This window comes from Phyllobates terribilis, unplaced genomic scaffold (assembly GCF_046119375.1).
Source record: "Phyllobates terribilis strain yellow unplaced genomic scaffold, ASM4611937v1 Scaffold_2__4_contigs__length_985480577, whole genome shotgun sequence".
In the NCBI taxonomy this organism is placed as follows: Eukaryota; Metazoa; Chordata; class Amphibia; order Anura; family Dendrobatidae; genus Phyllobates; species Phyllobates terribilis.
Genome location: NW_027362762.1, coordinates 833,282,052 through 833,426,230, shown reverse-complemented (window position 1 = coordinate 833,426,230; position 144,179 = coordinate 833,282,052). Strand labels below are relative to the sequence as shown.

Here is a 144,179-nt window from a genome sequence, read left to right as displayed (position 1 = left end):
TATTTCCAATTGCGGGCATTTAAGCCCTTTGATGCTACAGTCAATAGTGACAGCGACATCGATCGGCATCACATCTGCTCCGTTCGGCATGGTCTCCATGGTGACCCCTGGCCGAAAGATGGCCTTGGGGTAACCCAAGGATGGTGGCCTGTAAGATCCTGCTCAGAGCAGGAGCTGACACGCCTCCTCCCTGCATGCAATGCACTGTGCTAATGCCCTGCAATGCAAAAGCGTTGCAGAGTATTAAATTAGCGATCAGGGCAGGGAAAGTTGATGTCCCATCCTGCGACAAGGTAAAAAAAGTAAAGAAAAAGTTTTTAAAAATTGTAAAAATATATAAAAAAAAAAAAATCACAAAATAAATTAAAAAATTAACAAAAATATTAAGCCAGTAAATATATATATTTATGTAAAAACAAAAATAAAGAAAGTACTGTACACATATTTGGTATCGCTGCATCCAGAACGACCTGACCTATAAAACTTTTAATACTAGTTAACCCCTTCAGTGAACACCGTAAAAAAATTAAAAAAGTGGCAAAAAATGATGCTTTTTCATGATACTGCTGAACAAAAAGTGGAATAAAACATGATCAAAAAGTCAAATGTAAATAAAAATGGTATTGCTGAATACATCATCTTGTCCTATAAAAAACATGCCGCCATACAGCTCCATCAATGCAAAAATAAAAAAACTATAGCTCTCAGAATAAAGCAATGTAAAAACAATTATTTTTTCTACAAAATAGTTTTTATTGTGTAAAAGCGCCAAAACATAAAAAATTATTTAAAATGTGGTCACTTTAATCATACTGACCCAAAGAATAAAGCTGCCCCGTCACTTTAACCACAGTGAACAGCATAAAAAAATAACTCCAAAAAACAATTTCTGAATTGCTTTTTTGTTCATTCTGCCTCCCAAAAATCGGAATATCGGAATAGAAAGTTAACAAAAAATGTGACCGAAAATGGTACCAATAAAAAATTCAACTCATGCCGCAGAAAACAAGCTCTCACATGACTCTGTCGACTGAAATATGGAAAAATTATAGCTATTAAAATATGGTGATGCAAAAACTAGTTTTGCAATAAAAAGCGTCTTACAGTGTGTAACAGCCAAACATAAAAACCCGATATAAATCTAGTATCGCTGTAATCGCACCAACCAGAAGAATAAAGTCGTCTAATCACTTATATCACACAAGGAATGGCGTAAAAATAAATAAAATCAATTCTTCACCTGCTGCTGATTTGTTCATTCTGCCTCCCAAAGATTACAGTAAGTCTCGACGCACATTTATCCTGTGCTCTGTGCTGAGCGCTTACACTGGGGTTTCCATGTAAATCTCTGAAATACGTGATTCAGACAGAATCCCCGGCGGAAGATTCCCTATAATGAGGCAGATGGGGACACTGTGGACGTTGTCTGGCCTGTGACCCAGCAGTGTTTGTCTTTTTAAGCTTGAATATAAGCACGGTCGGCCACAGTTTTGTGCACCTCTGAAAAGAAGGAGACCGCTGAACAGAGGCCAGACGAAGTCTAGATTAAGGCTATGTGCCCACGATGCAGAAATGCTCAGGATTTTTTCCTGAGCATTTCTGCATCTCCCTGGCAGAAAAAAACGCATGCGGATTGCACATGCGTTTTCCTGTCAGGGACATGCGGAAGTGAAGCGTTCTTCACTTGCATTTCCGCATGCGGGTTGACAAGCGCTTTCCAAGCGATTTTAGCATCACTTGGAAAGTGCTTGACAACTTGGTCACACTATATAAATCCATGCAACAGATTTATATAGTGTGACCCGAGAGAATGTCAAAAAATAAAAAAATAAATATATACTTACCCTCCGATGGCCCGCGCTGTATTGCTTCGCTCGGTCCCGGCTGCCGGCAGCGGTAGAGTGAAGGACCTGCCGACGTCAGCGTCACGTGACCCGTCACATGACTCTGACGTCAGCGCAGGTCCTTCATTCCATCGCAAAGTGCCAGGAAGCAAGGAGGAGCGCAGCGCGGGCCGCCAGAAGGTAAGTATACATTTATTTATTATTTTATTCTTTTTTTACAGCTTTTTTAATGGTACCTGGGTGTGGATGAGACTCTCCTCTCCTCTACACCCGGGTACCATCCGCACATTAGAACGCGCCAATTACGCAAGTACAGATGCAGTCTTGTGGAATTGGCGCGTTCTAATGCAAGTCAATGGCGGCGAAAAACGCAGCACTTCCGCAAAATAATTGGTAGTGCTGCGTTTTTTTCCGCAATCATAATCCGCAGCGGAAATTTCCGCAGCATGTGCACAGCACATGCGGATTATCATTGGGGGACATGGCAGGCCTTCTACCATGCATTTTTTAAGCATTTCTGCAGCATTTTTGCCACTGCGGAAACGCTTAAAAAACGCATCGTGGGCACACAGCCTAACTCTGCTGCCTCATTATAGTGAATGGATCCCTCAGTGGTTCCATTTGAATCACATGATTTGGAGATTTAGATGGAAACCCCGATGTAAGTGCTCAGGGTAGAGTGCAGGACAAATGTGATCCAAAATGTTATGTAAAATGTTCCCAATAAAAGCTTCAACTCAATCCACAAAAAAGCAAGTACCTACTCAGGTCCGTCATTTGTCAATGTAAATATAGGGGGCTTCCATGTTACTGTTAACACAAAGGCTCTGAAAAAATGCTATGGCTCATCAGCCCCCAAAAGAAATTCAGAGAATTCTGCACTCCCAAATCCAAATGGTCCCCTCCCTTCTGAGCCCCACAGTGTACCTAAACCACATTTTTAAATTTCTGTAGCAGTAGCAATAAGAGCCCATTTAATATACAGGTGCATGTCTCCAGAAGCACGAGCTGGGCACAATGTATGGGTAGTACACTGGCAGATTTGCAATTTTTACTGAGCAACATTCACTGCTGCTTGTTTCTGGAAACCACCATAGAGTCAAAATCATCACTACACCTGTAGACAAATTATTAACGGGGGGTTCTGCTCTTATGGCACTTAGGGGCTCTGTAATGGATTCTGCAAACAATTCTACGATAATTTGTTCTCCAAGAGTCAAATAGTGCTCCTTCCCTCCCAAGTCTCAACGTGTGGCTAAGCTGTACTGTACAGCCACATATGAGGTATTGCCAAGTTCAGCATAAATTGACAAATTTTGGTGCCATTTTTACCTATTTCCCCATGTGACAATGTAAAATATGGGGCTAAAACAACATTTTTGTGGTAAAAATGTAATTATTTTTTCTTCACCACCCAATGAATATAAGGTTCTCTGACCCACTTGTGGTGTCAATGTGATCACTGCACCCCTAGATGAATTCATTGAGCGGTGCAGTGTGTAAAATGAGGTCACTTATAGGGGGGTTCTGCTGCTCAAGAACCTCAGGGGTTCTGCCAATGTGACATGGCATTTTCAAACCAGTCCAGCAAAATGTGTACTACAATATATAGCTTCGCACTGTGCTTCAAAAGTAGTTTTCGACCATATGTGAGTTATTGCCGTACGCAGGGGAAATTTTGTTACATATTTTGTGGTCCATTTTCTCCTATTATCCATTTTAATATTTGAAAACTTGGGGCCAAAGTAACATTTTAGTGGGAAAAATGGTAATTTTCCATTGACTCAGGCCAATGTTGCACAATTCTGTGAATCACTTGAAGGTTAAAAATACTCACTACACCGCTAGATTAATTCCTCAAGAGGTGTAGTTTCAAAAATAGGGTCACTTGTGTTTTTTTTGCTGTTTTGGCATTATCAGTAGCTCATCAAATGTCACATGATATTCACAATCTGTTCCAGCTAAAAATGCGCTCCAAAATTCAATTGGCGCTCCTTCCCTTCCGAGTCCTGCACCCAAACACTAGTTTTACACCACCTATGGCATATCAGAGTACTCAGGGCAAACTGCACAACAAATTCTATGGTCCATTTTCTCCTGTGACCTTTGTGAAAATGAAACAATTGGGGTTGAAGCAACATTTTTGTGGTAAAATTTAAATTTTTAATTTTCACTGCTGAACGTTATAAAATTCTGTGAAGCACCTTTGGGTTAAAGGCGCTCATCACACCTCTAAATAAGTTCCCTGAGGGGTTTAATTTCCAAAATGGGTTCACTTGTGGGGGGTTTCCATGGTTTAGGCACATCAGGGGCTCTGAAAACACGACATGGCACCCGCTATCTATTTCAGCCAATTTTGCGCTCCAAGCCTCAAATGGCGCTCCTTTTGTTCTGAGCCCTGCCATGCGCCCAAACAGTACTTTTCTACCTCATATAGGGTATCAGCTCGGGAGAAATTTCACAACAAATTGTATGGTCCATTTTCTCCTGTTACCCTTGTGAAAATGAATAATTTGGGGCTAAAGCAACATTTTTGTGGGAATAACGTGATTTTTTATTTTCACGGCTAAACATGATAAAATTCTGTGAAGCACCTCCAGTTTCAAGGTGCTCACCACACCTCTAAGTAAGTTCCTTGAGGGGTGTAGGTTCCAAAATGGGGTCACTTGTGGAGGGGTTTCCACTATTAATATAGGCCCTCAAAGTCACTTCAAATGTGATGTGTACCCTAAAAAAGAAGGTTTTGTAAATTTTGTTGGAAAAATTTGAAATTGCTGATCAACTTTTAACCTTTCAAACTTCCTAAAAAAGGTAGGTTTAAAAAATGATGCAGATGTAAAGAATACATATGGGAAATATTATTTATAAATTATTTTGTACAGCATGACTAATTGGATTAAGGAAATAAAAATTGAAAGTTTGAAAATTGCGACATTTTCAAAAAATGTTGCCAAAATTCAGATATTTTCACAAATAAACGCAAAAATTGTCTAACTAAATTCACCACTAACATAAAGTGCAATGTGTCACGAAAATACATTCTCAGAATAACTGGTATTCATTGAAGCGTTCCAGAATTATTCCAACATAAAGTGACACTGTTCAGAATTGAAAAAATTGGCCTGGTCAGGAAGGAGAAAACAGGTTTCGGGATGAAGGGGTTAAATGATATACTCACAAAGGAAATAAAAATTAAAAAATATTTATTAGTGATACCATTTATTTAAACATATGTTTTGAAAGCGTAAAACAAGGAGGCATGGCGAAGAATTAATAGTGAAGCATAATACCGCTTCCTAAATTCAGTCGTAGGGGCACTCTGGTGTTTAGTTTAAAAATCCAACATGTCTCTGTTTCTCAATATGCCTTCCATGTCTCCTCCTCTGGCAGGTTTATTCATTTGTTCTATGGCAGAAACTTTAAGGGTTTCTAAACTATTGTTACGGTGATTAATGAAATGTCTTGATACTTCAGATATATTTCTGATGTAATTTGCATTTTTTACATCATATAAATGTTCTCTTATTCTAGTTTTTAATTGTCGCTTAGTGCTCCCCACATATTTGAAATTACATGTTATACATTCCATTATGTACACTACATAGGATGAATTGCAATTTAAAAATGATTTTATTTGAAAAGTGTTTTTTCTTTGGAATCGGTGTATTATTGTCATTTTTTTTGCACGTTTATAGATTTTACAAAGATGAGAGCCCTATGTATATTAACCTTTGAATGACAGCTAATTTGTTGACTTATTTTTTATACTCTATTAATGTAACTGGGAGATAAAGTTTGTCTTAAAGAATGGGCTTGTCTGGATACCAGACATTTGATACATCTTTGTCTTCTTCCAATATAGGAAGATTTTTATTGAAAATATTTTTGATTTGATGAAATTGGTTACTGAATTGCAGCACTAAGATGACTGGAGCGATGTCTGTATTACAGAGACATTTTATGGTTTAAAACGAGCTTTACGTTGGACTATTTGTTCTGCTCTATTGAGCATCCAGTTTTCATAGCCCCTATGTCTTAATCTTTCTTCCATATTTTTGACCTCCTCTAAGTAACTTTTTCCTGTGCTGCAATTACGTTTAACTCTCATCATTTCTCCCACTGGTATGGCTCGTATGGTGTTCTTAGGATGATGGCTTTTGGCATACAGGATGATGTTTCCACCTGTGATTTTTCTATGTGTGGTAATCGGTTTTTGAGTTACTCCCATTCATTTTAAATCCAAGAACTCTATAGTCCGCATATGATGAAAATAAAACTTATATTGAATGCATTGCACTTAAATAAGTGCGCTAAATCTTGTATGGCAAATACATTGGACTTCCAAATGAAGATCATATTGTCGATGTATCTGCCATACCACCATATGTGTCCATATGTGTTCAGTGAATGGATTCTCAACATTATAGATGAACGATTCCTAAACAAAATCAATTGGTTATTAGACTTGGAAAGGGGTATTTATTTAAAATGAAATGCCATCACTAAATTCGAAAAGCTTTGGGCCTCATGGATGGACAGATCAGATTTGGCATCACGGGAATTACACAGATACCGTTTAGGTCTCTTCTAAATTTTAGAATTGTGTATTACAATAGTGTTTAGGTTTTCAAATCTTATAGCGGCCTCCTTCTCAATATATTGGTAATTGTCTGAATTCATTGTGAACTTTTACAAGCTGAATATAACTAATCAAATAAGATATTTGTTTCCTTACTGAACCGTGGCTTAAATTTTTGTATTTTGACATGACTTGTTGTATTGCGTTGGAATGAAGGAAAAGATTGTCCAATGATTTAACATTTTAACTTACAATACTTTGACAATAATGTTCATCCAGGCCAAATGTATTCACTGGCTTCTTGGGAGCGCATTTGGCCTGGATGAACATTATTGTCAAAATCTCTTTCCTATGATAACCTGAGCAGGGTTATCAAATAGCCACCAGGTGTATGCCGCAAACCAACTGAAAGGACAAAATCCCTTTCTTTGTGATCCTTAGAGATCAGTAAGCTGAATTGAAAGACCAAATAAAGGTGAGTGCAAGAGACCATTATAAATATTCATATTACCGCTATATACTACACTTAGATTGGTGCGCTCTCTGTCTACCTTTCTCTCTTTTTTGTGGAGATAACTTACAATACTGTAAGGCAGAATGACAACAGACACAGACCGACCACAAACAACCAGTTCTTCGTAAAACGAACATCTGAAATATGTGGTTATCCCATACTGCCTGCTCCCATCACTGGCTTCACTTTCAGCTAACTGTTAATTAATTAAAGTGTTTATTTTGCTTTGTTGAAATGTGACTGATTGGCTGCAGGGCTCGTATAATACCACTACCGAGTGTTGATCCCAGCAAATTAATGGGGAATGCATCTGCCATTTCTTTGCCGAGCCTGATGGTAGATTTCCATTTATACAATGACTTATCTAACTTTAAGATCAATTTCTCCAAGTCGGAAATCCTGAATGTTAACATCCCTTCATCTACGGTAGTGCCCTTGAAAAGTGCTTTTAGCTTTAAGTGGCCTAAGGCTAAGTGCCAACGATGCAGAAATGCTGCAGATTTTTTCCGCATCTCCCTGGCAGGAAAAACGCATGCAGATTTTACATGCGTTTTTCCTGCCAGGTAGAAGCAATTGTCAAGCGTTTTTGCATGCATTTCTGCATGTGCGTTATCAAGCGCTTTTCCAAGCGATTTTAGCATCACTTGGAAAAGTGCTTGACAACTTGGTCACACTATATAAATCCATGCAACCGGCATGGATTTATATAGTGTGACCAAGTAATAAAAAAATAAAGATTATACTTACCTTCTGATGGCCCCCGGTCTTTTCTCCGGTGCGTCCGGTCTCTTGTACGGCTCGCGATGGTCTAAAACAGTGATGACGAACCTTTTAGAGACAGAGTGCCCAAACTGCAATCCAAAACCCACTTATTTATCGCAAAGTGCCAACACGGCAATTTAACCTGAATACTGAGGTTTTAGTTTAGAAAAAATAACTGATACAAAGAGCAGGTGAGGGCAGCATAGAGCAGCCACAGAAAGGAGCAGGGGTATGAGACTGCAGAAATAAGGAATGTCCTCATCCCCAACTTGGTATATGCCCCCATCCTTGTATATATGCTGCCCCCCATCCTTTTATATATGCTGCTCTCCCCCATCCTTGTATATATGCTGCCCTCCCTCATCCTTGTATATATGCTGCCCTCCCCCATCCTTGTATATATGCTGCCATCCCCCATTCTTATATATGTGTTGCCCCCATCCTTGTATATATGCTGCCCTCCCCCATCCTTGTATATATGCTGCCCTCCCCCATCCTTGTATATATGCTGCCCTCCCCCCATCCTTGTATATATGCTGCCCCCATCCTTGTATATATGCTGCCCCCATCCTTGTATTTATGCTGCCCCCATCCTTGTATATATGCTGCCCCCATCCTTGTATATATGCTCCCCTCCCCAATACTTGTATATATGCTGCCCTCCCCATCCTTGTATATATGCTGCCCTCCCTCCATCCTTCTATATATGCTGCCCTCCCCCATCCTTGTATATATGCTCCCCTCCTCAATACTTGTATATATGCTGCCCTCCCCATCCTTGTATATATGCTGCCCTCCCCATCCTTGTATATATGCTGCCCTCCCCCCATCCTTGTATATATGCTGCCCTCCCCCCATCCTTATATAGATGCTGCCCTCCCCATCCTTGTATATATGCTCCCCTCCCCAATACTTGTATATATGCTGCCCTCCCCCATCCTTGTATATATGCTGCCCTCCACCATTCTTGTATATATGCTTCCCTCCCCCCATGCTTGTATATATGCTGCCCTCCCCCCATCCTTGTATATATGCTGCCTTCCCCCCATCCTTGTATATATGCTGCTGCCCCCCCATCCTTGTATATATTCTCCCCCAATCCTTGTATATATGCTGCCCCAATCCTTGTATATATGCTGCCCTCCCCTCATCCTTGTATATATGCTGCCACCATCCTTGTATATATGCTCCCCCCCCCAGCCTGCTGGCGCCACTGTTCATCGCATATTAAAAAAAAAAAAAATCATAATAAACACTCCTACTCATCTTCCGTCTTCTCCCACGCTGCGTCCTCTCCTGTAACTGGCAGCTGACTCCAGCGTCCTAGCGACAGGGGCGCATGACGTCACTACCATGCGCCCAGTCGCTCGCGTGTACGCTGACGTCAGCTGCTGCTGCTGGCCTCTGATTGGCCAGCAGCGTGTATTGTGGCGCACGGGCCTGGCAAGTTTGTGCGCTCTAATACACTTCAGCTAGATGTGCGTCCGAGAACGCACATTTAGTTGAAGTAGAGGGGCTCGCGTCGGCACTCGGCGGGCTCAGAGTTCTCACCCGCCAGGCCCAATCCAGTAGCGCTAGTGCTGCGGCGATGGCGCGCGTGCCCACCGGGAGGGCTCTGCGTGCCTCCTCTGGCACGCGTGCCATAGGTTCGCCAGCACTGGTCTAAAAGGACCTGCGGTGACGTCATTTAGTCATGTGACAGGTCACGCGACCACCGACATCAGCGTTCGCGTGACTTGTCACATGACTAAATGACGTCACCGCAGGTCCTTTTAGGCCATTGCGAGCCGTACAAGAGACCGAACGCATCATACAGGAGAGCTGTATAATGTTTATTTTTTATTTTAAATTCTTTTTTTTTTTTACAGGTGCTATGGTACCCGGGTCTGGTGGAGAGTCTCCTCTTCTCCAGACCCGGGTACCATCCGCACATTGAATCGCTTAATATCCGCATGTGCACATCTAGTCATGCGGATATTAAGCGATTCAATGCAAGTCAATGGCGGCAATTACGCTGCGTGTCCGCAAAATTAATGGACTTGCTGTGTATTTTTCCGCAATGATAATCCGCAGCAGAAATTTCAGCAGCATCTGCACAGCACATGCGGATTATCATTGGGGACCATGGGGCACGTATTACCAAACGTTTTTTTAAGCGTTTTCGCTGCGGAAATTCCTCGGCAAAAACGCTTGAAAAACGCATAGTGGGCACGCAGCCTAATTCAGCTTTAAAATATCAGGGGATCTTCCTGCCAAGAGACATAGACTTGAAGTATTCACTTAACTTCCCTAAACTACTACAATCGGTGAGGGAGAGTTGCGCAAGATGGACGTGGTTCGGGAGAAGTGCGATGTTCAAAATGAACATTCTACCCCAAATTCTGTATGTCATACAGGCTCTCCCTATTAGGGTTCCCTCCTCTTCCTTCAGGAACTTGGCATTGGTTCAAACCAAGTTTATTTGGTCCAACAAACTTCCTTATATTAGAAGAGATATATTAAATTCCTTCCAATCTTCAGGGAATATAGCTTTCCCTGACTTCAGATCTTATTACATTGCCTCGGATATTGGACTGGTGTATGCAATACTCTTACATGTTTCCTATTTTGGGTAATCCACTTTTTCCCCCAGGTCTCGATGATAGTGTGTTCTGACTTTGGATAAATAGGGACCATTTTAAAATTTGTCATTTCGAGGCAGGACACTTTTGGCCTTCAAAGGATCATCTCCTTTGTATTTCTTCACCATCCACCCTGAATGCCAGGAGAGTAGGTCAGCTGCTGCATTTTTTTCAGTCACTCCCTCCTTGGGCCTTCTATAATAGTCAGAAAATGACTTTCGAGACAGCTTGTTCAAGTGCAGGACCTCTGAGGCACACCTTGTCATTTTCATACGCTCTGCTGATGTCACGGGTGTGTCAGAAGTGATAGACAGTCGCCCTGCAGTTGGTTGCAGGAGATCTCTATGTTTGGCATTATAGACACCTTCTTAGAGGCTGTCTCTCTAGGACCCAGTGGCTACCTTCCTCTGGCTAATTAACACCCTGGCCTGGGTGTATAAATACCTGCTGTCTGCTAGAGGGCGGTGCCAGTGATACTCACATTACCCTTTATGAAGGCTCGGAGCAAGTGCATTACTTCATCCTCTCTGGAGCTATGAGGACAGGTGTTCATCTCTCTGAAGTCGACTAAAAGTTAAACTATCTTCCCTTGTTTGTTCCCCCTTGTTGTCTTTAGTTGTCAGTGGGGATCGACTAGCGCTTATCCCCCTCCCTTCTCTAGCCAGGGCCAAATGCCAGGGAAAGACAGGGCCAGGTTCACGTGCAGCGAGTGGTGAAGAGCCAATATAGGGACGTTAGTGGAGACAGGGTGATAGTAGATCAGCCTCGGAGGTCTCCACTCCCCTTTTCCCTAGAGTCTGGGCTCCCTTTCCCTCTTCCCTTTGTGTTGCAATAAGTCTTTCCCACACCTTGCGTGACAGCTGATTAATCCACCAGACCTTTCGGTTGCCAGGTTTCAGACAGTGGGAAGGGGATTTGGGCATCTCTCTATCGAAAGATCATTGGAGGCAAATTTTCTCTCCAACACATAAAGCGTCGATTTGTTCTAGTTTTCATGAGGCCAGCTAAACATTTTTCTCGATGGCATAGAGTCCTGACTAGACTACACTCTATCTTCCCTGAGGCTTGTCCCATGTGTTGTAGATGTGGCAATGAGGAAGGGGGTCATTCTGCACATTTTTGGTCATGCAAGCTTATCACTCCTTTCTGGGACAAAGTACAATCAGTGATACGAAAGTTCACTGATCTCGTGTCTGACCTGACTCCTGCTCTTGTCCTTTTCCATCACTGTGACATCCCGCTAAAAACATACAGGTATTCTATACTGAGACATCTAACTGTGACAGCTCGGGCATGCATACCCCTGCTCTGAAAAAGAGATACAGCTCCAATAATCAACCTTTGGTTCTCTAAAATAAATGAGGTGATGTTGATGGAGGAACTGACCGCTACTGCTAATAACTCCAATGACCGCTTTTATAAAACTTGGTTTCACTGGCTCGATTTTAGATCCTTGGCTGAGTACCAGGTATATATGGATCACTGAACATAGGACCCTTAGTCTGATCAACACTCTACCCCCCCTTCCTCCCCACCTGTCTTTCTTCCCCTGTGCTATCTTTGCTGCATTCTCTTTTTCTTCTCTATCTGCTTCTTTCTTGGTATACATCCTATTTTTGGTTGATGTTATGAAGAAACTTTACATTGGGTCGTTCTATTGTATAATTGTTGATAAGAATTCAGTACAACTAATGACCTCAATGTCAATTCACATTTTTTATGACTACATAAACGGATATTATACTATGTTACTTGCTGTTATTTATGAATAGGACACACTCAGTGCCTTAAGTTCTTGTTGTTCCTATGCAATTTAATAAATAAAGACATTTATAAAAAAAAAATAGGGAATGCATCTGTGTACAAAAGAACGTGCAGATCTGGAAGGGGAGCATTCATTTTTTTCACCTCCCCAAGCCTATTAATAAGTTAATAAGTAAATTTTTCCAAAGCTTTGAGACTCCAGAGAGGTAACATCAATGCATTTCAAATTGTGTGGCAGTTCTTAAAGTAATTTCTTTGTTTTCCTAGACCAGTGATGGCGAACCTCTTAGAGACAGAGTGCCAAAACAGCAACCCAAAACCCACTTATTTATTGCCAAGTGTCAACACGGCAATTTAACCTGAATACTGAGGTTTTAGTTTAGAAAAAACAACTCATACAGAGAGCAGGCGGGGTATGGGGGGGGGGAGCAGGTAGGAGGGGGACGAGAGCAGCTACAGACAGGAGCAGGGGTATGGGACAGCAGATATAAAGAATATGCTCCCCCTTCCATCCTGGTATATTCTTTTCTTTCCATCCTGGTATATACCCCTCCCCCATCCTGGTATATGCTCCTCCATCCTTGTATATATGTTGCCCCCCAATCCTTGTATATGTCCCCCCCCCCATCCTGGTATATGCACCTTCTTCCATCCTGGTATATGCTCCCCATTCTTGTATATGCTCCCCCATCCTTGTTTATGCTGCTCCCATCCTTGTATATGCTCCCTACATCCTTGTATATATGTTGCCCTCAATCCTTGTATATATGTTGCCCTCAATCCTTGTATATGCTCCCTCCATCCTTGTATATATGTTGCCCCCAATCGTTGTATATGCTACCCAATACTGGTATATGCCCCCCATTCTTGTATATGCCCTCCATCCTTGTATGTGCTGCCCCATTCTTGTATATCTTGCTCCCTACATCCTTGTATATATGTTGCCCCCAATCCTTGTATATATGTTTCCCCCAATCCTTGTATATGCTCCCCCATCCTTGTATATATGTTGTCCCCAATCCTCGTATATGCTCCCTCATCCTTGTATATGCTCCCTCCATCCTTGTATATATGTTGCTCCCAATGCTTGTATATGCTCCCCATCCTTGTATATGCCCCCCATCCTTCTATATGCCCCCTATCCTAGAATATGACCCCATACTTGTATATGCGCTCTCCATCCTTGTATATGCTGCCCCATCCTTGTATATGCTGCTCCATCCTTGTATATATCTAGCCCCAATCCTTGTATATGCGCCTTCCATCCTTGTATATGTGCCCTCCATCCTTGTCTATGCTGCCCCCATCCTTGCATATGCTCCCTACATCCTTGTATATATGTTGCCCTCAATCCTTGTATATGCTCCCTCCATCCTTGTATATATGTGCCCCCAATCCTTGTATATGCTACCCAATACTGGTATATACCCCCCATTCTTGTATATGCCCCCCATCCTTGTATATGCTCCCTCCATCCTTGTATGTGCTGCCCCATTCTTGTATATATCTTGCCCCCCATCCTTGTATATGCTCCCTACATCCCTGTATATATATTGCCCCCAATCCTTGTATATGTTTCCCCAATCCTTTTATATGCTCCCCCATCCTTGTATATGCTCTCCCATCCTTGTATATATATTGTCCCAATCCTCGTATATGCTCCCTCATCCTTGTATATGCTCCCTCCATCCTTGTATATGGTGCCCTCATCCTTGTATATATGTTGCCCCCAATGCTTGTATATGCTCCCCAATACTGGTATATGCCCCCCATCCTTGTATATGCCCCCCATCCTTGTATATGCTCCCTCCATCCTTGTATATGCTGCCCCATCATTGTATATATCTAGCTCCAATCCTTGTATATGCTCCCTCCATCCTTGTATATGCACCCTCCATCCTTGTCTATGCTGCCCCCATCTTTGTATATGTTCCCTCCATCCTTGTATATGCTGCCCTCATCCTTGTATATATGTTGCCCCCAATGCTTGTATATGCTCCCCAATGCTGGTATATGCCCCCCATCCTTGTATATGCCCCCCATCATTATAAATGCCCCCAATCATTGTATATGCTTCCTCCATCCTTGTATATATCTTGCCTCCAATCCTTGTATATGCTCCCCCCATCGTTGTATATGCTACCTCCATCCTTGCATATGCTTCCTCCATCCTTGTATATGCTCCCTCTGTGAGAGGGGGATGTTTGGACATTGCTACAGTATCGGACTCCGGCCACAAGGGGTCTCTGTGGCCTCTGAAAGGGACTCTATGGTGGACTTATAATAATAATAATTTTTATTTATATAGCGCCAACATATTCCACAGCACTTTAAAATTTTACTTGATGGTGTTTTAGTCAGTGAAAGCAGGGAGTAGAGAGATGAGGGAAATGGTGGTGCTGCATCCAAAAGTTCTGTGTGTGCAGTGTGCTAGGAGCTGAGCAGAACTTTGAGGAAAGGTGTAACTTTGCCTGTCACTCCTGCCAGAGAGGAAGAATTGCTTTGGGGGAACGACTATGGTTGGATGCAGAGTTGGATTCCCCCAAGGCATCTGCTGTGACGTGAAAAGGCCTTCTGCTAGCCTGTCAGACAAACTACGCTCTTGTGACAAGCTCTGGACTGTCACGGGTGTGTCGCCACGAAGATCGTCACGAGTACACAGCCTGACTTCTCGCAGCTGACTTGTTTGTGCTTTGTGTTTTTCGGCAGTGAGGGAGTTAATTCTCTCTCTCTCTGTGCTAGACGAGGTCCAGCCTCGCCCAGCTGCAATCAATACTTCTGTAGTGAGACTCCTTCAAATGCCTGCTGGTCTGTTTGGGAAGTGTCGGTGAAAGCTTTTCATTCAGACTTACAGAGCGGATCGTGGTGTTTGGAGTTTCTGAGATAAGTGTACTTGGAGTGTATTTTCCCTTCCTCGCTTTATCATTTATCTCCTTTCCCGTTGGTGTTCCCTCTGTTGTAGTTGTGTAGTTGTTGTATGCAAGGTGGTTTTGGTTTTTCCCTTGTACTGTCTCGTTCGTCTAAGTACTGTGTGTGGGCATATTATTTCTTGTCCCCTTTTGTTGTGATCGGGGTCCTTCTCAGGACTAGATTACTTAGGTGCAGGGATCCTCAGGAGGTAGGGGTTACGCTGGCGGCCTGGACCTCTGTACCTTTAACAGTACCTCCAGGTTGAGGGATTAGTCAGGTCCCCAGCTTAGGGTCAGCTTAGGCCCCCTACCTCCAGTATACTGAGACAGCGTGACATTTTCACCGACCCACTTAGTTTTTCTCCAGCTACCATGGATCCAGTAGCCGGTCTAGCTCGGCAGTTGCAGAGTTTGTCCATGGAGCTGGCGGACGTTAGGTCCAAGGTTTTGCATCCTCAGGAGCAAGCCGGACCAGAACCTAAAGTAGCTCTCCCTGACAGGTTCACTGGGGGGCGGGACAAGTTTTTTGTTTTCCGAGAGGCATGCAAGTTGTACTTTCGGCTGCGGCCTCGGTCATCGGGGAGTGAAGAACAAAGGGTGGGAATTGTCATCTCGCTCCTACTAGGGGACCCACAATCTTGGGCGTTCTCTCTTCCCCCGGGCTCCCCGGCTCTCCAGTCAGTGGATAGGTTTTTCGCTGCTCTGGGACTCGTATATGATGACCCAGATCGGATCTCCCTTGCTGAGTCTAAGTTACGTAGGATCCAGCAGGGAGATCGTCCGGCGGAGGAATTCTGTTCGGAGTTCCGTAGGTGGGCCACGGACACCCAGTGGAATGACCCGGCTCTTAGGAGCCAGTTTTGTCATGGTTTATCCGACAAATTACAGGATGTGTTGGCACAGTATGACTCTCCCGTGTCACTGGAAGCCGCTATGTCCCTTGCAGAGTGAAGAGTCGTCGGAAAACTGTTGATCCCAGGTTGTGTGGTGGACGGCAATCTAGGAGTAGGTATTTCGTCCCTAGGTTCGTCTCAGTTTCTCGTACCGGCGGAGGTGGTGGTGGGTACGAGAACTGAGAGGATATCTGTTCTTCTGGATAGTGGGGCCGGGGCTAATCTGGTTGATGCTCGGTTTGCCCGGGTTCAAGGTATGCGATTGAGTGAGTTGGCTAAACCCATCCTTATATTCTCGATCGATGCCAGGCCTCTCGGTCAGGGAAGTTTTTTGCAAGCTGTGCATGACGTAAAACTTCAAGTGGGGGCGATACATAAAGAACTGTTGTCTTGCTACGTGTTGGAGGGTCTTCCCACTCCTATAGTGTTGGGCCTTCCCTGGTTAGCTAAGCATAACCCGGTTATTAATTGGCAAACCAGAGAGATAAGCCAATGGAGTAAATTCTGTAATAAAAACTGCATGAACACGGTCATCGGTGCGGTTACTCCTTGGGTCTTACCTCCATTTCTGGCGGACTTTGAGGATGTATTCTCGGAGAAAGGGTGTCAGGAACTACCTCCTCATCGCGAGTATGACTGTTCTGTAAAACTGCTCCCTGAGGCCAAGTTACCTAAAGCTAGGTTGTATAACCTTTCTGGTCCTGAGAGGCAGGCCATGAAGGATTATATTTCAGAAAGTCTGGCTAAGGGGCATATTAGACCTTCATCTTCACCGGTGGCTGCGGGGTTCTTCTTTGTTAAGAAGAAAGATGGAGGCCTACGCCCTTGCCTGGATTTCCGTGAACTTAATCGGATTACGGTCCGAGATCCGTATCCGCTCCCACTTATTCCCGATCTCTTTAATCAGATCGTGGGCGCCAAATGGTTCTCTAAGTTGGATCTCAGGGGGGCGTACAATCTGATTAGGATGAAGGAGGGGGATGAGTGGAAGACGGCGTTTAACACTCCGGAGGGGCATTATGAGAACCTTGTCATGCCATTCGGTCTGACTAATGCCCCGGCGGTGTTCCAACACTTTGTTAATGAAATTTTTCGCCGCCTGGTGGGACAGTTTGTTGTCATATATCTGGATGATATCTTAATTTACTCGCCGGATCTGGTGTCTCATCAGGAGCACGTTAGGCAGGTGTTACAGATCTTGCGGGATAATAAACTGTATGCCAAATGGGAAAAGTGTGTGTTCGCCGTACAGGAACTCCAGTTTTTAGGCTTCCTGGTTTCAGCGTCCGGTTTTCGTATGGACCCTGGGAAAGTGCGGGCAGTTCTTGAGTGGGATCGGCCAGAGAATCTTAAGGCACTACAACGTTTCCTGGGGTTTGCTAATTATTACCGGAAGTTCATTCGTAATTTCTCGTCCATGGTTAAGCCTCTCACAGACATGACTAAAAAGGGGACGGATTTTTCTAGGTGGTCTGACAAGGCTTGTCAAGCATTCTCCTCCTTGAAAAAATGTTTTGCCTCGGCACCCATACTCATTCAACCTGATGCGTCACAGCCATTCATTGTAGAGGTAGATGCTTCCGAGGTAGGGGTGGGAGCAGTATTGTCACAGGGTTCGTCCCCTGGTAAGTGGCATCCGTGCGCCTTTTTCTCTAAAAAATTGTCGTCCGCTGAGAGGAATTACGATGTCGGCAATAGGGAACTCTTGGCCATTAAGTTAGCTTTTGAGGAGTGGCGCCATTTTTTGGAGGGGGCAGTCCATCCGGTCACCGTCATCACCGATCACAAGAACCTGCTATATCTGGAGTCCGCGAAACGTCTGAATCCCAGACAAGCTAGGTGGTCATTGTTTTTTACCAGGTTTAATTTTGTCGTTACATATCGTCCTGGGTCAAAAAATGTAAAGGCGGATGCCTTATCTCGTAGTTTCCCTGGGGCCGGGAATACGGACGACCCGGTTCCTATCCTTCAGGAGGGGGTGGTGGTTTCGGCAGTATGCTCTGAGCTGGAGGAGGAGGTATTGGAGGCTCAGGGGGACGCCCCTGTTGGACCTCCGGGGAGACTGTTTGTTCCAGATCAGTTGCGACAAAAGGTGATCGAGGCACACCATAACTCAGTTTTTGCAGGACACCCGGGGAGTAGAGCAACTGTGGATCTCCTCTCGCGTCGGTTTTGGTGGCCTAACTTACATAAGGAGGTGGTAACTTTTGTCGCGTCCTGTGGGGTTTGTGCGCGCTCTAAGACCTCACATACCCGTCCGTCTGGGGCCCTCTTACCTTTGAAGATCCCGGAGCGTCCTTGGACTCATCTGTCTATGGACTTTATTACGGACCTCCCTCCGTCTTCGGGTAAAACGGTCATACTCGTTGTAGTGGACAGGTTCAGCAAGATGGCACATTTTATCGCTCTTCCGGCTCTCCCTAATGCTAAAACTCTTGCGCAGGTGTTCATTGGGGAGATTGTGAGGCTTCACGGGGTACCCTCCGAGGTGGTGTCTGATCGGGGGTCTCAGTTTGTGTCCAAGTTCTGGAAGGCGTTTTGTGCACGGCGGGGGATGCATTTGTCGTTCTCATCGGCTTTTCATCCTCAGACCAATGGTCAGACGGAACGTATGAACCAGAGCTTGGAGACATATCTCGGTGTTTTGTGTCAGAGAACCAGGAGGACTGGGCTTCTTTCTTACCTCTGGCAGAGTTTGCTCTTAATAATAGGCGGAGCGAGTCCACTGGTAAGTCCCCGTTTTTTGGGGCATATGGTTTTCACCCCCAGTTTTGTACTTTCAGTAGGGGGGGCTCTTCGGGGGTTCCTGAGGAGGAACGATTTTCCTCATCACTCGCTTCAGTATGGAGAGGGGTGCTGAAGAATCTGAATACTATGGGGAACCGATACAAATGTATGGCTGATAGGAGGAGAGTGTCTGGTCCGGACCTAAGTGTGAACGATCGGGTATGGTTGTCTACCAGGAATATTAAACTTAAGGTTCCCTCCTGGAAACTGGGTCCCAGGTTCATCGGGCCGTACAGAATCAGTTCTATAATTAATCCGGTGGCATTCCGTCTTGACCTCCCCCCTACGTTTAAAATTCACAACGTGTTCCACAGATCATTGCTTAAGAGGTATGTGGCGCCGGTGGTACCGTCACCTTTACCTCCCCCTCCAGTGGTGGTCAATGGTAACTTGGAGTTCCAGGTATCGAGGGTCATCGATTCACGCTTTAATCGCCGGTCCCTTCAGTACCTGGTTCATTGGAAAGGGTATGGTCCTGAGGAGAGGATGTGGGTTCCTGCATCGGATATTAACGCAGACCGATTAGTTCGAGCCTTCCACACGACTCACCCGGATAAACCTGGCCCTGAGGGTCCGGAGGCCCCTCGTAGAAGGGGGGGTACTGTCACGGGTGTGTCGCCACGAAGATCGTCACGAGTACACAGCCTGACTTCTCGCAGCTGACTTGTTTGTGCTTTGTGTTTTTCGGCAGTGAGGGAGTTAATTCTCTCTCTCTCTGTGCTAGACGAGGTCCAGCCTCGCCCAGCTGCAATCAATACTTCTGTAGTGAGACTCCTTCAAATGCCTGCTGGTCTGTTTGGGAAGTGTCGGTGAAAGCTTTTCATTCAGACTTACAGAGTGGATCGTGGTGTTTGGAGTTTCTGAGATAAGTGTACTTGGAGTGTATTTTCCCTTCCTCGCTTTATCATTTATCTCCTTTCCCGTTGGTGTTCCCTCTGTTGTAGTTGTGTAGTTGTTGTATGCAAGGTGGTTTTGGTTTTTCCCTTGTACTGTCTCGTTCGTCTAAGTACTGTGTGTGGGCATATTATTTCTTGTCCCCTTTTGTTGTGATCGGGGTCCTTCTCAGGACTAGATTACTTAGGTGCAGGGATCCTCAGGAGGTAGGGGTTACGCTGGCGGCCTGGACCTCTGTACCTTTAACAGTACCTCCAGGTTGAGGGATTAGTCAGGTCCCCAGCTTAGGGTCAGCTTAGGCCCCCTACCTCCAGTATACTGAGACAGCGTGACATGGACCCTCTCCTTGGTCTCCCAGCCAAGTGGCCGATCGGACGATCAGACATCCTCTCCAGAGATTAGTTAACGGTCGGTAAGTCCTGAGCTCAGGCCCCACCACAGGGATCCCGGTGGGCGTGTGCACACAGACTATAGAGAGAGTTTGGCACTAAACATAGATTCTCAGTTAGAGACATTGTTTGCTAATAGGGCTGTGTGAACCTTAGCTAGATTCTCCCCTCAGTGGGTGAGCTTGTGTATAGATAGCATAACAGTATTGTAATCTTAGAGAATTGTTAAGTTTGTGAATCTTCGCGCTGCACCACTGCACGACCACCTCTTGCACCCATCTGATTACATCATTGCTCTGGGTAACACTCTGTTACCGCATTAGGCGGAACCACTGGTTAGGCAAATTATAGTTTATCTTTTAGTACATCCTGGTCCTGTCGTTTGTGCAGCGCAGAGGTCCTAGCTGTCCTGAGCTAGGTGTGTGTGAAGTTTATCCATGTTAATTTCTTGCATTGCCAGGGCAACCCAATTTCTGTTCCTAGTAAAAAAAGCTGGTTCCATAACAAATTGTCTGTTAGTGTACTTTGTCCTCAGCCCGCTGTATTCTGAGAGAGACCTCCTCGCTACATGGTGTACATCTCCATCCTTGAATATGCTCCCCCCATCCTTGTATATGCTCCCCCATCCTTGTATATGCTGCCCCCATCCTTGTATATGCTCCCTCCATCCTTGGATATGCTGCCCCCATACTTGTATATATGTTGCCCCCAATCCTTGTATATGCTCGCACATCCTTGTATATGCTCCTCCATCCTTGTATATGCTGCCGTCATCCTTGTATATGCTCCCTCCATCCTTGTATAAGCAGCCCTCATCCTTGTATAAGCTCCCTCCATCCTTTTATATGCTGTCCCCATCCTTGTATATATGTTGCCTCCAACCCTTGTATATGCCCCCCATCCTTGTATATGCTCCCTCCATCCTTGTATATGCTCTCTCCATCCTTGTATATATGTTTTCCCAATCCTTGTATATGTTGCCCCCAATCCTTGTATATATATATTGCCTCCCATCCTTGTATATGCTCCCTCCATCCTTGCATATGCTCCTCTATCCTTGTATATGCTCTTCCCAATCCTTGTATGATAATTATAGAGGACAAAGAAAAGGCTGAGATATTAAACAGGCACTTTTCATCCATGTTCACCAACAAACCGTCTATTCCAGTGATTTTTCAACAGGACGAAAATCTAAGTTTACCACCTGATACAACTAGTTTAATGCAAAAAGAAGTATGCCCGCGTCTGAGCAAATTAAACATTGACAAATCCCCCGGCCCAGATGGTATTCATCCGCGGATACTGAGGGAGTTGAGCTCAGAAGTTGACATACCACTGAGTCTCATTTTCTTAGACTCTCTTGTAACATGGATAGTGCCACAGGATTGGAGGATAGCTGATGTGGTACCGATATTTAAGTAAGGTAAGAAGGTGGATCTAGGTAACTGCTGTCAGGTAAGTCTGACATCAGTAGTGTGCAAAGTTTTTGAGGGCATCATAAGAGAGAGATGACTTGCAGAGTTATATTGCAGATATAGTAGGTTTAATAAATGATAATCAGCACGGATTCATGAAAAGTAGGTCGTGTCTAACCAACATGTTGGGTTTCTATGAGGAGGTAAGTGCAAATCTGGATGTTGGTAATGCAGCTGATGTGACTTATCTGGATTTTGCAAAGGCATTTGATACTGTACATATCATATAACAGCCTTATACTGACGCAAGGACTTGAGGGAACTACAAGTGCTTCACACGAAATCATCAAAAAGTTAATATATTTCAGTTATTCAATACAAAAAGTGAAACTCATATTATATAGAATCATTACAAACAGAGTGATCTATTTCAAGTGTTTATTTCTGTTAATGTTGATGACTATGGCTTACAGCCAATGAAAACACAAAAGTCATAATCTCAGTAAATTAGAATACTTTACAACAACAGCTTGAAAAATTATTTTAAAATCCGAAATGTTGGCCTACTGAAATGTATGTTCAGTAAATGCACTCAATACTTGGTCGGGGCTCCTTTTGCATCAATTACTGCATCAATGTGGCATGGCATGGAGGCGATCAGCCTGTCGCACTGCTGAGGTGTTATGGAAGCCCAGGTTGCTTTGATAGCAGCCTTCAGCTCGTCTGCATTGTTGGGTCTGGTGTCTCTCATCTTCCTCTTGACAATACATGGGGTTAAGATCAGACGAGTTTGCTGACCAATCAAGCACAGTGATACTGTTGTTTTTAAACCAGGTATTGGTACTTTTGGCAGTGTGGACAGGGGCCAAGTTCTGCTGGAGAATGAAATTTCCATCTCCAAAAAGCTGGTCGGCAGAAGGAAGCATGAAGTGCTCTAAAATTTCCTGCTAGACAGCTGCGCTGACTTTGGTCTTGATAAAACACAGTGGACCTACACCAGCAGATGACATGGCTCCCCAAACCATCACTGATTGTGGAAACTTCACACAAGACCTCAAGCAGCTTGGATTGTGCGTCTCTCCACTCTTCCTCCAGACTCTGGGACCTTGATTTCCAAATGAAATGAAAAATTTACTTTCATCTGAAAACAACACCTTGGACCACTGAGTAACAGTCCAGGTCTTTTTCTCCTTGGCCGACGTAAGACGCTTCTGGCGTTGTCTATTGGTCATGAGTGGCTTGACACAAGGAGTAGCCCACTTGTAGCCCATGTCCTGGATACGTCTGTGTGTGGTGGCTCTTGAATAAATAACTCCAGCAGCAGTCCACTCCTTGTGAATCTCCCCAAAATTTTTGAATGGCCTTTTCTTAACAATCCTTTCAAGGCTGCGGTTATCCCGGTTGCTTGTGCACCTTTTTCTACCACATTTTTTCCTTCCACTCAACTTTCCATTAACCCCTTTACAGCCCATGACGTACTATTACGCGCCTGTGCCCTGGGCTTTAAGAGCCTGACCCGTATTAGTACGTCATCGCGATCGCGCGCACACAGGCTGTGAGGGCGCGATCACCGCCGGGTGTCAGCTGATTGTCACAGCTGACACCCGGTACTATGTGCAGGGAGCGGTCCCACACCGCTACCGGCACATTAACCTCTGCAATGCTGCGATCGAAGTCGATCGCAGCATTGCGATGGCAAGGGGAGGTGATCGGTATACTCACCTCCTCTTCCGGCCTCCAGCGCTGTCTGCCGCGGCTTCCTGGGTGTTGCCATGACGACCCGATGTCGTCATGATAACATCCGGGTCACCAGGCAGCAGGAACATTGTTTGGTCATGTGCAGTGCACGACCAAACAATGTTCTCACTGTGCAGCGCTCACTGCCTGCATGGCACAGGGATGGTGCTCCATCCCTATGCTATGCAGGCGATCAGAATAAAAAAGTGAAAGTCCCAGAGTGGGACAAAGTAAAAAAGTGTAAAAACTCCCAGAAAGTGAAAAAAAAAAAAAAAAAAATTTTAAAAATATTTAAAAAGAAATAAAAAAAATAATCCACCAAAAATAAAATATAATGTACCCATCAATAAATATTATTATGAAAAAAAAGCAAACAAACAATAAAAGTACACATATTTGGTATCGCCGTGTCCGGAACGACCTGACCTATAAAACTGTCCCACTAGTTAACCCCTTCAGTGAACACGGTAAAAAAAAAAAAAAAAAAACGACGCAAAAAACAATGCTTTATCACCATACCGCCAAACAAAAAATGGAATAACACGCGATCAAAAAGACGAATATAAATAAAAATGGTACCGCTGAAAACGTCATCTTGTCCCGCAAAAAAACAAGCCGCCAAACAGCACCATCATCCAAAAAATCAAAAAGTTATAGCTCTCAGAATAAAGCGATGTAAAAAAAATATTTTTTTCTATAAAATAGCTTATTGTGTAAAAGCGCCAAAACATAGAAAAACGATATAAATGTGGTACCGCTGTAAACGTACTGACCCGAAGAATAAAGCTCCCTTATCAATTTTACCACACGCGGAACAGAATAAAAAAAAGCAAAAAAACACAATTCCTGAATTGGTGGTTTTTGTTTATTCTGCCTCCCAAAAATCGGAATAGAAAGCGATCAAAAAATGTCACGTGCCTGAAAATGGCACCAATAAAAACGTCAACTCAAACGCAAAAAAACAAGCCGTCACATGACTCTGTCTGCCAAAATATGGAAAAATTATAGCTCTCAAAATATGGCGATGCAAAAACTAGATTTTACAAAAAATGCGTCTTTTAGTGTGTGACAGCTGTCAATCATAAAAACCCCATATGATTCTGGTATCGCTGTAATCGCACCGACCCAAAGAATAAAGTCGTCTAATCACTTATACCGCACGAGGAACGGCATAAAAAATAAACTCTCGGGTTAGGGTTGTGCTAGGGTTAGGGTTGTGCTAGGGTTAGGGTTGGGCTAGGGTTAGGGCTGGGGTCGGGGTTAGGGCTGTGATGGGGTTGAGATTTTTTTCAAAAGTAAGAAAAAAAGATGACGAAATGGCGACTAGTGTTGAGGGCAAGTACTCGCTACTTGAGTTAGCATCAGGTGCTCTGGTATGCATTGAGTATCGTGGGTATTTGAGCGACATGTTCGAGTCTCCGCCCCATATGCTTCGCGGCCAAAAAAAACTTTGCGGGGATTGCCTGCCATGCACGAGCGATCCCCGCATGGTTTTTTTTGGGTGTCTAATAACCGTGAAACATGTGGGGCAGGGACTCGAGCATGTCACTCGAGCACACGCAGTACATGGTGCATACCTGAGTACCCGATGCAAACTCAAGTAGCGAGCACTTGCGCTCCAGACTAATGACAACTTATTCAATATGATGGCCTCTGGGCTCTAAATGTTCACTATACCCCTTGATAAAATCCTTGAGGGGTCTAGTTTCCAAAATGGGGTCACTTGTGGGTGTTTCCACTGTTTAGGCACACAGGGGCCCTCCAAACGTGACATGGTGTCCGCTAACAAATTGAATGGAAAATCGGCTCAAATTGTTAGTGGACACCATGTTGCATTTGGAGAGCCCCTGTGTGCCTAAACATTGGAGCTCCCCCACAAGTGACCCCATTTTGGAAAGTAGACCCCCCAAGGCACCTATCTAGATGCATAGTGAGCACTTGGAACCCCCAGGTGCTTCACAAATTGATTCGAAAAAATGAAAAAGTGGAAAAAAAAATACTTTTTCATTTTTAAGAATCAATTTGTGAAGCACCTGGGGGTTCCAAGTGCTCACTATGCATCTAGATAGGTGCCTTGGGGGGTCTAGTTTCCAAAATGGGGTCACTTGTGGGGGAGCTCCAATGTTTATACACACAGGGGCTCTCCAAACGCGACATGGTTCCAATTTGTTAGCGGACACCATGTCGCGTTTGGAGAGCCCCTGTGTGCCTAAACATTGGAGCTCCCCCACAAGTGACCCCATTTTGGAAACTAGACCCCCAAAGGCACCTATCTAGATGCATAGTGAGCACTTGGAACCCCCAGGTGCTTCACAAATTAATCCGTAAAAATAAGTGTTCTTTTTTCCACTTTTTCATTTTTAAGAATCAATTTGTGAAGCACCTGGGGGTTCCAAGTGCTCACTATGCATCTAGATAGGTGCCTTGGGGGGTCTAGTTTCCAAAATGGGGTCACTTGTGGGGGAGCTCCAATGTTTATACACACAGGGGCTCTCCAAACGCGACATGGTTCCAATTTGTTAGCGGACACCATGTCGCGTTTGGAGAGCCCCTGTGTGCCTAAACATTGGAGCTCCCCCACAAGTGACCCCATTTTGGAAACTAGACCCCCAAAGGCACCTATCTAGATGCATAGTGAGCACTTGGAACCCCCAGGTGCTTCACAAATTAATCCGTAAAAATAAGTGTTCTTTTTTCCACTTTTTCATTTTTAAGAATCAATTTGTGAAGCACCTGGGGGTTCCAAGTGCTCACTATGCATCTAGATAGGTGCCTTGGGGGGTCTAGTTTCCAAAATGGGGTCACTTGTGGGGGAGCTCCAATGTTTATACACACAGGGGCTCTCCAAACGCGACATGGTTCCAATTTGTTAGCGGACACCATGTCGCGTTTGGAGAGCCCCTGTGTGCCTAAACATTGGAGCTCCCCCACAAGTGACCCCATTTTGGAAACTAGACCCCCAAAGGCACCTATCTAGATGCATAGTGAGCACTTGGAACCCCCAGGTGCTTCACAAATTAATCCGTAAAAATAAGTGTTCTTTTTTCCACTTTTTCATTTTTACGAATCAATTTATGAAGCACCTGGGGGTTCCAAGTGCTCACTATGCATCTAGATAGGTGCCTTTGGGGGTCTAGTTTCTAAAATGGGGTCACTTGTGGGGGAGCTCCAATGTTTAGGCACACAGGGGCTCTCCAAAAGCAAAATGGTGCCCGCTAACAATTTGAGCCGATTTTCCATTCAATTTGTTAGCGGACACCATGTCGTGTTTGGAGAGCCCCTGTGTGCCTAAACATTGGAGCTCCCCCACAAGTGACCCCATTTTGGAAACTAGACCCCAAAGACATCTATCTAGATGCATAGTGAGCACTTGGAACCCCCAGGTGCTTTACAAATTGATTCGTAAAAATGAAAAAGTGGAAAAAAAAATACTTTTTCATTTTTACGGATTAATTTGTGAAGCACCTGGGGGTTCAAAATGCTCACCACCCATCTAGATAAATTCCCAGGTGGGTCTAGTTTCCAAAATGGGGTCACTTGGGGGGGTTTCCACTGTTTAGGCACATCAGGGGCTCTCCAAACGCAACATGGCGTCCGCTAATTATTCATGCAAATTTTACATTCGAAAATTCAAATGGCGCTCCTTCCCTTCCGAGCCCTGCCGTGCGCCCAAACAGTGGTTTTTCCCCACATATGGGGTATGTGCGTGCCCAGGGGAAATTGCACAACAAATTTTGGGGTCCATTTTTTCCTGTTACCCCTGCGAAAATAAAAAAAAATTGGGTCTAAAGTAACATTTTTGTGAAAAAAGTTAAATGTTCATTATTTTCTTCCACATTCCAAAAATTCCTGTGAAGCACCTGAAGGGTTAATAAAGTTCTTGAATGTGATTTTGAGCACCTTGAGGGGTGCAGTTTTTAGAATGGTGTCACTTTTTGGTTCCAAAATTGTGCTGATGTAAAGTAAACATGTGGGAAATGTTATTTATTAACTCTTTTGTGTGACATATCTCTCTGATTTAAGGGCATAAAAATTCAAATTTTGAAAATTGCAAAATTTTCAACATTTTCGCCAAATTTCCATTTTTTTCACAAATAAACGCAAGTGATATCGAAGAAATTTTACCACAATCATGAAGTACAGTATGTCACGAAAAAACAATCTCAGAATCAGTGGGATCCGTTGAAGCGTTCCAGAGTAATTACCTCATAAAGTGACAGTGGTCAGAATTGTAAAAATTGGCCTGGTCATTAACGTGCAAACCACCTTGGGTTGTAAAGGGGTTAATATACTTGGATACAGCACTCTGTGAACAGCCAGATTCTTTAGCAATGATCTTTTGTGGCTTACCCTCCCCGTGGAGTGTGTCAATGACTGCCTTCTGAACATCTTTCAAGTCAGCAGTCTTCCCAATGATTGTGGAGCCTAAGACTAAGGGACCTTTTTAAACGCTTAGGGAGCCTTTTCAGGTGTTTTTGTTAATTATTCTAATTTACTGAGATAATGACTTTTGTGTTTTCATTGGCTGTAAGCCATAATCAGCAACATAAACAGAAATATACACTTGAAATAGATCACTCTGTTTGTAATGAACTATATAATGAGTTTCACTTTTTGTATTGAAGAACTGAAATAAATTAACTTTTTGATGATATTCTAATTTAGTGAGAAGCACTTGAATATGTAGATGGGTAAGGAATTGGCTAAATGATAGGAAACAAAAAGTCGTCATAAATGGTACGTTCTCTAAATGGGATATAGTCAGCAGTGGGGTACCGCAGGGATCTGTGCTAGGACCGATTCTTTTTAACCTCTTTATTAATGAATTTGTGGATGTTATTGAGAGTAAAGTGTCAGTTTTTGCAGACGACTCCAAACTATGTAGGATATTAAAATCTGATTTTGACATTACGATATTGCAGAACAATCTGGATAAGATGACTGAATGGGCAAACACTTGGCAAATGAGGCTTAATGTAGAGTAATGCACCTAGGACGGAGTAATCCTATTGCTGCATACACATAAAATGAGAGTATACTCGGGACTACAGAACAGAAGGACTTGGGTATTCTGGCTACAAGGAAGTTGAGCAGCAGTACTCAATGTCAAGCAGCAGCCACAAAAGCAAACAAGATTTTAGGGGGTATAAAAAGAGAAATAAAATCCTGCTGTCCAGCGTATTGTTACCACTTTATAAATCACTGGTGAGACCACATCTGGAATATGGGATCCAGTTTTGGGCTCCACATTTTAAAAAGGATATTCAGAAGTTAGAGTCAGTTCAAAGGCTGCAACTAGATTAATACACAGGATGGAAGGACTCTCATATGATGAGAGGTTGAAAAAGTTGAGCTTGTTTAGCTTAGAAAACGACGCCTCAGAGGGGATCTTATTTACATGTATAAATATATGTGGGGTCAGTACAAAGGACTAGCACATGACTTATTCCTTCCAAAGATCATACGAAGGACCAGAGAGCACTCATTACGGGTGGATGAAAGGCGATTCCGGCAACTAAACAGGAAAGGGTTCTTTACAGTCAGAGCAGTTGGACTGTGGAATGCCCTAACACAAGAGGTAGTAATGACAGACACTATAACAGCTTTCAAAAAAGGGCTGGACGATTTCCTCGAAACACACAACATTGTGGGTTACAGTTAAATTAGACAAAATGTTACAGCACATTTAGTACGGTAATAGAAATTACATAACTAGTAACATAATTAGCTTTGATCCAGGGACTGATTGCCTTTTCCCAAGGTCAAGAAGGAATTTTTCCCCTGTGACGCAAATTGGCTGAATGTTTCCTGGGGTTTTTCCCTTCTTCTAGATCAGGCATAGGGTAGCTTTAGTAGTGATAGGAAAGTTAGAAAATACCGTAATAAGATAATAGGGCTGTTAATAGTAATGATATCAAATAGTTACATTTATAAAAATAAAAACCAAATTAAAATAATAATAGCAGTAGTACAATAAGTAGTGTAATATTAAATATATAACTAGTAATAATATAATTAGGTTTGATCCAGGGTTCTAGGACTGATCGCCTTTTCTTGGGGTTAAGAAGGAATTTTTCCCCTGTGACACAAATTGGCTGAATGTGTCCGGGGGTTTTTGTCTTCTTCTGGATCAACAGATTTAGGCATAGAGATTTTAGTAATAACATTATTAGAATCATAAAAGTAATAAAAATATAAAACTAATTAAAACAATTAAATTATAAATAGTGTAAGGCGGCGGTGTTTACACCGTGCAGTAACTGAGGCAGTGACCCAAGCAAGTCCAACATAAACAGCTTTATTCAGCAACTCACGGGTAAACAGAAAAGTCCTCGTGTTCGCAGCTGGGTTAACATAAGTCCTTAAACAACGGTTGCCGTGGGCAACGGCCGCGCCGGGCCGCTCAGAGCCTGACAGGTGCAGAGCCTTCCCAGGCGTGAGTTCAACTACTCACAGGCCCGCAGAGCATTCCTGCTATGTTCCTAGCAGGTCCCAACACTGAACAACACTAATCCTTAATGCAGGGTTTTTAAAGGACCTGTGGCAAAAGCCACTGGAAAAGCCGGGTTGGAGGGAGGAGGCCGCCCCACTGCCTTCCTGTAGCCTCCCCCAAGAAATGAAGGCTCTGCCAGGTTTTACTAAACTGCCTTAGCCAGATAGCCTGACCAGGTCAATGCTCATCTTCATTCCTGCATTGCAGCCGCAGGTGTGTCTGTGACTGTAATGCACTCCAATGGATTTAATAGGTAGGTCTCTGTACACATTCTGGGGGATATATAATGTCCCTCGTATACGATCCCGGTCACTGCCTCACAATAGGTACATTTTGAATTGTAATAGTGCAGAAATAATGAAAATGGTAATAATAATAATACATTTGTGAGACCTAGTCCCAGTTAGTTAGTAAGTTAGTTTAGTGTTAGTGTAGGGGGTACAATTTGGAGTAGGAAGGTTGAACTTGATGGACCTAGATCTTTATTCAGCCTACGTGACTGTTACTATATATGCCCCCATCCCTGTATATGCCACATCAGCGTATACGTGCTCCTGTTAATCGCATAGAAAAAAAAACATAATAAACACTCCTACTCACCTTCTTTCCTCTCCTGCGCCAAGTCGTCATCTGAAGCCAGCAGCTGACATCAGCGTCCAAGCGACGGGGGCGCATGACGTCACTGCCATGCGCCCATTCGTGTGTACGCTGACGTCAGCTGCTAGCCTCTGATTGGCCAGAAGCGTGTATTGTGGCGCATGGACCTGGCAAGTTCGTGCGCTGCAATACACTTCAGCTAGATGTGTGTCCGAGAACGCACATCTAGCTGAAGTAGGGGCTGGCATCGGCGGGCTCCGAGTCCTCACCTGCCGGGCACAGTCCAGGAGCGCTAGTGCTGAGGCTATGGCGTGCGTGCCCTTAGGGAGGGCTCTGCGTGCCCCCTCTGGCACGCGTGCCATAGGTTCGACAGCAAATTTTGGTCTTCTTTAAATTGGTGTCCAGTAGTGCACAAACCCTTTAACTTTAAATATATTCACTTTATCATTTCCAGAGCCTAAAGCTTAGAAGGAACAGTGGTCATTACCTATGTTTGGAGATGGACCGGGAAGTGGAGACTGGCAGGGAATGGTGGAAGTGTTCGAAAGAAAGCCGAATTTGGTGAGGTTAGAGTGACTTTTATCATTTTTTTAATTTTCTTTGCTTGATTTGAAAATAAAAAATAGAACTACTCTTTTAATCTCTTTAAAACTCTTCGAAGTTTCCAAGAGCAGTCACTTACTCAACGTGGACACTGTAATATTAAAGGGAATCTGTCACCAGTTTTTTGCTACCCCATCTGAGAGCAGCATAATGTAGGGGCAGAGACCCTGATTACAGTGATGTGACACTTACTGGGCTGCTTGCTGTTTTTTTGATAAAATCATTGATTTCTCTGGTGTAGATCTACCAGTTCTCTGAATTCTGAGCTCGGTATGACCCCTCCCACACCACTGAGTGGCAGCTGTCTGTGTATACTTTGCATAGGCAGAAAGCTGCCAATCAGTGTTGGGGATGGGGTTATACAGAACTCATGAATATGGAGGACTACATGGCAGCAGGTTTACTAGTCCTCTAATGATAATCTCCTGTACAGTAAGCAGCCCAGTAAGTGACACATTGCAGGAATCAGGGTCTCTGTCCCTAAATTAACCCTAGAACGCATGACCATAAAAATCTACACTTTCACATACCTGGGGCCTTTTAGGCCCGTGTGCAAATAACATGGAATAACTCAAACAAAAATGACAAACAACTATATACCTGAGGAATACCTAGAGTTTCAAAATTCTAACTAAAGTAATCTTGCAGAAAATAGAACACAATTAACAGGGCGGGCCTGCGAGGCCCCAGGTATGCGTTCTAGGGTTTTAAGCTGCTCGCAGATTAGGTGGCAAAAACTTAATGACAGATTCTCTTTAGTTACAGGAGGTGATAATGCGTATCCAAGCTGCAATTTGTATTTCCATACTTTGCTTACATAACAAAATTGATCCAGCTCTCAGGATAAAAGCGTTCAGGCTTTATTGGTTAATTTTTCCAAAGTTTTGAAACTCCAGAGAGGTAACATCAATGCATCTCAAATTCTGGGGCAGTTCTTAAAGTAATTTCTTTGTTTTCCTAAACCAACTTTCTCTTGCTTCTGTGAATCCAGGTTGTATGACTATTCCGATGCCAAAAAAGTGTTGATTTATAGAATCACAATTTTGGTGTTGTTTAATGGAATATCTGGTATTCCAACATATTTCTCAAACATATATAGAATTAAATAATAATTATTAATATTCTGAATATACTTGTGAGTGGTAAAGTATCAGTGCTACACAAGCAGCAGTCAATATTTGGAGGAGCAGCTTAGTGTTAGATTTGCCCATAATTTTAGAGGGCGCATTCAAGAGGTATGTTAACAGATTGAGGGGTATGTCATGGTCAAATATGCTTCCAGATGATTGTTGATTTTTCTTCCAAAATACCATATTTAAGGGGCAGTTCCAAAGTAAATGTATAAAAATTAAAAATGGAAAGCAACTAGATAGTTAGAGCACCAAAATAATCTTAGATAGTTGGGTTAAAAGGAGTCTGTCATAAAAAAAACATGAAATTGAACTATTTAGACCTGTATTTAGGGGACTTAGCCCATATAAAGATCATACTGGTACTCTAAAAGTATTTAAAAAAACAAACAAAAAAAAAAAACAGTTTTATCACATACGTAAATGAGGGAGTTTCAGTCCACCCTTGGCATGGCCAGGGGCACGATACTCCTTTCTGTCCCCTGGCACTGCCAATTACCTTGAGAAGCGGAGTATTGTAATTGAAGGGGCAGAAAGGTGCACCAAGTCCTTGACTATGCCAAGGGTGCACCAAAGCCCCCTCATTTGCATATGCGATAAAACAGTTTTTTTTTCTCCTACAACGGGTTTACTGGGCTGAGTTTCATAACTGAAACTCCTAATAGTTCAATTTCAGTTTGAGGATGACAGACTTCCTTTATGCTGTTGAGAGAAGCTGTGTGGGGTGCGTCACCAGGTGATAAGCAATTTGATTTGCCTTGGGCCAGATTACTTACCGTTCTACACGAACATACTAGTAGTGCATCCTGTGCACCCACAACGGGGCCCAAAAGGTAAGGGAACCACTACTACCTCCAAAGCAAAGGTGGAATAGTGCATTGTAATAAGTTATTAGACTATAAAGGGTCCATATATTGTTCTTGTATAGGGGCCTTCTTTAGTCTTTGTCTATCCCTGCCCTCCCACCAATGCATGTAGTAGTGTTTATATGGGGGGAGTAATTAAAACTATTGAAAAAGGGCATATTTCTTAGAAATCTGTGTTCAAATGCATTAAGCTGAGGAATCGTTTCTGACACCGTAACAGATGAGCAATAATGTACTTTTTGATAATAACCAAAAACTGCTGAGAATCACACAAGTACTAAGTTCTTTGAAAGGTTCTATTCTTTTCACACAAAGGTCAGCAAAGTCTCTACAGTAAAAGCTGACTGCTGTGTATCACGACCAAGACATTGTGCAGGTCATACAGTCAGGGAGGCTTGGCATGTGGAGTAGTAGTCCAAAGATTTTCCCTACCATGTATAGTTAAAGGCTGTGTGCCCACGATGCGCTTTTTAAGCGTTTCCGCAGCGGCAAAAACGCTGCAGAAACGCTTAAAAAACGCATGGTAGAAGGCCTGCCATGTTCCCCAATGATAATCCGCATGTACTGTGCACATGCTGCGGAAATTTCCGCTGCGGATTATCATTGCGGAAAAAAACGCAGCACTACCAATTATTTTGCGGAAGTGCTGCGTTTTCGCCGCCATTGACTTGCATTAGAACGCATGGATTACGCATCACTGCATAAGTAGATGCGCATTCCATGCGTTCTAATGTGCGGATGGTACCCAGGTCTAGAGGAGAGGAGACTCTCCTCCGGACCTGGGTACCATAGAAAACTGTAAAAAAAAGAATAAAATAAAAAATAAATATATACTTACCTTCTGGCGGCCCGCGGTGCGCTCCTCCTTGCTTGGCAGCAGTTCGCGATGGAATGAAGGACCTGCGCTGACGTCAGAGTCATGTGACGGGTCACGCGACGCTGACCTCGGCAGGTCCTTCACTCTACCGCTGCCGGCAGCCGGGACGGAGGGAATCAAGACTGCGGGGGCCATCGGAGTGTAAGTATACATTTATTTTTTTATTTTTTGACATTCTCTCGGGTCACACTATATAAATCCATGCCGTTTGCATGGATTTATATAGTGTGACCAAGTTGACAAGCACTTTCCAAGTGATGCTAAAATCGCTTGGAAAGCGATTGTCAACCCGCATGCGGAAATGCATGTGAAGAACGCTTCACTTCCGCAAGTCCCTGGCAGGAAAACACTTGTACAATCCGCATGCGTTTTTTTCTGCCAGGGAGATGCAGAAACGCTCAGGAAAAAATCCTGAGCATTTCTGCATTGTGGGCACATAGCCAAAAGCCAGTTTTAAAGTATTTAACATAGGAAGAGAATGAGTAATAAAGACTTTGTCTTGGTAGCAGTTATCTTATACTAAGATAGGCACCTATACTGATCTAAAGCTGAATAAATCGGCCTAACATTCGTTCAGCAGACAGACATCTCCAAACTCCTCCATACACACAGGTGCTCGGCACGGCCCAGCGTTCAAGTTTTGTACAAAGGGGAGAAAGAAGAGGAAAACAAAACGATCGGCCATTGAAATTCCAAAGGTCTGGTCCTTTTCTCCCCCAACATCATCTGTGAGGGGAGAATCAGGAGGCCCCCGTACACATGAAGAGGTCCGGTGACCAAAAAAACTGTATGGGTTAAAGGGGTTGTCCACTAATTGGACAACCCTTTCTCAAACTATATGTTTACCCTCAGTAAAATAATAACACTTAGTGTATACTCGCCTCTTCTGCCAGTGTCGTTCCAGCGGTGTCAGCACTGGCTTTCCCAGCGATTGCATGACATTGTTACGTCACGTGATCCCTGCGGCCAAACAGCTGCACTCTCACTTCCTCCAGGTGTATGTGATACATGCGACGGTGGGGAGAGTGAAGCTGCCGCTGATAAGTCACGCGATCCCTGCGGCCTAACAATGTCACTCAATCGCTGGGAGAGCCAGTGCTGACACAGCTGGAACGACGCTGGCAGCAGAGATGAGTATAAGCATTATTATTGTACTGGGGGCAAACATACGGATTAAGAATGGGTTGTCCAAGTAGTTGTCCATCAGATGAATATTTTTTTTTTCATTATTATTATTATTTCATTTTGTGAATTAGGGAAGTAGGCAATCAAACTTTTTTTTTTTAAATACTTTTAGAAATATTTAATTTTTTTCTTAAGTTCAAGTTCCCTTAGGGACTAAAAACCGAGATTGCTTGATCACTTTTATTACGTATTGCAGCATATAGTAGTAATTACGATCTGGGTTTCCTGAGAACATTTAAGTGGCTCATCAGCAATGATCAGAATTAGCTACATACATCTATGTCACATATAGAGAAGGGGAACTATAAATTAAAATAATTATAAGAGTTGTACATGTTCACACAATGGAAACATTTTTGATTTTTTTTTTTGTTAATAAACATTTAATGGAAACTTTATTCCTTTATCTGCATATAGGTCCAAAGCCAAATTACCTGATGGGAACAACTACATCTGCTTGTTATTTAGTTCTGAGAAATCTGGATGGTACATTGTGAAAGAAGTAAAGAAGGCAGCAATAGGACACATTGGCTTCAGGCAAACATTATTTTAACACATTTTAAGCAGCATGCGGTTTCAAATGACTTGATTTTGGATCTCTTACTACTGATTGCCAAACAGCAGTCTGCTGGGATGCGGTGTGCAGAGCCAGTTGCTGGCCAACATCCGGCTCCCACCTGTTCTGTTCAGATGTTCAATATCTCGCCTCATGCAGAAGGATGGATGGTTTTAGCTTGACAAATCAGTTGTGTGTGCCATAAGCATTACTCATTATTCTGCATTGTTTCATTCCAAATAAAAAATTCTAGAATGTAAAGTGAGAGTAATGTCAACGACACATCAAAAGATTCAAGTCTTTCACATATTCTTATGTATTACAGAATTGAAAATCAAGATTAAATAGATAGTATTTCCCAAGATGGCTTGTCATATACATGTAGTATTTGCAGAACTGCCTGATCATAAAGTCATATTTCCCACTCAGGATGCTTTGCATACTCTTTCTTACAAAACAGACTCCATGGAGAAAAGCAACGTGACACTCATTTTATTCGTTTAATTCAGGTTTTGCATTCACTCCTATTGCCATGTATGTAAAATCCAGCCCATCGCTATTCTGTCTGCCTGTAGCAACATTTGTGAAAGAATGGGTCGTTCTAAAGAGCTCACTGATACAAGTATGGTCCTGTTATAGGATGTCACCGATGTAACAGATCAATTTATTGAGTTTCTTCCCTCCTAAATATCCCATGATCAACTGTGAGACATTATTGAAAAGTCTAAGCATCTATTAAACAGAGAAACGAAGTGTGGAGACCGCGTAAAGTTACAGATCGGGGTCACAAGGAGCTGAGACATATAGAATATAAAAGTCACCAACGCTCTGCGGACTCCATAACTGCAGAGTCCAATCCTTCCCTGGCACTAACATCAGCACAAAAACTGCACCAGAAGCTTCATGGCTTTGGATTCAATTATCGAACAGCTGCATGTAAGACTTACATCACCAAGCACAATTTTAAGCGCCTGCTGAAGCACACTGCCCATGGAAACTGGAGCAGAGACAAAGATGCTTGATTCATCACTTCACAAAATACTTTATCAGGCACTCTGATGGATGAGTCTGCCAGGGGAACATTTGGTTGTTTGGATGGTTTCTTCAGGGTCAAATCTAGGCCACTTACTTCTAGTGAAGAGAAATCTTAATGCTTCAGAATACCAAGACATTTTGGGCAATTGTGTGCTTCTCACTTTGTGGAAACAGCTTGGGGACGGCCCTTCTTAGTCCAAGCAGGACTGTGCCCCAAGACACAAAACAAGATCCATAAAGGCATTGTTAGGTGAGCTTGGGGTGGAAGAACTTGACTGTGCCACACAGAGCGCTGATTTAAACCACATAGAAAAACCTTTGGGATGAACTAGAACTCTCTGTCCTCACTAATTCCCTTCTGGGTTTGTGAGGGAACAGAATACCGGAGATAAAACGCCGCAAGATGGTGCGGTTTCCAAACAGGGAGGATGGAGTTAGCCAGTGCTCCGGGTCAGGTGATGTCAGAGAGGCCAACCCTGGATATAAAAAGCCGGCGCACCAGAGGGGAAGCGTTCTTGGTGCCAAGAGAAAAGACAGTGAGGGCCGCGGCAGTTCCTGGAACAGTCATCGCGGTCGACAGCTGCATGTATCAGTGGAACCCAAACATCGACGGTCAAGCCCCGAAGACCCGAACGATGCCGGTCAAGGTTCTCAGCCCAGACGTTGGCGGTCAACCCCCAAGACCCAAACGACGCCAGTTAAGGTTCCTTACCCAAACTAAGCCGGACAACAGTTCAGAAGCAGATCCCAGCGATAAAGGCCCCGGAGACACAAGTCAGCACCTAGTAGTTGCAGAAGTTCCGAAGATAACGGGTCAGGGAACCATACTCAGGCCAGCGAGTGGAGGAGACAAGTGAGACTGGCCGTCACTTCCGACAGGGACACATGCTACCGGGCACGGGCTGAAGGAGGGCCACGTGCCAGATCAGAACCAGCCGACGCCAGAGCGGCGCAGAAAGAGTTGATAAACTTTCTCAGGGAGACAGAGCAGTGGTTTATGATGGGACCAGTGAGCTGCCAAGGCTTCCAGAGACTCTCCTCCGCCAAGTATAGTAATTTACATACATACAGTCCCAAGATGGTTGCGGGGTCCTTCAGGAAGGTGGTCTGTCAGCGCCTGCTCAGAGAGCAGGAGCTGAGACGCCTCCGCCTGTCAGACGCTGAAACACTTGTGAAGCACCTGGTGGGTTCAGTATGCTCACCACACATCTATACAAGTTCCCTGAGGGGTCTAGTTTCCTAAATTGTGTCACTTTCCACTATTTAGGCACATCAAGGGCTCTCCAGACGCGACATGGCATCTGCTAATTGCGCCAGCAAATTTTACATTGAAAAAGTCAAATGGCACTGGTTCCCTTCCGAGCCTGCCATGCCCACAAACAGTGGTTTTTCTGCACATATGGGGTATCTGTGTGCTCAGGAGAAATTGCACAATAAATTTTGGGGTCCATTTTCTCCGGTTACACTTGTGAAAGTAAAAAAAATTGGGTCTAAAGGAAAATTTGTGTGAAAAAAGTTACGTTTATTTTTTCCTTCCACATTCAATTAATTCCCTTGAAGCATCTGAAGGGTTAATAAACTTCTTGAGTGTGGTTTTGAGCACCTTGTGGGGTGCAGTTTTTAGAATGGTGTCACCTTTGAGTAGTTTCTGTCATATAGAGTCACTTCAAATATGATGTAGTCCCTAAAAAAATGGTTTTGTAAATTTTGTTGTAAAAATGAGAAATCACTGGTCAACTTTTAACCCTTCTAACTTCCTAACAAAATAAAATTATGTTTCAAAAATTGTGCTGATGTAAATTAAACATGTGGGAAATGTTATTTATTAACTATTTTGTGTGACATCATTCTCTTATTTAAGGGCATAAAAATTAAGTTTGAAAATTGCAAAATTTTCAAAATTTTTGCCAAATTTCCGTTTTTTTCACAGTCATATTGAAGAAATTTTACCACTATCATGAAGTACAATATGTCACGAAAAGACAGTCTCAGAATCACTGGGCTCTGTTGAAGTGTTCCAGAGTAATTACCTCATAAAGTGACACTGGTCAGAATTTAAAACATTGGCCTGGTCATGAAGGCGAAAACAGGCTTCGGGGTGGAGGGGTTCATTTATGTTAATCTGTTAAATAAAAGAACTTGATTATTGTTCCGCCTGTGCCTCCGCTGTTGCATTTAGATCACCTGCTTACAACTGAATGGACAAATATTCCCACAGACACATCAAAAATCTTGTAGAACACCTTCCCAGAAGGTTGAATCTATTTTAGCTGCAAAGGGGGACCAACTCATATTACTGCCTATGGATTTAGAATGGGATGTCATAAACGCACCAGAAGGTGTAATGCGTATGAGTCCCAATATGTATATCAACCTCCTACTATATGTTTCCTTAATACCATTCACCAGAGTATGTCTAGCCATCATTATGTAAGGGTGTGACAGAGGCTGTCATATGCCTCTCCCTCTTTAAACTGTGTTTGTGCCAAGTGTATGGTTTTATTGTGTTTTCATGACTGTATTAATATTTGAGTCTGTGTATAGTGTATAAAGAAAGCATAGGATATAGTTCAGGGTTTAGATAGTGATAGAAACATTAGAGCTCATAGGCAGTGGTGGGGCTATTAGTGTATCAGATTTAAGGTATAGTTTAGGACATAGGAGGTTTAGTGACTGCTGCAGGGTAGTAACGGGGAAGTTTGCCTAGCGACGGGGTAGAGTTGGTGATTGGTCCAGTTAAAAGTGGGAGGGGTTTGGACCTGAGTAGAGCAACTTTTTTTTAGTTAGTCAGAGATGGAGAGTTGGTAGGAACCTTGAAATATGTGCAGGAGGGGCAATTAAGAAGAGTGAATAAGTTCAGGGCCAATGGGCTGAAGGTCAATAGTGATGCAGAAAGAGGAAAAGAGAGAAGCAGCATTATGGAAATGGAAGCGGCCAACTTCAGGGAATTTTCCCTAAACGTCGGAGGCCTATGGCCTAGAAAAGGTATGGAGAATCAAGCCTTACTTACGTTTCAGAGGGGAATAACGGATGGGGATACTCAGATAGGAAGTGGCACCGTGTTCTTGGAGGTTGCAGAGCCGGGTGGAATATCCCTGGGAAAGAAGGAAGATTCAGAAAAAAAAGTGATAATGCAGGTGGCTGAAGCAGTGACTGCTGTATCACATTGTGCAGTAACGGTGACCAAAACTGAACTGAACGTTTTAAGTAAAATGGTTTAGTCAAAAACGGATGAAGAGTCTGAGCTTGACTGTGTGCCTGCTTCTGAGAAAAGGACCGAGTATCAGATGAGGCCCTCAACAGAAAACGTGAGTGTTACCTACTATACACAAATCACACAAAGAACAGGACTTTATCGTTAATTTATGGGGAGGCATGGTGTGGGAGGAGAACAGCAGCCCCACGCCACGACTACCACCCTGTGCCCCTCACAATTTAATGCCTTATATGATAACTATTAAAAACTAGAATTAAAAAAAATGTCTACAATAAGATTTGTCACTTAGCGCACCACTGTGTGACAGCTGTAAAAACAAGAGCAGTAGTGGCCGCACATTAGTATCCCAGAACTTGCTACAAAACTGGGCCTCCTTCACACACAGTTTTTGATGTTTCTGTTTGGCTTGGTTGTTGTTTTAGTTTATTTTGTTTTTTTCTAATTGTCTTGCTATGTGTGAAACCACCTTAGGACCTTAGGAAATGACTTGGTCTAACTCATCCCAGTGATGGACTGTGCACCCGACCTCAGGAAATTCCAGAGTTGATAGGTACTCTTTAGGCCTCATTCAGGCGTTCGTTTTTCACGTACTTGTTCTATTTGTGATTTTCATGAATAGAATATGTACCCATTATAGTCAATGTAGATGTTCACAAGTCCATGTTTCTTTGAAGACCATTTGTAAATGTAAAAAATCATGAAGACATGTCCGTTTTTTAACTGCATCATGGCTCAAAAGTCTATGTGTCCATGAAAATCACGGGCAGTACACAGGTGGCATCCCTGTGCAATCTGTATACTGTATGTGATTAAACAGGTGGTCCGAAGGGAAGGTCATTTCCTCCTAAATCTCTATTTAGTGACAACATCTAAACTGTTTTCTAATATACTTGCATTAAAAATTCCCTACCGTTCCCTAACTAGACTAACTTTTTTTCCCTATGACACTTCGTTTGAGAATCCCGGTGCATGCTGGGATACTCAAACAAAGCATCATCTGAGGGCAGAGACTGCGGTCACTGTCGCAGCTCATGCCCCCTCCCTGAAATGAAGCATCGCTTTAGGGGCTGGGCTAGTCCCTGAGTGCTGTGTTGTCAGCTCAGATCAGTAGTAATGAGCCAGCAAGTATTCTGACACCTCTCTGTTGCCGGCTCATTACTGCTGATTTGATCTGGCAACAGGAAGTGCGCTGTCCTTATGCACATTGCACAGTGCACAGGGACTAGCCCAGCCCCTGAAACGAGCATCACTGATGACGCTTCGTTTCAGGGAAGGGACAGAGGCTGCGGTCACTGCTGGAGCCTCTCCTCTCCGCTGACGCTTCATTTGAGTATCCCAGCATGCACTGGGATTCTTAAACAAGGTGTCAATAAAAAGGATTTGGGGAAAAAAAATAGAATAGCAGTTAGATGGTGTAGAGAGGGATGGATAGGGAATTTTTAATGCGAAAAAATGAGAAAAAAGTTAATGGCACTAAATAGATTTAGAATGAAAATTACTTTGTCTTCAGACTACATTAACATTGCAAAGAATATGAGGAGAAATTTGGTAATTTCTTTATTTATCTATACGTGAAAATCACTGATGGTAAAAACTGACTCACTGATTAAATACTAATGAAACACTAATCCAAAACACTGATGACACTTGTATCATTTTTTTGCGTATGCGAACAAACAAGGATGTCCACATAAGGTCTTAAGTTGAGTATTCTAACAGTCCAAAAACAGATCGATTTCCTAAAAAAAAACTTGATCCCAGACATGACTCTTCATGGTAAATAGCTGCTTACCTTCAACCTATCCATATGTATGACATATTGCTATTTCCTGGGAGAATGTGAAAACCTTGTCATTTCATTTTAATTTTTTTTGTACAGGTTGCATACAATGCGAATATTGAGTAAGAAACCTTGATACCATTTCATCTCTTTGATACATTTTCATCATAATAAACTTTCATGCGCCTCTTTATTAAAGTCATTTTTTATAGATGCCTGATGGTTACAAAATCTCATTAATTTAATTTGATTTATTTTGATAAAAGGATTACTGTCAAAACCTTGCCTTTACTTGCAGGAAACTCACAATGTGCAATTATAAGAATCATGGCCGTTTATAAGAACTGTCATTACTGTTTATACAGACATGGCCATTTCTGCCCATACATGTTCAATACATTAAATTTTGTGCCCACATTATTATAAATATGCCCAAAAGGCTTGGAAAGAATCCAGATAAGATTTTAAACATTGTGTGTTCTGTCAAATTTTTATTCCTTGGACATAACATCAATTTGCATTGAATATAATCCCAGTATTTGATTCTTGGAGTCACCAAATCCCCGACCCCTAGGATTATATAGCTTGACTATCTTCATTTTAAGCTTTGCAAACAAATGGCAGAAAAACTGCATAAATTCACCAGAGTTTGTTACATGGTCTGGAGCAAAATTAAATCCCTCAGAATACAGCCAAATTAAGGTTATAGAACTTTGCTATTCTTACATGAAAAACAAACTCCTAGTTTGCATTGAAATACAAGATATTTGTAAATGACATCTTTGGGTGCAGTACTTGCTTGCTTATGATAATCACATAGAAATATTTTTTATGTATTTTTTTAATCACATAAAATTCACGTGACATGCATAAGTAGTGCTGTTGCTTCAAAAGCATCCAGCAACTGTTACAAATAACACAAGCACAGGAGACAGGAAGTGTTGTGCTTCAGAAGCATCCAGCAACTAGAGGGGTTAACACAGTCACAGGAGAGGACAGGGAGTGTTTTAGCAGAGCCCCAGGGGAATTGTGGAGAACTTGTTATTGTAGTCTGGCTGAAGCCGAACAGAAAGGTAGTGTGTTATCTGTATCTGACAGAAGGCAACTGAACAGGATTCAGATCAGGAGAGAAACTAAACACAGGTCAGATAAACTCCCTGAACTAACAGTGCAGAGTATTATCGGGCAGAAAGATAAGGACTGGAAGGAATTGTGTCACCTGGATCATCTCCCTCATCAAACTCTCCCCCCCTCCATCTCCATGCAGGATAAAGAATGCTGTGTACTATTGTGTCCTTGTGAAGGAAAAGCCTGTGGTTGTGTATGCATAGAAGTGTGCTGCTAAGAGATCTAATCTATGCTGAATTATGCCACTGAAGAGACTGTAATACTGTGCCTTGTAAAGAAACTACTGTATTGTTAATGGAGCCGATTGCTCAAGAAACTCAGACTGTACTGTAATGAAGATTGTTGCTGTAATATCCCTGAATTGCACTGGCCGTGCTTCAGATTAAATTCTACTGTAAAAGTGTTGAGAAAGACTCTTGTCAGATGTGTCTTGTCAGCAATTAAATTTATCGTGTGCCTGAGAGAAGCTGCAGCCTATGGTCGTCCTGAGTAAAGCTTCCCCCAGGATTCCAAACAATTCATGAAACCCGTCTCGCCCTATCTGAACCTATCAGCGTGCGTGTAACATTCATTAAAAAACAACTTATTCATATTACATATTACATTTTAGTGATGCACAACATAATTGAATAATGAAGCTGTGTTAATGATTTGCTGATTGCTGTAAGTCAATGAACAGCTGTCATCACCTGCAGAAACATCAGTGGTCCATACAGTGGTAACATAGTACTACGCAGGGTCCATGCAATATATGTAAGTGCAAGTTTGAGAAGCCAAATAGATTGTGACTACATGATGCTACAGATTATAGTGGAAAGTTTGATGATAAATGATCCAAGCACTGTAAGAAGAAGGCTAGCCATACGCGATAGATGGCTGTTGGCACAACAATGCTTCGGCCGATCATTCAGCTGACAGCCATCTCAGCCGGCCCTCCCATATACTGGAGAGCTCAGTCGGCCGAACGCTCCTGTGTTGCCTATGAGAAAGTTGCCGGATGACTTGACGGCCAGCGGCTTATATCAGGGAGAATAATGTGACTGGCAGTCCATCATTTACGATAGACATCCTTCCAGACCATGAGTCGGCTGATGCCGACACATTATACCATTGGCCGACCTCATCGATGTCGGTGGATCTAACCGAGTTTAGTCTAATCTGTATGGAGGCTTTAAGCTCACACATGCGGATTTGCTGCAGACACTTTCAGCAAGAAATCTGCACATATCTTCAGGGAAGTTAGCAGCATCAGATCCAGACATAAATGTGCTGATCTTGCTGCAGATTGTTCCACGAATTAGCAGCGTATTTCAAAAACCTCTGCAGGTGACTCTCCGGCCATTATTATAATTATTAGCATTATTTAGGCAGGTGAAATTGACATACTGTGAATTGAAAAGTCTGCAATTGCGTGCTTTAGAAATATTTCAACCGCTTTGCTAGAACTGCATTCCATTGCGGATTTTTTGGCTGAGAAGTCACATAATTAAGGTTATGGCTGAGCATATTCTAATTGTGTAATTACTGTTTATATATTTTTAAAGCAGCACTGATTCCATGGTGCTGCACGAGCAAAGATATATATATACGGGTACGGTACGGAAAATATTCAGACCCCTTTAAATTTTTCACTCTTTGTTTCATTGCAGCCATTTGGTAAATTCTAAAAAGTTCATTTTTTTTTCATTAAAGTACACTCTGCACCCCATCTTGACTGAAAAAAAAAATGAAATGTAGAAATTTTTGCAAATTTATTAAAAAAGAAAAACTGAAATATCACATGGTCATAAGTATCCAGACCCTTTGCTCAGTATTGAGTAGAAGCACCCTTTTGAGCTAGTACAGCCATGAGTCTTCTTGGGAATGATGCAACAAGTTTTTCACACCTGGATTTGGGGATCCTCTGCCATTCTTCCTGGCAGATCCTCTCCAGTTCCGTCAGGTTGGATGGTGAACGTTGGTGGACAGCCATTTTCAGGTCTCTCCAGAGATGCTCAATTGGGTTTAGGTCAGAGCTCTGGCTGAGCCAGTCAAGAATGGTCACAGAGTTGTTCTGAAGCCACTCCTTTGTTATTTTAGCTGTGTGCTTAGGGTCATTGTCTTGTTGGAAGGTGAACCTTCGGCCAAGTCTGAGGTCCAGAGCACTCTGGAAGAGGTTTTCATCCAGGATATCTCTGTACTTGGCCACATTCATGTTTCCTTCAATTGCAACCAGTCGTCCTGTCCCTGCAAATGAAAAAAAAAAACCATAGCATGATGCTGCCACCCCCATGTTTCACTGCTGGGATTGTATTGGAAAGGTGATGAGCAGTGCCTAGTTTTCTCCACACATACCGCTTAGAATTATCACCAAAAAGTTCTATCTTCATCTAATCAGACCAGAGAATCTTATTTCTCATAGTCTGTGAGTCCTTCATGTGTTTTTGAGCAAACTCTATGCGGGCTTTCATATGTCTTGCACTGAGGAGAGGCATCCATCGGGCCACTCTGCCATAAAAGCCCGACTGGTGGAGGGCTGCAGTGATAGTTGACTTTGTGGAACTTTCTCCTATCTCCCTACTGCATCTCTGAAGCTCAGCCACAGTGATCTTGGGGTTATCCTTTACCTCTCTCACCAAGGCTCTTCTCCCACGATTGCTCAGTTTGGCTGGGCGGCCAGGTCTAGGAAGACTTCTGCTGGTCCCACACTTCTTCCATTTAAGGATTATGGAGGCCACTATGCTCTTAGGAACCTTGAGTAATGCAGAAATTCTTTTGTAACCATGGCCACATCTGTGCCTTGCCACAATTCTGTCTCTGAGGTCCTTGGGCAGTTCCTTTAAGCTCATGATTCTCATTTGGTCTGACATGTACTGTGAGCTGTGAGGTCTTATATAGACAGGTGTGTGCCTTTCCAAATCAAGTACTATCAGTTTAATTAAACACAGCTAGACTCCAATGAAGGAGTAGAACCATCTCAAGGAGGATCACAAGGAAATGGACAGCATATGACTTAAATATGAGTGTCTGAGGAAAGGGTCTGAATACTTATGACCATGTGATATTTCAGTTTTTCTCTTTTAATAAATTTGCAAAAAATTCTACATCTCTGTTTTTTTCAGTCAAGATGGGGTGCAGAGTGTACTTTAATGAGAAAAAAAATAAACTTTTTAGAATTTACCAAATGGCTGCAATGAAACAAAGAGTGAAAAATTTAAAGGGGTCTGAATACATTCCGTACCCACTGTATATATACATATATATATATATATATATATATATATATATACAGTACAGACCAAAAGTTTGGACACACCTCATTTAAAGATTTTTCTGTATTTTCATGACTATGAAAATTGTACATTCACACTGAAGGCATCAAAACTATGAATTAACACATGTGGAATTATATACTTAACAAAAAAGTGTGAAATAACTGAAAATATGTCTTATATTCTAGGTTCTTCAAAGTAGCCACCTTTTGCTTTGATGACTGCTTTGCACACTCTTGGCATTCTCTTGATGAGCTTTAAGAGGTAGTCACCGGAAATGGTTTTCACTTCACAGGTGTGCCCTGTCAGGTTTAATAAGTGGGATTTATTGCCTTATAAATGGGGTTGGGACCATCAGTTGTGTATTGCAGAAGTCTGCTGATAGTCCTACTGAATAGACTGTTAGAATTTGTATTATGCCAAGAAAAAAGAAGCTAAGTAAATAAAAACAAGTGGCCATCATTACTTTAAGAAATGAAGGTCAGTCTGTGCGAAAAATTGGGAAAACTTTGAAAGTGTCCCCAAGTGCAGTTGCAAAAACCATCAAGCGCTACAAAGAAACTGGCTCACATGAGGACCGCCCCAGGAAAGGAAGACCAAGAGTCACCTCTGCTTCTGAGGATAAGTTTATCCGAGTCACCAGCCTCAGAAAACGCAGGTTAACAGCAGCTACAATTAGAGACCAGGTCAATGCCACACAGAGTTCTAGCAGCAGACACATCTCTTCAACAACTGTTAAGAGGAGACTTTGTGCAGCAGGCCTTCATGGGAAAATAGCTGCTAGGAAACCACTGCTAAGGACAGGCAACAAGCAGAAGAGACTTGTTTGGGCTAAAGAACACAAGGAATGGACATTAGACTAGTGGAAATCTGTGCTTTGGTCTGATGAGTCCAAATTTGAGATCTTTGGTTCCAACCACCGTGTCTTTGTGCGAAGCAAAAAAGGTGAACGGATGGACTCTACATGCCTGGTTCCCACCGTGAAGCATGGAGGACGAGGTGTGAGGGTGTGGGGGTGCTTTGCTGGTGACACTGTTGGGGATTTATTCAAAATTGAAGGAATACTGAACCAGCATGGCTACCACAGCATCTTGCAGCGGCATGCTATTCCATCCGGTTTGCGTTTAGTTGGACCATCATTTATTTTTCAACAGGACAATGACCCCAAACACACCTCCAGGTTGTGTAAGGGCTATTTGACTAAGAAGGAGAGTGATGGGGTGCTACGCCAGATGACCTGGCCTCCACAGTCACCAGACCTGAACCCAATCGAGATGGTTTGGGGTGAGCTGGACTGCAGAGTGAAGGCAAAAGGGCCAACAAGTGCTAAGCATCTCTGGGAACTCCTTCAAGATTGTTGGAAGACCATTTCCGGTGACTACCTCTTGAAGCTCATCAAGAGAATGCCAAGAGTGTGCAAAGCAGTCATCAAAGCAAAAGGTGGCTACTTTGAAGAACCTAGAATATTAGACATATTTTCAGTTGTTTCACACTTTTTTGTTAAGTATATAATTCCACATGTGTTAATTCATAGTTTTGATGCCTTCAGAGTGAATGTACAATTTTCATAGTCATGAAAATACAGAAAAATCTTTAAATGAGAAGGTGTGTCCAAACTTTTGGTCTGTACTGTATATATATATATATATATATATATATATTATATACATACACAGTTGTGCTCAAAAGTTTACATACCCCAGCAGAATTGTTCCTTTCTTGGCCTTGTTTCAGAGAATATGAATGATAACAATAAAACTTTTTCTCCACTCATGGTTATTGGTTGGGTGAAGCCATTTATTGTCCAACTACTGTGTTTCTCTTTTTAAATCTTAATGACAACCAAAAACATCCAAATGACCCTCATCAAAAATCACATACCCTGGTGTTTTTGGCCTGATAACATGCACAGAATTTGACACAAATGGGTTTGAATGGCTACTAAAGGTAACATCCTCACCTGTGACCTGTTTGTTTGTAATCGGTGTGTGTGCATAAAAGCTGAGTGAGTTTCTGGGATCCAGACAGCCTCTTGCAACTTTCATCCAGCCACTGACGTTTCTGGATTGTGAGTGATGGAGAAAGCAAAAGAATTGTTAACGAATCTATGGGAAAAGGTAGTTGAACTGTGTAACACAGGAAAAGGATACAAAAAAATATCCAAGGAATTCATAATGCCAGTCAGCAGCGCTCAAACTGTGATTAACAAATGGAAAATCAGTGGCTCTGTAAAAACCAAACCACGGTCAGGTACCAACAAAAATTTTGGCCACAACTGCCAGGAAACTTGTTCGGGATGCAAATAAAAACCCACAAATAATATCAACTGAAATTCAGGACTCTCTGAAAACTAGCGGTGTGGCTGTTTCAAGATGCACAATAAGGAGGCACTTGAACAAAATGGGCTGCATGGTCGAGTCACCAGAGGAAAGTCATTACTGTGCAAATGCCACAAAGTATCTTGCCTACAATACGCCAAACAGCACAGAGACAAGCCTCACAACTTCTGGAACAAGGTAATTTAGAGTGATGAGGCCAAAAGTGAACTTTTTGGCCACAACCATAAACGTCACATTTTGAGAGAGGTCAACAAGGCCTATGATGAAAGGAACACCATTCCTACATTAAAGCACGGAGGTGGATCGCTGATGTTTTGGGGATGTGTGAGCTACAAAGGCACAAGAAACGTGGTAAAAGTTGAAGGAAAGATGAATGCAGCACGTTATCAGCAAATACTGGAGGCAAATTTGCACTCATCAGCCCGGAAGCTGCGCATGGGATGTATTTGGACGTTCCAGCATGACAACGATCCAAAACATAAGGCCAAGTCGACCTGTCATTGGCTACAGAAGAACAAAGTGAAGGTTCTGGAGTAGCCATCTCAGTCTCCTGACCACAATGTCATTGAGCCACTCTGGGGAGATCTCAAGGGCGCAGTTCATGCTAGACAGCCCTGGAATTTACAGGAACTGGAGGCTTTTTGCCAAGAAGAATGGGCAGCTTTACCATCTGATAAAATAAAGAACCTCATCCACAACTACCACAAAAGACTTCAAGCTGTCATTGATGTTAGCGGGGGCAATACACGGTATTAAGAACTGGGGTATGTGAACTTTTGATCAGGGTCATTTGGATGTTTTACGTTGTCATTAAGTTTTAAAAAGAGAAAACACAGTAGTTTGACAATAAATGGCTTCACCCCACAAATAACCATGAGTGGAGAAAAAGTTTTTTGGTTATCATTCATATTCTCTGAAACAAGGCCAAGAAAGCAAAAATTCTGCCGGGGTATGTAAACTTTTGAGCACAACTGTATAATTACAATGGACAAACCGTAACAGACTGGTACAGAGGGGGAGAGGACCCAGCCCGCATGGGACTACAATCTAGTGGCTACCCATATCTACTAGGATTTTTTCACAGTAGACTCATGGTTTTTGTTTCAGGGCAACTATTTGCATTTTGATGATTATACAGTGAATTTGTAATTACAGTAATAGCAGAGAAAATGCAAACAGAAAAAAATGATGCACAAAAACTTAGTAATATATCATTGAATAGAAACCTTTTCATCTATATTGTGATAATACTTCATATATTCAGCTCCCTTAAAAAACATTTTCTGTATTATGTAATCTAATATATATAATAATAATCATCAGAAAAGTAAATTTTGTAAGGGGGAAAGGTCTGAGTAACTTATAGCTCACCCCCTTACATATATGCCTCATTTACAGTAGACACTGGCAGTAGGGCAGACGTATGCATTTGATCAATACTGAATAGGATTGCTAGGTTTAATTGGGGATAGCAGTCAGCAGGGCGACAGCCAATGGTCAAGCTGAGAGCGGCAGACGCTGGAACAGAAGCTCGACACCAGGGGCTTTATTAACAGACCGTTAAGCAGCTTTATGTGACGAGCAGTTGGGCAGTCTGTGCGAGGTTCTGATGTGGTGGATACCCTTTGTGTAAGGAAAATGCTGCTCTATTCTAAAAAAAAAAAAAAAAAAATTGCTAAATAATTTTCTTTTTTTCTGGATATTTTATAACATTTGAAGTGAACCTAGGGCTATAGTAAAGCAACGCTTAAAATATTATTTTGCCAGACACAAAACCGATACCAAAGCCAGGTTGGTTTACATGCAAAAATGCAGCGACTGAGGATTTTTGACATTGCATATTTAGATGTACAAAAAATATGATAAAAATCCACTGAATACAAAAGCTGCTAATACTAGTTCAGCTTCAGAAGCTTGCACAGCAAATACAAGACCCGTGACAATGATTGACAAGACAACCCCTGAATAGGATTTCTCTGAACTTGGGCAAGTGGCGCCTACTTGAGCTGTTAGCATATATCATGGATCAGCAAGCTCAATTTCACACCTGCCCTTCACACCATTATAACCTTGTCCATAGTGCAGCAATGAATAAGAAATACTTAGAAGATACAGTAAGAATTATTCTTATGCCGACGTCTGTATTACAGAGACCAATACAGTGCACACATACAAGCTGTATCCAGGTCCATGTTGTGCCATATTGTGTGCTGTGTATACGTTACACTCCTCTATACAACCATTAAACTGGTATTTCTAATAAAGAATGAAGCCCTATAAATGTCCCCCGATAAGACTGTATGCTGCGGTTATGTAAATGAACTCCACAAGTCATACCCCGCATTTATAGGACTATATTATTATGGTTATTGGTATTATGACGTGTGACATATTCCAAATGTGTCCAGGAGACAACTCCTCTCAAAATAAGTCCTCATTCACATGTCCGTATATAAACACGTATGTGAATAAAATGTTGTCGGTGTCATCAGTGTTTGGTCTGTGTGCCCATTTTTACCATCACTGTTCCCGTTTTTACCATCTATGTGTCCATTTTTACTATCAGTGTGTTATCAGTGTTTTTCCAGTATGGATAAAGAAATAAATGACAAAGCTTCTCCTATACTTTGCAATGTTAAACACGGATGACACATGGATGCCATCTGTGTGCTGTACATGTTTTTTTACGAATCCCTAGACTTGTATTAGCACTTGTCATCCATGCTGCTGGAAAAAACTTAAGTGCCTCTGTGAGTTTTGCCCAGACACACGGTCCGTGAAAATACTCGAATATGTGGATAGCACCATAGATTATAATGGGTACGTATTGTAACCTTGAAAAAAAACGGATCGAAAACATACTAGCAACATGGACGTCTGAATGAGGCCTAAAGCAGATCAACTGATAGCCACAGATCTAGCTTCTCTTAAAATAAAATTATGTATTCTTTAAATTAGGTTTTTGTATTAAATGTTTTTTGTTTTTTTTTAATATATATATTTTAATTACCGTTGTTTTTCCCTCATATCACAATCTTTATTAAAAATTAGAAATCTTGCAATTTTCACACTGACCAATGGAGCTTCTTTAGACTTCCTGATTCAGAAAAAAACGGGTGTACATTAGTCACAATGGTAGGGTCGGGGGTCTTATCTTTTGCTTTGAAGTATCCAATTAGCGTGTGCAAATGTCTTTGTGATGGGAGGGGAGCAGGGTCAGCTGTGACATCGGCTATTGTGATTGGTGGATCCTATGTGATCAGCTGTATATAGAGGTCTTTTCTGTCATTGTAATCCTACCTCTGATGATAATGAGCCCGCTCAAAACTCTTACTGAAGTGACAGGAAGTATAGGGGCAATTCATTAAGACTAGCCCTGTACGCTGAATTTATTAAGAGGCGCATGACACTTGATGAATTTGGCGTATGTTTTCAGTGGAGTGTACCTCTGGGCACCTTGTGAGAAGTGCTGCTCCAGTCAAAGAGTAACTTTTGATGAATTTAGTGGCCAAGAAAGATTAATGCTGAGTTCAGACAGTCGTAATGAAAATCGGGCCAGTCACAACTGCAAATTGCGGATGTGTCTGGCTCCGTGTTCAGCTTCGTGTGTTTGTCCGCATTGCAGAATGGTCCCCAAGCTGCCTTTCATTTCATGCATTATTCTGGTCCATAAAAATTACTAAAGTAATGCATTGTGCGATTTACCAATGGCACACTGACTTTAAGGGGCCAGTGTATGGCTTGTGGCGTACACGGACAGCACACAATCGATTAAACACTAGTCTGAATGAGCCCTAAATGCTCATTTCATTTCACCATGTCTGCCATGAAGTTTTCTGGCAATAATCTGCTCTGGCTGTTAGAGGTCACTTTAATCTTTCTTTCTCATAAGAAACAAATTAAATTGCACTTCAGCCACCCACGAGCTTATAGAAGACCTGTCAGTAGATTTTTTCATTCCAATTTTGTCCAATTTTGATCCGAATCATAATTATCCATATAAGTCTATGGATCCGTGAAAAAAAAATTTACTGAGAGCACACATTTCCATCTGTATGCAATCCGTGTGCAGTCTGTTTTTAACATTATAGTGGCTGTATAAATCGGACGAGGTTTTCAAAGCAATGCTTGGACTGGCTGACGGCTCTCTTTGCATTGAAATAAATGCAGTCACGCTTGGGTCGAGAGAGCCGCCAGCCAGTCCGTGCAGTGTGCTTCGATCCTCATCCGAGTTACATACCTGTCCGACTCTTCCCTAACATGCACTTTTTAGCAAGATAAAATCTTGTGAAAAAGTGTAAGTCGTCTATTCCGGAGGTAGCTTCCTATGATTTGATCACAGAGAAAACTATGCAGAGGCGCAGTTCTCTCTCCTCCGGCCCGACACTGATCAGTCTGATCAGTGCAGGGCAGGAGAGGAAGCTGAGGACTTGCACATGACTAAAGCAGCATGGATGCTGCAGGTCCTGACTAGCTGAAGCACCTTTCAGGTCATGTGTATTTACAGCAGAGCTGGGAGTCCAGTTGCTGTGTATGCAACAGTGTTGTGTGTATGCATTGCACTGAGTGTACATAATGTGTGTGCTAAAACCTACAAAAAAAAAAAATATCTCTCATACCCTACCATCATTATATATAAATGTAAAGCAAAGTTGCATATGACATATAGGGTACTTAGTGAACTATTTTTGATCAAAAAAAGTATACAAGCCGTCCCACAAGCGACAAGGTGACCCTAAATTGGGACGGTACCTACACTGTCTAAATTAAAAACCTTACTGTATATCAAAGTTGAAGTAATGCATATAAAAGGGTAGACAAATAGAACCGGGTCCCAATATCAGACCACCTAGGCCCGTGGTAAGCTACATATATACTAACCAGCTCAACAAAGGGGATGTCACCCTTAATTTGCACAGAATGCAAACAAGACAAAAAAACAAGCAATGTGAACTGAGGTCATAATGTGTGTGCTGTAAAGCTACATGTGTATAGTACACATGCCGCATATAGATCTATTACCTCCTCATTCCAATCAAGTCTATTAAAATTAGAGGTATTTACCCTTTCACTTCTTTACATCTACAGGGAAGTTTTGATTAGTAGGAAATACGTTTTTCGCATATTCTGCTGTCTAATCTGCTGTGCCTTAAAATAATGTCCTATGAGGAACGGTTGCAGGATTTGGGAATGTTTAGCTTGCAAAAAAGAAGACTGAGAGGAGACTTAATAGCTGTCTACAAATATGTCAAGGGCTGTCACATTGTAGAAGGATCATCTTTATTCTCATTTGCACAAGGAAAGACTAGAAGCAATGGGATGAAACTAAATGGGAGGAGACACAGATTAGATATTAGAAAAAACTTTTTGACAGGGTGATTAATGAGTGGAACAGGCTGCCACGAGAGGTGGTGAGTTCCCCTTCAATGGACGTCTTCAAACAGAGGCTGGACAGACATCTGTCTGAGATGATTTAGTGAATCCTGCTTTGAGCAGGGGGTTGGACCAGATGACCCAGGAGGTCCCTTCCAACTCTACCATTCTATGATTCTATGATTCTATGAAGGTGTGTCCTACAGTCCAGGCCAGGCCAGTAAGGTTAAAGCAGTTCACAGGCCGGCTCAGACACAGTTTTTCGTGGGAACCGCTGCTTGTGACCTGCAGTAATTATTTAATTACGTCACCGCTAGTCACATGCAGCTGCGTTCTCATGCTAAGCTTTGTGTGTTCCAGCCGGCGTAGTGAGCGGTCACATTACTGATGTCACCGCACACCACAGCATCTGGATGTAGCAGAGTTGAGCATCGTCGTGGGACCTCATCATTATGGATTCACGGCAGGTGAGTTTTACTTTGATTTTATATTTTTAGGTTAATAAATGGGTAAAAGAGGGTAATTGTCAGGGAGTGATTTGTACAACTAAAGTATTTTTCTCTGTGTCTTTATTAATTTTGACTACGGGGTTAGTAATGGGGTTGTCTGATAGACGACTCTCCATTACTATCCCCTGGGCTTGATGTCAGAGGACATAAAACAGCTGACATCAACCCCAAAACTATTACCCCACTTGCCAAAGCACCAGGGAAAGTGGGAACAGCCGAGGCTAAGAGACAGAATTGGCGCATCTAATAGGTGCGCCATTTCTGGGGCGGCTGAGGGCTGGTGTTTTTAGTCTGGGCGGGGGCCAATATCCATTGCCCCTTCCCAGCCTACTAACATCAGCCTTCAGCTGTCTGTTTAGCCTTTGCTGGTTATTAAAAATAGGGGGGACCCTACATAATTTTTTTTGGGTCCCCTTTTAATAACTAGTAAAGGCTAAGCAAACAGCTGTAAGGTGTTATTAATAGGCTGGAAACCTTTATGGCTATTGGTCCCTTCCCAGAATATTAACATCAGCTCCCAGCTGACAGCTTTCCCACAGCTGGTTAGAAAAAATAAGGGGGACCCCACATCATTTTTCATTTATTTATTTAATACGCGTGTTTCTCAGACAGCGGGTGTTGACTCAAACTCTCATTAGCGTCGCCTGGTCGTGCTCGTCGCAGGGAGACCAGGCGACAATGATGAGAGTTGTAGTTAGCACTATTCCCAGGCGGTGTGTGCTGACAACTGTCATCAGCGTCGCACGGTCTTGCTGATCGCAAGGAGACCAGGCAACAATGATGAGAGTTGGATTCAGAACCCGGCGCCTGGGAACAGCGCGAACTGTAAAGCTTTTCCCAGACGCCGTGTCAAACATACGTAGAAACAGTAGAAATTTTTTTTGTGTCATACATATGTGTCACACGGATGTCATCCATGTGTACGTGTGCAGGACGTATTGCGGACCGTGCTGCCGGCAAAAGATGGACACGTCTACGTGTTTTGCACACGGTCTGTGGAAACACACTGACATTTGCAGAGAACCATAGATTTGAATGGGTCTACACATGTAATTGTCTCCAGTACGTGTGAAAACTGTCACCACACGTACTGGAGACACTGACATGTGAAGGGGGCCTAAGGCCTTCATCACATGTCCGTGTCTCCAGCACGTGCCCATTATAATTTATGCTGCTATGCACAGGACCATGTGACCATGCAAAACACACTGAGACATTTCTGTTTTTTTCAGGCAGCACGGAAGACAAGAGCCAATACAAGTCTATTGGTCAGTGAAAAACACATACAGCACACGGATGGCATTCATGTATGTTGTACGTTTAACACTGCAAACTATAGGAAAAGCTTTGCAACTTATTTCCTTCTTTATCCATACTGGAAAAACATTGATGACCACAGTGATGGTAAATACAGACACACGGATGACACACTGATCCAAATCACTGATGACACATTTACCGTTTTTTCACGTACGTGTTTAAACATGGACATGTGAAGGAGGCCTTAGGGTATGTGCACACAGCATTTTTTTTGTGTGCACAGCGTTTTTTCTCAGACAGATTCTGCCCAGAACCCACCTGAAAAACCACCCCATAAAATGAACACAATGTACAGCAATGTCAAAACGACCATGTACATGTTGTGATTTGTGTCACTTCTTTTAACCGCTTCAGGGTTCAGAAACCCCAGAATCAATTAAAAGAAGTGACTTGTTCTGCTAGCGGAAGCTGCCGCTCTCTACACCTAAAAGTATAGAGTAAGAGACGCTGCAAGAACAATGGCAAAAACGACCGCTGGTGTTATCCTGGATCTGGCCAGCTTTAGTGCCCCCGTGCTTCTCCCATGCTGCGGGGGCTACTCTGACTGACAGCAGCAATGGAGAGCGCACAGACTGGATCACAGACGCCATCTCTCAGCTGTCAGTCTTCAGGAGCGCGCAGCCCCATGGCTAGCAGGAAGCCAGGATGCAGAAGAGGAACACGTTCCTGAAGAATGAAGATGAGCACACCCTTTAATTTACTTTTAGCTGACCACTGGTCCACATAATAAGGATGGAGGCCTGTCCAAAATTTGGTTCTATTTGCAGAGCGAATGCACCCAAGCCGCATCTGCGTGCGGTGTTACACCGACTGGTTGCACAGAGAAGCTCGGCAAACCTCCAGTTATTTTTTCCAGTAGAAACAGAAACCCAAAAGGAAAATCAGCCCTTATCTTGCAGGCATGGGAACAATCGCTGAGTGTGAATTCGGTCAGATTGTAGTTGACTTTTCTTTCCTTGCTAAAATTGTTTTATGTGAACGAGATCGTTGAAGTCACCATTCTACATGCACGGGATTTCACATGGGTTTAGGTGGCTAGTCCACAGAAATGTAGTTGGCAATAAATGGCTACTGAATCTTACAACTGGAAAATTAAGACTAAAAATCTTTGTCACACAGAGAATAGTATTTCACTTCTGATCTTTCTGAAAAGCTGAAGCCAAATCTCCCCCGGCCACGTGTCATTGCTCCTGCACGGAAACAGGCACATTCGTCTTCAGTAAACAATTGCTTGTGCAACATCTACAAACGCGATGTGAGAAAGTTTGTCCCAACCTTCGCGCCGTACTGGTCCTTCCCGTCACGTGACAGAACCAGCTGGGGTGAGTTAAGTTTCGAACCTCATGTGAGTCTGGTAGCGGAGTGTGTGGAGGCGGGAGAGGGTTAAACGAGCCGTGTGAGTGTGTAACGTCACTGCCGGACACGGTGTGCGCGGCTTACTGCTCGCATCTGTGTCATAAACACACTGTAAAAGCGGCGCACTTCTGAATGCATGTTATCTGCCAATCAGAATCCAGCTTTCACTTCAGTGCTGGTTATAATATGACTGCAGCGATGTGATTGGTTGCTGCGGCCACTGTGCTAGTTCTTATACATGAGGCAAGTTATGGTCACTTCTAGGAGCCAAAGGGGCAAATACTGCATGAAGTGCCACTGCCAGTGTTTACAGTCACAGCCGGAGGGGTACATATATGGATAGATATCCACCCCCCAGCTGTGCCACTTCATGCAGTATTTGCCCCTTTGGCTCCTAGAAGTGACCACAACTTGCCTCATGTATAAGAACTAGCACAGTGGCCGCAGCAACCAATCACATCGCTGCAGTCATTCTATAACCAGCACTGAAGTGAAAGCTTATATATATGTCTCCACTTATGTGCATTGGGGCAAATACTGCATGAAGTGCCACTGCCAGTGTTTACAGTCACAGCCGGGGGGGGGGGGTCTGTCTCTCTCTGTCTGTCTGTCTGTCTGTCTGTGTCTCTCTCTCGTGCATTGGGGCACACTATTTAATACTTTTGGGTGTTCTCCTTTTAAGTGGGCAGTGAAGAGACATACTCTTCTAAGCACAGCTCTATTGAAACCATATAAAAGTGTCAGAGGACGTTCTCACCCTGTGTAGTGTGAAATATTCAGCAGTAATGGGACATATAGGGGGCGCTGTAATCGTATTTTCTTTTCTTTCGCTTCAGATAAGGAATGGCCTTTTTTAAATCAATGCACCCAAGGAACCGCTACAAGGATAAACCTCCGGACTTTGCGTTCTTGGCTTCTAAGTATCCGGAATTTAAACAGCATGTCAATGTCAATCTGTCAGGAAAAGTTGGGTGAGTGCATTCCTTGCCATGTCTGTCTGTTGTCATACACTGGAATGTTACCCCTGTCAGTGATTGTCCCTGTAGAGGGTATGAAAGACTCAATGATCCCACTGTAATTGTGAAATGCACACACTGCACCCGCCGTATCCCCTGAAAGTAAGTGGTTGATACGTTTTAAGAAAACCTGTTAGATTTCAACACACCCCAGCACAACCACGACCTGATGGTGCTTCTCACAGATTCCCTACATGTCCTTAGTTGCCCCAGGCCATGAGTCATGTTGCCCATTTATGATCAGGAACATCAATCAAGTCAAACAGCTTGGCTGTGCAGCATCCCACCCCCTTTATTGGATAGACCTAAGAGTCTGTCACCCCCAAACGTCAAATTATGCTATTTAAACATTTTAGAAAGGGAACTTGCCCCCTATAACAATCATACCAGTAAGATATATTTTAGTGGTGCACCATATCTAGCGTTGCCCCTGTGTTTGATTGACAGCGCTGGCTGTCAACGTGAGCACTCTCTAAGGCCTCATTCACACATCTGTGTGGCACATGCATGGTCTATCTTTTTTTTTTTTTATTTCACGGGTACAACAGGTACCCATTATAATCTATGGTGCTTTTCCCATGTTTTTTCACGGACTGTGCGTCTGCGCAAAACTCACGGACATATGTTTTTTTTTTCCAGCAGTACGGGTGACAAGGGCCAATACAAGTCCATGGGTCCGTGAGAAACAAGTGCAGCACACGGATGCCACTTATGTGCTTTCCGTATTTAACATTGAGAAGGATAGAAGCTTTGTAATATATTTATCCAGCAGTGAAAAACACTGATTGTAAAAACGGACAAACGGACCTTATACTGGTGACACACTGATCCAAAACACTGATACCATTTTATCACGAACGTGTGAATGAGACCTGTGCTTTCACACTGACACTGGAGCAGCCCGGCGGTGCATTCACAGTTTCTGTGTGTGTGTGTGACCACGCTCTGATCTTCGACTCCTCTCTGAAGCCGCTCACTTGCTACATTTCCAGGTACAGTGAGCGGCGGCCACAGACTGTCTGGAGCCGGAGATCCGAGCTTGCCCCTCTCACACAGAGTGCGCGCACCACTGGGCTCCTTTTCTTCCTTTTTAGTACAATGATACACAATCTAGTCTTCTAACGACACCGTTAGAGACTGCTGGAAGAGAACTATCAGGTAGCGGGGGTTAAAATGTACATTGTCATGGATCCTGTACCTCTGTACTCAAAGGATGTGCTGTTTGGGGTCTGTTACCCGAATTTTACAGTACAAACTGCATCACATTATTGTGTTGTGGGGGGGCTATGATAGCCAGGGCACGCGGGCATCGGCAGTCTCTTAGCCTTTGTGTACTTGTTTTGAAAATACAAATCAGAAGGGTTGTCCTCCTCTGGCCAGCAGTTACCCCCTCCATACACTGTGTGGTGACCGTTTCCGGGTACTGTAGCTCCGCACTGATTCATTTTAATAGTAGCTAAGCTGCAGTACCCGGACTGTTCTGGTCCTGTACACTGTTTACATTCTTTCAGCGCTGAAAGCACCTGATCGGCGTGGCTGCTGGGTGTCTTACCCACGCTGATCTGATATTTATGACTTATCATAAGGATAGTTCATCAGCATCACAGTGTAAAGGGACTCTGTCAGCACAGAATGGCTGTACCTGTGTATTTGACAATCGCTTTTATAATCCCAGTTGTGTTTTAACCCCCTTTTTTGAAACCTCCAAGTACAGCTCACAGCACTTTTTTTTTTTTTTTTTTTTTTTTTTTTTAACTTATGCTATTAATTTATTTTTTATCTAGCTTGAACTTCAAAGACCCTGAAGCTGTCCGTGCATTGACCTGTACGCTACTGAAGGAAGATTTTGGCTTGACTATAGACATACCCCTAGAGAGGCTCATCCCCACTGTGCCACTAAGGCTAAACTATATTCACTGGGTGGAAGATCTGATCAACTTCCATGGTTCTGACAAAACAACAGCCCGACACGGGATTGACATAGGTAACATGGTTCTTAAATGGAAACTGGAATAATCTTATGTTTAAAGGACTGGTCACTTCCAAAAATAACACTATTTATCTGCAGATATAGTGGTAATGTGCTGGTTTATAGTGTGTAATATATGCCTTGTTGGCTTACTGGAGCAGTGGCTACAGGGAGAAAATGAAGTTTTATTCTCCCTGCAGCTGCTCCCTTCCAGTCATCAGGGAGGGGTTACAGACACTGCACAGTTAGCAAACTGTAATCATCCCCCTCCCCCCTTTAATTGACTGCCTGCAGTGCACACCCTCTCCACAGCAGAGCACTCAATGTCTAGTGAGCAGTGCCTATAATAGCTCCCTGCACTGCCCCGATGACTGAAAGCGAGCAGCTGCAGGGAGAATAAAACTTCATTTTCTCCCTGTAACCGCTGCTCCAGAAAGCCTGGCAGACATGATTTAAATGCTATTTACTTGCAGGTTAACACTATATTTGCAGGTAAATAGCATTTTTTGGAGGTGATAAGCTCCGTTCAATAATTGTTAACCAATAGGTCATTATTTATCAGATCAGCATTGCTGGGGATTCAAGTGTTGTTGTAAGTTTTAGGGTTTTCGCACCAATTCCCAGTATTTCAGAAAACGTATGTCGTTGTTGTGCTCATTTGCTCTATGTAGTGCATCTCTCATTCATGTCCCTTCCTGCTGTGCTGTCTACACTTGCTGATGCTTCTTCTTGCTCACCATCTGCTGCCTGAGAGGAAACTGCAGATCTCTGTTGCTTTTGTGGAGTCGACAGTTGTTGCTGGAACTCTTCTAATTGCTGTTTAGCTGCACCAATGTGCTTGCTTGATCAGAATATGCCCGCATGCAAATATTTGGATTGTTTTTCTACATTAAGCTTTAATGTGCTTTGATAGTTGTCAGATTTTCTTGTCATGTACCAGACTTGCTGTTTTGTGACATTGCTTTAAAAAAACAAAAACCCAAAAAAAGAATTTTGGAAATTTAGATTTTTTTTCAGTTTATAAATGCACCTCCAGTGTGTAAATTCCAATTTGTAATCTAGAATTGATTGTCTGCCCCAATGATATTATAGCACTAGGATAGGTCATCAGTATCAGATAATAGGGTGTCTGACACTGATTTTAGCTTCTGGAGCAGCTGCATGTAACCATTGAACGGATCTGAACAGCACAGCGCCATCCAATATGTAATGGCCATTGTCAAGAACTGCAGCTCAACTCCAATTGGATAGGAGCCAAACTGCTGTTTCAGCCCCCTACACTGTTAATTAAAGGTGATGGGTGAGGATGCGGATGTTAGGACCCCCCCCGGCACGTCACAGGGCCCTCTGACGTGCCCTGCTGTCTCCCCTGCCGCTCATGCGCAAAGCGCCGCTTCCATGGAGCGCACTTTGTTTCTCCTTGGCCCGCACTGTTCCGCAGCCCTTGTATTGGGAGCGGCGCTATGCTCATGCACATCAAGGGAGACGTGCCAGGGAGGGGGGGGGGATGATAATTTAGCACAGAGGCGGGGATTTAGCTGCATAATAAGCAGATAGGAGGTGTTTCTGGAGAAGAAACTTTGTAAAAGAAGATTTCTCTGGAATCAGACCTCTGCTATGGGCCATACAGGTAAGTATAAATTTACTTTTCTATCACCTGTATGGCCATAGTGGTGGTCTGATATCTCACAGGGGGGGTGACAGATTCCCTTTAAATAGCAATAACTTGACAAATTCCCTCTAATTTGTAGTGTCCTATTCCAATCTCAGACATTTATGTCATATCCATAGAAATTGCTTTGATTGTCTCATTGATGCACATATATTCTTCCTTTAACCCATCCTACCTGACAAGGTGGCTGCAGCATATAGGTAGCAAAAGAGTGGAGAGGTAGTCGTGAATGTACACACCTTTTTCGTCTTTGTTTTGTGGGATTTATGTATAAAAAAAATAAAAAAATCTGGGAGTCTGAACTAAAACTTAAATTGATGTGCATGCAAAATGAAAATGCATATTCACACAAGGCCACTAGACAGAGATAAAACAAAAAACAAGCAAAATACCCAAATAACTGGAAGTAAATGGATAAATCGCACAGTGAAAAAATAATGATAAATAATAAAGGGTATTTAGTTAACATAATTTTGATCAAAATAATGTAAAAGCCATCCCACCACGTCACGGTAACCCTTATGGGACAGTCCTAACTCTAATATTAAAACCTTACCATTTGTCAAGTGACATACATATGGATAAGGGCAGGGAGACTGAACCCGTAGTAGATTCATAGACCTGAGAGGCAGAATGAACCTTTATGTATATACAGTGGTGTGAAAAAGTGTTCGCCCCCTTCCTGATTTCTTATTCTTTTGCATGTTTGTCACACTTAAATGTTTCAGAACACAAAAAAAAATCAAATATTAGACAAAGATAACGCAAGTAAACACAAAATGCAGTTTTTAAATGAAGGTCTTTATTATTAAGGGAAAAAGAAATCCAATTCTACTGGGCCCTGTGTGAAAAAGTGATTGCCTCCTAAACCTAATAACTGGTTGGGCCACCCTTAGCAGCAACAACTGCAATCAAGGGTTTGCGATAACTGGCAATAAGTCTTTTACAACGCTCTGGAGGAATTTTGGCCAACTCGTCTTTGCAAAATTGTTGTAATTCAGCCACATTAGAGGGTTTCCGAGCATGAGCCGCCTTTTTAAGGTCATACCGCAGCATCTCAATCAGATTAAGATCAGGACTTTGACTAGGCCACTCCAAAGTCTTAATTTTGTTTTTCTTAAGCCATTCAGAGGTGGACTTGCTGGTGTCTTTTGGATCATTGTCCTGCTGCCTAACCCAAGTGCGCTTCATGAACAGATGGCCGGACATTCTCCTTCATGATTTTTTGGTAGGCTGCAGAATACATGGTTCCATTTACCACAGTAAGTCTTCCAGGTCCTGAAGCAGCAAAACAGCCCCAGACTATCACTCTACCACCACCATATTTTTCTGTTGGTATGATGTTCCATTTCTGAAATCCTATGTGACTTTTACTCCAAATGTAATGGGACATACACCTTCCAAAAAGTTTAACTTTGGTCTCGTCAGTCCACAGAGTATTCCCTCAAAAGTCTTGGCGATCATCAAGATGTTTTCTGGCAAAACTGAGACGAGCCTTTATGTTCGTTTTGCTCAGCAGTGGTTTTCGTCTTGGAACTCTGCCATGCATGCCATTTTTGCCCAGTCTCTTTCTTATGATGGAGTCATGAATGCTGACCTTAACTGAGGAAAGTGAGGCCTGCAGTTCTTTAGATGTTGTTGTGGGATCTTTTGTGACCTCTTGACTGAGTCGACTCTGCGCTGTTGGGGTAATTTTGGTCGGCCGGCCATTCCTGGGAAGGTTCACCACTGTTCCATGTTTTTGTCATTTGTGGATAATGGCTCTCACTGTGGTTTGCTGGAGTCCCAAAGCTTTAAAAATGGCTTTATAACCTTTTCCAGAGTGATAGATCTCAATTACTTAGTTTCTCATTTGTTCCTGAACTTCTTTGGATCGCAGCATGATGTCTAACTTTTGAGGATCTTTTTGTCTACTTCACTTTGTCAGGCAGGTCCTATTTAAGTGAATAGGTGTGGCATTAATCAGGCTTGAGTGTGGCTAAGGAAACTGAACTCAGCTTCCCAAAAAATGTGATAAACCAGAGTTAATTTATGTTTTAAGGCGGGGTGGGATGCAATCACTTTTTCACACAGGGCCCTGTAGGTTTGGATTTCTTGTTCCCTTAATAATAAAGACCTTCATTTAAAAACTGCATTTTGTGTTTACTTGTGTTATCTTTGTCAAATATTTAAATTTGTTTTGTGATCTGAAACATTTAAGTGTGACAAACATGCAAAAGAATAAGAAACCAGGAAGGAGGCAAACACTTTTTCACACGTGTGTGTGTGTGTGTGTATGTGATTACAGGATCTTTGCCTAGGATTCAGGCAGCATGTGATAGTTTAATAAAATAAGGGGGTGGGTTGGAGCAGCAATTGCAATGTAACGAGCGGACTTGGGAATTGTGAATGGCTGCAGCGTCACTATATCTGGAAAATAAAAGCAGAAATAGTTCAGCTGCTTCGAGAGACTCCACATAAATACCCTTTGTGACAATGACAACTTTCTTTTTTTTATCAGGAGGTGCAACTTCAGTATTCTCACTGTTTAACCCAAATCTAGAAATATTGAAAACTATATTTTTTAGTATTTGATGCTTAATTTTTACCTTCTGTGTTTTTTACAACTTTATTTTTTATTTCAGCCTAGCTAGGGGAACAAAAAACAAGAATTGTAAAATTGTGGTCTCAACTGCAAATAATAATGATCCCTTAACTGCTTCTTAGTTGTACAATGCTGTTCATGCAGGCTACAAAATGAATTGTGCAATTAACGGGAATCCAGGATTTCAGAAGGCCGCCTGCCTGGGACCTCATTATTTTTAAATGCACTTAAAATGGGACCTGACTTAATGTTCACTGGTCCTTCTGTAATCATTCTAACGGGTCTGCTCAATTTAAATGCATTTTCCAAGATAAAAAAAAAAGTGGCAACAGGTAGGCCTTGTCATATCTGCTTCTCCTGTGCTCTTGCTGGTCTTTGTTTACTTGACTGCAGCAATGACATGTCACCTACCCTTGACTGCTGCAGCCAATCACAGGCCTCAGCAGTGTACAGCGTCAGACCACTGAGGCAAACGATTGGCTGCAGCAAACATATACCTAGAAATCTCATTAGCACTGCAGCCATGTAAACAATGATGGCCAGTGAGCACTGGATCGGTGAGCAATTTAATGGTTTAGTATAGGTTCTTTTGCTGTTTTATCAAAATAGCCTTTGCTAATGTTTTTTAATCTTGGAAAACCCTTTTAATGGAAATCGCTCAGTTGAGACCAAACTTATGACACCGGGAGAAACGCTTTTAAATTGCTCTATCTATCATCTATTTTATGTATCATCCATCTATCTTATTTATCTATATATTATTTATCTATTATTTATCATCTATTATATCTATACAGTGAGCCTCATTGAGATAACCACCTACCATTGCAATGAATAGTCTTCTGGGGGGGTGAAACAGAAAATCTGATCAGGATGGTGTTTGTAAGCATACACCCTGTAGGCAATGTGCTGCGCCTCCTTGTATAGTATGTGCTGCTTCCATTGATCCCGGCACTATTCTGGAGCATACGGACAGAGAGGCGCACGTAGAGCTGTGCGCTCATTACCATAATCCTGCAGTCTCTCCTGCTGTACAGAGTCACATGTAGCATTTGGCTTCCAAACCTCCTAAATCACAGTTTGCTGCGTTTGCCGAGGCAATGAAATCAGCCATGGAGGGGGCAGCTTTCCCCTTTAGCACAAGCAGCCATATGTGCGGATCATCCAGGTTGTGCGCCTGGTTTATGTGACTCCCATGTCTCATCCCATTTGTGGTGTCAGGAGTGCGGTGTCACCACATCCACTGTGTTTGCGAATAAATTAATGAATCTCTGTCAACAAAAAATAACTGACTGCACAATTAACAATTCTGATCCCATTGATCTTTTCTTTGAGACCTGAAACTTCTCCACACAAGGTCATTGTAATGTTCACACTTTATTTTTTGCACAGTAACAAAAAAAATAACTTTTCCAATCTTTCTTTAGCAATGTTTTTCACAATTTTTGTAATGAATAGGTACACCATATATATTTTTTTCTAATTGGTTGTTTTTGCATTTTAGTCACTTTTTTGTAATCTATATTCTCAGTAATGGGGAAAACTAGATTTCTCAAAATAATTTTTCCTTTTGGGGTATGTGCCCAAAGTTTTTCTGTTGAGTTTTTGGAGCAGAAACCTCAATGTTTCTGAGGAGTGTTGAGACTTGGATGAGGATTTTGAGAGTTTGCTCCTAAAACTCAATGTGCACATAGCCCTAGGGCTCTGCTGGATCCAGTAAGACCCAGCATCCTGACATTCATGTAACCACCAAGATCTATTCACTGCCTCTATGCTTGTTCACAGTGTGGGCTCTCTAATCTACCCTTTAATTCTGCCAGTGATAGAGATAGTAGCAAGGAGGTGAAGAAAAACATACACAATATATCAGGGTATGGATCAGGGCTGTGGAGTCCTTAAGCCAAACCTCCGAATCCTTAATTTCCTTGACTCCGTCTCCCTCATACATGGGTCATGTTTAAGTGATAAATTTCCAGTAGCACAGATTCATCTCCGCTAAAAGTCTAGACCCTTAGATCAGGAATAGGACAGACATTTATAGGACAGTTCATAACTTTCCCAAATTCTTAAGAAAAAATATTCGCCGCAAACTGCATTGAACTACTGTACCCAATTTATTTATATATTTTAGGAGTTGGGAGTCGGTCCATTTTATACCTGCTCCACCAAAATGGACACTGACTCTTACTTCGACTCCACGACTCCGACTCCACAGCCCTGGTGTGGAGATAAGGAAAAGCATCCAAGTCATCAGGGAGGGCAGATCTCACAGGCTGTACTGTACTTAATATAAATAGGGAGAGAAGTATATACAGAATAGTCTGAAGGCGGGTTGTTGAGTTTTGTATCCTATGTGAAGAAGGGTAGAGGAGGGAGAATCAGTCTTCAACATCTGTATCTGTCAGCACAAGGCAAAAGAGATCCCTCCTGAACTGGAGAAGTGGAAATCACTGGTGGAGACTGTGGCATGTTGGACGCACAGAGCTCACATCAGTATGTCTATCACTGGGAGGAACAAGACCACATAAATAAGAAACTAGGAGTAATTTGAATATTGCATGTCAGGTTCTGAAGGTGAATGGTGATTTCAGCCTAGAACTTTGCAACTCAGCTACTAACCTATATAAGGGTATGTTCGACACAGATATATATTTTTTTTAACCTGGATTAGTTGAAAAATTCATGGCCAAAAAACAACTTTTATTGAGCATTCTGTGGTGTGTTTTGTTTTTTTTGTGCATGGGACATTGTTTATGCTTCAGTTGATTCAGTGGGAAAATTTGGAGCATTGTTTTAAATACGAAATGTCCCAAAAATGTTAAATGTTGCTTCTTTTTCCACTCTAAATAAAAACACACAGAGCATACAAAAGCTCTTTGTGAACATAGCCTTAAAAAATGTTTGTCAAAGACTTCCAGTAGTCGATGAAGCGCCTTCATCATCATTTGGGTTCACATAGCAGTACTTTTATTGTGGGAGACTGCAAGGGTGCAGTTTTTCGGATAGCTGACCATCAAACATAATCCAACCAGAAGTAAAAACACATTTGTCAGCAGAATTCCATCGGCAGCGGTTCTGCTTAAAGATAAGATGCACAAAAATCCAAAAGTGCACAGTGGAAGGGCAATGTTTACAATTGTAAAGGGAACCTGACACTAGATTTATTGTAGCCAGTTATGTCTGTTTCTGTAGGGCTACAAAGTTTATGAGAAAACCTGCTTTAACCCCTTAACGACCGCCGATGCACATTAAAACGGCGGCCGGTAAGGGGCCTTTTATCCTTATTGCCTTTTTAAAATGGGAATAAGGCTGTAGTTCCCCTCAGAGACCAAAAACCTCCGGGCTCTCAACTACCAGGGGTAGCTGAGACCTTGGAGAACATGATCCTTGCCGGATTTACTGCTCCGTGATCACCGCTATTTACTGAATAACTGCGATCGCAAAATAAAAAAAACTGTGGCAGCTGTTTAAAAACATTTCTCTCTTTTCTGACATGATATAAATGCCAGAGGAGAAGAAAATGATGTCCCCTGAGCCCACCTGGTACCTCCACCATTCCCCGGTCCCTCCTGATCCGGCCCTCCGTGTCATCTTCCCGGAAAAAAAATGGCGAACGCCGTGCGCCCACCAAGAACTGCGGCCGGCACCCGGCAACAACGGAGATATTTTTCCTATTGGTTCATTTTGATCATTGTGATAGACCCTATCACAGTGATCAAAAGCCAATAATTAGTCACCCCCTTAGTCAAATTATTATTTTTTTTTATTATATGATTTTTATTTCTTTAATTTTTTTACAGTTAGGGTTGGGCTAAGGTTTTTTCAACAGTAAAAAATGTAGAAAAAAAAAAACGAGAGTATGAAGACTAGTGTTGAGTGCAAGTGCTCGCTACTCGAGTTTGCATCGGGTGTTTGGGTATGAGCTGGGTATCGCGGGTGCTCGTGTGAGATGCTCAAGTCTCTGCCTCGAATGTTTTGCAGCTGTTGGACAACCAAAAAACATGCGGTAATTGCCTGCCACACACGGGCAATCCCCAAATGTTTTTTTTGGGTGTCAAACAATCACAAAACATGTGGGGCAGAGACTCGAGCATCTCACTCGAGCACTCACGATACTTGCCGCATACCCTAAGCCCAACCCTAACCCGCTGCAAACTCAAGTAGCGAGCACTAGCGCTCAACACTAATGACGGCATATTCAATATGACGACCTAATGTTATCAAATTCTGTGTCGTACCTTTGGTTTAAAAATCCTCACTATACCCTTGAATAAAATCCTTGAGGGGTGTAGTTTCCAAAATGGAGTAATTTTGGGGGGATTTCTGCTGTTTGGGCGCCTTAGGGGCTCTGCAAATGTGTCATGTCGTCCACAAGCTATTTCAGCCAATTTGTCTTCCAAAATTCAAATATTGTTCCTTCCGCTCCGAGCCCTGCCATTTGTCCAACATAACTTTTTGATTACATGTGGGATATCACCACGCTCCTAAGAAAGTGGCTAACAAACTGTGGGGTCCACTTTTTGGTGTTACCTCTTGCAAAAGTGAGAAATTTGGGGCTAAAGCAAGATTTTTGTGAATAAAATATATTTTTCAATATGATCGCATCATGTTATCAAATTCTGTGTCGTATCTTGGGTTCAAAATGGCCACTATGCCCCCAGATAAAATCCTTAAGGGCTATAGTTTCCAAAATGGGGTCACTTGTGGGGGTTTTCCACTGTTTAGGCACATCGGGGGCGTTCCAAACTCGACATGGCATCCGCTCTAGATTCCAGCCAATTTTGCGTTCAAAAGGTCAAACTGTGCTCTTTCCCTTCCGAGCTCTGCCATGCGCCCAACCCCCCACATATAGGGTATCTGTGTACTCAGGAGAAGTTGCACAACAAATTTTGTGGTCCATTTTCTCTTGTTACCCTTGTGAAAATAAAAAAAATAAGGGTTTGAAGTAAAATTTTTGTGAAAAAAAGTTAAATGTTCATTTTTTCATTCCGCGTTGCTTCTCAGTTCCTGTGAAGGGTTAATAAACTTCTTGAATGTGGTTTTGAGCACCTCGAGGGGTGCAATTTTTAGAATGGTGTAACTTGTGGGTATTTTCTGTCATATAGACCCCTCAAAGTCACTTCAAATGTGATGTGGTCCCTAGAAAAAATGGTTTTGTAAATTTTGTTGGAAAAATGCGGAATCGCGTGTTTTCCCAATGAATGCAGGAACGGGAAAGCGCGCAGTGGATGCTGGGCTATGATGCGCGGTGAAACCTCGCCCACAGCCCATCAGTCAAGGGGGAGCGCGTCACTGGGTCACGCCCGGAACTTGACATCACATCAGCGGATGCCAGAGTCGGCTGCAGCCGGGGGTCACATGATGCCTGTGAGTGGTCAGTGATAGGGCCGCTCACAGGCAATAAAGAACAAGCAAGGTATTTGCAAAAATACTTCTCTCCACAGTTTTAATTCACTGGGGCATTTTATATAGTAGTGGACAGCCTCTTTAAGGTCAAAATTGGCTCCGTCACAAAGGGGTTACAAAGCCAGTCAAGGACTATAGGGAAAGACCTGATTAGTTTGGCACTGCCCACGGACAGCTTCTTAACTATCCAGTTGATTGACATTTCTCTTCCTATGTACACACATGAGAGTCCTGTCAATCAACTGGAGCTGGGTGACGAGCTGCTGGACTAGTCAGGTCCCTGGATGGCTTTTTAAACTATGTTTTCTCTGAATATTTTCAGCATTTAAGAGAAGTACATACTTGATTGAGATCGTGCAGCCAAGCTCTTATTCTTGTTGCCCGTAATTCAGCATCAATCTAATGACAGGTTCCCTATAAGTAGTGTATACTAAGTGCCTCTTCAGAGATGAAGAGGACTTGAACTCTACAGCGCCACCTATTATAAGCAGCAATCCTACAAGTTACAATCAACCCTTTTACGAGTCTTGCAAAATGACTTCGGATAAAAGCCAAATCAGAATCTCAATTTGCAGACATGGTGTACTATATATAAATAGTGATGATTTCAGTATTTTACCATTCCTTAGGCATGTTGACATCCGAGTAGTAATCCAATGGTCCGGGGTGGTGTGTCCTGTAGTGGAATGGTATGCTGGTGTTCTTTGTCCTATGTGGCGTTAAAAGCCTATTCTTGATTAAAGGGTCCAACCTGTATGTCTGAACAGACCCCTATTGTGAAGATCTCCTTTTTAATTATCAACTACTTCTCTTAATCACATGCAAATATGTAGTATTTCCTTATATACTGGTACTTACATTTACGGGCAATTTTCTGAATTGGTGTTCTTATATTTTGTCTATATGTAACTATTACTATCACTAGTTAAGAGCCCCTTTACCCCACAGTAGTAGTTCACTGAGATTTATTAGACGGACGCTAGCGCACTAGATGAGCTCTATGTTGCCGCTTCTATAAGAATCTTTGAAACCACAGAACGTCTTAATAATTAGTCTACGGCAGAGCACTCCTGTATTATGAATCAGAGGTAGCTACGTTTCCTTTTGTGTGTATCCTACTTTTACATCTAGTATGTTTGTTCCTGCTTATTGATCTAGGTCAATTTACTCCTCTTTCCTAGGAATTTGATGTGTTAGAGTCCCCCGTGATACTTCTTATTTTTCTTTCATGGCTGAGGTCTCCACATAATCCATCTGGCATCGGATTCCTTCCTTCTCCTGCTTGTCTACTCCATTTGGCTCCCTGCCCGCTGCGTCCCACAGCTATTCCTTGCAGGGTAGAAATTAAACTGAATGTCAATGTGTGATGAGACTTGATGGGGGCACCACAGCTTACAGACGGCTGCTCCCCCACCCCTCCGCCCTCTCCTGACCACATCACACATGTAGCTGGGGCGGCACACATTTCCCCGTATTCACCGTCTTGCACTAGGAAAGAATTTGGTTAATATTTTATAACAGTATTTTACTTGTGAGGGATGTGTAATAGTATCGCTATGTGTACATTTGTCACATTATCGTTCTGTGCGCCGTGTTACATAATATTACATGCAACATCATCATGCAAACTATACCAGGTGCGATGTTACTAGACTATAAAGTTACTCATGAATCTACTACACCGAGACATACATCCTAGTGCAATCAAAAAGTGCAGCAGTTACCATCGTATCCCATTGACGTTCTAGATGCTTTTTTTTTTTACTGCAGACCCTATACCAAAAGAGGACAGGAAAATAATTAATTGTTTTACACAATTTCCATAAAATTCTCCCACTGTGACGTGGTCGGGTTTGTAGAGATACTGAACCTCTTTCACAGCACAGGAACCATAACTAATTTGCTAGTTCAGCTAAATGAGCTACATCTATGGGAAACCTCATTGCAGTCTTTCTTGTTTAAATCTGATTTTATGTATAATTTTTATTATCTTGGAATCAATAGGGAATATAAAACATGGCAGTTCAAGGGATTTTTCTAGGCTAAAAAGATTTAATATGTTATACTTGTACACTTTATTTTGATTCCTCATACATTTTTAAGCTGTCTACTTTTGTTCATGTGTCCTAGGCGTGAAATCAAACAAGTTTGCATAAAAATCTTTAGGTATTTTTATGCCAGCTCCACCAATAATACTTAGCAAGAAGGGACGTGACCGATCGCAACCTGACAAATTCATCATATTTTACACCACAATAATGGTGTAAATAACAAAAGAAGTGTTATCCACTAAATAACAAAAGAAGTGTTATCCAGTCATGGACCAGAGTCCAGGACTGGATGGAGTAAATTTCTGACGCTGGCACAAGGAAGCTGAAAGATGCACCAAATTCACATATATTTGGTTACAGTCCCACGCACCACAAGGAGAACCCCTTACAAACTTGACTTGACCTTCCACCCAGCCGAAGAAACAAGAAGAGAGGAAAAAAAAAAAAAGAGTTGGAGTTGGGCATCACTATTACAATAGACCAGGAATGCTGCAGTATGTATACAAAAGAAGAAAATTCACATAAAAAGAAACCTGTGATACCCACAAATATAATAAAAAAAATCACAACAAATGTATTTAAAAAAAAAAAATAGGACACACAGAAACAAACCTCCCTATGTGGATAAAACGGGTAACTCATTTCAGTTGCCTGTAAAATGCGGGGTGAGGTCCTCAACTATAACACCTCAAAGGCCAAGTTAATAAAGGTACAAAAAATAGCACAATAGTGAAGCAGTAAAAAAAATAAAATAAATTAATAATACATAAATATTACATTTAGCACAGTGCAGATCAAAAACCAACAATGCATGTATCCAAACACCAAAAATAATAGTCATAAACTGATATTGCCAAGAGGGAGGAAAGAGAACCTGCCATTTCCTACTTTATTAACTCTGCATTTAAGGTGTTTTAGTTGAGATTCTCACCCTGTATTATATAGGTTTTATAGGTTCCTTTTAAAGTGAACCTGTCAGTTGATACTTGCAGCCCAATCCCCGGGCAGCATGTATCAGGCAATGCTGTATGATCTCAGCCAGGTATGCTTGCTAGCCCTGTGGCTGGCGGAAGAGGTTCTTCAGGGGATATTGGATCCAAAAGGATAAAAGATGTTAAAAGGCGGCACTGCTGAATAAATGAAATCTTCAACAGTAGAAGTATGAAGTTTTTTATTCACAATGCATTTCCATGCCGAACTGGCGTCTGTTTGAAGTGTAAAAAAACAAACATGTAGAACACAATAAGGCGTTTAAGTAGCAATGGACGCCAAGTTCAAGTAGGAACGCCCAGAAGGAGGATTGAAGGGATTGGGTAGGGGAGGGAATTGGGTATGTAGAATACACTTTTGGGGGAAAAAAAAGGGACCATAGTACGAAGACCAAGTAGATTCGTAGAAAGATGTGTAAGATTAAATAACATTATGGTAGAGGGCTGACAAAAAGGTGTATTACAAAAAGGGTGTGAAAAAGGAAATTGATAATAACTGATAAAACTTAAATTGAGGTAAAAGAGGGTGTTACCCTATTGTGTGTTCTGTTTCCCATTCGTTCGGTTTCCTCTACATGCACGTATAGGCAGAGACCTGTCAATCCGGGGCAGCGCGGCTGGCCAAGACATATTACGGAAGTGTGGCGCCCCTGAGGGTTCGACCGCCACAGGGATGCTGCACTTCTTTAATGGAGTGTAGTGTTCCTCCTCTGAGGTAAGGCCAGTGTGATGGTTGTGACCTACCCTTTTGCATCCAACACCACACTTCTCCACCAGAGGGAGCTAGTATGCACTAGGTGCTGCTCCCCTGGTTACAGGGAGACTGGGGAACACAAAGTGGTAGGAACCAGTTAGTGGGTGAGGGTGGAGAACTTACAAGTTAGTTGCACTTTAGATTTCATATTTAATAAAAAGCCATCTTTGATCTTGGTCCTTTTTAGTCCTTTGTCTAGCCTCTGATAGTCTGCCGGCTGTCGCCGTGCTGTCATATACTGTGTGTAATGTGATCTCCCTCTGGGAGCGCAGATCCTGTGTGGGCCTGCGCCGGTAAGGGACACAGCCCTCGTACCCTGGCCTTGGGACGAGAGGTAGGTTGCAGACAAGGAATGTCTCAACCCGGCCGAGGACCAGGATCAAGAAGGCCCGGGAGCTTTAGAGTGTAGCTCCCCAGCAAATGGGTCCCGGGGAGGATGCAGACGGAGCGGAGTACGCCACCTGTCCTCGCCTACCTGATCTATTCAGAGGGATTCCGGCTGCAAGAGGGGTACCGGCCCCCGACACCCGACCTTGCACTCCATGTCCTGGACGGGAAAGCCCGGTTAGGCCCTGAGGATCCCACCGGGCATCGGATGGAGAGGAATTGCCACCCGTGCCCTAGTCCTGAGAGGAGCTCAGAGGGGGACCTGGCCTATCTACACACGCACAGACTGGAAAGGGTGACGTTTGTAGTGCAGGAACACTCTGGTGTAGGGACGCTACCGAACGCTGGACTTCCTTGGAGGTAGTCGGACCCCCGTCCCTGGTGGCCGCAGGACTCCGCGAGGAGCAGGGAGTCGCCTTCCCGCTAATATCTCTGAGTGAGTAAAGCCTTGGAAGTTCACCCCTATGGCCTCCGGACTGTTCATTACGCGCCATACCATGCGACGCGGTGCCCGTACTCCCCGCACTACTACCCCCCCCTCTCTTTCCTGTTTGCCTGCCCTGAGGCCTTGCTCCACCTGTGGGGAGCAGTGAGAACTTTGGCCGCCACAACACCAGGCCTCGGCGGACTGTAGCGGCGCTGGTGACCCATCACCAGGCACCACAGGTGGCGTAGTCATTAAAATAAGCCACTCAACCCGGACGAGCCCACAACATCTGCCTTTTCATGTGACGGCCCTGAGCACGGGTCGGGTCCGGGCCATGGCTACATCCCATCTCTTCGTCACAGGGCCCGACACAGAGTCCCCCAACACCCAGGGTAAATTCAAGACTAAAAGGGCTCTTTCGAGAATTCAGGCGTCACACAAGCACGGCATACTGGGGACATCAGTGCAAACCAGGCACCAGAATTCAAATGGCGTGGGCGGCGCAAACCATGACTAAATGCAATGAACCACACCCCTATGACTGAATGAGCAGGTATGATATAAGTGTATAAAGTGCTTTATACACATTATTATAGCGCCAATTTTAATGAAAAATGCATGTTAGAGATGCACACTGCATCACTAACAACACAATGGGGGCAGTGTTAGATAGTAGAAAGGAAGTGACATGTTCCCTTTAAACCTGTCTCCGAGTTGCTCAAAAATTTTGCGACTTTTCAGAGCAATTTACTCCAGACTTCTGGGGAAATTGCTTTGATCGGGGCTGTATTTTTGAAGAAAGAAGGATGCGGCTATAAGTTGTAAAATGTGTCATATTTATTACAAACATCTGCCTTTATGGCAAATCCTATTGGTGTACGTATACTCAAGACATAAGGTGGTGTGAGGGAAGAAAATTTAACAAGCCCTACTGAGTTGCAACAATTTTTTTGTGCCTGTGCACCGTTTTGATATATTTAGCATAGTTCCCACCATTCTTACTGATTTATATATCCATGCTGCATTTAGCACGATTGTTAAAGTCCTCTTTTTTTTTTTTTTTAGTTCATATCACTAAACACAGAATAGTTGTATTAATTAAGAGCATGCTTTCTGCCTCTTGTAATCATCTGCCTATTGTTATAGGTGCTGCAAATGCGGTAAGTGCTCGAGCGATGGAGATTAATTTTTAATTCAGTTGCTGTGATTAGTGATGCAGCAGGTGACTAGCCAAGCAGGGATATCCTAAGCAGACACCATGTACAGTGCTCAGATTCAGGCATAACAGGATTAATCTATAGAAACACTCAGGTCTGTGGAACGTATGGGCTGCTGGGTTTATCAGTCTGTCAGTCACATGTGTAATTACACCTCAAATTGTTCAATTAGAAACCTCTTGAATACAAGTGGGCTGATAATTGATTTTATTTTATATGCATGCCTTGAGCAGGCTAATAATTGATTGTACCCGGCAACAGTACACAAGCATTTACTCTTTGCACAAGAATTACTTTGAATATTTTATCATATATAAATTCATTTTATGGGATTTTTAGAGATGGTTAGACATCTCATATACTCTAATATTCCGCTGTTTCTACCTTCTAACTCAACAGCGTCATATCATGAATATAAGAGGCTGTCGAGTTTGTGTTGGGAGATCTGCGGCTGGTCTAGACATTGTTTTGTACGAAGACTATAAGTGTCAGAAACCGACCCAATATAAAAAAGAAACTAAATGCAGCCAATGCCGAAATGGTGTATAAAAAAAACCCCAAAAACTTGTTTTTCGCCAATTTAATCCCTCTTTATCCTAGTGGTTTCTTCGGGCGTGGAGCTGATGACTTTCCATTTTTCAGTCATCTGTCAGATTCCACTTTAGTACCCCAGTCTAAAAGTCCTTTCACATTAGACGATATGCGGCATTAAACGACCGCTGACCAGCTGCTTGTTTGCTGATCAGCCTTTGTTTAATAACCTGTTTACACAGACAGAGCATGCTCCAAATGAGCACTGAACGATGTGTAACAGGTCGTGCAGGACACATAGGCTACCAATGTTCTCGGCAGCACATGTTCTGGTTACACAGGACGGTGCACTCCCAAGAACATTTTTTTTTTTTTTTTTTACGCAGCACAAAACATTTTTTCACCCAACGAGCAATCGTTTTGCCTATTTGTCAGATGACAGTCTGCCTGTTATATCATTACAGCATTTGTGAGGTCAGACATGGATTCTGGATCAGAGCGCTTGGCCCACAATCTTCTTTTTAGTTCATTCCTAAGTTGTTTCATGGGGTTGAGTTCAGTGCTCTATGTGGGCCAGTCAAGTTCTTCTTCTTTTTTTTTAAACCCTTTCATGACCTTTGTAGTACCCTACGTCATGGTCCCATAGGGGTTCCCGAACTTTGATGTATGGCTACGTCATGGCGATCACATGCGGTACAGGAGCTTTGCTGCACAATTGCCACCGGTAGCTCAGCTTATATGGCAGCCGTAACTTGGCTATCATTGCCAGGAGCGGTGCCCGCTTCACCCTGGCTGCTTAACTCTCTGAATGCCGCGATCTATATTGATCGCAGCATTTTCGAGGCCGGGAGAGGGAGCGGCCTTCCTCTCCCATCCGATCGGCGCCAGGAGTATGGTCTAACAGGCGTTCTGTCAGTGCTTCACTGACTGGTATAATGTGTTGCAGTACATGAGCATTGCAATGCATTATACCAGCAATCAGAGTATAAGTCCCATAGAGGGACTAAGGGACTAAGTAAAAAAAAGTGTGTAAAAATATCACAAAATAAATAAAAAATGAAAGTAATATTATACCAATAAATAGGTATATTTATGTAAAAACAAGAATAGACAAAGTACACATATTTGCTATCGTCTCTTCCAGAACGACCCAACCTATAAAACTGTCACACTAGTTAACCCTTTCAGGGTTCACTGTAAAAAATAAACAAATAAAAAAACGGTGACAATAAAATATATGCTTTTTCATCATCATGTAGTATGATCAGAACATGTTCCTGCACTGTCAGACACAGCCATTAAACAGGACATAGCAGGGGCGCATTTATAAGATTATCTCAGCACAGGAACATTTTATTTACACATCCAATTGTGGAAGTTATTATTATTCCAAGATCTTTTAATTAAAATTGTCTTTGTTCATGCTAAAACCCCTATAGGTGAATACAGACTTTCTTATTGCTGAGATAGGAGATGGCAGTTGATGCTAATAAAGTTTAATAGAGATCTGTAACTGTAGAACTGGCACCAGAATGTCTGTGTCTGCCTCTAGCTCCTCACTTCTCCTATATCTGCATAGAACTTTAAAAGCACCAATTGTCATCTATCTCCTTGATGGGAAAATCTGTCTTTACCTGAATACAGATTTTAACCATTAATTAAGAGTGAAGGATCAATCTAGGAGGAGAAAGAAGCAGATTTCTCTGCTAATATGTATTACAAAGTTGCTTTTTTTCATGTGTACTATAGATTTATGAAATAAAATAATAAATCATCGGTTACTCTTTAACGTAAAAACTCGATTTGAACAATACATCATTTTCTTGTGACACATTCCCTTTAAATAGATTGTGCAGCTCGGTATAAATAATGATAAATCATTGTAACTGATTGAACAGGGAAATCCTACTTTTTGTGCTATGTATTCCTGAAGTCATGGAGCGGCACCATAGGTGATGTTAAGCTTTGTGTTGTTGTGTGTTTCCTGTAAATTAGGAATTGAAATATTGGACATTGCTTCATCTTTCTGAAGGAGCCACCCCAATCATCCAGAGCGGTATTCGCTAATGAGAGCTCTTCCCGGGCCTTTCAAGGACAAATCTGCGGCTGCTTTTTGCTTCCCATACACTAGGTTATTAGGATTTTCAGCCCACACTCCCTGCTGTCTATTGATTTTGCTCATTAAGTGTGGGAACATAATTTCATTTTCTAAGATTTAATACAAAACTTGAACGTAATATTGTTTTTTATCCTTTTTGGTAAAGATCTAATGAAATTACTAATAATCAAATATTAAATGACGAAATCTGTTGATTAAGAGAAAGTTAAAGGAGCCCGTCATGTCTGTAGCTCTGTCAGCGTGAAGTCAGTTAATGTAGCGTATTGAGCAGGTTTTCTCCATGCTGTTCCCTTCTTGGAAGAGCGGCCGTTTCAGGGAGATCAAGGAGCACGTTCTCCTTTGTCTGTATATCTTCTAAAAAAACAGGCATCTATGGGTCCGTAGACTAAAGAAAACTTAAAGTTTAGATGGTATTTTGGGTTATCCCTGCAGGAGACTGTTATAAAGGTGTACTTGTTACTAACACATATGCTCAATATATTTTTTTCATGATCCTGTAGGTTATATTCAAATTAAATATTACATTAATCATCATTTTGTTTTTTTTTTGTAATAGTTATACTGTTAGGGTAATGTGAAATATATTGCTTTTTTCTGCATATTGTTTTGGTAGTATTTTGATTGTGCATCATTATAAGATTATGTTCACGTTTTTGCATTTAACACATCTGTTGAAGGTGTCACTGAGATTTCTGGTATTTGTAATGGAAAGAAAAGTCATCAGTGCTGCTCTTGTCCTAAAAAACAAACAAAACAGAAACCCAGCAGACCCCTCCGTGTCAGGTCAGGGGTTCACTGATGTTCGAGTGAGTATACAGTCATGGCCAAAAGTATTGAGAATGAGACAAATAGTAATTTTTCCAAAGTTTACTGCTTCATTTTTTGTAATGGCAATTTTCATATACTCCTGAATGTCAAAGAGTGATCAGCTTAACAGCAATTACTGTACTTGCAAAGTCAATATTTGCTCAGAAAATGAACTTTAACCCCCAAAACACATTTCAACATCATTGCAGTCCTGCCTTAAAAGGAGCAGCTAACATCGTTTTAGTGATTGATCCATTAACACAGGTGTGGGTGTTGATGAGGACAGGGCTGGCGATCAATCAGTCATGATTAAGTAAGAATGACATCACTGGACACTTTAAAAGGAGGCTGGTTCTTGGTATCATTGTTTCTCTTTAGTTAACCATGGTTATCTCTAAAGAAACACGTGCAGCCATCATTGCACTGCACAAAAATGGCCTAACAGGGAAGAGTATCGCAGCTACAAAGATTGCACCTTAGTCAACAATCTATCGCATCATCAAGAACTTCAAGGAGAGAGCTTCCATTGTTGTCAAAAAGGCTCCAGGGCGCCCAAGAAAGACCAGCAAGCGCCAGGACCGTATCTTAAAACTGTTTCAGCTGCGGGATCGAACTACCAGCAGTGTCGAGCTTGCTCAGGAATGGCAGCAGGCTGGTGTGAGTGCTTCTGCACGCACTGTGAGGCGAAGACTCTTTGAGCAAGGGCTGGTTTCAAGGAGGGCAGCAAAGAAGCCACTTCTCTCCAGAAAAAACATCAAGGACCGACTGATATTCTGCAAAAGGTACAGGGAGTGGACTGCTGAGGACTGGGGCAAAGTCATTTTCTCTGATGAATCCCCTTTTCGATTGTTTGGGACATCTGGAAAACAGCTTATTCGGAGAAGAAGAGGTGAGCGCTCCCACCAGTCTTGTCTCATGCCAACTGTAAAGCATCCTGAAACCATTCATGTGTGGGGTTGCTTCTCAGCCAAGGGAATCGGCTCATTCAGTCTTGCCTAAAAACACAGCCATGAATAAAGAATGGTACCAGAATGTCCTCCAAGAGCAACTTCTCCCAACCGTCCAAGAGCAGTTTGGCGCCCAAAAATGCCTTTTCCAGCATGATGGAGCACCTTGCCATAAAGCAAAGGTGATAACTAAATGGCTCATGGAACAAAACATAGAGATTTTGGGTCCATGGCCTGGAAACTCCCCAGATCTTAATCCCATTGAGAACTTGTGGTCAATCATCAAGAGACGGGTGGACAAACAAAAACCAACAAATTCTGGCTAAATGCAAGCATTGATTATGCAAGAATGGACTGCTATCAGTCAGGATTTGGTCCAAAAGTTGATTGAGAGCATGCCAGGGAGAATTACAGAGGTCTTGAAGAAGAAGGGGCAACACTGCAAATATTGACTTGCTGCATTAACTCATTCTAACTGTCAATATAACCTATTGGTACTCATAATATGATTGCAATTATATTTCTGTATGTGATATAAACATCAGACAAACACTAATAAAAACCAGAGGCCAGCAGATCATGTGAAAATATAATTTTGGTGTCATTCTCAAAACTTTTGGCCATGACTGTATAGCACGCGTGTCAGGGCTCCGTTATATACGGACGTCATGACACTGTTGTGAAAGAAGGTTAAAAATCCATTTCAACAGACCTCTTGATTTTTGTGATGATAGATATTTGGTTAATTGTTTCATTTTTTGTTATAGCATTTTATGCGTTTTTATATACTAAAATCATTGTAGCTCAGACATTAATACACCTACAAAGAAAGGTAAAATTGAGATCCCCCCAATTACATTTCGTGCAGTGGCATACATGACTCAGAGGACCATAATAAACAAAAAAGATAGAGGCAGCACTCCAAAAGGATCAAATATAAGGAGCTTTATTGACCCATGTCAAAAATGGCGACGTTTCGTCCCTAGTGAGGGACTTTCTCAAGCCATTGAGAGCTTGAGAAAGTCCCTCACTAGGGACGAAACGTCACCATTTTTGACATGGGTCAATAAAGCTCCTTATATTTGATCCTTTTGGAGTGCTGCCTCCATCTTTTTTGTTTATTTGGAGGTCTGGTTATGCCTGTGAGGCTCTGCACCCACCTCTCTATTGCTAGTGCTGCACCTTTATTTTTTGCATACTTATTATTATTATTTTTTTTTTTTCCTTTTCATCTTTTACATTTTAAAAATTAAAAAAAAGGAAAATGGACAGATACAAAAGTTTAAGAACCCTGTATGGTTAGTACCTAGCAGCACCCCCTTTATCACAGCTTGTAAATGCTTTTTGTAGCCAGACAAGAGTCTTTCAATTCTTGTTTGAAGGATTTGCATCCATTCTTCCAGTTCTCTGAGATTTCTGGGTCATCTTTCATTCACTGCTATTTTGAGGTCTAGCCACAGATTTTCAATGATGTTCAGATCAGGGGACTGTGAGGGCCATTGTAAAACCTTCAGCTTCAGCCATCCTCTTTTCAACTTCAGCTTTTTTACAGATGGTGTTATGTTTGCATCAAGAATTTGTTGAAATTTCATTGAATTCATTCTTCCCTCTACCTGTAAAATGTTACTGTGCCATTGACTGCAACACAACCCCAAAGCATGACTGATCCACAGTCATGCTTAATGGTAGGCGAGATGATCTTTTCCTGAAATTCTGTGTTCTTTTTTTCTCCACACATACCTTTGATCAGTGTGGCCAAAGAGTTCTATTTTAACCTCATCGGTCCAAGGGACTTGTTTCCAAAATGCACCAGGCTTGTTTAGATGTTCTTTTGCACTTCTGATGCTGAATTTTATGATGAGGACGCAGGAGAGGTTTTCTTCTGATGACTCGTCCATGAAGTACATATTTGTGCAGGTGTCTCTGAACAGTAGAAAATGTACCACAACTCCAGAGTCTGCTAAATCTTTTTGAAGGTCTTTTGCAGTCAAGCGGGGGGTTCTGATTTGCCTCTCCAGCAATCCTACGAGCAGCTCTCACTGAAATTTTGCTTGGTCTTCCAGACCTTATCTTGACCTCCACTGTTCCTGTTAACTGCCATTTCTTAATTACAATTCAAACTGAGGAAAGGGCATCTTGAAAACGCTTTGCTATCTTGTTATAGCCTTCTTCTGCTTTGTGGGCCTCCGCCATTTTCATTTTCAGAGTGCTAGGCTGCTGCTTAGAAGAACCCATGGCTGCTGTTTTTTGGCACAAGGTTAGAGGAGGCTGGGTTTTTATAAAGCTGTGAAATTTGCATCACCTGACCTTTCCTAACGATGATCGTGAACAAGTCATAACCCTAACAGGCTAAGGTCTGAAACCTTGGTCAAAGTTATCTGAGCACATAAATCTCCAAGGGTGTCCAAACTTTTGCCCATTTTCCTTTTTGTAATTTTTAAAATCTAAAAGATGACAATATATATATTTTTTGCCTTAAATACAAAGGAAATGTGTCATTTTTACCTTTAGGCCTTTTAGAAATAATTTTTTCTTCAACTTGCTTCACTGGTCACAATGACAGTAATTGTGACCACGGGTGCCCAAACTTCTACGTAATTGTGACCACGGGTGCCCAAACTTCTACATGCCACTGTATGTTCTTTGCCAGATGGAATTTGTATTTAAAATTAAGCACATTTTTCATGTTCACCGTTGTGGGCAGGGTTTGCGGTTTCCAGATGTTTTCGGCTTTTACATCAATTGCAACTTTTTAAAAAGTCACCAAATTTGGCACCAATGTACTCCTTTCTCCTCCTATAATATATACAAATTTTTACGAAGGTGTGTGGTGATCACCAAGTAAAAAAAGGAGTAACAAAGGGAATATTAAAATGAATATTTTATTTGAGACATATATAAAAATAAATAAAAAATAAAAGGAAAAGGTACCAATCAAGGGAAGACACAATAGGAGCTTTTTAGTGCTTGGGAGGATATTAGATGAAAAAATAATGCAAATAGGGCTAAAATTGTCCTTAATCAAAATTTCATGTTGACAAATATCGGCTCAGCAGCGCTCTTTGTGAATATAATTGATAACATTCCAAAAATGATTCAATCAATCCAATGAAAAACAAAGAAGCACCCGTAGTTGACCTATATGTTCTACATGATGCGGCAAATCACCGACAATAGCATTTGGGCAGGAAGCAGGAGCGTTCACATTGGTATGGGATATAGATATATTTTTTGATGACTTTATTGTGAACTGTCTATTTGGTGTTGATTTTTTTGATATTCCACTTTTCATTGGAGGACTCGCTTTGGCAATTGGCATATCAGTCAGAGGTGAACTTTGTATATTTTGGCAGTGTTATTCTATGTGCTCAAGGCACGAGAACACTATTTTTTCCCTCACCTGATATGCTATTGTCTGTGATTTGCCGCGTCATGTAGAACATATAGGTCAACTACGGGTTCTTCTTTGTTTTTCATTGGATTGGTTGAATCATTTTTGGAATGTTATCAATTATATTCACAAAGAGCGCTGCTGAGCCGATATTTGTCAACATGAAATTTTGATTAAGGACAATTTTAGCCCTATTTGCATTATTTTTTCATCTAATATCCTCCCAAGCACTAAAAAGCTCTTATTGTGTCTTCCCTCGATTGGTACCTTTTCCTTTTATTTTTTATTTATTTTTAGATATGTCTCAAATAAAATATTCATTTTAATATTCCCTTTGTTACTCCTTTTTTTACTTGGTGATCACCACACACCTTCGTAAAAATTTTTATATATAATTGATGTTGGGAGTACCCTTATTTCTTTATATACTTGGACCATTTATGTGAAATCTCCTTTCTCCTCCTGAAGTGATTTTATGTAAGTCATCATAGCCATTATATTGTTTTGTTGTTTTTTTTTTATATTTGTGGAGTTATAGTACTTATTTTTTTGTTATTAGAGATTGAAATAACATGTTTTTTTCTTCAACATTTTTCGGAGTAAGTGAACCAAAGTAGAACATGAAATATTCTAGTGTTATCTTGTGCCCAGGTACCGGTGCATCCTGCATATATCCATTACTTGGGGCCACGCTAAATGGCTGGTATTTCCTTGCAACTGAAGTGGATGACATCTGTTATAATTACGCCAAGAAAAATGTTGAGCAGAATCATTTGGCAGATCTCATTAAAGGTATGTAAAATCGGTCCAGAAATATTTGGACAGTGACACAAGTTTTGGTGGAGGCAGTGTGACGGCATGAGCATGCATGGCATCCAATGGCACTGGGTCACTAGTGTATACTGATGTGACTGAAGACAAAAGCAGCCGGATGAAATCTGAAGTGTACAGGACGATACTTTTTGCTCACATTCCAACAAAAATGGTTGCAATTCCTAAACGTTTTCCAGGATATTTTCTTTTAACCCCTTTAATTACCCCTTAGTGACCGGGCCAATTTTTTAAAATCTGATGTGTTATGTAGTAATAACTCTGGAATGCTTCAACATATCCCATTGATTTTGAGATTGTTTTTTTTTTTTTGCGTAACACGTTACACTTTATGATAATGGTTGATTTAGGTTGATATGTTTTGCGTTTTATTTCTAAAAATATCAGAAATTTGACAAATTTTAATTATTTTGCAATTTTTACACTTTGAATGATTATACCTTTAGTCCAGATAGTCATACCACTCAAAAACATTATTAAATAACATTTCCCTAATGTCTGCTTTACATAAACACCATTTGTAAAATGTTGTTTTATTTTGTTAGCATTTTAGAAGGTTTAAAAATGTAGCAGTAATTTTTTCTTTTTTCAAGGAAATTTACAAAACGTATTTTTATTTAGGGACCTATTCAGTTTTGTAGTGACTTTGGGGGAACCATGTATTGGTAACCCCCAAATGTGGCACCATTTTAATAACCGTACTTCTCAACGTAATTCAACACTGCGGACGTATAGTTTATTAACCCTTCAGGTGCTTTTTAGGAATTAATGAAAAGTGGCATGACAGGAATGAAAAAGTTTATTTTTACCACCTAAATTAATTTGTGAAGCACTTGGGGGTTCAAAATGCTCACCACCCATCTAGATAAGTTCCCAGGGGGGTCTAGTTTCCAAAATGGGGTCACTTGTGGGGGGTTTCCACTGTTTAGGCACATCAGGGGCTCTCCAAACGCAACATGGCGTCCGCTAATTAGTCAAGCAAATTTTACAATCGAAAATACAAATGGCGCTCCTTCCCTTCCGAGCCATGCCGTGCGCCCAAACAGTGTTTTTTCCCCACATATGGGGTATGTGCGTGCCCAGGGGAAATTGCACAACAAATTTTGGGGTCCATTTTTTCATGTTACCCCTGCGAAAATAAAAAAAATTGGGTCTAAAGTAACATTTTTGTGAAAAAAGTTAAATGTTCATTTTTTTTCTTCCACATTCCAAAAATTCCTGTGAAGCACCTGAAGGGTTAATAAAGTTCTTGAATGTGGTTTTGAGCACCTTGAGGGGTGCAGTTTTTAGAATGGTTTCACTTTTGGGTATTTTCTGTCATAAAGACCTCTCAAAGTGACTTCAAATGTGATGTGGTCCCTAGAAAAATGGTTTTGTAAATTTTGTTGGAAAAATGAGAAATCGCTGGTCAACTTTTAACCTTTATAGCTCCATAACAAAAAAAAGTTTTGGTTCCAAAGTTGTGCTGATATAAAGTAGACATGTGGGAAATGTTATTTATTAACTATTTTGTGTGACATATCTCTCTGATTTAAGGGCATAAAAATTTAAATTTTGAAAAATGCTACATTTTCAAAATTTTCGCCAGAATTTCCGTTTTTTTTTTTCACAAATAAATGCAAGAGTTATCAAAGAAATTTTACCAAAATCATGAAGTACAATATGTCATGAAAAAACAATCTCAGAATCAGTGGGATCCGTTGAAGCGTTCCAGAGTAATTACCTCATAAAGTGACAGCGGTCAGAATTGTAAAAATTGACCTGGTCATTAACGTGCAAACCACCTTGGGGCGTAAAGGGGTTAAATAAAAAAATAGTGGCAAGCTGAGCCTAAATCAGGAAGATTCAGTCATTGTTCAAATAATTCTGGATCTCACAGTGTAGTCCTTCATCCAAAGTCTTATAGACTTTAGATTGAGCAGTAATGCACAGGCGCGATTATCCGAATAGGGATCACAAGACCCATGTTCTCATGATCATTTTGGGGTCCCAGACATGGGGCTCTCTGATCATGCACTTGTTGCCTATCTTGCGGATAGATGAACACAAGGATAGTGGGTCGGCACTCTGTTGGCGTGGTGCTCGTGGAGTGGAATATGCAGAAAGTAAGTAATTTCCGGCACACTCACGTTCAGTGAATAATTGCTTCTTTTATTTCATTGTCCATTCCAATGCACGTTTCAGCCTGTCACAGGCTTTTTCCAACAATCATTGTTGAACAAAGCCTGGGACAGGCTGAAACGACCATTGGAATTGACAATGAAATAAAAGAAGCAATTATTCACTGAACGTGTGAGTGCCGGAAATTACTTACTTTCTGTATCTTGTGGATAGGTGTTAAATGTTTTTCATTGCCAACCCGTTTAAAGCCTGGTACAGATGGTGTTATTTTAGGTCAGTGGCTGTCGGTATGTGGCCAAGACAATGGATGGACCAGTGCATACCTGAGATTCTCCCCACGGGCGAAAGTTACGCGTGAAGAATATTGCCCCATACATAGTGTAGTTCGATTTACAGACCAGAACCTTGTGTTTATTCAAAGTCTGATCCTGCAGCCATCTGTGGGACAGACGCAGAATGGCATTGTGGGCTGTGCGAGGGCCCAAAGCGGCAGGTTGTGCACGTGGCTTTGCATGTATAAAGCTACAAATTTTATTTATTTTTTTTTCCTTTTTATTTTGTTAGTAAAAGTCATTAAAGTAGAAATATACCCGTGTCCCTGGATGTAGCCATAGAAACCAGATTGAAAACCTCCATTGTTTACATCAGCGGCTGCATTCAGAGATCTGCAAAATGCTTCACAATAGAATAAAAGGTTTAGATGACAAACTCCTCTCCGCTTTTTATACTTATTAATGGCAAAATAGCTTATTAAAAAAGCCCTTTAAAGTTCTTTATCTGGTCCAATCCGACAAGCTGGTGATTTTCCACAGGTATGTTTTTGCTTTTCCATTTGAAAAGAAACAGCTACATGGGGAAACATTGGGCAAATAATGGGGGTGTTCAAAAGCACAGATACTTGCAATTTAGCCTTTGCATGGGACACCACTTTTCCAATGCAGATTTATAAACATTTGACCTGTTAGTTAACAAAAACCAGCTTAGTCAGAAATGTTGGGTCCCATATGACCCCCAAAATCTGAAATTAGCTTTCCTCCATTGGAAAATTCGCCATGAGCAATGTCTTGGCAGTAGTGCCAAATAGCTCCCCAATTTTGGACAAAGAAATAATGGGAAACATCCTCCATGTTCATCCCCTGACAGCCCAGTCTCTGTGAGTAGTAGAGGCCAGGAGAATTCACCCTGCCCAGATTCATGGTGCCATCCAGAAACACTGTTGGGGAGGATAAATAATCCTATTTATTTGTTGTTTTTTTTATATTCGGGTCCGTTAGATCCACTGAGAGGAAATGTTAATGTTACAACATGCTGGAAATTCTAGATGATGATAATAATTGGTGAATGTTTCGTGTTTTACGCTTATTTACAGTGATTGTGGTTAAATTGTTCAACTTTGTTCAACTTTAATTCATTATTTATTTTTGCCTTTTAGTTGTTAAAGTCCCTCAGAAAACACTTCTAATGGATGCATTAAAAGAGGAGTCTGGCATCATCTATGATTTTTGCATGTGCAATCCTCCTTTTTTCGCCAATCAAATGGAAGCTCAGGTACAACAGGTGACACCGCGTCCATCAATCGCTAGTGATTGACTGTAGAGCCCCTGACTGTCTGTCACTGTAATGTATAAGGGCCTGGATCCTAGCATGATTCATAGCAGGCTGTTGTTGCCTTAACTCGAAAGTGGTGACAGATTCCCTTTATCAGACCTCTACTGTGGCCATACAGGTTATAGAAAAGTAACCCCGCATGCCTGGGAAGTCAGGGAGCACAGTGCACGTCACAGGGCAGGGGGGGAGGGGGGAATATGATAATTAAGCATATAGTCGGGGATTTGGGGGAATAATAAAAACATAGGCGGGGGACGCCAAGCCTGTGAAGAACAGAGTTTATAAAAACAGATTTCTCTGCAATCAAACCTCTACTATGGGCCATACAGGTATGTATAGATTTACTTTTCTATACCCTGTATGCCCATAGAGGTCTGATAACTCCAAAGTGGTGACAGATTCCCTTTAAAGGGGTGGTCCGTTACCTATAATGCCCTTTATAAATATCGGTCTTTACGCCTCAACTACTTTTATAATTAGCTTTATTATAAAAGTCCCTAGTCTTCTCCCTGTACAGCTAATCCTTATATTTGAGTGTATCTCGCCCTGATGATGGCCTGTTTCAGGAGGGGGAGAAGGAAGTGACTGCTGGGCCATCCTCCTGTGACATCCCTCTTGAGACTCCCCTCAAACAAAAAGTCACAGGAAGTAAAGTTAAATAACAGATATAGGGATTTGCTGGATAGGGAGAACACTAGCAAATGTCATAATTAACCAAATTATAAAGGTAGTTGGGGATTAAAGATAGATATTTATAAAGGGCATTATAGGTATTGGATACCCCTTTAATTTCCCAATACTTGATAGACATATATGCTATATGTCTATCGAGTGCGCACGTGCGCGTTTGTGGATAGATAGATAGATAGATACATACATAGGAGGAAGCAAGGAAAATAGATAAGTGTAAAGATCTGATTGCCTACCAAAAGAGGTTCAAGGAAAAACAACTGGTGAATGAAAACTGGGTTATAGGTAACCCAGACTCATCAATGCCTTATGGGGGTGAAGGTTTGCCTGCTTGTTCTGATACATCAAAGGAGCCACTGAAGCTCAAATTGCTGAAAAAGTGAATGCTGGCTGTAAGGCTAAGTTCCCACGATGCAGAAATGCTGCAGATTTTTTCCGCATCTCCCTGGCAGGAAAAACGCATGCGGATTTTACATGCGTTTTTCCTGCTAGGTAGAAGCGTTTGTCAAGCGTTTTTGCATGCATTTCTGCATGCGGATTATCAAGCGCTTTTCCAAGCGATTGTAGCATCACTTGGAAAAGTGCTTGATAACTTGGTCACACTATATAAATCCATGCAACCGGCATGGATTTATATAGTGTGACCAAGTAATAGTTAAAAAAAGAATAAAAATGGTAAAAAAATAAAGATTATACTTACCTTCCGATGGCCCCCAGTGTTTTCTCCGCTGCGTCCGGTCTCGCGGTGGTCTAAAAGGACCTACAGTGACGTCATTTAGTCATGTGACAGTTCACGCGACCGCCGACCTCAGCGGTTACATGACCTGTCACATGACTAAATGACGTAACCGCAGTTCCTTTTAGACCATCGCGAGCCATACAAGGGACCGGACGTAGCGGAGAAAACACCGGGGGCCATCGGAAGGTAAGTATAATCTTTATTTTTTATTTTAAATTCTTTTTTTTAACAGGTTCTATGGTACCAGAGTCTGAAGGAGAGTCTCCTCTTCTCCAGACCCAGGTACTATCCGCACATTGAATCGCTTTATATCTGCATGTGCTCATGCGGATATTATGCGATTCAATGCAAGTCAATGGCGGCAATTACGCTGCTTGTCCGCAAAATGAATAGACATACTGCGTATTTTTCCGCAGTGATAATCCTCAGCGGAAATTTCCGCAGCATGTGCACGGCACATGCCGATTATCATTGGGGACCACGGGGCACGTATTACCAAGCGTTTAAGCATTTTCGCTGCGGAAATTCCTCGGCAAAAGCTCTTGAAAAACGCATAGTGGGCACGCAGCCTTAGAGGTGTAAGGACACACAAAATGTAGCTGGTCACATAAGTTGCAGACTGGTCAGAGAGCCCATGGTGATCCTGTTCATAGTCAAAATGTCCTACATCGGGCATGTAAGCATCAGAACCAGGGCTGTGGAGTTGGAGTCTGTATCCATTTTGGCGGAGTCGGTATAAAATGGACCGACTCCTAAAATATATAATTATATTGGGTTCAGTAGATCAATGCAGGATGTGCTGTAAATGTTTTCTGAAGAATTTTGGAAAGTTATGAAATGTCCTATAAATGTCTGCTCTGTTCCTGATCTAAGTATCTCAGCTTTTAGTTGAGATGAATGTGTGCTGCACTTTATGTACACGCTCAGTAGTGAGGCCGGGCTGTGGAGTCGGGAATCAGGGAAATTGAGGAGTTGGAGGTTTGACTTATCGACTCCACAGTCCTGGTCAGAGCTGGACCATGGAGCAATGGAAGAAGGCAGCAGCCTGGCCTTATCATATATTCTTCTTATCATGTGGACAGTCAGATGCATGTGCACCTCTTACCTAGGGAATAGATGGCACCAAGATGCCATGTGAAAACAAGACAAACTGGCAGAGGCAGTCCGATGTTCCGAGGAATGTTCGGCTGGGAAACCTTTGATTCTGCCACTCATATAGATCTTACTTTGACGCAGACCAAGTGCACCTTTTTATGACAGTGGTATTCCCTAAAGGTAGGACCCTCTTTCACTGCAAAATGCTCAAAAGTGATTTTGTAACATGACCGAGTACAAGGTATTGACTTGGCCTCTAAATCCCCCAGATGTCAGCCTGCTTGAGCATCTGTGTGATGTGCTGGAAAAAGCACATTCATTCCATGGAAGTCCCACTTCTCACCCTATGGGACTTCGAGGATCTGCTGCTAACATCTTGGTGCCGGACACCTTCAGAGCTCTAGTGGAGTCAGTGCCATGGGCGACAGATTTTGTTTTGGCTTCAGGAGAAAGACCTACACAATATTAGACAGGTGCTTTTAATGTTGTGTATTGGAGTATATGTTTACAAGGCAAATACATGGAACTTTTTGACCATTTTAGCTCAGAATGAATTAATGCTCTGACTTCCTGATCGGTCCCATTTTTTTATCTTTTGCATAAACCATATCTCCTATGCAAGCAGCAAAGTGTTTTGATTGTGCTGCACAGGATGCTCCGTGCTGACTCATTCTTCCTGAGGTTTCCAAGGCAGCTCTTATTAAAGGAAATTATTTTGTACTTTGAACTGCTCTAGAATAGTCTTCATGGCTAAAACTGTCATTGATTTTTACATGATGGTACATTAATCAAAGGAAATGCACCAGAAAAGTGACATAATGTCCTTTTGATAAAATGGAGCTAGTGTTTTCTGTAATATTAACAACCCATGTTTTTTTTTTTTTTTTGTGACGACAGGTTTGAAAAAAATTAGAGACGCCTGTTAAGCACTGAGACAGGTTTACAAATACATTCAGCTTAATACCATTTTATATAAGGGTTAAAGGGGTTGTCTACTATTCGGACAACCACTTTTCAATCACTATATTTTCCCCATGTAAAATAATAACAGCTTATAATCGCCTATTGTGCCGACTATCCCAGGCTTGAGTGACACTCTTGCGTCACGTGAGCCCAGCAGCTGCTTCCTTCAGTTGTAACTGACATTCGGAGAAAGTCAGAAAACAGCAACCGCTCTCACTTTTTCCTGGAGTCCATTCCGAAGGAAGTGAGAGGGAAGCAGCTGCTGATTGGCTGCTGGGCTCACGTGACACAACAGTGTCACACAAGCCCTGGGAGAGCCGGTGCCAGCACAGTAGGTGATTATAGGCTGTTATTATTTTATATGTGCAAAATATAGTGATTGATTGAGAAGGGGTTGTCAGAGTAGTGGACAATCAGAGGGATGTCTGATCTAATTAATGCCACGTACATGTACCCTTTTGGAAAATATTTAATAGTTGGGGGAGCCGGAACAAAAAAAAAATGATCCAATGAACTAGCCATACATTTGAAAGGGAAATCAAAATGCAATTATTTCATTGCATGAAGAACTAATACACCAGCAAGATTTTTAATTAATCATTAATATTGCTGGCATCGGGAGACTTGCAGGCGAGGCATTGCTCCCTTGGGAAAATGTATGCAAATTTACTTTCCTCCAGAAGGATGAAAACGGTCTATAGTGCCACCTAACTTTGTTGGTCTTGAGCTAGGTACTCGCTCTAATAAAGCCATCTAGTACCTTGCTCTGTGGTGACAAGGAGCAAGACACTAGCAGCGGCTGTCTGCCAATGGGTGTCCTTTCTTTTAAAGCACCACTCTAGCGTTTTTTTTTTTTGTTGTTGCAGCCCTGGAGTGGTGTCACTAATGTAAGTTCCCTGCCCCAGTATTATACTTACCTGCCGCTGTCGTCTTCTGCTACCTATGCTGCTCCGGGCAATCTTCTGCAAGTTCTGACCTGCCGGATCACTCCAGTGTTTGCTGGCGATCCAGAAGCCACAACTCAATGTAAGTCTAGGAGAGCCAGAACGAGGATCCCACAGACTTACATTTAGAGCTTGTGACCATTACCTCTGACTTCTGGTCAGTCAGCAGTTGTGGTCACAAGATGGCAGCGCGGGACCATAGCGGTGCCGGGAACAGCTGAAGACGGTGGCTGGTGAGTATAATACTAGGGTCAGTGAACTTAAATTAGTGTCACCACTCCAGCGCTAAAAAGAAAAACGCTGGAGTGGTGCTTTAAGAGACACATTAGTTTTGTCTATGAAATCTCACTATGTGATTGAAAACTTTCCTATTAAATCTTCTGTCCTGGATTGGTTTAGCAGATTTTCTACATTAAAATACTCGGAAATATCTTTCTTATTTCACAGAATTTTCCATATAAATGTCTTTTAACTATACTATTAGTTTTGCCCTTAGTAAAATTGAAAACCTCCTCTTTGCTCACAGGGAGTGAACTCTAGAAACCCTCGCCGGCCGCCCCCCAGCTCTGTGAATACCGGGGGCATTACCGAGATCATGGCGGAGGGGGGAGAGTTGGAGTTTGTAAAAAGAATCATTCATGACAGTCTGCAGCTGAAGAAGAGGTTAAGGTGAGACATTTATATTCTGGTGGAAAAGAATAGCAAATCAGTCCTTGTATAATGTACGGGTGCTTGAGATTGCCACTTGTAATAACCTACAACTAGCACTCTCCATTTACTCTCATGTTAGTCTGCTCATTCACATTGCTAGAGCAGCTTATGACCATCAGAATAATACTAACGTACGTTATGGATGGTGCTTTAAACTTTTTTTCTTCTTATGTCAGCGTGGTAATCCATAAAAAGTTATGCCTGATGCTTTATTTGCCAAAGTAGGCACGGCTTGTTCCCTGGTAGAAAGAATTAAGAAGAAACTACTCAATAAAATTTGTGGAAAGATTAGTTTTCAAAATAAAAATTATCTATTCACATGATAAATGTCAATTGCTGGGACTACCCCTTCCCCAATCATGAAAATGAAGAGAAAAAAAAAAATAATGCCACTGTTCTCACCTTGAAAACTGTTGAGCATGAGCCCGTGGGCTATAAAAGGTGTTATAGCGACCAACAATCCCTAATTGTAATAACCTGTTTAAGTTACAGGTGCATCTCACAAAATTAGAATATCATCAAAACGTGAATTTATTTCAGTTCTTCAATACAAAAAGTGAAACTCATATATTATATAGAGTCATTACAAACAGAGTGATCTATTTCAAGTGTTTATTTCTGTTAATGTTGATGATTATGGCTTACAGCCAATGAAATCACAAAAGTCATTATCTCAGTAAATGAGAATAATTAACAAAAACACCTGCAAAGGCTCCCTAAGCGTTTAAAAAGGTCCCTTAGTCTGTTTCAGTAGGCTCCACAATAATGGGAAGACTGCTGACTTGACAGATGTCCAGAAGGCAGTCATTGACACTCCACAAGGTCCCAGAGTTCCAATTTTCATTTGGAAATCAAGGTCACGGAGTCTGGAGGAAGAGTGGAGAGACATTAATGGAAAGTTGAGTGGAAGGAAAAAGTGTAGTGGAAAAAGATGCACAAGCAACCGGGATAACTGCAGCCTTGAAAGGATTGTTCAGAAAAGGCCATTCAAAAATTTGGGGGACATTCAAAATCAGTGGACTGCTGCTGGAGTCATTGCTTCAAGAGCCATCACACACAGACGTATCCAGGACCTGGGCTACAAGTGTCGCATTCCTTGTGTCAACCCACTCATGACCAATAGACACTGTCAAAAGCGTCTAGGAAGAGTAGAGAGGCCACAATCCAAGCTGCTTGAGGTCTAGTGTGAAGTTTCCACAATCAGTGATGGTTTGGGGAGCCATGTCATCTGCTGGTGTAGGTCCACTGTGTTTTATCAAGACCAAAGTCAGCGCAGCCGTCTACCAGGAAATTTTAGAGCACTTCATGCTTCCCTCTGCTGACAAGCTTTTTGGAGATGGAAATTTCATTCTCCAGTAGGACTTGGCACCTGTCCACACTGCCAAAAGTACCAATACCTGGTTGAAAAACAACAGTATCACTGTGCTTGATTGGCCAGCAAACTCATCTGACCTTAACCCCATAGAGAATCTATGGGGTATTGTCAAGAGGAAGATGAGAGACACCAGACCCAACAACGCAGACGAGCTGAAGGCTGCTATCAAAGCAACCTGGGCTTCCATAAAACCTCAGCAGTGTCACAGGCTGATCGCCTCCATGCCATGCCACATTGATGCAGTAATTGATGCAAAAGGAGCCCGACCAAGTATTGAGGGCATTTACTGAACATACATTTCAGTAGGTTAACATTTTGGATTTTAAAAACATTTTTCAAGCTGTTGTTATAAAGTATTCTAATTTACTGAGATAATGTTAAAAATATCACCCACCTAACCCAGGAGGAAGTTCAGAAACGCCTAAATAATATAAAAATAGACAAGTCACCAGGCCCATACACCCCCGGGTACTAAAAGAATTAAGTAATGTGATAGACAGACCGCTGTATCTTATATTCAAGCACTCTTTATGGACAGGGACTGTCCCACTAGACTGGCGCCAAGCAAATGTGGTAGCAATATTCAAAAAGGGGTCTAAAAGTGACCCTGGGAACTATAGACCAGTCAGCTTAACGTCTGTTGTGGGTAAATTGTTTGAAGGATTTCTTAGAGATGCTATTGTAGAATATCTTAATGATAATAACTGTCTAACTCCATATCAACATGGATTCATGAGGGATCGCTCCTGCCAAACAAACCTGATGGCCTTCTACGAGGAGGTGAGCTCACAGCTGGACCGGGGAGAGTCAGTGGATGTTGTATACCTTGACTTCTCCAAAGCGTTTGATACCGTGCCACACAAAAGGTTGGTATATAAAATGAGAATGCTTGGTCTGGGGGATAATGTGTGCAAGTGGGTAAATAGCTGGCTGAGTGATAGAAAGCAGAGGGTGGTTATCAATGGAGTAAGCTCAGGGGGTGTCAGGGTTACTAGCGGGGTGCCTCAAGGGTCTGTCTTGGGCCCTATATTATTTAATATATTTATTAATGATCTAGTGGAAGGGTTGCATAGTAAAATAGCAATATTTGCAGATGATACTAAACTTTGTAAAGTAGTTAATACAGATGAGGATAGGGCACAGCTACAGGAGGATTTAGATAAATTGGGGAGTTGGGCCAAAAAATGGCAAATGGGGTTCAATGCCGATAAATGTAAGGTCATGCACATGGGAAAGAAAAACAGCAGTCACCCATACATATTAAATGGGAAACCGTTGGAGAAATCTGACATGGAGAAGGACCTGGGCGTCTTGGTTAATAGCAAATTAAATTGGAGTGCCCAGTGTCAGGCAGCAGCTGCGAAGGCAAATAGAGTCATGGCATGCATCAGAAGAGGAATAGGGGCATATGATGAGAACATTGTTCTTCCTCTGTATAAAGCGCTGGTAAGGCCGAACTTAGAATATTGTGCACAGTTCTGGGCTCCGGTGCTCAGGAAAGACATATTGGAGCTAGAGAGGGTACAAAGGAGGGCGACTAAGGTAATAAAGGGAATGGAGGGACTAGAATACCCAGAGAGGTTGTCAAAATTAGGCCTATTTACGTTGGAAAAGAGAAGGCTTAGGGGAGACCTCATAAACATGTATAAATACATCAGGGGGCAGTACAGAGATCTCTACCATGACCTGTTTATACCAAGGATGGTGACAAAGACGAGGGGGCACACTATGTGTCTGGAGGAAAAGAGGTTCCTGCACCAGCATAGAAGGGGATTCTTTACGGTCAGAGCCGTGAGACTCTGGAACTCTCTGGGAGAGGAAGTGGTGATGTCCAACTCACTTAATGAGTTCAAGAGAGGCCTGGACGCCTTTCTTGAGAACAATAAAATTACATCTTATGCTTAGTTAATTAATCCAGGGATTTAATCTTACTGCCAGATTGGTGTCGGGAAGTGAATTTTTCCTCAATGATGTAAATTGGCCTATACTGCATGTTTTTTTTTTTTTGCCTTCCCCTGGATCAACGCTGCGGAATAGCTGCAGTGCACAAGAAATAGGCTGAACTGGATGGACGCTTGTCTTTTTTCGGCCTTATGAACGATGTAACTATGTGTTTTCATTGGCTGTAAGCCATAATCATCAACATTAACAGAAATAAACACTAGAATTAGATCACTCTGTTTGTAATGACTCTATACAATATATGAGTTTCACTTTTTGTATTGAAGAACTGAAATAAATTAACTTTTTGATGATATTCTAATTTAGTGAGATGCACCTAATATTTGCTGACTTGAGCATTACTGTGTCAGTGAGGATCTAGAGCTACTTTCCAATTGGCTACTGAATCAATCGGAAACAGAAAAAAGTGCCCTATAAACATGTAAAAAAAAATAATATATTTTTTTTATGCTTTCAATTTATTTGGTTGGCAAAGCACTGCTAGAGTTGACTTAATACTGTTTTTTTTCCATGCTGTAAAAACTCATAGAAAATAAAAGCCATGTACACTATAGGTACAGTTTCCCATTGAAGTTAATAGAAAAGGAATCTGCCTGTAATATCAACCATTAACCCACCCCTCTCACTACATGTGGGCTTAAAGGCCTTTGAAATGTAAATCCATAGACACCCTTGTATCTTCTCTTTATTGCTGCATTCCTGAGTAATTGCATATGTAAATACATCATTAAGTGCTCTGGGCATGACAGAGCACTTAAGATGCCACTACCTCCTTAGATTGTATCCCTGTCCAGCACCAGCCTATTTAGCTTGATTAATAGATCACGGTTTCCATGCCTGTTGCCTGACGTCACACAGACATTGAGCTATCACTCAAGCTAAAGAGGTTGCTACTGGACTGGAGGCAGAGGCTTGTTAAGTGCTCTGTTATGTCCAGAGCACATAATGCCTCATTTGCATATTAATTAAACACTAATTTCTCAGGAATGCAGCAGCAGATAGAAAATATAAAGGTGTCTATGGATTTACATTTCCAAGACCTGCATGCCCAAATGGGGTGAGAGGAGTGGGTTAATGGGTTAAATTCCTTTTAAGCCTTATTTGAAGCCTCTTTTTTATATATATTTTGGAACTAAATACTGAAATCTACATCACAAAAGCTTTCTGTGCATATTTTTCCTTAAAAAAAAAAATAAAAAAATGTATCCATTAAGCTGTGGCCACCTGGTTTAGCTGGTGTGACCGAAACTCCACCCGTTCCCAGCGGGACAATGACCATGTGATTTTTTAATTTTTTTTTTATCATAATTGTGTGGCCACTGAAGTTGGGCGGATATTCAGCCTTGATGTTTGGCCTCACCCTTACTGCCATATGAATAAGCGCCTCTTACTGTAAGCTGCATTATGATCATTACCAGATCGCTGCCATGTTAACGAGAAATGCCTTCTGCTTGACGGTTCATGTGTAATGTGTTGTGTCAGCCTCGCGGCGGGTCAATGTGTGCTATTTTGCTTAATTACTAGTAAAATCTCTGAGTTTGACAGCTGATCTGGCCGAACCACTGTGACAATTTACTCTGCTTACTGCTACACCCAGGCTGTGTGTGATCCCCCGCTCTTATCTCCCTCTGTAACAGTCAAGTGTGGTATCAAGCATGATTGGTGAAGACCAGCTCCTTCCTGACATGACACCTCTCTGACAGCGAGCACAAGTGACTGCAATGCTATGTGATTAGTGAACAGATGGGCTCCCCGACATAAATCCTGAGCTTGACTGCTCTGAGAGCGCTAAATCTTCCAGGGGGCTGTATTTATAGGAGCGGGCCCCAAACGTGCTACACAGGGCTGCTACATTGAGCTGTCAAGAGCTCGCTCAGGGGAAACTGATATAGTGAATCCTTTCCTGACTAACCTGTGATGGAGATCTGCTTTTGAAGCCTAATTAGTATTTAGCTGGAGGTAGCAGTCATAAGAAAAAAAAACCACACTGGCTGCAGAGCGTTCCGTCTGATAGAAAAATTACAAAAACATCAAAAATTACACTAGAAAGTAGTCACATGATAAGATTGAGAATTGTAGAAAAGAATAGAAATTCTGGGTTAGCATGATGAGGCTCTTTGAGTCAAAAGTTGATAAAAAAAAAATGGATGATTTCACTCACTGCTCATACACATGACCATAATTTTTGGTCCAAGTGCTGTCCATGGGAAAAAACGTATACCACTCGGATGTTATTCAATGGGGCGGTGAATCTGCGTGTGAAAGAATCACAGCATGCACTAATTTCTTCCGTAAATCGGATGAGACTTACCCATTCAATTCAGTCCATGGATGCGTGAAAAAAAAACAGATGCCGTACGGAGACAGATAATGGATACATAACAATTTTATAACACAGGAAACCTAGTAAATGATATTTTAAATTATTGCAGCTGCTGTAAGAAAAAAAATGGACAGCACCGAGATGACAAGTGAGGAAAAAAATCGTCTCGAGCTTTCTGGATGAAAGTGAATGATCTTTTCATACACTTGTGTGAACACACCTGTAAAATGCGGCACTGATTGTTTTAGTCAACTGATGACAGACAATGATCATTTAGACAGAAGTAAGTTTATGGTTTTTGACAGATACAGGTGCTTCTCACTAAATTAGAATATCATCAAAAAGTTAATTTATTTCAGTTCTTCAATACAAAAAGTGAAACTCTTATATTATATAGAGTCATTACAAACAGAGTGATCTATTTCAAGTGTTTATTTCTGTTTCTGTTAATGTTGATGATTATGGCTTACAGCCAATGAAAACACAACAGTCACTATCTCAGTAAATTAGAATACTTTATAACAACAGCTTGAAAAATGATTTTAAAATCTGAAATGTTGGCCTACTGAAATGTATGTTCGGTAAATGCACTCAATACTTGGTCGGGCTCCTTTTGCATCAATTACTGCATCAATGCGGCGTGGCATGGAGGCGATCAGACTGTGGCCCTGCTGAGGTGTTATGGAAGCCCAGGTGGCTTTGATAGCAGCCTTCAGCTCGTCTGCATTGTTGGGTCTGCTGTCTCTCATCTTCCTCTTGACAATACCCCATAGATCATCTATGGGGTTAAGGTCAGGCGACTTTGCTGGCCAATCAAGCACAGTGATACTGTTGTATATAAACCAGGTATTGGTACTTTTGGCAGTGTGAACAGGGGCCAAGTCCTGCTGGAGAATGAAATTTCCATCTCCAAAAAGCTTGTCGGCAGAGGGAAGCATGAAGTGCTCTAAAATTTCCTGGAAGACGGCTGCGCTGACTTTGGGTCTTGATAAAACACAGTGGACCTACACCAGCAGATGACATGGCTCCCCAAACCATCACTGATTGTGGAAACTCCACACTAGATCTCAAGCAGCTTGGATTGTGGCCTCTCCACTCTTCCTCCAGACTCTGGGACCTTGATTTCCAAATGAAATGCAACATTTACTTTCATCTGAAAACAACACCTTGGATCACTGAGCATCAGTCCAGGTCTTTTTCTCCTTGGCCCAGGTAAGATGCTTCTGGCGTTGTCTATTGGTCATGAGTGTCTTGACACAAGGAATGCGACACTTGTAGCCCATGTCCTGGATACGTCTGTGTGTGGTGGCTCTTGAAGCAATGACTCCAGCAGCGGTCCACTCCTTGTGAATCTTCCACCAAATTTTTGAATGGCCTTTTCTTAACAAACCTTTCAAAGCTGCGGTTATCTTGGTTGCTTGTGCACCTTTTTGTACCACACTTTTTCCTTCCACTCAACTTTCCATGAATATGCTTGGATACAGCACTCTGTGAACAGCCATCTTCATTAGCAGTGACCTTTTGTTGCTTACCCTCCTTGTGGAGCGTGTCAATGACTGCCTTCTGGACACCTGTCAAGTCAGCAGCCTTCCCCTTGATTGTGGAGCCTACTGAAACAGACTAAGGGACCTTTTTAAACGCGTAGGAAGCCTTTGCAGGTGTTTTTTGTTAATTATTCTCATTTACTGAGATAGTGACTTTTGTGTTTTCATTGGCTGTAAGCCATAATCATCAACATTAACAGAAATAAACACTTGAAATAGATCACTCTGTTTGTAATAACTCTATATAATATGAGTTTCACTTTTTGTATTGAAGAACTGAAATAAATTAACTTTTTAATGATATTCTAATTTAGTGAGAAGCACTTGTAGGTGCTAGTCCACAAAAAATCTCTCCTTGATAGAACGTTCCATCGACCACAAACCTATGACCAGTCTGAACACTTGTAATGGCTGATATGGACTAAAACAGCTGCTTTGGCACAAGTATCTTTCACTAGATGAACATTTGTTTAAAGGGGTTTTCCCATGAACAAAAGTTCATTTTAATAAATAGATCTTGGAATAATAATAAGTTCCACAATTGGATGTGTTTAAATAAAATGTTCCTGTGCTGAGATAATCTTATAAATGTGTCCCTGCTGTGTACTGTGTAATGGCTGTGTCTGACCATACAGGAACATGGTCTGATCATACCACAGCTCCTGGGCAGGCGAGGAAGCAAAAGAGGATACAAACAGGACAGCATGGGATCACAGATGATTCTTTCTTTGAAGTAAAACATTTCACTGCCTGTTTTTATACAATGTTTTACTTCAAAGAAAGAATCATTCGCAATCCCCTGCTGTAATGTTTGTATACTCTTTTTCTTCCTCCCCTGCCCAGGAGATGTGGTATGATCAGACCATGTTCCTGCACGGTCAGACACAGCCATTACACAGTACACAGCAGGGGCACATTTATAAGATTATCTCAGCACAGGAACATTTTATTTAAACACAACCAATTGTGTAAGTTATTATTATTCCAAGATCTATTGATTAAAATCAACTTTTGTTCGTGGGAAAACCCTTTTAATCGTCAACCTACTTCTGTGTAATGTGTGTGGCCATTTTTACGCCAGGTCTCAAGGCTCTTCTACACACAAGAGTAAGGTTGTCAGATCACCACTGTCCGGGATGTTGATATAGCCGTTTCCAGCTTTCATATATTGCAAGCAGGGCCCCCACTTCTCTTCATATGCGTTGGCCTATGTGTTACTTTGTAATGTCTAATCTTGTCCCCTCTAAATTGTAAAGTGCTGCGGAATATGTTGGTGCTATAGAAATAAAAAAAATTATAGACCTTGCTTGTCAAGTTAAATGCATCAACCCCAGATGCACAAATTTCTCTGGTTGTTCGCTACATTGAAGGTCTAGCACTTCTGGCCGTACACAGTTTTTTAGGCTATGTTCCCACACACTGTTTTTGCAACGTTTTTTTTTTTTTCCTGCAGTAGTAGCCGTGTTTTACAGTACCAGCAAAATCATATTTCAGAAATCTCATGCTCACGCTTGTTTTTTCTTCCCCCTGGCTGAATTTGAGAGCTGCAATGTTTTTGAAATCTTCAATGTGTCAATACTTTTCTGTGTTTTTTTGCTGCGTTTTTGATTAATAAAACTAAATTTATTAAACATATATACTGTAGACAAATCAAACTTGGAATACGCAGCAAATAGCTGTGCTTTTATATGCAGCGGTTTTACTGCTAAGAGGGAAGGTTTTGACCGCAGAAAATAGAAAGTAAGCGTCGTATGTAAACTAAGCCTTACCCTGCGCGGTGGCACTCCTGGCAACCCACCGTGCAGGGAACTGCAACACCGCTTTAGTCACATGATTCAGTTTTCACATGTCCGATCAACTCTCAGCCATGAATTGGATCTGATTTTGCTGCTCACTTGAATCCGGCTTGGCTGCAGTTCCAGACTCAGTCCATGGACAAGAGTGGCCTTGTTTCTTGAGAAAAAAAAATCAAAAACCTTTTTTTTTTACATATGTATCAGCCCCTTTGGTTCATAGGAAAATCAACTCTTATTCCACATTCTTATTGCAGAAAGTTGGATTTTTTTTATTCTGTTTTTAAACAAAGGATAAAAATATAACAAAAAAGCCAGACCCACTAATAAGATCTACAGTGTGGTCTTTTATCTGGATTGTAATGCTTTGATTGCACCAAAATATTTGAAATTGTAGTGTACCGTCCTGGTTATTTAGATTTTGGCCAATTGTGGTACCTGAGGTCTTTGTCTCATAAAATGTGCAGTCAATTATCGCCCCATGCGACATTTCCACAGTGCGACATTAGAATGATTTAAACTTGATTAATTAATGCAAATCAGAAATTGTGTTTCCCATGTTCATGCTGTTGCAGGGAGAGATGTCAAGATGTCTGAATCACTACCTAATAATTTATTCATAATACGGGGGCTGCCCTCGGCGCATGGATTTTCCTGCCGTGATTTAAAGCTCCTCAATTATGTACCCTGTTGGCTATTTCTTTCTAGATGGTACAGCTGCATGCTGGGGAAGAAGTGCAGTTTGGCTCCATTAAAGGAAGAGCTGCGAATACAAGGGGTAGGTTTATTCTTATACCTATTATTCCATCATTGCAATTTTTTCTACTGAATTAGAAGTTAATGGGAGATTTCAAGTAAGTCACCAGCCGGTATAGATATTTTATTGCATTGCATCTATTGAAAAGTATAAAGAACTAGATCTAAAATAGACATTGCATCAAATGTAGCAAATGTATTCATCACCCTAAAATCCATCTAGTAGTTAAACCTCAATAATTGGGAATGTTGCAATACCCGATGAGCAAACTAGATTTTTTATTATTTCTTTATTCTTTTATATCCACCTCATACATAAGAACTTAACCCTAGAGCTCAGGGCGTCTACATAACCTAATAACCTACAGCTGTAGAAAAAGACATGTACTTGAAATCCAAAAATCACACATTGATCTATTGCGGCTAAGCAAAAATTTTCAAAACTGAAAACTGATTGTATGAAGCCCATTGACATGTCACGGTAAACTTCTTGGGTCTCTGACCTAAAAGGTGCGGCGCCTGAGCCAACCATTGCCGAGTCCACAGTGCACCAGCAATAGGAGACAATGGCCACTACACACCACTAACAGCAAACAAAAGGAGCTAAAATCTCCTCACCTTCCGCATATATATGGTGTAGATTTTATTGTACCTCATCGATTGAAAAGTAGTAATGACTATATAATGTGTATGATCATACACTAAGTGGCATCCAGAGTTCTAAAGTTAGAAGCCTACATATTACGTGCATGGCGGAGCAGCGTGCAGTGAGCTTCCTAGGACTCTCAGAAGCATTAGCAGGGCTCACATTATGCTTTATATTTTTTCTGCAAGGCTTTCATCTCTCTTTGCAATGATTGCCAGACAAGACAAAAGGTCCATTTACGCAAACGGACTGGCAGCACAATACACCTGTTGACCAGTAAACTTTTATTGGTCGTCAGTCATTTGAATGTCTGTTTATACAGGCAGACCAGAACGATGATCACTGAGTAATTTATACTAGATCACTCAGTGCATACAGGCTGCCATAGTTCTCGGTGGTGCGAGTCCTGTTTACACAAGTCGATGCACCACCAAGAGCGATGATTTTTTGTTAAATTAAAGATCATTTCACCCGATGAACTGTCGTTTTGCTCGATCATCGTGTGATCATCAGCCTGCTTGCAAGGCAATATAATCGTGAAACAAGCATTTTTATCAACAAACGTTCATGATGATCATCTTGCAGTCTAAATGCCCCTTGTACGTCTTTCCCTCAACTAAGCTGCTTTCCAATCTCAAGGTCCCTTTGCTATCAAAGCCCTACAGAAATCTGGCTACACAAATAAGATAATTTTGTTTATTTTTTAGAACCTTATGGGAATGACTAGGGAAGAGTTTTTGGTCTGATTCTATGGATCTGGGCAGGATTTCACCCCTTAAGCTATTAGTATGCTCATGTAGTTCTTTCAACAACAAGTCCAGCCATCAGCGTTTGAATTGGCACACTAAAGAGCTATTTTGTAGATCTGAAGCCTCTGTCACTCCAGCTCTATTTCCTTTCCAGTGTCACTTCCTGCTTGACTGACTGCACCTCCTATGCCTGAAGTCACACAGCACAAAGGTTGTCAGTCAAGCAGGAAGCGGAGGCGTTGGGTGGGGAATAGAGCTGGAGTGACGGACGCTTCAGATTTACAATGGCTCCACAGCCTCATTTTCTTATAAATTCAAAACCTGATTTCTCAGTAACAGAGGAACGGACTGATTATGTAAAGATATTGCCGGACTTGTCTTTGAAAGATCTACATACTCTTTCTACATTACTGCTGACAGATTCTCTTTAAAGTTTTTTTTTTTAAGATTGAGACTTGCTGTAATGTGTGCACAGGGTTTTCTGACTGTAAGAGAATGATTCAGGGATTTAGAGATCTAATATGCACTGGGGTTTGCATTGAAATCTCACACATAAGAGAAATTCTTTATTACTGGTAGGTTATTCCCATCATCTTTCCTATCATGTCTGTTTTAGTAAATGTTTATACTCCCCATGAAAAAGTTGTGCTTTAGCATTTTTTTTTTTTTTTTTTTTTTTTTTTATTATTCTTTTATTATTTTTTAATTTCTTTTGGGATGTATGGATTAATTAACAAATGGGAATTATCTTTCTCTTGTCAGTAGTGTGTGTATCTCTACAGTCTCGTATAGTGCTCTAGGCTGTATTCACACATCTATGTGACACATCTGTTTGCAGACCGCTTTCTTTTCCCTAGACAGCACACTGAGCCATGGAGTTTAATGGATCCATTCACACATCTGTTTTAACAACGGATCCGTGACTCCGTTCCATGAGACCCTGAGTGCGTCCTATTCTCATCCGTTTTTGCGAATCAGAAACGGCCATTAAAGTCTATGCGGATCCAGTAAAACCAGAAGAAAAAAAGGAAGACTGACTTTGTACTTCTGACTTCCATTCAAGTTTCATTCGATTTTAACCGATTCATTGCGAAGATTCACTAAATATATAAAAGCTCAGTTACCTGCTTCAGTTTGTAAAAACAGATGAAGAAGAACAGATGCAAAGCCGAGGCGAAGTGGGCGACGCGTGAGGGAAAGACAAAGACCATCCGTTTTCCACAAATGTAAAAATGGAAACACATGTGAGAATGTAAGCCTTAGACCGTATGGGCACACTGCTTTGAGTAAAGGCGTTAAAGTCCGGTTATTCATATATATCCAAGAGGAATAACGGGGACAGCAGATTTTAGAATTCGAGAAATGCTAAAACACTGCTATTTCATGAGGGGTAATAAAAGTATTTACTAAAACAAACATGTTCGGAAAGCTGACCCTTCTGTTTAGTGAGAGCCTTAGGGACAACGAATGTGTGATCTCTGGCCAAGCGAAAGGAGGGCACCAGGTGTTATTTATTACTCCTTGTAACCGTCGCATGGTAAATTTTGTAGACGGACACTTCTTCCTTACCTTTTTTTATGGCCTGGATAATTGTGGTTTATACATTGGTTTAGGGATAGGGAGAGACACTGCATTTTCCCTGACATGTTTTATATGTTCCAAATATACATTGAAATTGCCATGGGAATTTTGGGGAACATTCTTGATATTTTTTTATTTATGTTAACCAAAAGGTTGTCTTTGTCCCTTATTGCATATTAGGTTCCTAAAGTAGCACACACTGAATTTTACCAGGGTCGTACAATGCGGTGGGCACTGGCATGGAGCTTTTATGACGATGTGGTCATCCCCGTGAGTATAAAACTTAATATACGTTTCTGACACTAAAGCAGTTATGTTTGTGACCCAGGTAAACTTCATTTCCTGACTGACAGAACCTGTGTATTAAACCGGATATTGGCAGTGGTAGGTCAGTTCTGCAATGTTCACCATAAAACTATCATTTTGTGAATTGTTGCAGATCTGAGAGCACGTGTCTGACATGTTGAGGTTATATATTTTGCAGATATATCCCCCTCACAGATGGGTGAAGTGAGCAAACCCATGTCCTAAGTATTTAAACATCTGCTACAGGGCTGTGGAGCTGGTAAACCAAGATCAGGCTCCTCTATTTTTGTTCATACTTCTTCATAAATGGGTAATAATTTGTAATAACAATTCTCTGTAGGACATTGGTAACTTCACTGTTTCATTGTGCTTGTTTTTTTTGATGAATAGGGGCCTTAGAATGATAGAGCGTATGATATATTTATATTAATTCTTCTAATCTTACTTTAAAATTCCTAAGAAAGGTAATAAATTAATCAATATTAATAATGAATAATAAATATTGTTTTAAGTTTTGAGTTTCTACCAACTGCACCCAAAACTAACTCTGACTCCTCAGCCGAATGTAATAGAAGGGATAAGATTCATGAACAAGTACTGCTCTTATTGTGGGCAATGCCATATGGTGTTAAATAGCGTCCGACTCCTGTCTTCACGTACTGTACATGTTTTAGTAAATGTGTTTTCTGTCTCGGTCAGGGGTGCAGGTCAATTCCTCGGTGGGCTCCGAACCTTGGGCATGGTCTTGTATACTTGATGCACTATATAGAGACAGAGGAGCGGTAGCAGACCACTTATTATCCCCTTCCTCAGGCCCCGCTGTCTTAACACATTATTATTATTATTTGTTTATATAGCACCAATAATTCCATGGTGCTGTACATGAGGAGGGTTACATACAATATACAGATATCACTTCCAGTAAACAAACTAACAGTAATATTCAGGCACAGAGGGGAGAGGACCCTGCTCTTGCGGGCTTACATTCATACATCGGACACCGTCTACATTAATCATCTGGCAGCTTTTGGCTGTTGCTTAGGATTGATATCCGTGGCTTTTCCCACAGGCAACTACCTAACTGTTACCATGTCCCATGGTGGCTGGAAATACTCAGTGTAGTGGCCGTTCTCGAGTACTGCATCTTGGCTCCCATTGAAGTGATTGGGATCAGAGCTGTGGTGCTCAGGAACGGCCACTACGGAGCTGGGGTGTCCCAACCACATACACTGTTTGCATCTTACGCGGCAGCTAGAAATAAACAAGCAAACAACTATTCAACTGCAAAAACGGGGAGACTTTAACAAGCAATTTCAAAACTGCAAAAAGTTTTGGTAGAGCTATATACAAGTGCAGCCATGTTTCCTTTCAAAAGTATGGAGACTGTGTCAGCCAGAAATTTGTGACCAAGGACCAAGTACTATTTGCGAGTATTTTTTCATTGCAGCTGTAGATAGGGCTCCATAATCGATATTATTGGTTGCACATCATTTTTTCATATTGCATGACAATTCTGAAGCTTTTTTTCCTAGATTGTGTTACTCCGTTATTCCTCCTGGAAACATGTAACAACTTGGACATGACCATTCCCCTTTTTCTATAGTGCATCTTCCTATACCTGACAGTGTCCAGTCAGTGCGGAAAGAAAACTCGTCAACTTAACACCCATTTGTCAGTATATTCTTAAATTTCCAGAATCAATAGAGGGCAGGACCATGAGCTGCAGCTGGTAATTCGGGCGATATTCTGCCCACTTGTGCGGCTGATATTCTGCCCACTCATTTAACAGGTTCAGTTTTCCAAAGATGCCAAGTGGTTAAAAGAAGTGACCTGACCAATCTTTTTACACTCTGAAGATGCTTGATGTTTACAAGTCAATGAGAAGTCTCAAATGACGCCTGGATGTCTTTTTTTGAGCATTTTTTCAGAGCTTTTTCTTGCTAGTGGTTTCCTCATTGTTGAATGGATTAAAAAGAATGTTCGGAAAACACTGGTACAAAAAATGCCACAGAAAAACACTAAAATAATCCACCAGTGGTCAAAAATGTTGAAAAAGTGCTCAAGAAACTACAATTAAAAAACAAAACAAAATCAAGTTTTTATGAAACGCCAGAAAAAAAGGACAGATGTTTTTTGGCTGCCTGAACATGACATTATATGCACATACCCTAAAAGGGGAACAGCAAAAGTGCTCCGAGATTATTTAATGGGGATTATATGTAGTTCCTAAATCAGGACTGACAGGGTCTTTGTAAAGGAGGGTTTCACTAAAAGTGTTTATAGGTTGCAGTTTGCTACTGGGACCTCACTAATCCTGGAGGTCCTGGCAATGCCGTTTCCTATCTCTGGTACAGAGCTGACTGCATTTGTGTAGCGCCTTTTCTTTTCAAGGGAATCTGTCAGCAGGTTTTTGCTACCTTATCTGAGAGGAGCATAATGTATGTAAAGAGAAGCTGAATCCAGCGATGTATCACTTAGATTACTGGGTGCAGCGCTTCTGACACAACTTTTAGATTTACAATGAAGCAGAGCTGAGAAAGCTAACCCCGCCCACACCATAGCTAATCCCACCCACACCTTAGCTAACCACGCCCACACCATAGCTAATCCCACCCACACCTTAGCTAACCACGCCCACATCAGGCTCTCTTTTAACAAAGTCCATAGACAGTGAGGTGCATATTACAGGGGGAGGGGATGTTGCCGGGCTAGTGTAGTCCAGCAATGTTAATCTCTTAGTGATAAATCCTTCACAGTTAGTAAACAGCACGCACTTTGACAAGTGACACATCCCTGAATTCTGTGTTTCATCCTCCACCTCATGCTGTCTTCAGATTACATGGCAACAACCTGCTGACAGATTCCCTTTAATTGATTAGCAGTACGACAAGCCCTCAAGTAAATGTGAAAAAGGTTTATATGCCTGTCAGCATCTTTGGAAAGCTGGGTGACATCCCTTATGGGTATTGTAGACAAATTAGAAATGGCTGAATGAAGTATTATTCCAGTAATGATGTGATCTGTGTAGTAAATGACATCGATCCCATAGCCTGTATCTGACCTTGCACTGCTGGCTCCTATAGATATCTGCTTCATTGTCGAGGTCAGCATTGCATGGCGGTGTACGTTCCCTGATGTGACCGGCCTGACCTGTACTCCCGTGGGGATATGTCGGCTGCGCTCCACACTTAGGTGTCTCCAGTCCTTGCACATGGCCTCTGGGTGAACATGCTCTCTGCCCTGCGTCTGATAACCACCTATTGTACCGCCGTCTTGTGACAGACTGCCCTGCTAATGCCCATTTGTCTGGAGGATTAGACATGCACACTGATTTTTCTGGGCTTAACAAATTAAAAAGGCATTAGCTGACAGCTTCTATCACACTATCAGCATAATCATGGGCTGGTGTGAAACAATGAAAGTACCGCGGTGTCCTGGGCGACCTGTCAGACCTCTTTTTGTAGCCCGGGCTAGTGAGTAGGTTGTTTATCGATTTCAAGACTTTTTTTTTTTCTTCACGTGGGTTGGGGGTTAACTGCAGATGTCTAGCCTGGCAATTACAATTCAGAGGGTTGGCATTAATTTGGTATGATTGTAAGCAGCCAGTGAAAGGTCTGAAAGGATGACTAACTGTGATTTCAAGCCGAGCGTGGCTTGATAAAATTGATTGTTTGTGCAGCCGTCTCGCCATTTAAAGCTGTCGTGCTACATTTTATTCCCGTTTTTCCTTTTTGTTTAACAAGTAATCTTAAGCATGTCTTTTCATAACATGTTCAGCTTGTAGCTTTAAAGGGAAAACACTTAAATCTTAAAATAAAATACTCTAGTTTTGTACCCCCAGCTTGCCAATGACAGACGCTGGCTGCCCTCTAAGATGCACCCCTGCGGCTCTCAGTAAGGGGAATACGGCATTACTGGAGATTTGCAGCATAATTTAGACGTTAAAAGGTGACCTCAAATCTGCACCTGCTAATGCTTCTTATTATCGTGGGTTAAGGAGCTCTTATAGACTTACATCAATGATTCCACATCTCTAGTGCCAAAAACAAGAATATTGTAAAGCAGTGATTGTGTGCCTCACATGCTTTTTGTCAATCAATACTATTCTTCTGTTAAGTATCATTAAAATTATTTTTTAGATATTGTTTACTATATCCAATAATTAGGATTAATAGAATAAGTCACACACTTCACACCACCAACCCGCACACTCCCACTACCTGCTCCCATGGGATTCCATATTGAGCTTAAAAATTTACCAGGATTTTGCTATCTTATATGAGAGCAGCATGATGTAGAGGCAAAGACTGATTCCCGGGATGTATCACTTACTGAGCTGCTTGTTACCATTTTGATAAATATCAGTGTTTTATTTGCTGCTGTATTAACCCCGCCCCCACCACTGATTGGCAGCTTCCTGTGTACACTGTGCATTGGCGGAAAGCTGCCAATCAGTGATTTGGGCGAGGTTATAGAGAGCTCATGAACATGGAGGATTACATGGCAGTAGATCTACTAGTCCTCTAGTGATGATCTCCTGCTGATAAAACGCTGATTTTATAAAAATCAACAGCACTTCTGATATTTGCTGAATGGGGTTGTCTAGTCTAATGCTACGTTCCCTTGATAAGTATATGGTAACTTGTTAATGTTGACACAGCAAGGAGAAAAGACCTAAGCAATCCATGTATGACAAGTGCACACCGAACTTCGTCCTGATGAGACGTGGTTAAGCAATGAAGAAAAAGCGAGGTTAGTTCCAGCTCCTTAAATAAAATTCGAACTTTATTCAGTCCATATAAAAATAGTAAAACGTCCTTTAAAAAAAAACACTCATGAGGAGAAATGTAAAACATTTTTTGTTTTTTATTCATTCTATGTGTGTGTATACATTATACTATATGAAGGACTATGGAGAGTGCAGTATACTATATGGAGGACTGGGGAGTGCATTACACTATATGGAGCACTATGGGGAGTGCAGTATATTATATGGAGGACTATGGGGAGTGCCTTATACTATATGGAGTACTATGGGGAGTGCCTTATACTATATGGAGGACTATGGAGTGCATTATACTATATGGAGGAATATGGGGAGTGCATTATACTATATGGAGGACTATGGGGAGTGCATTATACTATATGGAGGACTATGGGGAGTGCATTATATTATGTGGAGGACTATGGAGTGCATTATACTATATGGAGGAATATGGGGAGTGCATTATACTATATAGAGGACTATGAGGAGTGCATTATATTATATGGAGGAATATGGGGAGTGCATTATACTATATGGAGGACTATGGGGAGTGCATTATATTATATGGAGGACTATGGAGTGCATTATACTATATGGAGGAATATGGGGAGTGCATTATACTATATGGAGGACTATGGAGAGTGCATTATACTATATGGAGGACTATGGGGAGTGCATTATATTATGTGGAGGACTATGGAGTGCATTATACTATATGGAGGAATATGGGGAGTGCATTATAGAGGAGTATGGGAAGTGCATTATATTATATGGAAGGCAATGTGGTGCGCATTATACTATATGCAGGGCTATGTGGGACCCATTATAGTATATGGTGGGCTATGTGGGGCCCATGATTCTATATGGAAGTGTATGTGGAGTCTATTATAATATTTGGAGGGCTATGTGGGAGCCTTTATAACAGTGATGGGGAACCTTTTCGAGACCAAGTGCCCAAACGTCAACCCCAAACCCACTTATTCATCCCAAAATGCCAACATGGGAATTTCATCTGAATACTGAGGTTTCAGTTATGAAAAAACAACTCCTACAGAGAACATGCAGGGGCAACGGAGAGTAGACAGGTATCAGAGCAGGCAGGGATATCAGAGAGTGCAGGCAGGGGCAACAAAGTGCAGCCACAGACAAGAGCAGGGGTTCCAGACTGCAGGTATAAAGGAGCATTAAAGTGCAGGCCGAGGAGAGACAGTGGTAAATTGCTGAATCAAGAAAGAACAGAGATAGCAGAAAACAAGGTAGAGCGTGTGGAGAGGAAATAGAGAGCGGAGGTGGAGAAAAGCAGAGGGATAACAGGCAGAACCCAGTGCCAGGCAGGGAGAGTGGCTGTAGTGGGATCCCCAGTGCGCAGACCAGGTCAGGTTGCTGCCAGGTAGTGGTCTCCGTGCGTGTATCTTCCCAGACACCTGCTGTTGTTTTTGCCATTGGTGGGCGCCCCATTCTCCTTAGAGGTCCTGTTCCGCTGCCCGCAGTGCAGCCCGTAGTGCCTGGCTGCTTACTCCGCAGCCTCCTCCTGCCCCTCCTCTGTGGAACTGGTGCGGCTTCTGGGCTGCCGCTGCTGCTCCGTGTGCGCCTGGCTGGAGAGGAAATCGTGCGGGGTGTACACTGCACTGCACCGCTTAACTGCTCTTCTACCCAAACCCTGGCGCAGAGCTCCCCCTGCAGGCGAAAGTCCTGAGGCGATGACAGGAGGGCTCTGCTTTTATGTTGTATGTAAGTAATTATACAGTATAAACGTTTGGGTGGTGTTCATCATATTGTGTACTACTGTTTGGAGGGCTAGTAGGGGCCATTATACAGTGTGGAGAGGTGTGGGCCATTATAATGTATGTAGGGGAAGTTGAGGGATGTGGAGGGTACTGTGGAGGTGGAGGTATCATACAGTGTTTGTGGGGCACTTTTGTTGGTATCATACTTCATGGGTGCAATGAAAGGGAAATCTGGGGCTTCAGTAGGTGGAAAATTACTTTGTAAAGGCTGCAAAATTGTGAGATCTGCTCTTCAGTGACCCCTTTTTTTGGGGGTGGGGGGGTGGGAGGGGCCCAATTAGAGTTTCTGCTATGGGGCCCCATGATTTCTGTGTACACCTTTGCCCAAAAGAGATTGGCATGTGCAGATTTCAAACACGCACCGTAGGTCAGTTTACACAGTGTAAAAAAAAACGAAAAAAAAAAAACACAGTGGGCATGAGATTTCTACAATTCTACAATTCCTTTGCTGGAACTGTAAGACGCACAGGAGTCATGACAGTGTCCACATTGCGCACTGCAATGATTTGGCAGTCTGAAGTTTCATGAACAACCACTTTAATAGTAGGAGATTCAGCATACAATTGAATTATAGGAGTGAATCGGGCCTATGCTAACTTGAGAAGCCTGCTTATACAGAGGACCCCTTCCCTTACACCACACAGATGAGTAAGCTTTTCCTTCACATTTGGAATTGCTTTGCTCCAGCCATAGATGCCTCTCCACACATTGCAGGCTTACAAATGGAAAGTTTTTGTATATAGATTCAGATCGTCCAGGAACTGGAAACTTTGATGCCTCTGTATATATAAGTGTAAACCTCCATTATTATGCATACTAATAGGGGATTTAAAACTTTTTTTTTTTTTTTTAAATACCAGTATTTGTCATTTCACTCTTCTAATTGGCTAATTTCTGTATGTTAATTAAAGGGAACCTGCCACCTTGAAATTGCAGGCACTATGTTATAGAGCAGGAGGAGCTGAGCACATTGATACACCGAATATTTACTCACAAATCTATCGGTATATAACTTGTGTTTTAATCCTCTAAACTGCCCTTTCTGGGATTTTGGGTCCAGTGGGCGGTCCTATCAGTGATTGACAGCTATGTCTTTATGCATTCTTATATAGAGAAAGCTGACAGTCACTGTTAAGACTGCCCACTGGACTGAAAACCTCAAAAAGAGTAGAGAATTAAATGATGAAAGCACAATTATACTAAATCTTTTCTGATAAAACTATATATCAATCTGCCCAGCCACCCCTGCTGTATAACATGCTGCCTGCAGACTGGACTGCATTTTCATGGTGACAGGTCCACTTTAAAGGTCTGCAACAGAATAAAAGCATTGGAAAGCAATATTCTCACAAGCTTTCAGACATGAAGCTGATGTTATACAGTACGGAGTCAGAAATCTTAGACATGGACCACAGCCTGCATGAGTCATGTTTTCCTGGCACACAGAATAGCATGCACATAAAATCATGCAACATTTGGCATAATTTCGGATGGGCAGAATCTCGACCAGATTGACAGCTTGATTGTGCTGGTTATAAAAATTACAAAGTTCGGCCCTTCACCACTGCCCTGTGAAAGCGAATGTTCAGACCCATAGACTTACTATTGAGCTGTACACCGCTCTGTGCACGCAGATAACGAAGAAGCTGCCGTGTTTTGAGCGACCGGTGGGAGGTCTCAGTACCTGGACCTCCACATATCAGTAACGCTGTACAGTGCCTGCAAGGTATAAAAACTTATATAAAAATAACATTTACACTTTATAGTGCTGACTGTCCTTCAGGTGTAGAAATAAAATGTAGGAAATGTCATCATGAGCTGTGAGCTCACTACCACCATAACCACCACAACACAAGTAGACAACTAGCTCAATATCGCCACAACATGTAAATCCTATAATAGTTTGTTTTATATGGCCTTTATATTGCATGGCACAGGCTACTTTATCTTTTATTATTTTTATTTTTTTTAAATCTGCACGCTTTACAGAAAGAGTTACTGAGGTCTCTTGTATGGTTTAGGTAATGTGAAGCGAACCATAGCTTTACAGGTAAAATAGTATAAGATAGTGAAAAAAACACTAAAGTTAATAAAAGCACGGTGGCTCAGTGGTTAGCACTGCAGCCTTGCCGCACTGGGGTCCTGGGTTCAAATCCCACCAAGGACAACATCTGCAAGGAGTTTGTATGTTCTCCCTGTGTTTGCGTGGGTTTCCTCCAGGTTCTCCTGTTTCCCCCCACGCACCAAAGACATGCTGGTGGGGAATCTAGATTGTGAGCCCCCATGGGGACGGTGATGATGTCAGTAAAGCGCTGTAAAATAAATAATAAAATAATCAAATTCTACCAGTCCTAGTTACCATAACATTCTCCTTCATTGTGGTGTATTTCTCTACTCTACAATGGAGAAAATAAGTACTTGATACGCTGCCGATTTTGCACGTTTTCCCACCTACAAAGAATGTAAAGGTCTGTAATTTTTATTGTAGGTACACTTCAACTGTGAGAGACAGAATCTTTAAAAAAAAATCCAAAATATCACAGTTTGATTTTTACATAATTAATTTGCATTTTATTGCATGAAATAAGTGTTTGATACAATAGAAAAAATAACTCAATATTTGGTACAGAAACCTTTGTTTGCAATTACAGAGGTCAGATGTTTCCTGTAGTTCGTGCCCAAGTTTGCACACACTGCAGCAGGGATTTTGGCCCACTCCTCCATTCAGATCTTCTCCAGATCTTTCAGGTTTCGGTGCTGTCACTGGGCAACATTGACTTTCCGCTCCCTCCAAAGATTTTCTATTGGGTTCAGGTCTGGAGATTGGCTAGGCCACTCCAGGACCTTAAAATGCTTCTTACAGAGCCACTCCGTAGTTGCCCTGGCTGTGTGTTTCTGGTCATTGTCATGCTAGAAGACCCATCCACAACCAATCTTCAATGCTCTTACTGAGGGAAGGAGGTTGTTGGCCAAAATCTCCCGATACATGACCCCATCCATCCTCCCTTCATTACAATGCAGTCCTCCTGTTTCCTTTACAGAAGGGTAAAGTATGAAGTTTCCCCCACCATGCTTCATGGTTGGGACGATGTTCTTGTGGTTGTACTCATCCTACTTATTCATCCAGACACGGCGAGTGGAGTTGATACCAAAAATTTATATTTTGGTCTCATCTGACCAAATTACCTTCTCCCATGCCTTCTCTGGATCATCCAGATGGTCATTGGTGAACTTCAAACGGGCCTGGACATGTGCTGGTGTGAGTAGGGTGACCTTGCGTGCCCTGCATGATTTTAATCCATGACGGCGTAGTGTGTTACTAATAGTAATGTTTGAGACTGTGGTCCCAGCTCTCTTTAGATCATTAACCAGGTCCTCCCATGTAGTTTAGTGCTGATCCCTGACCTTTCTCAGAATCATCCTTACCCCACGAGGCGAGATCTGGCATGGAGCCCCAGACCGAGGAAGATTGACAATCGATTTTCTAATAATTGTGCCAACAGTTGTTGCCTACTCACAAAGCTGCTTGCCTATTGTCCTGTAGCTCATCCCAGCCTTGTGCAGGTCTACAATGTTGCCCCTGGTGTCCTTAGACAGCTCTTTGGTCTTGGCCATGGTGGAGAGGTTAGAGTGTGATTGATTGTGTGTGTGGACATTGTCTAATACACAGGTAACGAGTTCAAACAGGTGCATTTAATACAAGTAATGAGTGCAGAGTAGGAGGGCTTCTTAAAGAAAAACTAACAGGTCTGTAAGAGACAGAATTCTTGCTGGTTGGTAGTTGATCAAATACTTATTTCATGCAATTTAATTATGTAGAAATCATACAATGTGATTTTCTGGTTTTTATTTTTAGATTCTCTCTCTCACAGTTGAAGTGTACCTACGATAAAAATTACAGACCTCTCCATTCTTAGTAGGTGGGAAAACTTGCAAAATCAGCAGTGTATCAAATACTTATTTTCCCCATTGTATGTAATGTGCTTGTATATAATCACACATGCAAATTACTTTGCTATTGCTGTCTTGGTGTCTTAATCCAGTGGGAATATTGTTCAGGTGATGAAAGGGCCTTTAAAGTGTGCACAATGGAGTGGTAGAGCATGGTGCCATGTGCACATTTTCTGTGAAAGCTCTGGGGATCAGTACCTGTGTCATATGCTCCAATGCCAGCTGTGTTACAATGTGCTATAGCAGCACATAGCTCAAAATGCTGAGTGTGGTCTCCAGATCTAAGATTTCGCTCATGCCACAACACCACAAAGTGAAATTCTACTGCATATCAGCAAAACCATCTGAAAATAAACCCCCTGTCGTCTGTATGTTTGCACAGTAAAGGGGAACCAGAAGTATGCAGTTATGCTTTGCTGGATGTGTTTCTTCCAGACATTCCAATTATTCTTTTTGTTAGAATACATATATTTTCAGTGCAGTAATCACCGTGATTGAGTTGCAGATCTATTGTAATGGACCAGGATGTAACTGTTATCATTAGGTCTAATTAATTGTGTGGCCCACTGCGAGCTCATCGACACTTGTGCTTTCTGCATGATGATTAATGAAGCACGTGGTCTGGTGTGGTTCTGCCTTACCAGTGTGATAGCTTAGCCATCAATCCCTGCATGGTAACCGCGTCCATTCACATGCTGCACACGCTGTGGGCACTGTGTCATATAGAAGGTCTCGCACATAGGTAGCAGTCAGGACTCAGCTGTGTGCCGGGTCTTATTTGCAGACATTACTGATTTCGTTTTGTAGATCTCTGTATTCTGCATGAAGAAGAATGGGTGGAAGCAGCAATTATTGTAGTTGTGTGGATCCATCTAGTGGTGAATTTTGGGAACAGATACTATGTAGTACTTTGCTAATGAGTGCAGGGTAGAAATGTGATTTTTTTTTTAATTTTTTTTTATTTCAGTAACCATTTAATCTTTTCACCTTTAAAAAAAATTTCTGTCCACATTTCCCAGGTTGGAAAATCTGCAGTGTATTACAGCAGCATTGCGGATAATGTTTTCTCAAATCTCCTCCACATGCTGCATTTAAAAAAAGTGAAGGAATTGACCAGATGTTATAAGTGCAGCGCTTCAGTTTACCCTGCAGATTTTTAATTTTATTAATAAAAATTGCAAACTGTGCTGTAGTGCACTAGGTCTCTATAGCATAACAATAGTAGTATGACAATAGCTTGCAAGAAATACTCTTCTTACCAACTCCTCTCTGTTCCACGGACCTTCCGAGGCGGGTGACGTCGCACAATGTAGGTCAGCTTTGCTCACAAGGCATTCAGCTGAGCGCAGCGCTACCGGACGCGGCGCTGCAGGGACACTTTGATTCACCCATCATTTACCAACTTACTCATGCGGATGATTGACAGCACACGTGTCCACCTCTGGCCCACGACACCAGAATCCCCAACCCTATGTGGGGCCCATTACTCTGTATGGAGGACTGCTTGGGGCCCATAATTCTGAATACTGGTTGGCGCAAGAGTTTGTCCAAGTTTTTCATTTTGGCCCTCTGTGTTTTGAGTTTGACATCCCTGATCTACAGTCACTTCTTATCTGGTACCCCTGGAAGCTTTTATATTTTGTTGCATTTTATCTATGGGATACATTACTTTTGAGTTCTTGAGTACCATTCTAATAAATAGGAACAATATTTCTTCCAAGGTATTATTGTTACACTCGTATTGTTACGCTATAGAAACCTGGTGCAGCGAAGCTTTATAATTTCACTATAACACAATCTGGCAGGGGTACAGCAGATAACCTGCGGCTCATTGCAGCAGTGCACACATAAAAGTGGGAGCGCCGATATATAGATTTTTAATTTTATTTTTGCAAACTGCCGCAATATCTCAAAAAATCCACATACAACTTATGCAGATTGGCAGTAAATATTAGTGTAATGGAAATATATTCCAAATAGACAGACGATAAATTTTGACATTACTTTTACCCAAACTAAATCTGCATTAAAAATTTGCACAAAAATCTGCAAGTTTGACAATTTGGCGCAGGTTTGACTGTGGAATTCAATGTTTGCTTAGCAATGAATGACATCAGCAGTGAAAATCCATGTTTCTGCAATAGATAGGACACTTTACAGATCTGAAAATCCTGAAAATTGCCTGCAGATTTTTTTTTTTTTACATTGTGTGTTGTTTAAAGCAGGGTTCCCCAACTCCAGTCCTCAAGGCCCACCAACAGGTCATGTTTTCAGGATTTCCTTACTAATACACAGGTAATGCAATTATCACCTGAGCAATACTAAGGAAATCCTGAAAACATGACCTGTTGGTGGGCTTTGAGGACTGGAGTTGGGGAATCCTGGTTTAAAGGATAATCATTCCAATATTTAAAAAAATAAATAAATTTGGACATCAGGTTGCCTACAGTGAGAATACAACATAAGTATGTGCTGCTGATGTCATTGGCTCACAATGGATTGCCTTAATACAAACCCTCATTTCTGAACAATGGTAGGTTTGTATGGGTTTTTTATGCCTTTGATATAAGCAAGAATGTTTTTTTATCCACTAACAGCAAGCCTCCTGATGTTAAAGGGGTATCTTGGACTCTACATATGATGACCAGGCTTGGACAGGCCCACTGGAGAACAGGAGAATCCTCCGGTGGGCCCCTGTGCAAGAATGGGTCACTACCCTCTTATATGAGCAGTACTTGGCACAATATATGATACTTGAATCACTATATACAGACAAAGGCAGCATCTTATTTATTTAACAATCTACCCCGTGCATTGTTATATACATTTGTGATTGAGGATAATGTCACATTTGCATGTAGCTGAAAAGTGGGGCCCTGGAGTTGGTTAATTGTGGGCTCTTGTCACCCTAGTACGACACGGTCGATGACCCTTCCTTATGATGTTTGGAAACTCTGTGTGTAACAATTTTGAACCGTGCATTTTGAGGTTTTTTTTAGTTTTGAAAAAAAAATTACGGTCATCATTGGGAGGTTTGTACAGTAAAATTTGATTTATAGTATAACTGTTGATTTCAACATTATACTCCCTCATTTGCATCGTTCATTTAGGAAAATCAGAGATTGCATAATAATTTGGAACGTGGTGTTGAACAATTGATGCTTTGAAAGCAAAGGGTGGTCACACAAAATATTTGATTAAGATTTCTTTTTTGGTCATTCACTGTACATTTTGTTAATTGATAAAAATAAACGATGATCACTTCTATGTTTGAAACCATTCTTAATTTTCTAGCATTTTTTCTACACTTGCCTAAAACTTTTGCACAGTAATGTAGTTGGAGCGTCTCCAACTTCAGATACATTTTATTCAGATTTACTAATTTTTGATTTTATTCTTTTTATCATTTAGGACCCTCCTTCTAAAAAAAGGAAATTGGAAAAACCACGTAAGCCCATGATAATCTATATGTTGGAGGCAACTGTTAAAATGCTTAAGAACAAGGCTGACTGCTCCGATAAATCAGAAGATGTTTCCGTAGTCACAGACTTCTTAAAAAAGATACTTAGCGATTTAAAGGTAGGTGCCAAGAGAGTTGTAACAAAACGTTTTAGAAAGAGTATCATGTATAGCTTTTAGGATTACAATTTTATTTAGTGTGATAAGATTTGCTAGGAAATATCATTGTAAAATCTGATATACCAGACTATTAATATATTGGATGAATTATTATTAAACTCTGTGCTGCAGGTAATAGGCCTGGGTGCTTTTTTTCATTTTATTTTTTAATTATAGATAGCAAGGTTTGTAGGTATAGAGGCCTAAATATCCAGGTCCTGATTCTTTGCTGCCAGGACAGTTATCATACTTCTGACAAAATAAAGCCTGAATTCTTAAAAAAAAATCCTAGCTAGACATGGAGTAGATAGCTAGCAAGATAATATCCATAAGATATATATAATTAATGCTTTGCCTGTGTAGTTTACTGTACTTGTATTAAGCTAATAAATAAATAAATGAAAAAAAAACTATGTGGGCCCCCCCCCCCTATTTTTGATAACCAGCAAATGTAAAGCAGACAGCCTGTTAATATCAGCTCTCAGCTAGGAAGGTTCATGGTTATAGGGCCGTTCCCAGCTTAAAAATACCAGCCTGCAGCTGGCTCAGAATTGGCGCATCACATTAGATGCACCAATTCTGGCGCTTCACCTTCGCTCTTCCCGATTGCCCTGGTGTGTTGGCAATCGGGTTAATGGGGATTGGGGTTGATGTAAACTGTGATTTGTCAAAAATCACAGCTGGCATCAAACCATGTTTTTAGTAATGGAGACACCCCCATTACTAACTCTGTAAAAAAAAAAAGAAAAAAAAAAGGATTTTTTGGTGTGTATTTTTTTTATATGATTAAATACTCCCCAACACTTTCCCTGGTTCACCAATTTACCATATGTATATGTACTTTAAGACGGTACCTTTTTTTTAAAAAAAAAATATATATACAGTACAGACCAAAAGTTTGGACACACCTTCTCATTTAAAGATTTTTATGTATTTTCATGACTTTGAAAATTGTACATTCACACTGAAGGCATCAAAACTATGAATTAACACATGTGGAATTATATAGTTAACAAAAAAGTGTGAAACAACTGAAAATATGTCTTATATTCTAGGTTCTTCAAAGTAGCCACATTTTGCTTTGATGACTGCTTTGCACACTCTTGGCATTCTCTTGATGAGCTTCAAGACGTAGTCACCAGAAATGGTCTTCCAACAATCTTGAAGGAGTTCCCTGAGATGCTTAGCACTTGTTGGCCCTTTTGCCTTCACTCTGCGGTCCAGCTCACCCCAAACCATCTCGATTGGGTTCAGGTCTGGTGACTGTGGAGGCCAGGTCATTTGGCGTAGCACCCCATCACTCTCCTTCTTGGTCAAATAGCCCTTACACAGCCTGGAGGTGTGTTTGGGGTCATTGTCCTGTTGAAAAATAAATGATGGTCCAACTAAGCGCAAACCGGATGGAATAGCATGCCGCTACATGATGCTGTGGTAGCCATGCTGGTTCAGTATGCCTTCAATTTTGAATAAATTCCCAACAGTGTCACCAGCAAAGCACCCCCACACCATCACACCTCCTCCTCCATGCTTCACGGTGGGAACCAGGCATGTAGAGTCCATCCTTTCACCTTTTCTGTGTCGCACAAAGACACGGTGGTTGGAACCAAAGATCTCAAATTTGGACTCATCAGACCAAAGCACAGATTTCCACTGGTCTAATGTCCATTCCTTGTGTTCTTTAGCCCAAACAAGTCTCTTCTGCTTGTTGCCTGTCCTTAGCAGTGGTTTCCTAGCAGCTATTTTACCATGAAGGCCTGCTGCATAAAGTCTCCTCTTAGCAGTTGTTGAAGAGATGTGTCTGCTGCTAGAACTCTGTGTGGCATTGACCTGGTCTCTAATCTGAGCTGCTGTTAACCGGCGATTTCTGAGGCTGGTGACTCGGATAAACTTATCCTCAGAAGCAGAGGTGACTCTTGGTCTTCCTTTCCTGGGCGGTCCTCATGTGAGCCAGTTTCTGCACTTGGGGACACTTTCAAAGTTTTCCCAATTTTTCGGACTGACTGACCTTCATTTCTTAAAGTAATGATGGCCACTCGTTTTTCTTTACTTAGCTGCTTTTTTCTTGCCATATACAAATTCTAACAGTCTATTCAGTAGGACTATCAGCTGTGTATCCACCAGACTTCTGCACAACACAACTGATGGTCCCAACCCCATTTATAAGACAAGAAATCCCACTTATTAAACCTGACAGGGCATACCTGTGAAGTGAAAACCATTTCCGGTGACTACCTCTTGAAGCTCATCAAGAGAATGCCAAGAGTGTGCAAAGCAGTCATCAAAGCAAAAGGTGGCTACTTTGAAGAACCTAGAATATAAGACATATTTTCAGTTGTTTCACACTTTTTTGTTAAGTATATAATTCCACATGTGTTAATTCATAGTTTTGATGCCTTCAGTGTGAATGTACAATTTTCATAGTCATGAAAATACAGAAAAATCTTTAAATGAGAAGGTGTGTCCAAACTTTTGGTCTGTACTGTATATGTATACACAACTAGTTCCTTAACAAACATGTAGTCATATGGCTATGTCAACTGAAATATTAAATGGCAATGGCTCTTACAATACAGTAAGGTAAAAAAATAAGAAAAAAAATCTGTGCCTTTTAGGACCAAATAAGTATCCTCATGGGATTATTCCCAAAATAGTAAGTGTAGGGGATAAGAGATAACATACTATTTGCTGAGGGTCTGACCGCTGAGATCCAGGAACAAGGCTCTGCAGATGACCTCTACGCCATTCATTGCACATGGGACTGCCGGAGTAGCTGAGCACAAGTCTCTTTGTAACATCATCTTGCACGCAGTAGTTACACATATGCAGCAGACACTGTTATGATTGAGAAATTTTGTCTTTTTGCTATTGCTGTCCCTTTCATTCTTCTGTTCAGTATGTGAGCTAAGCGACAATCCAAGTGTGTTTTTACATATGAAAATGCAAAATGACAGATGGAAGAACAGATGAATTTGCGAAATATTATAGCAAGTTTACCCAATTTGCAAAAAGTTAATTGACAGTAAACAGCCAAGTATCCTTAGTGTTCACAGAGAGATGCCAGCAATGCTTAATTAGTGTGGAATAACGGGGAGATGGCAGAAAGCACAAGTTGTGGAAGAATCCCTAGCACTGTAATTAATTAAGACAACAGCTACTTAGTCCCTTTATTGAAATATACATACAGCATTTTAGAATGTGTGTACATAGATAAACTGATGGGAGGAGTGCCCATCTAAGGATGTCTTTAATGATGGCTGGATCTCAACCCCTTCACGCACCCTACCGTACATGTGCATCACGGTTAGAGTGTTCGTGTATGGGAAAGGCTCAAGAGCTGTGTCTGCGCCATCCATGGCAGATGCCAGCTATGATCTGCCTATAACAGCACAATTGGCGCCAGCCACGATCTCTACTTTTTTTTTACTTTTTAAATGCCGCTGTCAATTACCGGTGGGCGTACTCACTGGTGCTCGACGCGATAGCTGGGGGACCTGTGGGTTACATGACAGCGGGGGACGTGCTTAAGGTCCTTGTCGCAGCCATCTTGATGCTGTAGTATTTCAGTATATAGTATAAGTGATCAAAGAAAGGGTTGAAGACTATAATCCCTTTAAAAAAAAGTCTAAAAAAATAAAGTAAGTGTTAAAAAATAAAAAGCACATAACAGTCTAAATCACCACTCTTTTCCCAGTTTTAAAATAAAGAAATATGAAATGTTTAGTTTTTTTATCAGTATCTGTAAAAGTCCAATATATTAAATAAATTAAAACATACTTTGAACTCTGAAAAAAAGAAAAAAATCTCCAGATTTGCAGTTTTTCAGTTACCGTGCTCAAAAAATACTATAAAAAGTGAGCATTATGTCATTTGTACCCAAAAATGGTATCAATGAAAGGTACAGGTTGTCGCATTCCTTGTGTCAAGCCACTCATGACCAATAGTCACCGCCAAAAACGTCTGGAGGAAGAGTGGAGAGGCCACAATCCAAGGTGCTTGAGGTCCAGTGTGAATTTTCCACAATTAGTGATGGTTTGGGGAGCCATGTCATCTGCTGGTGTATGTCCACGGTGTTTTATCAAGACCCAAAGTCAGCGCAGCCGTCTACCAGGAAATTTTAGAGCACTTCATGCTTCCCTCTGCCGACAAGCTTTTTGGAGATGGAAATTTCAAAACTTGCCTGACCTTAACCCCACTGAGAATCTATGGGGTATTGTCAAGAGGAAGATGGGAGACACCAGACCCAACAATGCAGACGAGCTGAAGGCTGCTATCAAAGCAACCTGTTCTTCCAGAACACCTCAGTAGTGCCACAGGCTGATCGCCTCCATGCCACGCCGCATGCAGTAATTGATGCAAAAGGAGCCCCGACCAAGTATTGAGGTCATTTACTGAACATACATTTCAGTAGGCCAACATTTCAAATTTTAAAATAATTTTTCAAGCTGTTGTTATAAAGTATTCTAATTTACTGAGATAATGACTTTTGTGTTTTCATTGGTTGGCTGTAAGCCATAATTATCAACATTAACAGAAATAAACACTTGAAATAGATCACTGTTCATGACTCTATATAATGAGTTTCACTTTTTGTATTGAAGAACTGAACTAAATTAAGTTTTTGATGATAGTCTAATTTTGTGAGAAGCACCTATATGTGTGTATATAATATATATATATAGACCAACTCCGACTTTTAAAATATATAATAAATTGGGTACAGTACTTCAATGCAGTTTGTGGGGAATATTTTTTTCATAAGAATTTGGGAAACTTATGAAATGTCCTATAAATGTCTGTCCTATTCCTGATCTAAGGGTTTACACTTTTAGCTTGCATTTCTCCCATTTCCCGAGACCTGCAAACAGACTTGGTGGTGGAGTCTGCATACTCCTGTCCCCACAATGCACCTTCCAAGTCATCCCCCCAGTTCCATCACTCTCATTCCCTTCTTTTGAGGTCAACACCATCAGGCTCTTCCATACCCTCTCCCTCAGAGTAGCGGTCGTATACCGTCCCCCAGGCACACCCACCCTGTTCCTTGACCATTTTTCTGCCTGGCTGCCGCACTTCATGTCCTCAGATTTACCAACCCTTATCCTGGAAGACTTCAACATCCCCATAAACAGCCCACCTCCTCATCCATAGCCCGGCTGCTATCTTTAACCACTTCTCTTGGCCTCTCACAGCTTTCAACCTCTGAGACACACAAAGACGGAAACACCCTTGATCTGGTCTTTGTCCGGCTTTGTTCAATCCCCCACCTAGATAACTCCCCTCTTCCCCTCTCTGATCATAACATTCTCTCCTTCACGCTCACAAATCCTCGCCCGCCCCAGCACACTCCTACCTATCACACATTCAGAAATCTACAAGTCATTAACCCTCATACACCTACAGACTCCCTTCACTCATCACTGTCTCCAATCTTCTCTTTTTCCTGTCCTAATCTGGCTGTAAACCACGACAGTGACACTCTCAGAAGCACGCTGGACCAAGTAGCGCCCCTCACCCTCAGAACGTCGAAACACAGAGTAAAATAGCCCTGGCTCACACCGCAAACCCGATTTCTCCAGCGATGCTCTAGATGTGCCAAATGCCTATGGAGGAAAACTCGCACGCTAGAAAACTTTATCTACTATAAATTTATGTTAAAAACATATAACTCTGCCCTTCACCTCGCCAAACAGACCTACTTCATCACCCTGATCTCCTCACTATCCAACAACCCCAAAAAACTCTTCGACACCTTTCACTCCCTCCTCAGTCCTAAAGCCCAGGCCCCCATCATGGACATTTGTGCTGAGGACTTGGCCTCCTACTTCACAGAGAAAATAGACACCATCTGTCAGGAAATCAGTTCCCAGCCACCAAGGGCCATGACTCCCATCCCTCCCTACATCCCCTCTGGATCACTCTCCACATTTGACCCAGTCACAGAAGAAGTCGTCTCCAGGATCCTCTCATCTTCTCATCCCACTACATGCACCACTGACCCCATCCCCTCACATTTACTCCAGTCTCTTTCTTCAGTCGTCACTACTCGCTTAACTCAAACTTCAACCTCTCCCTCTCTTCTGGTATCTTCCCCTCCTCCTTCAAACACTCCATTATTTAAAAAAAACCTTCCTTGACCCTTCCTGCACAAACAACTACAGACCAGCCTCCAATCTTCCCTTCATCTCTAAACTCTTGGAGGGCCTGGTCTACTCCCGCCTTACCAGTTACCTCTCCACTCACTCTTTTCTAGACCCATCACAGTCCGGCTTCCGCCCCCTACATTCTACAGAAACTGCACTCAAAGTAACCAATGACTTTTTGACAGCAAAACGTAATGGTGACTACTCTGCTCATTCTTCTTGATTTCTCTGCAGCTTTTGACACCTTTGACCACCACCTCCTACTCTCTATGCTCCACTCAATCAGTATAAAGGACACTGCTCTCTCCTGGTTCTCCTCTCTTTAAGTGTATCGTTCGCTGGCTCCACTTCTTACCCTCTTCCTCTCTCCATTGGGGTTGCTCAGGGTTCAGTCCTTGGCCCTCTTCTCTTCTCTCTCTATACAGCCCCAATTGGACAGACCATCAGCAAATTTGGTTTTCAGTACCATCTTTATGCTGATGACACACAACTATACACCTCATCCCCTGACCTTACCCCCACTGTACTACATCATGTCCGCTCTCTATCTAAAACTCAAACTTTCCAAAACTGAACTTCTTCTGCTTCCGCCGTCTACTCACCTCCCTAAATCCGACATCTCTCTCTCCGTGTGTGGCACCACAATAACGCCGAACCAGCAGGCGCGCTGTCTGGGCGTTGGGTTTGACACCAATCTTTCCTTCACCTTCCATATACAATCTCTTGCCCACTCTTGTCGCTTGCACCTAAAGAACATCTCTAGAATCCGCCCCTTTCTCACCTTGGGAACAACAAAAACCCTCACTGTTGCCCTGATCCACTCCCGCCTTGACTACTGTAACTCTCTATTAATTGGCCTCCCCCTCACTTGACTTTACCCTCTCCAGTCCATCCTTAATGCTGCAGCCAGGGTCATCTGTTTGGCTAACCGTTCCTCAGACTCCTCCGCTCTGTGCCAGTCATTGCACTGGCTGCCCATGAATTATAGGATCCAATTTAAATTGCTTGTTTTCACCCACAAAGCACTCCACAGTGTGGTGTGGCACCCCCCTACATCTCTTCCCTCATTTCTGTTTATCGGCCTACCCGTTCTCTACACTCCCCAAGCGATTTTCGACTAACATCCGCACTAATCCGTACCTCCCACTCCCAGCTTCAAGACTTCTCCCGAGCTGCACCTATTCTTTTGAATGCTCTACCCCAAGAAATTAGGACGAGCCACAACTTACACAGTTTTAGGTGCTCCCTAAAAACACACCTGTTTAGGGCGGCCTATCACGCTCCCTATTCGAAGTCCCTTTATATTCTTATAGCCCATCCCTTATTTCTCCAAACATAAGTCTTCACCGAACCCAAAAGCACTACAGATACTGGCTGGTGATGAGCTCATGTAGCCTTTATCTATCCCTCATCCCCTCAAGATGGCTGGACCATCATTGTAAATAAGCCATTGTACTTTGTCACCCCCACCTCATTGTAGATTGTAAGCTCTTACGAGCAGGGTCATCATTATTTTTGCCTGTTGAATATGAACCTCTGAATTGTAAAGCGCTGTTGGCTTTATATGTTGGCACTATAGAAATAAAGAATATTATTATTAGCTGAGATGAATCTGTGCTATAGTAAATTTATCACTTAAACATGAGCCATGTATGAGGGAGTCGTGGAAATTGAAGAGTCGGAGGTTTGGCTTACCGACTCCACAGCCCTGTCTGTAAGCTCATGATCCCACCTGTGTCTGGAGTTTCCCTATGGATTAAGTTTTTTCATGAGACAGACTTTGTTTCACTGTCTTTCATCCATGAGAGTTGAGTTTAAGAACTTCATGATTATTTGTCCAAAAGGAATAGTGAAGCACTTTGTCCATGTATATTTTCTTGGAATACACATTTTGAGGTAATCTATTAGTAGGATCAACCCTCCTAAGTCGTCTATATGGGCATGTGGGTCATAGGAAGCTGAATAAAATGATACAAATAAGGGACGAATAAGCAAATTTTGCGCTTCAAAAGTCAATTGGTTCTCCTTCCCTTCCCGAGCCCTACCGTGCGCCTAGACAGTAATTTCCCACTACATATAGGGTATCTGTTTACTCAGGAGAAACTAATTTTGGGTCTATTTTCTCCTGTTATCCTTATAAAAATATTGGTGAAAAACAACATTTTTGTGGGAAAAGTATTTTTTCATTTTCACAGTTCAAAGTTATAAAATTCTGTGAAGCACCTGTGGGTTCAAGGTGCTCGCTACATGAGGGGCGTAGTTTTCAAAATGGGGTCACTTGTGGGGGGTTTCCACTGTTTAGGCGCAACATGGCGTCCGCTGTCTATTCCAGTCAATTTTGCGCTCCAAAAGTTGAATGGTGTTCCTTCCCTTCCGAGCCCTGTCGTGCGCCCAAAAAGTAGTTTTCCACCACATATGGAGTATCGGCGTACTCAGGAGAAATTGCACAACAAACTGGAACGTCCATTTTTTATTGCGTTATTGTACATGTCCGGTTCCCTTTAACCCCTTTACGACCTTGGACGTATGAGTACGTCCAATGTCGTATCCCTGCACTCCATACAGGCTCCGGCCCTGAGCCCGCATGTTTTCGTGCACATGACAGTTGATCTGTACAGCTGACATGTGCCCCTAACAGCCGCGGGTGGAATCGTGATCCACCCGCGGCTGTTAATATGTTAAACACCGCTGTCAATCTATGACAGCGGCATTTAACATGGCCGCGCCGGAAGTCCGTCACTAATCCCACCCATCTGTGACTGTGTCACATGACCGCAGGTCGCTGATGGGTTGGCATAATTCCTGCGGGTCTCATTGCCGGGATGCTATGAGCGCCTCCCAGCGGTCAGCGCTCATAGCAAGTGAGCATTTTTGCTACACACAGCAGGGCTGAAGCACTGTTATGTGTAACACAGGCGATCGGATTATCGCAGCTTCTAGTCTCCTATAGAGACTATTGAAGCCTGTGAAAAGAAAAAAAAAAACGTGTTTTTTTAAAAAATAAAGTTCAAATCACCCCCCTTTTCCCCCATTCAAAATAAAATATAAAAAAATCAAATATAGACATATTTGGTATTTCAGCTTTCAGAATCGCCCGATCTATCAGTATAAAAATAATTAATCCGACTGATAAAGGGTGTAACGAGAAAAAAAATCAAAATGCCAGAATTACGTTTTTTTGTCGCCGCAACATTGCAATAACAGGCAATCAAAAGATCGTATCTACCCCAAAATAGTATCAAACAATAAAAAACAAAACAAAAAATAAGCTCTCATCCGGCACCAGATCCCGAAAAATGGAGAGTAGAGATAGGTAAAGTCAGTCAGCCATTTAGAGGCAGAGGTTGGACTAAGTCTCCTTTGGCCTGTGAAGCCAAATGGATATGATCTTTAGATGCCCGTTGTTCAAAAGGTTCGAATTTTAAAACTGATCCTATATATTTATATTGAATTACTGCAGTGAATACATCTTATCTTGCCATTCATTTTTTTTTTATTTGTCACTGGACATAGGTTATACAGATTATCATGTGGGATATCTTTTGGAGATGTGTCGCATGAGCAGGGACCCGAGAGCGGTGCCCAGCACGCTTAACCCCCCCCACTTGCTCAGGGCCCCGACACAATAGTTACCTCTTCCCGTGCCTCCGCAGCAGGTCCTGTATCTTCCGCGGCTGCTGTACTGTGACGTCTCAGGTCAGAGGGCGCAATGATGTTTTTCCACCGTGCCCTCTACTGAGCACTCACCGCAGAGCGGGAAGGCAGTGATGCTGAGGAGTCTGGAGCAGAGCAGCGGCAACAGATTAGGTGAGTATTTGATTTTTTTTTATGTACAGAGGCATGGGGCATTATATGGGGGCCCAGCCTGCATGGGGCATTATATGGGGGCCCAGCCTGCATGGGGCATTATATGGGGGCCCAGCCTGCATGGGGCATTATATGGGGGCCCAGCCTGCATGGGTCATTATATGGGGGCCCAGCCTGTATGGGTCATTATATGGGGGCCCAGCCTGCATGGGTCATTATATGGGGGCCCAGCCTGCATGGGGCATTATATGGGGGCCCAGCCTGCATGGAACATTATATGGGGGCACAGCCTGCATGGGGCATTATATGGGGGCCCAGCCTGCCTGGGGCATTATATGGGGGCACAGCCTGCCTGGGGCATTATATGGGGGCCCAGCCTGTATGGGTCATTATATGGAGGCGCAGCCTGCCTGGGGCATTATATGGGGGCCCAGCCTGCATGGGGCATTATATGGGGGCCCAGCCTGCATGGTGCATTATATGGGGGCCCAGCCTGCATGGAACATTATATGGGGGCCCAGCCTGCCTGGGGCATTATATGGGGGCCCAGCCTGCCTGGGGCATTATATGGGGGCCCAGCCTACCTGGGGCATTATATGGGGGCCAGTATTCTGTATGGAGCGTTATATGGGGGCCAGTATTCTGTATGGAGCGTTATATGGGGGCCAGTATTCTGTATGGAGCGTTATATGGGGGCCAGTATTCTGTATGGAGCGTTATATGGGAACCAGTATTCTGTATGGAGCGTGATATGGGGTCCAGTATTCTGTATGGAGCATTATATGGACTCTATTATTCTGTATGGCACAATATATGGAACCCATAATACTGTATGGAGGACTATGTGGTGCCCATAATGCTGTATGGAGGAATTTGTGGTGCCCATAACACTGTATGGAGGACTATACTGTCCAGTCTGCACTGTGCGCTGCGAGGATTTGCTGGTTTCTGAGCTATTGTAGAATTTACAATAGATATCGCTCATGTAATGTAAGAAGTGAAATCTTTGGCACTGTACTATATAGATATTTCTCCGCAGTATCTGTGCATCATGAATCGTGGTATGTGTTAAAGGGGCCCACTGAGACTCTTTCGCCCAGGGCCACAAAGACCTGGAGCCGGCCCTTTTCCCACCCCTCTTCAAAGATGTTTTTTCCTTTAAAAACCTTTTCCTTTACCATATAAATTGGCATGATTTAGGAGCTCTCGCTCAAAACGCATAGATCCGGTGTCTGCCGATGTATAACATTATGTTTTTATATACACACTGTTAAAGTCTCTAATATATGTGAAGTTTTAATTACAGATTTTAACATTGCGGATGCTGGATCACCTGCTAATCTGTGGTACGCCACTGTATCCAGCCTCATAGGAACAGCCAAAGGGCTGCGCTTTACCCACGTCTGCACTACACAGATGTGCATGACCTATCATCAATGTCATATCTGGGAAGGGGGTGGGTTACGCCTGGAACGCTCATCATCATCATCAGCAGTTACCAGCTCTGGCAGTGTCTGAATGTAAACCGTGCACTGCTCTGTCACTGTTTAGTGGCCGCTTTCGTCTACTCTCTAACCCATCTAATATTGATGATCTAAGATAGATCATCAATATCAATGTACTAGAAAATCCTTTTAATATATTCATGTGCCAAATGACATTATCAAGGACATCAGTCAAGTAAAGTTGTTTGCTGTCACTTCTATTAACCCTTTAATGCCCAGTGAAATTTTTGTTTTTCACTCTTTTGTTTTTTCTTCTTGTTACAAGAGCCATAACTTTTTCTGTTGGTATAGCTCTATGATGACTTGTTTTTTGCAGGACGAGTTTTAGTTTTGAATTGTGACTTTCATTTTACTATACAATGTACTGTAAAATGGGAAAAAAATCCAAGTAGGGAGAAAATTGTGGAGGAAAACTGGGAAAAAAAATCAAAGTGGGGAAAAAAACAAGGCTATGCCACCATTGTTTTTGGGGTTTTATTTTTAATGAGTTCATTTTGCGATAAGAATTACATGGTTACATGACTCTCTACATCATTACGATTATGCCAATCTCAAACTTACCCAGGTTTTTTATTATTTTAGTAGTGAAAAAAAAATTCTTAAATCAGAAAAAAAAACTTTTTGTATCACCATTTTCTGAAACTAGTAAGTTTTCTTATTCTCAGTTGAAGCTGTGTGTGGGCCTGTTTTTGTGCCCTTTTTATTGATACCATTTTTGAGTACAAATGACTTTTAATTGTTGCTTTTATTGCATTTTGTTTGGGAGGAAAGTGCCGAGAAATGACAGCAATTCTGGCGTTCTGATTTGTTTTTTCTTTTTAGCGCTTAATGTAGAGTTTAAATATTTGTACATCTTGATAGATTGGACATTTCCAGACACAATGATACCAAATTTGATTATTTTTTAAAATGTTTTAATTTCTTTTTTTTTTTAAGGACAAAAGAGGAATGATTTATACTTTTCCATTTTTTTTCCATTTTTTTTTTAGTCCTTTAGCATTGCATTATGTAGTGAAATCGCGGTTCTCTTATGGAGCTAAGCCTGTGGCCGGACCAAGATGACCGTTATGTGGACCATCTGCAGACCATCTGTCTCCATGACTTCCCTGTGGCAATGGTGTCATGTTACACAGCCGGCATCTACCATGCATGACGCAGGCTCAGCTCCTACCTACCTTGCTTAATGACCTATTTCCGCTGATTACCTTGACCTTATAGAGGAAACCAATAGTCTACACTTTAGGAGCCTCTCTGATGTTCCCCTCACCCTCTTTCCCATACATCCCATCCCCCTTCGTCTTTGTGTGTACTTGTGTTTTGGTTTATCCTCTTATCTATCTTTTTTTCTTTCTTATCCCTCTTTGTTAATTTACATGAGTATGTAATGACTTAAAGAAGTTGTCCCCACCGATCAGCTGTTATCGTGCCGGCGGCAGTGGTCGCTGTCTGAAGTCCTTACCTGCATTGCTTGGCCGTCCATCTGTAGTGGCCGCCGCGAGGTACTGCACATCCGCCTCCCATTCAACTGAATGGGAGGCGGATGTGCAGTTACAAGCAGCGGCCATTACAGATGGACGGCCAAGCACCGCAGGTAAGGACTTCCGATGGTGACCGCTGCCACCAATAACAGCTGATAGGCGGGGGTGCCGCCTGCGGGACCGCGGACGATCATACATTGATGCCCAACCTACGGATAGGGCATCAATGTTAAAGTAGTGGACAACTTCTTTAATGTTTTAGTCTGGGCCACCACGCTGGTATATTCTATAACACGTTGAACCAGTGACTCGATCTTGGATTGTGTTTTACTTTTCTTTATTTTGTTTTAAATTTTATGAAAATACTGTTTGTTTTTGTCAGGTGGACTTGTTTGACTCGCTACTTATGGCACAATTAGTGCCCTGTGTTTCCATTTGTATTCCTTCTTCAAAACTTAATAAAGATTAAAAAAAAAAAAAAAAAAAAATGGAGGAAAAAAAACAAACTTTCTGTAAAATCGTGTGTTGTAAATAGTCCAACGCTTGTAATGTTTTTTTTTTTACGTCTGGATCCTGTTGTTTCTCAGTTTGTGTTCACAGAACTCCCACGCATAGCCTCAATATATTGTGTATATGAGCATGAGTGCTTTGAGGAATGGCCATTGTCTATTTAGAACGACCTAATCTAGGAAGCCTTAGGCTTGATCCCAATATTTCATGTACAGTATTTCTTTATGGAATTTAAAGTCTTATTTTCCCACAGATACAACATAAACCTGTCCCCTGTGGAAGTGGAGAAGAAAGCTTATTTTTGACAGCTATTGAAAACTCGTGGGTGCACAACCGTAGAAAGAAGAGGGATCGAATGAGACAACTGAGAGAGGTACCTCGAGCTCCTGAAGAAAACTTCTTGTTAGCTCAGAAGGATGAAAGACAAGCTGGAGATGGCGAGACCTCAGTAAAACCAGCATCATTTGATGAAAAAAATCTTTCTACTTCAGTTATAGTCGATGCTGCAGCTTTGCCTGTCAACGCTGCTCCCGAATCTATGGAGGAGGACTCCAGACCTTTGTCAGAACAGGTGGAGGACTCCTCTACCATAGATCAGGTCACTGAAGTTGATGAGCATGATTCTTCTGAAGAAGTCAGCCATGTCACCACAGGATCGTCACAGCCCGTCTGTAGCAGTAACTCTCCTTTTCTTTTTAAATGTGTAATGAACGTTAAGAAGGAGGCCACCACTGTATTGGTAGAGTTCCACTGGGTGGAAGGCCACAACAGAGACTTGATGAACCAACTGTGCACACACTTGAGGAACCAGATTTGTAGACTTGCCATGAGTTAGTTCCCATGTAATCATTCAATGTTTATGTTCTGGTTTCTCATGTTTTTTACTTTTTACAATTTTTTTTTTAACTCTTATAACATATATGATCTTTCACTGCCAGTATAACCAGGATTTTATTCTTTACAAATTGCGCCATCAATGTGAATCTGTCACTCCATCGTTTTCTGGAGTAGCCAGTGTCATTTAAATAAAACCAGACAATGATTTGCTGAGGAGTGAGGTACACAATTATTTGTACTGGGGTTTGCGTTAATATTTTACTTTTAGTTATTGAAAAGTGCTGCTGCTTTAAGTATATAAAGCGTGTACAAAGGTTTCTTCCTGGTGTGGTGTTTTAATATTGTAAGACAGATATATATTCTGAAACTCATTTTAAAGGGGTTGGTCCATCATAACTATTCACAGGAAGCCAGTGGGGACATCCTTCTCATATTTCTGGATGTAAATATATGAAGTCCATGTCCTAATCTCACAATACTTTTCCATACATAATCTGCTTTCTTTGTGTGACCTTATTTGCCCTTTTTGTCTGCTGCTCACAATCTCCTGCATACATCCCCCATTCTCTGGAACTTGCTGCCCCAACACATCAAATTTTCTTCCGACCATAGAGGAGACCTGTCACCAGGTGAAAAGTGATACGTTTTTGTTCTCATTTTATTCCTGCTGCTCCCATGAGCATTCAGTATATATTTTTTAAAATCTTCCATACGGTTCTAGAGATTTAAGCCATTTTATTTATTGATAATTTATATGGCCTGTACTAAGGGGGCTGTGCTCACAGGATTATCTGAGGGGGGGGGATCTTTAGGCAGCAATACATAATGAGCCACACCCCTTTGGTAAACACCATGAAAGTTAGTATTAAGTAAAAAGGTCCATATCTCTGGGCACATATAGCGGATTATAAAAAAAAATTGGGAGCAGAAGATATAAAATGAGCAAAAACTGCTCACCTTTTGAGCTGGTGACAAGTCCTCTTTAAAACCCTCCAAAAGCAACCTGAAAACACACCTCTTCAAAAAAAGCTTACACTTAAAATGCCCCCATCTACTCTCTTCTCCTCCCCTTATAGATGTTAATCTCTGTCTCTCCCTCCTCCCGTGGAGATGACTTCCGTGTGTATGTACCCATGTTCTTATAACACAGTAAGCAATAATAGAAAACTAGTTTCTTAAAGGGATTGCCTTCTCCAAATAGATAAGTCTGCAGTCACTGTGTGTGACTGCAGACTTATGAATCCCCCCCAGCGCATGCACTGTACGCTGCGGGGATTCACCGGTTTCTGAGCCAGGACCGAAGGGTTTGTTATTTTTCATACTACTTGTCACTGCGTGCGCAGTGAAGCTATGTAGTTCCCAGCTTCACTGTGTGAGGCCGGAACCGCTCGTCATATTGCATGTGCGGTTCCCAGAGCTATAAGCGCGGCTGTCCAAGACATATGGCGCAAGCGCCGCATAGTGACGTCCGCGCTAGCCGGGAGCAGAATTCAAATGCGTGGGCGGCGCCAACCCTGACTAAATGCAATGAATCACACCCCTTTGACTAAACGAGCAGGTAGGATATAAACATATAAAGTTTTCACATGAGATTAGCGCGGATTTTAATGAAAAAAGTGTGTTAGTGATGCACATTGCATCACTAACAACGCAATTCTGGCAGTTTAGATGCTACACAGGACATGACTGGTTCCCTTTAATGGGAACTTGACATGTCCTAAAACAATATAGGGTTAATCTGCAGGTTTATGCCGTTACAATGTTGTCCGGCTGCCTTACTGAAAGCATGGCTCCTTGGAGAAAATTAATTGTATTCCTTCACCTTTGCATAGCAAGCTGTCAATGAAAGTGTTAGGGCGTGCTTACAGCCATAGCTCACAATTTTGTGACTGATGACTGTAGCCATTCCATGCACGCCTCGATGACTGAAAGCCAGCGGCTGCTGGGAGAAAAAAAATTCATGTTGTCCCTGTAGCCATGTTTTCAGTAGGATGGCCAGACATACTACATATTAACCTTATTATCTGTAGTCTCAGAGTTTGCAAGCATGACAGGTTGCCTTTAATTTGGTAATTGGCTTTTATTTTCTAGATTCCCGGGTTAGTTATTAACCCATTTACCCCCGAGGGTGGTTTGCACATTAATGACCGGGCCAATTTTTACAATTCTGGCCATTGTCACTTTATGAGGTAATAACTTTGGAACACTTCAACGGATCCCACTGATTCTGAGATTGTTTTTTGTGACATATTGTACTTCATGATAGTGGTAAGATTTCTTCGATATGATTTGCTTTTATTTGTGAAAAAAATTGGAAATTTGGTGAAAATTTTGCAATTTTCTAACTTTGAATTTTCATGCCTTGAAATCAGAGAGATATGTCACACAAAATAGTTAATAAATAACATTTCCCACATGTCTACTTTACATCAGCACAATTTTGGAAACCAAATTTTTTTTTGTTAGGAAGTTATAAGGGTTAAAAGTTGACCAGCGATTTCTCATTTTTCCAACAAAATTCACAAAAACATTTTTTTAGGGACCACATCACATTTGAAGTGACTTTGAGGTCCATTCTAAAAACTGCACCCTACAAGGTGCTCAAAACCACATTCAAGAAGTTTATTAACCCTTCAGGTGCTTCACGGGAATTTTTGGAATGTGGAAGAAAAAAATGAACATTTAACTTTTTTCACAAAAATGTTACTTTAGACCCCAATTTTTTATTTTTGCTAGGGTATCAGGAAAAAATGGAGCCCGAAATTTGTTGTGCAATTCCTCCTGAGCACGACAATACCCCATATGTGAGGGAAAACCACTATTTGGGTCCACAGCAGGTTTCGGAAGGGAAGGAGCGCCATTTGACTTTTTGAATGTAAAATTTGCTTGAATAATTAGCAGACGCCATGTTGCGTTTGGGGAGCCCATGATTGTCTAAACAGTGGAAACCCCCCCACAAATGACACCATTTTGGAAACTAGACCCGCGCCAAGGAACTTCTCTAGATGTGTGGTGAGCACCCTGAATTCCCAAGTGCTTCACAGAAGTTTATAACGTAGAGCCTTGAAAATAAAAAAATCAAACTTTTTCCACAAAAATGATCTTTTAGCCCCAAATTTTTTATTTTCACAAGGGTAAGAGGAGAAAATGGACCCCAAAAACTGTTGTGCAATTTCTCCTGAGTACGCCGATACCCGATATGTTGGGAAAATACACTGTTTGGGTACTCTGCAGGGTTCAAAAGGGAAGGAGCACTGTGTGACTTTTTGAACGCAAAATTGGCTGGAATCGAGAGCGGACACCATGTCGCATTTGGAGAGCCCCTGATGTACCTAAACTGTGGAAACCCCCCACAAGTGACCCCATTTTGGAAACTACACCCCTTAAGAATTTTATCAAAGGGTATAGTGAACATTTTGAACCCAGAGGTACGACAAAGAATTTGATAATATTAGGTCATCATATTGAATAAGTTGTCATTACTCTTGAGCGCAAGTGCTCACTACTTGAGCTTGCATCGGGTACTCGGGTATGCACCAAGTATTGCAGGTGCTTGAGTGACATGCTCGAGTCCACGCATGTCACTTTTTGGCTGTATAACAGCTTCAAAACATATGGGTCGGAGACTCGAGCATGTCACTCAAGCTCCTGCGATACTCGGTGCATACCCGAGCACCCGATGCAAACTCAAGTAGCGAGCACTTGCACTCCACACTAGTCGCCATATTGTCATCATTTTTTTTTTCTTTACTTTTGAAAAAATCCCAACCCTAACCATAATACTACCCTAGCCCAACCCTAACCCTAGAGTGTATTTTTTACGCCTTTCCTCGTGCGCTATAAGTGATTAGACTACCTTATTCTTCGGGTCAGTGCGATTACAGCAATACCAAATTCATATCGGGTTTTTATGATTGACAGCTGTCGCACACTAAAAAACCCTTTTTTTTTTTGCAAAGACTAGTTTTTGCATCGCCATATTTTGAGAGCTATAATTTTTCCATACTTCGGCTGACAGTCATGTGAGGGCTCGTTTTTGCGGGACATGTTGACGTTTTTATTGGTACCATTTTCGGGCATGTGACATTTTTTGATCGCTTTCTATTCCAATTTTTGGGAGGCAGAATAAACAAAAACCAACAACTCAGGAATTGTTTTTTTGTTTTTTTTAATTTATGCCATTCCACGTGTCGTAAAATTGATAAGGCAGCATTATTCTTCGGGTCAGTACGTTTACAGCGGTACCACATTGATATAGTTTTTTTTATGTTTTGGCACTTTTACACAATAAAAAGTATTTTATAGAAAAAAAAAAATTTTTGCATCGCTTTATTCTGAGAGCTATCAGTTTTTTATTTTTCGGCTGATGGAGCTGTATGGCGGCTTGTTTTTTGCGGGACGACGTTTTCAGCGGTACCATTATTATTTACATTCATCTTTTTGATGGCGTTTTATTAAATTTTTTGTTTAGCTGTATGATGATAGTTTTTTTTTTTACCGTGTTCACTAAAGGGGTTAACTAGTGGGACAGTTTTATAGGTCAGGTCGTTACGGATGTGGCGATACCAAATATGTGTACTTTTTATTTTTTTTGTTTTCCATTATAATATTTATGGGTACAGTATATTTTTATTTTTTGGATTATTTTTTCATATTTTTTTATCTTCTGTAATTTATTTATTTATTTTTATCACTTTTTGAGCTTTTTTTTTCTTTTTTAAAAACTTTTACACTTTGTCCCACTATGGGACTTTCATTTGGTGGAGTCTGATCGCTTGCACAGCATAAGGACGAAGCATCATCCTCTATGCTGTGCAGCCTGTCAGCCCCTGCACACACAAACTTGGTAGATTGTGCACTGAGCATGATCTACCTATCTTGCTTGATGCCTGGTAACCCGGATGTTATCATGATGACATCGGGTCACCATGGCAACTATCCGGACCCGGCATACACAGCGCGGGACGCCGGATAGAGGTAAGAGGTGGCGCTCTCACCGCATTTCGGGGGGTTAATGTGCTGGGAGCGGTGCGGGACCACTCCTAGCACATAGTACCGGGTGTCAGACGTGGATCGCGATCGCCAGGGCGTATTAATACGTATCTGGTCCAATAGGCCCATTGCACAGATACGTATTAAGACGCCCCACGTCAGAAAGGGGTTAATGACAGCCTTTGATGCAACCTTAGAGGAAGATTGCTTCTTCATTATTATTCATCAGTTTTGTATCCCCTCAGAGTGACCATTAGAAGCTATCTCTGTCGCGATGATGCAGTCTTATTTAAAATTGCATCACATGCCTTTATAAAAACTCTGTCCGTCACCCAGCATTAGTTGTTGGACTTTTTGCTTATTTCTATCAGAATACATTTAGAGATGCCTCATTCTTGCATTAACAAAGCAGATAATTTCTGCTATATGTGTCAAAGTGATTTACGTCACAAAAGCAAAACTTAACTCCGATGGTTAGGAAATCCTACAACCTGTATTTTACCACTTCAGAATAGGAGATCAGGACAAGAGTTGGACCCGCACATATGATGTAATAGATGTGCATCACATCTTAAACACATTAATCGATTTGTGCATGATTGTAATTGCTGAATTGTAAAGCGCTGCAGAATATGTTGGCGCTATATAAATAAAGATTATTCTTCTTCTAATTATTATTATTATTATTATTATGATTGCAACCAGAAATATTTTATGCGGAAAAGCACCGTCATTTTGGAGAAATTATAGTTTAGAAGTTCGGTTGAGGACTATAAAGAGAGATGTGATCAGTCCCTGACACCACTGGCTGCCTTCACAAGCGCAGTTTCAGTTGATCCGACAGGTCTCTCCCATGTGTGTACTTTGGGAGAGACCCGTCAATCACCTTGAGCGCAGCGAGAAAAAGCCAGCTGGTGGAGGCAGCACACTAGTCTCTTCTCTCCCAGACCTGCCAGTCACCTGGAGCTGAGCTGGGAAGCCAGCCTCATTCAGATAGGACTAGTCTATTCTCTCCGACCTTTCAATCAATTTGAGCAGCACTGGAAGAGGGGCAACGCCAAATTACTTGCGTCTCTACTTATGATGGCAGGTCAGTTTTAGCGTTTAATGAACATTGTAAAAAATAAATAATTGTGGTATTGCACTTTTTTTTTGCAATTTCTCCACACTTGGAATTTTTTCCCGTTTTCCAGTACACTATATGGTAAAATCAATGGTGACGTTCAAAAGTACAACTCGTCCCACGGAAAACAAGCCCTCACACGTCCATATTGACGGAAAAATAAAAAATATTATGGATCTGAGAAGACAGGGAGCAAAAAATGAAAACGGAAAATCCCAAGGTCGTGAAGGGGATAAGCAATAGTTGAATGGCAAAAGGCAATCCCATACCTTTTGCAGTCCCAATGGTCTTGAAAGTCGAAGGGCATAGAAAAGTCCTGTGATGTGCATGAGCCAGCTTCACTTCCCAGGTTATTGGCTCCCTAAGGAGGGCAGAGTGAAGTGCACCTGCGCAGGTCTGGACGTCCGCTACACAGACTTGTGATTTTCAGCGGTGGGTGGATGACATAGAAGATGTCATCCACGTCCATCAAGACAGGAGGGCCGATGATTGTGTGCATTGTTCTGGCTCCCATAGACTTACATCGAGTAGTGACTTCTGACTACCAGCAAACACTGGAGTAATCCGGCAGGTCACAACCTGCAGAAGATGAGTGGAGTGGCACCGAGAACAGATGAAGATGGCAGCTAGTAAGTATATTACTAGGGGCAGGGAACTTACATTAGTGGCACCGCTCCAGCGGTAAAATAAATAAAAAAACACGCTGGAGTGGTGCTTCAACATAACAAACTGTGGAAAAGTGAAGAGTTGTGAATTCTTTCTGAATACACTGCATGTGACTACTTGGGCACAAGATCCTCCTAGGGCCTTCCTTACGGTATCGTTTTTTCATGAATTTACTTTTGAAGCCAAAACGAGGAGTAGCTTACTTAAGTGAGACAAGGCTTCTAGCAGGCACTCACTTTTGGGTTTTTGAAAACCGATACACAGATGACTGTCTCCCCAAACCCTTAAAGACATGTGCACACGTCATCTATTAAACTATAGCGTACCCGCATCATTTTTGAAGCAGCAGACACTTCAGGAAAATGTTGGCAGAGTTTTCCCTGAATTGTCTGGCCATGTTTTGCGGTAACTTTGCCGCTGGAGTTGCATACTTTTTTTTTTTAAATTTCCATAGATAATATAGTGGAGGATTCCAAATGGAAGTCGTCTGAAGAAGGAACCAGTCACTTCTTTTAGTGGCTTCACAGCTTTCAAAGCCTGAAGTGTTTGAAAGAAATTAGAAAAGGCGGAATATACACAGTGCAGTGTGTACAGCAAGTGGTTTTAGCATTGCAGTGTATATGTTCATTGTTTTTGGCATTTTTTTTGCGCTTTTTCAGGCAGGTTCCAGGGGCGTGAGCACACACCCTAAAGAGGGAACAGTATTCGATATTCTTTTTTTTTTTTGTATCGTAACAGGTAGAGGACAGTAGTCAATACCTTCTACGTAGTGTTACTATAGCTGAGGTTACTCTGCTTTTTTGTAAAGTGCATCCAAAACGTACTCGTTGGGACATGTGGGACAGTCACTGTCATTGTACCTAAAGACGTTTTCACCGTATTCTTGCTTTGCTTGGTGGATTGTTTGCCTTTCCTGTAGGTTTCTGCTAAGTCTGTAGCTTACCAGTAGGTGGCACCGTCTCTCTACATAACCCTATTTAAGCATCTTAGTAATTGCATCTTTGTACTTTGATGTGATAGTTGTAGCCTAGAAATCCTGGTCAGCAGTAAATATTTTCAGAATTTATCTCATAATGTGATACTAAGGCTAACGAGCAATAAAGGTCCATAAGCCTTATGCTGACATCATTTGTTTTGTTTTTTTTCAATAATCCACTACAAAAAAGAGAACGTAAAATGCTTTTTTTCCCCAAAAATTTATATTTTTGTTTCGTTTCTTTTAGCATATTCCTTTAATGGTATAAGATTGATATAGTATATATCTATAAGTACTCTATATATAATATAGTAATATTTATCTATATATACTGTAATGCGTTATTGTATATACTTTTTCTTACTCTGGCAAACACTATAGCAGGTTACACTATAAAAAGAAACCATTAGGCCATGTTCCCCTTGTGCAGAATCGCTGAGTTTTTTCTGTAAGGTTTCTGCTATATGTAATAGTAGTCTGCTCTGTTTGTTGCATTTTTGGCGAATTTTCCCTTTTTGATGCGTATTTGGAGCAAGTTTGACACTTTTCTTTTTTCAAATGATGTGCAGAAATTATGTAATTTCGCACTTAAAATTGCAATAGCGGTTTTTCAGCCTCCCGATAGAAGTCTATGGGTAAAAATACACCAAAAATGCACAGATCAGAAACCTCTTTAAATGCACAGTGTGCATGAGTTTTTATGAAATAACATCCTCTTTGCTTAACCCCTTCACGACATCCACTGTACATGAACGGCGCTGTGGGAACTTTGCTCCCGCAAACCGCCGTACATTTATGACGTCGTAAGTTCCGGTCCCCATGCTGGATCGCGTGGTGACAGAGTTAAGATGGCAGCTGTCTTCTACAGCAGACCATCCCTGCACATCGCCTCGGCGGGCTATATTGCCCCTCCTCCCACTCACGTCGGTGATCACGGTGATTGACCGGTCAATCCTGACCAGCCAATCTTCGCGTTTTAACAATAAAGTTAAAAATGGAAAAAAAAAAAAGTGGCATGCTGTGATTGACAGCACCAATTATAGCAGTGAAAATGGATGGGGTGATCGGGACATTACCGATGTTTGTTAACCCTCTTGTCGCCGATTGACTGAACAATAGTTACTGAATAATCTTGTTTTAAGATAACGGTTGCCGCTCTGCATGCCATCTTTTCCTCAGATCTGGCGTGCAGAGCGGTTGTGCAGATCTTCTGTGTACCTGAGAAAGAGAACAATCATTGGTGGCCAGGGCGATCCTGCTGCGATCTCCTGTCTCCCGCGATCCTCCTCGTCTCCTGTGCTGTGTTGTGTGACCGACTTGTGATCACAGCAGCAGTTCCCAAATCCCTGTTCTAGCTCATCCCCCCACCCCCAATCCACCCATTGGCTAATTGCATTTTCGGGTCACACTTTTGGGGGTGCCTTTTACGTGTGCGTGTCCTACGTCCACACTCCAGTTGCCTTCTTCTTTGAGCATCCATGCTCAATTTTTGGCACAGTTTTTTTTTTTGCACCACTAACGAGTGCGCTTCCCACAATTGCAGTGCTCTGATCAGTATCACTGCTGATTAGGGTCTGCATCAACGGACTTTTTCTGTTTATTGCAATGGGTAGGGTAGCGGATGTCAGTGTTAGTGACGTCCAATTTTTTTTGTAGAAAAAAAAAGTACAGAGTAGCTTTATAGGCTGAGAGGTAGTGCATTAGGGGATAGTACGTCACAGTGTAAGTAACATCCGTTTTTGATTTGTAGAAAAAAAAGAATAATTAGCGCTGAGTAACTTCTTAGGTAGCGCATTAGGGGAGCGGACGTCGCATTGTTAATGATGCCCATTTTTCTTTTGCAGAAAAAAAAGAATAGTTAGTGCCGAGTAGCTTCTTAGCTAGCGTATTAGAAGAGCGTAAGTCGCAGTTACTGACGTCTGTTTTTCTTTTGCAGAAAAAAAAAAAGAATAGCGCCGAGTAACTTCATGCCTAGCACATTAGTGTAGTGAAAGTCACTATTTTTTTTTATACAAAGTTGTTGTTTCTTTTACTTCTCTTGATTTTTCTTTTCATTTTTTTCTCTACGCCACAATACACTTGTAAAAGTACCACTTACACACACATCCCCACTGGTTAGAAAAATAAAATAAAAATGGCCCATTTGTCAAGAAGATGCTATTCACCAAAGAAGGCTTTACTTGCCTCCGACACGGATTCAGGCAGTGAGGAAGATCCCATATTCCTCTATTTTTCTTCTTCTTCCTCCTCCTCATCTACTGAGGAGGGACCCCCAGCAAGGCATCCTAGGAACAAGGCAA

The 144,179-nt window shown here is 41.9% G+C and overlaps 1 protein-coding gene across 6 annotated transcripts; it reads left to right on the top strand.

Annotated features, from left to right (window-relative positions):
- The first annotated feature begins 55,877 nt into the window (after positions 1-55,877).
- Positions 55,878-134,351, top strand: METTL16 (methyltransferase 16, RNA N6-adenosine). Of its 6 annotated transcripts, none has more exons than XM_073667788.1 (10): positions 56,179-56,689; positions 57,560-57,694; positions 59,524-59,723; positions 83,642-83,782; positions 87,375-87,490; positions 92,508-92,650; positions 102,398-102,467; positions 105,602-105,691; positions 119,642-119,809; positions 133,539-134,350. In XM_073667788.1, the coding sequence occupies exons 2-10, from the start codon at positions 57,567-57,569 to the stop codon at positions 134,118-134,120; spliced, it is 1,638 nt and encodes a 545-aa protein (XP_073523889.1). In that variant the 5' UTR covers positions 56,179-56,689; positions 57,560-57,566; the 3' UTR covers positions 134,121-134,350. The 6 variants fall into 6 exon arrangements, with proteins under 6 accessions (XP_073523892.1, XP_073523889.1, XP_073523891.1 ...); XM_073667790.1 differs by having other exon boundaries at positions 56,674-56,712; XM_073667789.1 differs by having other exon boundaries at positions 56,682-56,763.
- Positions 134,352-144,179: the final 9,828 nt, after the last annotated feature.

Bases quoted from the DNA above. Each gene is read 5' to 3' on its own strand.
- METTL16 (XM_073667788.1), top strand. From the start codon at position 57,567: ATGGCCTTTTTTAAATCAATGCACCCAAGGAACCGCTACAAGGATAAA. The intron at 59,724-83,641 runs GTAACATGGTTC...TCTTGTGCCCAG, and splicing joins CCGACACGGGATTGACATAG to GTACCGGTGCATCCTGCATA. The intron at 102,468-105,601 runs GTAGGTTTATTC...ATTGCATATTAG, and splicing joins AAGAGCTGCGAATACAAGGG to GTTCCTAAAGTAGCACACAC.